The following is a 121,615-nucleotide window of genomic DNA, read 5'->3' as shown; positions in this document are numbered from 1 at the left end:
GCGGAGAGCGATCGAGGAACTCGCCAACCCCAAGTGAGGAGGTTTTGGGACCACAGGGGACCCCTCCCCAGGGATGTCCCCCATGAAGAGAGGGGGAGTCCTGACCCCCCAGGTGTTGTGGGGGGTCTGGGCTGGGGGCGCCGGTTCTCCAGCAGAGCGTGTCGTGCATTAAATTCATCAACCCGTCAATGCTTCCTCCTCCTCCAGCCCTGCCGGTTTCTTTTGGGGGGGTCACGGCAACCCAAGGGCAACGCTTAAAACTCCCCAAATCACCCCAAAACTGCCCCAGGGACATGCACTGAAGCGCCCTGTCTCTGTGACGCCCTCCTATGCCCCCCCTCCTAAAATGATCAGCACTTAATTATCCTTATTTTAATTACTGCAATTAATAAGGGGGCGGGTGTTTAGTGACCCCAAAATCCGGGGGAAGTGGGGGGCTGAGACTCCCCAGCCCTTTGGTGACCCCCGGACCGGGGCGCAGCGGGTTTGGGCGGCGCATCGGGCGCTAACGAAGCCGTAATTAAGCCCGGGGGATTAATTAGGCGCGGCGGGGCAGGTTGGGCAGGGCGGGCATGCCCGGGCCCGGCGCAGGACGGGTGAAGCGGGGTCAGCGCCAGGGAGACACCCCAAAAGTGGGGCAGGAGCTGGGCTGGGCTCCGGGCTGGGCGCTGGGAGCGGGGCTGGGCTGCGGCACCCACGGGAGGCGCTCGGAGGGGCGAGGGGAACCGAGGGGGGCGAGGGGAACCGAGGGGGGCGAGGGGAACCGAGGGGGGCGGCCCTCGGGCCCCCGAGCGCTTGGGTGGTCAGCGGGGCAGCGCCCACGGGGGGCACCCCCAGCCCTGCCCGTCACCCCAAAAGCCGCGCTGGCGCCGTGCCTCAGTTTCCCCATGGCTTCCCCAGCCCCACGGGTTCCTTGTCCGGCCCCGCCCTCGGCACACAGGCGATAAGGGGCTGCGATAAGGAGCCCAAATCCGGGGTGTCCCCCCCGATCCGGCTCCTCCCGGGCGCCGCTGGACTTTGAGCCGGGATCGAGGCCGGCGCCGCGGCTGAGACCGACAAACTCGTGACACCCACAGGCCAAAATGCCCCAACATGGGGTGAAACCCCCCCAAACGGCGGCTTTTGCAGCACGATGTTGGTGCGCCCGCACCTCCCACCCGTCCCTTATTATGGTTTGGGGCAGAAAAAAAATGTGAAAACCCTTTTTCCGGCGTTTTCCTACCCAGTCATTTGCAGGCTCCGGGCAGCCGGCGCGGCCGGGCTTTGGCTTCGGGGGAGCGGCGGGGGATGAAAAGGCCAAATTCCTCCTGGGTTTTGCTGGGGAAAGAGGCCCCGGATGGGAAACACTCCTGGAGCCGTGTGAAACCCCTAAAAATCCCTGATAACGCCCTAAAAACTTTAAACCCCTTAAAAAGCCCTCTTTAACCCATTTTAAACCCCGTTAAAACCCCTAACCCCCCCCACTTCTAAAATCCCCTTAACCCCCCCATAAAAATCCCTAAATAAAAACCCTTAAAAAACATTAAACCCCTCTAAAAAATAACTTAAAACCCCTTTAAAGCCCCTAAACCCCCTTACAGACCCTGATAACTCCTTAAAAAAAACTTACAATGACTGAAAAAAAAAATCTTTAAACCTCCTTAACGCCCCCCCAAAAATCCTTAAAACACCCTAAAACCCCCTTTAAAATCCTCTTATAAACCTTTAAATTCCCTTAAAACTCCTAAAATCCAAGGGAAACCCTCTCTCTTTGCCCCCCAAATTCCCTCAATCTCTGTGAACCAGTGGGAAACACAATATTCTAGAAAACAAAAAAGCACATATTTTTATTCAAAACCCCACGAAAATCCCCATAAATCCCTGAAAAAAAGGGGGAAAAAAGCATACGAGGTTTTTTTTTAAATTTCCCCCTTTTTTTCTTTCCCAAACATGACACGACCTTTAATTCCTCGCAATAAATATACAAAAATAGAATAAATTAGGTTAAAAAATACAAGGCAACACTGGCAGATCAGCGTTAAAAGGGAACAAAACCACCCAAAAACCCGGTGGGAGAGGAATAAATAGGGAGAAAAAAAAAGCAAAAATAAATCAGTTTTGGGACTGAGCCCTTTTTTTCTTGAAATGTGGGGGAAAAATAAGAAGAAAAATCCCTCCCCCAGCTCCAAACGAGCTTGAAATTCCATTTTTTTAGGGGGGAGGGCAGGGGCAGTACCCGTCTCATCCCCAAGCACGGGGACAGTATCAATAATAACACTATTAAAAAAACCCTTAATAATTACAGAAATAATAAATAAACCCCTCGGGGAGGAGGGGGGGTCTTCATGTGGTGTTCTGGGGTGTTTGGGGTCAGCCCGGGGCCCCCCCGGCGCCCGCCTGCTCCTGCAGCCCCAGCAGGCTGTAGGCGATGCGCTTCTGGTGCCCCGGCAGCCGCACCCCGATCCGCTTGATGTCCCTGGGAAAAGGGGAAAGGAAATCAGGACTGGTGGAGCAAAGAGCCTGGAACGGGGCTGGCAGGGGATGGGTCCAGCGACAGCCCCACCCCGGGCTTGGGGGATCTCCAGGAGCAGCGTTCGCGGCGCGTGGATGGGTGGGTGGATGGACATGGCTCATCCCGAGGGAGGGATGGACATGGCTCATCCCGAGGGACAGATGGACAGACATGGCTCATCCCGAGGAAGGGAGGGATGGACATGGCTCATCCTGAGGGAGGGATGGACAGACATGGCTCATCCTGAGGGACAGATGGACAGACATGGCTCATCCTGAGGGAGGGATGGACATGGCTCATCCCGAGGGAGGGATGGACATGGCTCATCCCGAGAGAGGGATGGACAGACAGACATGGTTCATCCCGAGAGAGGGACGGACGGACATGGCTCATCCCGAGGCATGGATGGACAGACATGGCTCATCCCGAGGCATGGATGGACAGACATGGGTCATCCCAAGGGACAGATGGACGGACATGGCTCATCCCGAGGGACAGATGGACGGACATGGCTCATCCCAAGGCATGGATGGACAGACATGGCTCATCCCAAGGGAGGGATGGACATGGCTCATCCTGAGGGACAGATGGACGGACATGGCTCATCCCGAGGGAGGGATGGACGGACATGGCTCATCCTAAGGGACGGATGGACGGACATGGCTCATCCCGAGGGAGGGATGGACATGGCCCATCCCAAGGGACAGATGGACGGACACAGCCCATCCCAAGGGATAGATGGATGGACACAGCCCATCCCAAGGGATAGATGGATGGACACAGCCCATCCCAAGGGACAGATGGACGGACACAGCCCATCCCAAGGGATAGATGGATGGACACAGCCCATCCCAAGGGATAGATGGACGGACACAGCCCATCCCAAGGGACAGATGGACGGACACAGCTCATCCCAAGGGACAGATGGACGGACACAGCTCATCCCAAGGGATAGATGGATGGACACAGCCCATCCCAAGGGATAGATGGATGGACACAGCTCATCCCGGCCTCTCCAGCCAAGGAACATCTAATTTTATCCCATCCCCCGGGCTGCCAAGGCCACGGAAGTGGTTTCTGTTCCCAGCACATCCCTGTCCCACGGGAGCTGGAGGGGGGTGTGGGGACAGCGTGGGGACACATCACAGGGACAGCACGGGAATGGTGTGGGGACAGGACGGGAATATCAAGGGACAGCCCAGGGACAGGACTCACTCGCTGGTCATCTGCAGGACCTTCTCGATGGTGCTGTAGCCCGAGGCCATGAAGGTCTCGGTGTACTGGGGCATCCGGATGGACTCCAGCCACTCCGGGACGGAGCGGAATGGGACGCCCTCGGAGCCGCTGGTGCTGGGCAGGCGGATGGACACCCTGGGGAGGCGGACGGACAAATGATGCAAAACCAGAAAGATGCAAGAAAACGGCGCAGAAACGTGAGATTGGAAAAATGACGTGAAAACAGAAGGGTGTAAAAATGATGCAGAAAGGAAACGATGCAAAAAACGGTGTCCAAATGGAGGGATGTGAAAAAATAATGCAAAAATGGGGAGGTGCAAAAAAAAAGTGAAAATGAGAGGCTGCAAAAAATGATGCAGAAATGAAGCAATGCAAAAAATGGTGCAGGGACGGAAAGGTGCGAAAATGGGGCAGGAATGAAAGGGTGGAATAAAAAGATGTGAAAATGGAAGGATGGAAAAATAACACAGCAAAAAATAACATGAAAATGGAAAGATGAGAAATTCTGCAGAAGTGGAAAGGTGAAAAAAATAATGCAAAAACTGGAAGATTGCAAAAATAGCGCAGAAGTTAAATGATGCAAAAAATGATGTGAAAGTGGAAGGTTAAAAAAATGATGCAGAAATGGAAGGACGCAAAAAATTATGTGAAAAAGGAAGGCTGGAGAAACACAGAAATTGGAAGATGCAAAAAAAGGTGCAGAAAAGAAAGGATAGGAAAATGATGCAGAAATGGGGAGATGCCAAAAAATAAATGCAAAAATGAGATGATGAAATGATGATGCAAAAAGTGAAGTGTGAAAATGGGGAAGTACCAAAAAACGATGCAGGAATGGAGATGCCAAAAGCAACGTGAGAGTGCCGAGATGCAAAACCCAACCCAAACCAGCACCACAAGAGTGCAAAAAATGCAAAGATGAAAACAAAATGATGGAAAGATGGGCAAGGATCAGAGAATCCCAGACTGGCTTGGTGGGAAGGGATTTTAAAGTCCATCCAGTCCCACCCCTGCCATGGGCAGCGACACCTTCCACTGTCCCAGGCTGCTCCAAGCCCTGTCCAGCCTGGCCTTGGACACTTCCAGGGATGGAGCATCCACAGCTTCTCTGGACAACTGCTCCCTTCCCACTTCTTGCCCCCACCCCATCCCGGTGCTCCCTGCACTCACCGGGGGTCGAAATCCGCCAGCGCCTTGAGGGAGTCGGGGGCGCGGATGAGTTTGTCGAGGATGCTGACGATGTCGGCGAATTTGGGGCGCCGGCAGCGCTCCTGCTGCCAGCACTGCATCATCAGCTGGTAGATGGCCGAGGGACAGTCCAGTGGCGCCGGGAGGCGGAAGCCCTCGTTGATGGCCTTCATCACCTACAAGGAGGAGGAGGAGGGTCAGTGATGGTCTCCCAAACAAGCTGTTCATTCACAGAATTCCAGAACCGTTGGGGTTGGAAGGACCTTAAAGCTCTTCTCATTGCAGCCCCTGCCATGGGCAGGGACACCTGCCACTAGACCAGGTTGATCCCAGCCTTGTCCCACCTGCCCTTGAACGTCTCCCAAAAAACTGGTGATGGTGGAGGATGGGCTCTCACCTCGTGGTTGGAGAGCTCCCAGTAGGGCCGCTCGCCGTAGGACATCACCTCCCACATGACGATGCCGTAGCTCCAGACGTCGCTGGCGGAGGTGAACTTGCGGTAGGAGATGGCTTCGGGTGCTGTCCAACGGATCGGGATCTTCCCGCCCTACGGCAACACCGGGCTCAACCCTGCACCCCCACAAGAGCCACCTCCACCATGGCCAACCACCTCGCCTTGTTCAACCACCCCAACATGGCCAACCATGATGGACAATCACCCACCTTGGGCAACCACCCCAGCATGACCAACCACCCCCTCACCTTGGCCAGCCACCTTTCCATGGCCAACCAGCCACCCTTCCATGGCCACCACCCCGCCGCAGTGACACTCACACTGGTGGTGTAGGTGGCTTCGGGGTCATCTTCCAGCACCCTCGAGAGCCCGAAATCGGACACTTTGCACACCAGGTTGCTGTTCACCAGGATGTTCCTGGCGGCCAGGTCCCGATGGACATAATTCATGTTGGCCAAGTACTTCATGCCAGCGGCGATGCCCCTCAACATCCCCACCAGTTGGATGATTCCAAATTCGCCCTCTTTTTCCTGGGAAAAGGAGAGAATCCAGCCTGGAATCCACCTGTTGTCCCACCTCCCGTGGTGGGTGTTGGAGGTTCCACCACCCTGTGGTCGTTGGCACCACATGTCACCTACCCGCAGGAATTTATCCAGCGCCCCATTCTCCATGTACTCCGTGATGATCATGAAGGGCTTGTCTGTACAAAAAAAGACCCCAAAATAGTTTAAAGCCCCCAAAAATATCCCTCCAACACCCCCAAAAAAGTCACCCCCCCTAAAATCTCTGAACCTCCTACAAGCCCTCTCAAAATCCTCAAAACCCCAAGATGCCTGATGCCCCTCAAAAAACCCCAACCACCAAAACCAACCCCAACCCTGTAAAAATAATAAAAAAACTCCAACTACTCCCAAAAGCCCAAACCCTCCCAAATCCCCCCAAAAACCCCAGACCCCCCACTCGCCAAAAGATCACCTCCAATAAACATTCCCAAAATAACAAAAAGCCTCAACCCCCTTACAGACCCCAATAACCCCCAACTGCCAAAGCCCCAAAATAACTCCCCAAACTCCTACAAAAATCCCCTAAGCTCACCCTAAAACCTCCCAAATAAACCTGAATTCCCCCCCAAAAAACCCCCCAACCTCATCCCCCAGAACGACCCAAATTCCCCTTTCCCCCATTGCTCAAAACCCCCTATTCTTATATCGCTTTTTTGGGGGCGTTTTGCTGGGAAATTGATGTGGGATTTTTTGGGGGGAGGACAGGACATAGAGGCCACTCACACTTGGAGACGACGCCCTCGAGGCGGATGATGTTGTGGTGGCAGAACTGTCCCATGATGGTGGCCTCGCTCAGGAAGTCCACGCGCTGCTTCTCCGTGTACCCCACCTTCAACGTCTTGATGGCCACCGGCACCTCCTTCCTGCCGCGCTTCAGGGTGCCCTTGTACACCTCCCCAAATTCACCTGCTCCGAAAAACATGGGGCACCCTTAACCCCCCTGCCCCAGCCCGATTTTGGGGTGTCTCTGGGGGGACAAAGCCACGCACCGGCGCCGATGACCTTCTGGCGGGTGATGAAGGACGGAGGGATCTCAGTGGTGAACTTGAGCATGGCTTGGTTGGGGTCTTCGTACGTGTGGGGGTCAACGTAGGTCTTGAGGGGCTTCAGCTGGTCTGGGGGTGTCAAGGAGGGGGTCAGCACCCCTGTCACCCCCCACCCATCCCCGTTGTCCCCACTGTCCCACGGCTCACCTGACTTGGAGAAGTAGACGTCCTCGGCGGACTGGCGTGGCCGCGACCTCCTCCTCCTGCGGAAAAGCAGCGTTTTGTCCCAAAAGATCATCCCTCACCCATATTTGGTGGTGGGACAATGACATTTTGGTTTTTTGGGGGTTCTCTGGGGGGTTTGTCTCCTTACCGCCGGAGGATGTAGAGGATAGTGGCCAAGAGCAGGACGACAAAGACGACACCGGCGACGCTGCCGGTGATGACGGCGGCCGATGCTGTGGCCTCAGAACCTGCGGGGACCCGGCCGGGTGAGCCCTGCAGCCCCTGGAGCCCCCACCCTGCACTCCCGACACCCCCTGGCCCCTCCTCACCCTCGGGCAGGGTCTCGAACTCGTGCTGGGGGCTGAAGGTCCCCTGGCCGTCGGCGGTGAGAGCCTGGACCCGAACCACGTAGGCAGTGCCTGGGGACAGCTTGGGCAGGGTGACAGAGGTGCCCTCGCAGCGCAGCACCGAGTAGCTGTTCTCATCCACCTGGGGACACGGCAGGGTGACGCTGGGGTGACACGCAGGGAGGGGTGGCACGGGTGGGGCAAAGATGGAGGTGACAGGGATGGGGAGGTGACAGGGATGGGACAGGGATGGGGAGGTGACAGGGATGGGGAGGTGATGGGGATTGGACAGGGATGGGGAGGTGACAGGGATGGGGAGGTGATGTGGATCAGGGCAAGGATGGGGGGTAACACAGATGGAAGGGACAAGGATGAAGGGATGATGTGGATGGTGACATGGATGGAGATTGCATCGACAGAGGTGACACAGCTGAGGGCAAGGATGGAGATGACATGGATGGAGGGGTGGGTTTGGGGGTGTCAGGCTGGGTCACCTTCTTGCTGTAGGTGACCTCGTACTTCCAGACCCGGCTCTGCTGCCGCAGTGGCACCGTCCAGGACAGGACCAGGCTGGTGGCCGTCCGTCCGTCCAGGCTCACCGATGTCACCCGGGGGGGCTCTGCCGTGGGGACACATAGGGACGTCACTGAGGTGTCCCTGGGGGGCCAGGGACATCAGGGGGGTGTCCCCATGGGGGATAGGAACATCACAAAGGTGCTCCCATGGGGGACAGGGACACCAGAGATGTGTCCCCACCACGGAGGGAAGGTGTGGGAGCCGCCAGTGTCCCCTCACCCGTCTGGTTGACGCTGATGGTGGCGCTGGCCACGCTGCGCTGCTGGCTGTAGGGGGACACCCCGTTCCGGGCCTCCACCGTGAAGGTGTAGTTGACGTGCGGCTCCAGGTCGGTGACAGTGACCCCCGTCCCCGTGAGCCCCCAGGGGGGCTGCGAGAACCGGACCCCCCCGTCGCAGGGCCGGCACTCGCCGCTCTCGGGCCAGCACTGCTCGCAGGTGACGCTGTAGGTGACGTCCTCGCGGCCACCGGGGTCAGCGGGGGGGGCCCAGCGCAGCTGCACCGCGGCCCCCAACCCCACGGCCGTGACGGCCTGGGGGGGCGAGGGGGGCCCTGCAGGGGACACAGGGCGGGGTCAGGGGACAGGGCGCTGCCGTGCCTCAGTGTCCCCCATCCGAAGGTGACTTACGGGTGCAGGGGTGCTCCGGGGGGTCTTCGGGGGCCCGGAAAAATCCGTCCTCACACGGGCAGGTGGCGGCGGCGGCTGGGGCGGGCAGGGTGTGGGGGGGACAGGGCTGGCAGTCCCCTGAGGACACTGCAGCCTTGAAGGTGCCAGGGGGACAAGCTGGGGGGGACACACAAAGTGACACCGGTGAGATCCCAAATCCCGCTCCCCATCTGCAGGGTCAGCACCCAGCAGGTGGTGGGGGGGGAACACCCCACAAGCACCCAGGGAGGAGCTTAGGGGGGTTCACCTCATTTTTGGGTCCAACATCTCATTTCTCCAACTTAAATGGGGAATTTTAGGGTATTTAATCTTATTTTGCGGCTTTTACTTTATTGGGACCCTCCCAGCCCACCCTTCACCTGGCTGAGCTCTCCCACACTCACTACACTGGTGATGCTGAAAGATGAGGATCCAGGGCTGGGAATTTTGGAGCCAACACCTCATTGCTCCAAATCAGGAATTTTTAGGGCATTTCACCTCACTTCTGCAGCCGCTGCCCCACCCTCCTTCCACACTCACTGCACTCAAGGCTGAGGATCCCGGACTGGGAATTCTGGGGCCAAACCCCCGTTCCTCTTCCCTCCCACCTCATTCCTCGGCACACACCAAGCTGGCCCATCCTCAGACCCCGCTCAGTTCGCCCCCAATCCACACCTTGGCAGGAGTCTCCCAGGCTCTGGAAGCCGGCCCGGCACAGGCACTCCCCGATGGGCACGAGCCACTCGCCGTCGGCGTTGCAGTGCAGGGCCGGCGCCTGCTCGGCCACCGCCTCGGCCACGCACGAGCCCCGCACCTCGGCCAAGGTCTGCGAGTCCGCCCCGGCCACGGTCTCCGGGAACTGCGCCATTCCCCGGACCACGGCCGGGCACCGCTTGTAGTAGACGCGCACGGAGAGCAGCGCCACGCAGGCACCCAGGTCCTGGAAGGCCAGGTAGAAACCCTTCCTCCGGAGCGGCCCCACCGACCGCACCTCCACGTTGAGCTTCACGTTTCGGGTGGCGAAGTCCTCCTGGACGGTGATCTCGTCCGGAGCGATGGTGTCGATCTTCCTGAACTGCCGCTTCTGGAAGTTGGTGCCGTAATCCACGTCGGACTCGGCATAGTAGAGGTTGAAGGTCTCCTTGCAGGAGCCGCCGCCGGCCGTGGGGAAGCTGTTGCAGTCGCGCACGGTGAACTGCAGCTCGATGAAGATGCGCTGGGCCACGCCGCGGTAGATCCAGTTGGTGCGGAGCCAGTTCTCCTGCTCGCCCTCCAGGACGTTGCACACCGAGTACATGTAGATCAGGGAGTCGTTGAGGACGTTCTGTAGCTGGTCCCACTGTGCCCCGGAGACAGAAACAGGGCTATGGGGGGGAACTGAGGCGCGGCCCCCCCGTCCCCAGGGATGGGCTTGTCCCCATCTCCTTCCCCCTGTCCCCATCCCCACGGAGGTCCCCAGACACATCCCGGAGGTCTCCAACCCCATGGACGTCCCCATGTCCATCCCCATGGGTGTTCCTGGTCCCAACCCAATTCCAGGTGTCCCTGTCCCCATGCCCATGGGATGTTCCTGTGGTGGTCCCTCCCTGCAGATGCTCCTGTCCCCATGAGTGTCCTGTCCCCATTCCCACAGATGCCTCCAGGCCCATCCCCAGGGATGTCTCTATTCCCATGGAGAGGTCCCCATTTGCTGTCCCCATTCCCCACGGAGAGGTCCCCATCCCCATCCTGGTGCTGGCCGCTGGATCCAGGGGTGCTCACCCCTTTTCCGTAGGGATGGGTGAGCCAGCCCAGCTCCCCGTGTGCCTTGGCGAAGTCCAGCAGCACCACTGTGGGAGAGCAGAGAGGAGAGGCACGTCAGGAGATGCCACCAGCACCCACGGACAGCCCCAGGACCTGCAGGTGCCACCAATACACCCCTTCGGCCCGTGGATGTCCACCAGGACCTGTGCGTAAACCCTGGGACCCACAGATGTTTCCAGGACCCGTGAATGTCCCCCAGGACCCACAGACAACCCCAGGATGTGCAAACGCTCCTGGGATCCACAGATGTCTCTGAAATTCATGGATGTCCTGGGCACCCAAAGATATCCCCAGGACCCAGGGATGCCATCAGGACCCACGGATATCCCTGGAACCCACGGATACCAGGAGGTTCCATGGATGTCCTCAAGACCCCCGGATGCCCCTGGCACCCTCAGATCCACCCCATCCCCACAGACATCCCCAAGAGCCACAGACGTCCCCAGGACCTCCAAACATTCCCAGGCCCCACAGATGTCCCTTGGGTCCACGGAACCCCGCATTCCCGGGAGATTCCGCTGGAAGAAGCCCCCCGGGGCCGCCCCCAGAGGCGGGGAAGCCGCGGGGCCCGGCGGGACCTGCCCTGGCACGCCGAGGGCGGTGGCCGGATCCAGCGCCGGGAGAGGAAGAGGAGGAAGAGGAGGCCGGGGAGGGAGTGGGGCCCCCCCGGTGAATCACCCCCCAGGAATGTGCCCGGACGCCCGGGTTCAGCGGCGGGATGGGTCCGGCGGGACGGGGGAATTTCGGGACGGATGGGCCCCCCCGGCTCCCACGGCTGAGCACGGACGGGCTCGTGGCGGGTCCCGAGAGGGTCAAGCCTGGGGGGGACCCCAAAACCTCCCTGGGGGGAACCCCAAAAACTGCCTGGGGGGGGACACGGGTGGCTGCATCGTCCCCCCCGCGCCGTGCCCGGGGTCAGGAAGGATGCCGGGGCGGATATCCCGGTTTTCCTGAGGCTGGAAATCCCCCCCGCGAGCCTCCGGAGAGCGGAAAGCGGCGGGAGCCGGAGCCGGAGCGGGCGGGGGGTTCCCTGCGGGTGCCCCCGGGGGTGGCTCTGGGGACACTCCCGGGGCTAGGGCTGCTCCCGGGACAGCGCCGGGGCCGCGCCCCCGTGCCCGGAGTCACCTGTACCCCCCGCCGCCACCACCACCATCATCAAATTCTCCGTCGCCTTCGTCACCCCGGCCACGGCCGCCACCACTTCCAGAGCCACCACGAATGCGGCCACCAACTCCATCACCGTCCTCCCCGCCACCCCCGCGCTCCGCAGCGGCATCCCCGTCCCATTCCCTGTCCCCTGCCCTGCCCTGCCCCAACCCCATCCCGCCCCAATCCTGTCCCGATCCCAGTCTCGGTCTGAATCCGAATCCCATCCCGTTCCCAAAGTGAGCCCCAATCCGACCCGCTCTGCTCCCATTCCTGTCCCCATTCCAATCCCATCCCCGTCTCCACCTTAATCGGCATCCCAGTCCGAAAATGAATCCCATCCCAACCTCGTCCCCACCTCGTCCCTTCCTCAATCTCACTCTGAATCCCAATCATAATCCCAAAATGGATCCCATTCCAATCCCAATCCCACTCCATTCCCTCCTCTTTAACTCCATTCCCCGCCTCAGCTCACCCCAAATCCCACTGGATCTCGCCCTTGCCAAGCAATGGGAACCAATCCCCCATAAATCCCCAAATCCCACCACTCTCACTTTCCCCCCACGCACTTTCTAAACCCCAAATCCCAATATTCCCTCCTGGGAAGCAGCACTTTGGGAACACACCCCAAATCCCACAACTGCCACGGGGTGACCCCCTCTGCTGTTCCCCCAGCACTTCCAAAATCCTCGTTTTAGGGTTTTTTACCCCATTTTTAGTTTTTAGGGAGAGTTTTCCATCGCAGCCTCCGATTTATTTGCATTTAGGGCTGGATTCTTCCCCCTTACCCTCGAAAAAGGACGGATTAAAGCCGGCAGACAGAATTTAAAGAAATTTAATCTTTAAGAAATTTTAAAAAGTGAATTTCCCCCCCTTTTTTTTGCCCAGCCCTCCCAAACTGAGCCCCAAAATCACTGCGGGAAGGGTTGCGAGGTGGAGGCCGAGACGCTGCTTGTTTTCTCCCAGCAATTTTTTGGGATTTTCCTGACATTGTTTTCCAGCTCTCTGGCCGGATCCTACCCGGCCCTGCACCACCCATGGGAAACGCTGCATTTTAAGGTGATTTTCTCCTTCTTGGGGGTTTATTTTTTAATGCCCCCTACCCTCACTCCTCTGCCAGCATCTTTTGGGGGGGCTCCCGGCAGGATCCGGCGCCGGCGCGTCAGTCGGACACTCGGCATGGGAAAAGTTGTCCCAAACTCTTGGGTTTCCCCTTATTTGAGCGTTTTTCCTCCCCATTTACAATTTTTTTCTCCTCTATTTTAGTTCTCCCCCTATTTTAGCTTCCCCCACCCGTATCTTTAACCCCCCACCACCTTTTAAACTCCCCCCCTCTTACTTTAACTTTCGCCCCTTAATTTAACTTTCCCCCTTTTAATTTAAACTTCTCCACCCTTAATTTCAACTTTCCCCCTAATTTTAACCTTTTCCCCCTCAAAACGCGCTCCGGCACCTGCCGATTCCGCACCGCACCCCAAACCGTGAGGGGGAAGGAGGAACCCCCATCACCCTTTACCCTCTGAGCGCTCCCCAACCCCTCAGCTCGCCCCAAACCACCCGAATTTACCCCAAAACCACCCCACCCTTGGGGGGTGCCCACAATAAAGGAGTTTCGGGGTGTTCCCACCCCCCAAAAAAGAGCGGGGGACTCACCTTCCTCGGCGGCCAGGGGGCTGAGGGCGGTGAGGAGGAGGAGGAGGGTGAGGGCCGGCGGGGTGCCCGCCATGGCGGGGCGGCTTCGGGGGGTCCCGGGCGCGCCCCACGAGCGGCGGCCCCGCGGGGTGTGCGGGGGGTGTGGGGCGCGGGGCCGCGCGCCCGCTCCTGTTCATTCATGCCCCGCTGACGTCACCGGCCACGCCCGCTCTTAAAGGCGCAGGAGCCGCTCCCAGTACGGACCAGTACGGCACTGGGAGGGCGCGCGCCCGAGGGTGGGACGCGGCCGGGTGGAGGAGAGGGGGGGGTGTGGGAGCCCCCCCCCAAAGTGGGGCACGGCCCTGGAGGGGGTTTGGGGGTCCCGCAGCCCCGCGGGGACCCCCTGGGCCCGGCCCCGAAGGGGTGAACGCGCCCCCCCCCCGCCCCCTCCCCTTTCATTCATGAATCGGCGTGGGAAGGGCGGGGGGCAGCAGCCAATGGCTGCAGGGGGCGGGGCCACGCGGTTACTACCGGCCACGCCCCCCGCCCACCAGTCCGATACTGGGGGGTTTTGGGGGGGGACCGGTTTGGGGGGGGCTGCCCGGCCCCCTCGGGCCCCAGCGCCCCAAATCCTCAGCACCATCGTCCTCATGATCCCGCAGCACCCCAAATCCCACAGCACCCCAAATCCCACCACCCCAGCACCCCAAATCCCACAGCACCCCAAATCCCACCATCCCAGCGCCCCAAATCCCACAGCACCCCAAATCCCACAGCACCCCAAATCCCACCACCCCAGCACCCCAAATCCCACAGCAACCCAAATCCCACAGCACCCCAAATCCCACCACCCCAGCACCCCAAATCCCACAGCACCCCAAATCCCACCATCCCAGCGCCCCAAATCCCACAGCAACCCAAATCCCACCATCCCAGCGCCCCAAATCCCACAGCACCCCAAATCCCACCACCCCAGCACCCCAAATCCCGCAGTACCCCAACTGCTGCACCATCCACAGCACCCCAAATCCCGCAGTGCCCTCAATCCCATCACCCACAGCACCCCAAATCCTGCACCATCCGTTGCACCCCAAATCCCATAGTGCCCCAATCCCATGAATTCCAGCACCTCAAATCCCGCAGCAGCCCTGTCCCCATGATCACGCAGCACCCCAAATCCGGCATCTCCCATAGCACCCCCAATCCCACAGCACCCCCAACCTCGGCAGCAACCACAGCACCCCTGTCCCCGTAATCCCTCTGCAGCCAAACCCCCAGGATCCACAACAGGCTCAGCACCCCCATTCCATGATCCCAGTGAACCCCCACTCCCCCAGCATCTGCAGCACCCCAAATCCTGCAGCACCCCCATCCCATCCCCAGGATCCCACTGCACCCCAAATCCCCCAGCACCCCCAAATCTTCGTTACCCCCAGCACCCCAAATCCCCGGCACCCCATTCACCCCCAGTCCCCTCACGCCCCTCAGCACCCCGAATAGGACGACTCAAGCCAGCCGGGGATCTTTTTCATAGAAAAACGCAGATTTTAGCAAAAGAGCACCTTTACCCCTCCCAGCCCCCCAAACCCACCCCAACAGGGGGCTCAGATCGGGGGGTCCCCCTTGTCCCCCGGGGTGATGCCGGCGGTCACTTGGTCGCGCCGCCAGAGCCCCTCGACCAGCGCGTCCAGGACAGGGGCGACCCGGGCCAGCCCCGCCCGGGCCCCGCCGGCCCCCGGGGCTCCCCCCGCCCGCAGCACCCGCAGCCCCCACGTCCCCTCGAAGGCCCTCACGTCCCCCTCCGTCACGGCCGCGTGTGGGGCCAGGTCGAATCTGGGGTGGGGAGGGGACACGGGGTCAAGGGAAACAGCAACACCCTGAAAAATCCCCCAAAAACCACCTAAGATTCAACGGGAGTTGTGAACCCATCGGTGTAATGAGGTGTGAGCGTTCTCTGCCTGCCCAGGGATTGAGGGGTTTGAAATCTGGGGGTGCAAACCTGGTTGTGCGGGGACACGGGGTCAAGGGAGACACCAACACCCCGAAAAATCCCCCCAGAAAGCACCTAAAAAGAAATGGGAATCGTGAATCCATTGGTGTAATGAAGTGTTGCACATTCTCAGCCTGCTCAGATAACAAGCACTGAGAAATCTGGGGGTGCAAAGCTACTTGGGGGTCAAGGGAGACCCAAAAACTCCCCCCCAAACCCCCTGAAAATAAGTGGGAGTTGTGACCCCAAAAAAAACCCCCCAAACCCTCTAAAAAGTCAATGGGAGTTGAGGACCTGTCGATGTAATGAGTGCTGAACATTCTCAGCCGAACGAGGCATTGAGTGGTTTGAAATCTGGGGGTGCAAACCTGCTTGGGGGGTGGGGGGCACAGGGTCAAGGGAGGCACCAACACCCCAAAAAATCTCCTCTAGGGTGACAAAACCCCCTAAAGCAGGAGCTGTGAACCCATCGGTGTAGCGAGTCGTGCACGTTCTCAGCCCGCTGAGATACCAAGTGCTGAGAAATCTGGGGGTGCGAACCCATCTGGGGGGGGGGGGGGAGAGGACACAGGGTCAGGGAACACCTAAAGAAAACCCCCAAAACCCTGACAAAATCATCAGGAGTCGGGGATCCATCGGTGTAACGAAGTGTGCCCGTTCTCAGCCCCTGTGATGCCAAGCGCTGAGAACCCCGGGGGCACAATCCCGCTCCGTGGGGTACCGTGACCCCCCCAGGGAGACACCCCAAAAGGATACTTGGTGCCCACGACCACCCTGACGAGGCCGCGGTCCCCGGGGCCCAGCACGCGGCCCATGAGCGCCGGCAGCTCCTCGAAGGACGCGCGGTCCGTGAAGGAGAACAGGAACAGGGCGGCATCTGCCTCCTCCTTGCAGGCCTGGGGACGGGGACACCCCCTCACCGCGGGGTCCCGGATGTGTCCCCCACCCCAAAACGTGTCCCCCTCTCACGGGCAGCAGATGCTCGAACTTCCTGAGCGCTCCGTCGCCGCAGTCCCAGAGGTGCAGCTGGAACAGGACGGGGCGGCCGCTGGCGCGGGGCTTGGCCGGCCAGAACAGCGTGGTGGCCTCGATCCCTGCGGGGACAGGCGGCACCGTCACCCCCGGGGACCCCGCGTCCCCCCCAGGGGTTACCCAGGGTCTCGGGGTGGGCGAGGGGCGCGGGGATCCCCCCAGGACGTACCCAGGGTCTCGTGGTGGGCAGGGGGCGCGGGGGTCCCCCCCAGCCAGGCCACCAGCGCCGTCTTGCCCACGCCGCTCCGTCCCGCCAGGAAGAGTTTGTAGGTGACCGTGGGCACGGCCAGGGCGGGCGGCAGCGCCGGCCGCTCCAGCAGACCTGGGGAGGGGGCTCAGGGTGACCCTGGGGCGCTGGCAGCCCGTGCTGGGGGGCGCGGGGGGCACTCACCGAACGCTCTCCGCTGGTTCTTGTGGAGGATGGAGTCCAGGTAGGGGCGGCCGGCGGGGGACAGGAGCCAGCCCGGCTCCAGCTCCCGGTCCTGCTCTGCCATGGCCCCCAGACCTGGGGGATGGGAAGAGCCCCCCCTTCCCCCATGGGACCACTGCACCCCGCAGCTGTGGGGTCCCCTTCTGACCCCAGCCCTCCATGGGGTCCCTAAACATCCCCCTGAGGCCCGGCATCCTCCCATGGGGTCCCCAGAACCACCGATGGGGTCCCTGACTGACCCCCTTCCATGGGGTCCGTGCCCTCCCCATGGAGTCCCTGCATCCTCCCATGGGATCCCTGACTCTCCTCTGGGGTCCCAAAGCCCTCTCTGGGGTCCCTGTGTCCCTCTCTGGGGTCCCACCACCCTCCCATGGGTTTCCTGACGCCACCATGGGGGTCTCTGTGCCCCCTGCGACCCCTGCACCCCATCACAAGGTCCCTGACCCCCCCAGTAGGATCCTGCCCCCCACCCCCAGGGCCCCTGCACCCCCTACCCGGTCCCACCACCTTCCCATGGGTCCCCTGCCCCTCTCGGATCCCTGTGCCCCACTTCGGGGTCCCTGACCCCCCTCAGTGTCCCACCGTCCTCACAGGGGGTCCCCGACAGCCCCACACGGAGTCCCTGCACTCCTTCATGGGGTCCCTGACACCTCCACGGGCTCTGTGCCCACCCAGGTGACTCCGTGCCCCCACAACGTTTAAGAGGGGAAGAATTCGGCCCCGTGTCCCCCTCCCCGGACCCCCTGTCCCCCCAAACCCTCCCATGTGTTGTCCCCCACACCGATTTTCCCGCGCGGCCCCTTTAAGACGCGGCCCCGCCGCTCACCTGAGGCCGCTTCCGCCTCGCCGTGACGTCACGAGAAGGGGCGGGGCACCACGGAAGCCACGCCCCCAATAACTGCGCGTGCGCGGATGGCCCCGGGGGCGCGCAGCGCGACCCCGACCCGGCGGGTTTTGGGGGGTCCCGAGCTCCAGCCCCCCCGGCTCCGGGGCCCCCATCCCAAATTACTGGCACTCGAATGGTTTGGGGTCCCTCATCACCAGCACTGGCGGGATGTGAGGTCCACATCTGCCAGTTTTCCCGGGCTTTGGAGCCCTCATCCCTAATTACTGACACTGGGATGCTTTGGGGTCCAGCATCTCCCCCACACTGACAGGACGGGGGGTCGCAATTTCCAGCCCCAGCAGGCTCGAGGGTCCCCATCTCCAACAGGCTGTGGGATCCCCAGTTCCCAGCACTGGCACGATTTGGGGTCCTCATCACCAATTTCCAGCCCCAGCTGGCTTTGGGGTCCCTATCCCCAGTTTTCAGCCCCAAAAGGTTTTGGGGTTTCCAGTTCCCACTGCTGGGAGGCTTTGGCATCCCCAGTTACCATCCCAGTTACCATCTCCAGCAGTCTTTGGGATCCCCGTTCCCAATTTCCATCCCTAACAAGGTTTGGTGTCCACAGTTCCCAGTGCTGACAGGCTTTGGGCTCCCCATCCCTAATTCCCAACCCCGGCAGGACCTGGGCTCCCCATCCCCAGTTCCCAGCCCTGGCAGGCTTTGGGGTTCCAATCCCCAATTTCCATCCCAAAGAGGGTTTGGGATCCCTGAATTCCCAGCTCCAACAGGATTTAGGCTCCTCAGTTTCCAACCCCAACAAGCTTTGGGGTCCCCATCCCCAATTTCTGGCTCCAGGAGGCTTTAGAGTCCCAAATTCCCTGTGTCCCCCTTCCCCCCTCCACGGCTCCAACATCCCCTGGCACAAATATTTCCCTTTTCTTACCCAAAAAGACCCCAAACCCCCCCTTTCACCCCCAAACCTGTGGGAAGCGCAGCAGGAAATTCCCCTCCACGTCATTCCCACCCCGCCCCTCCCCAAAAGCACCAACCATCCGCTTCTTTTCCTTTTTATTTGTTAAACCACTAAAAATTCGTCGGGATGGGGGGGAGGGACCCCCATGAACCCCCCCCAAATGTACACAAGAGTTTAAGTTTCACCGGAATCGCTTCCCACTCCTGCGCTCGGCCCGGGAATGCCGGCGGGGGACACCTGAGTGGCGGGGGGGACACCTCGCTCACAGCACCAGCGGCTCCCGCGGGGTTTGGGGGGCAGGGATCGGAATGTGGGGTGAATCTCTCGTTAACGGCGCACAACATGCGTTTATCGGCCGCTCGCTGGGACCCCGGGAGCGGGGGAGGATGTAAACGTCGGGAGAACACCCCTGGGGGATGCTCCGGAGGGAGAAGGACATCAAGGCGCCATCCATCCCCGGTCTGGACATTTTTTGGGGATGGATGACAAAAAACATGCAAAGGGGACGTGGGAATCGATGCCGAAGCCTCGACCGCCTTCCCCGCGGCCACGCTTGGAGAGGGAATATTCCACAGCTCACTCAAGGTGCTCCTGAGGTTTGGGTTTGGGCTTTTTTGGGGGGAAAAAACTGCGTTTTGCTTTCGCTTAGGACAAATCGAATCGTTTTGGGATGAACGGCAGAGGTGGGATTCGACGAGGGATTTATTTACAGAGGTGGAAACGCCGCGGGTGAAGCAAACCCCTCCCCATCCCCACGCGGCTGGGATGGGATTTAAGGCTCCGACCGGCAAAAAGCTCAGTGGGAATGGAGGACAAAAAAAATTCGGGAAGAAGGGACCACGTCATGGCGCTGCCGGCGTGGGGAGGGTTCCCTGTTTTTAGGGTGCTGGAGGTTGTTGACCAAAACCTGGCAGAATCCGCCCCGTTTTCCCCCCCTTTGGAGGGGACAGGGAAGGAGGGGGGTTGTCCCAGAAGGACGCACAGGTTCAATCCCTTCGGATTTGGATTTAATCTTTGCGGAAGGAGGCACGTGCAAAGATGAGGCGAAGTCACTGCATCGAGGCTGCCCTCAGATTTACCAGTATCCATCCTTTTCCCTGGAAAACCCACCCTGTTCCCAGGCTCCGAGGGGCTGGTTCGGCCTTGAACAGGTTTGGGCCATCGAGTGGAATGAAACCTTTAAGTCTAGAAGGGAATTGGCAGCCAATTCTCTCAGTTTTAGGGGAATAACGGGATTCTCAGGGTACTTTTGCTGGTCAGCTGGGATCGGGGCTGATCCTGAAGCCTGATCCAGCAGGGCAGGGAGAGGAGGGATGCTAACAATCAAGATTTTTGGCATTATGACACAAAAAAAAAGTCCTTTCCTCCTCCTTTTGGTCCTGCCTGGAGGACAGGGACGAGAGCGGCAGGTGAGAGGCAAAATAAAAAGGCATCGTGTTTGTGTCGAGCAAAGGCTGGCAGCGCCGGGAGATTCTCAGTGGGATATTGCTGCTGTTTTCCTGATGGAGTCGAGCATGGAATTAATCAAGCTAACAGCCTCCTGCCTGCTGGAATTTGGGCTATTCCTATAAAACCACTTCTACTCACAACCCATGAGGAGTTTTGGAGAGACCAAGACTTGCAAACGCTTGGGAAATAAACCCACGAGGATCATCCTGGCTGGCAGAATTCCCTGGCCGCTCACCCCAAATCCTCGGGTCCTTCCCCGCCTGTAAACACGACTCGCTCGACTGGGGTCTTACTGGGAACTGTCGGGGCAGCGCTGGAGGGTTTGCTTGGACTTTTATTGGTTTCCTGCTCCCTAATTCACAGTTTGAATGCCTGCGTGTCGGGAAGAGGGCTCGGGAAGGAGGAAGAGCCGCGGGACAGAGGGGACGGGTGGCGGCGGCGGGCGGGGGCCGCATTATCTCTTTGCTCGCACAAAGTACAAGGCATTTGTTTTGGGGTAATATTTGACGTTTTGTTTCTTGTCCATGAGGCCACCGAATATGATCAGCTCCCCTCGGCCTTGCACCACCGTATGTAAACTGGTCTCGGGCGGCCCCACCACGGAGCTGCTGTTGAACACTTTCCACTTGACTCGTCCCTGCTCCTTGGTGTCCTTAATGTCCAGCACGTACATCTGCATGGGCTTGCAGTTCATGCTCTGGTACAGCGGCTTGCCCACGTTCAGCGACTGCGGCGGGTGGTGCCCGAGGCGCCGGGCGATGGGGGGCAGGGAGTGCCCCTCGCCCTGGGCAGCACCCGGCCGTGCCGAGCCCGGCTCGGCGCCCGGGGACCCCGGGGACGATGCCAGGGGAGGGCTCAGCGCGGCCGAGGCCGAGGCGGCCTTGGAGGAGAGGGCTTTGACGGCCTCGAGGCTGCGGCGCAGCGCGCCGGGGGACACGGCCCCGGGCAGGGCGGCGGCGGCGTGGGGCGGGGTGTGGATGCCGTTGGTGTGCTCCGGGGGGTTCCGTGTGCCCGCTGTCCTGCCCTCCGCGCCGTCCAGCTGGCACAGGAGGGACGTGGGCTTCTGCTCCCAGCTCAGCTCGACGGAGGCCAGGCGCAGATCCCTCTGCTCCGGCAGCGAGCCCCGGCGCGGCGCCAGGGCCAGCCCCACCTTGAGGTCGAATCCCTCGGCGGCCGAGGGGGTGCTGGGGGACAGGACCTGCACGGGGCTGTCCAGGGAGGCCCCGCCGGCTGGCGCCGCTCCGGGGGACACGGTGCCGCCGTTGAGCACCGGGGAGCTGTCCCCTCTGGCCGGGGACAGGCTGCCCTCCCGGGAGCCCGACGGCGTCTGCCTGCGGGGCCGCAGGGTGCCCCAGCGGCCGTTGACGCAGGGAGCCTCGTCCGTGTTCCTGACGGGAGACTGGGAGCGGTATTCCCGCGTCTCGGGCACCAGGGCGGGCGGTGTGGCGCTGATGGGAGAGGGGCGCGAGTTCAGGCTGGGGCTCAGCGGGGCTCTCCCGCTGGGAGCTTGGCTGAAGACCACGACGCACTGTCCCACCTGTGGAGAGAGCAGGGAACAGACGCCAGGATGACCCTTTGTGCTGGGGAGAAGCGGCGATGGAGCGTTTTGGGCAGGGAATAAAGAGGGAGGGGTGTCTGTGAGGGAACGGGGACCCCGCGGTGGCCGTACCCTGCACGCGGGATGGCACCACAGCTCCGGGGCTCCGTGGTCCTCGTTCTCCACCTTGAGCGGCTGCCACGTCCAGGGGTTGGCCTGCATGTGCAGCAGCCAGGCGTCTTTGAACAGCTGGGAAGGGAAGGGTGACAGATTCAGGAGTCTGGTCTGGGGTTCAGGAGCCCAGGCTGAGGTTCAGGAGCCCAGTTTGCTGCTGGGCTCATCCCATCAGGGCGATGGTGGGAGCGGTGCTTTGCTGCTGCAGACAGAGGATGCTGAGCCAGGTCAGGAGCTGACGGCCCATGAGTGACCACACCCCACTGTGGCTATGGATAAATCCCTTCGTTTCCATCTGGTGTCCCAGGGCAAAGTCAGGGCTCATCCTGATGAGCCTCAGTGAACCCAGAGAGCTGCTCAGAGAGCGCCTGGGGTGATTTTTATTAATTAAAGCAGCTCCAGCAACAGCTAAACAGCTTCTCTGGGAAACCTACCGGGTGGGCACCCAGATTTGAGGAATAAAATGCCACCAACGTGCAGAGTCCCCCCATCCCAAATCCAGCCCCCAGGTGACAGGGAGATGTCGGTGTCCCTGCTCCCCCAGGGTACTCACTGCATTGGGACCTCCGCAGCCTCCGAGGATTAAAATGGTCTCGTTGTCTATCACGATCTGGAGGGGACAAAGGAGAGTTTCAGCCCGGGAAAGATTTCTGGCCAGGCCTCCAAGGGCAGAGAGGGGCAGGTTCTCAGCTGCACGGGCGCTGCTGGGCTCCGTGTGCCCCGGGACGAGGAGTGGAGCTGGGATGGAGCCGGTTTTGCCGGGCCCGGGGCAGAGCGGGATGCAGGGCTCATCCCACTCCTTGTCCCAAACCAGTTCCTCTCACCGGGGAGAGCAATTGCCCTTCCCAAAGCACCAGGGACCCCACGCCCCTCTGCAGGGAGGGGGGAGGGGGAGGGTTTGTTTGGGAGAGCAGGTGCTGGCAGCAGCGTCTGATCAGTGCTGCTGGTGGGCGAGAGATCCCCGCGGGCTCCTTTCCCAGGGCATGGAAAGGCACGTTCCAGCACGGCCCACCCGAGCCCTGCTGGGTGCCCTGCTGGGACCAGCCACGCTCCGGGAATCACTGACCATCCTCCCAGATGGGGACACCTGCATCAGGCCAAGTGACAGCCACGAGCTCCCTGCCCTGGGCAGGCGCCGCCAGAGCCGTGCGTGGAGTGGGAGCAATCCCGAGTCCCTCGATCCCGGGATTGGGAGAGCGGAGCCATCAGCAGGGCCCGGAGCCAAACCAGGCTGTGCTGCCTCTCCATTGATCTGAGACGCCACGGGGGATGAGTGGGGTAAAACAGCAATTTGTTCATTAGAGCTCTGAGTCACTGGGGAGATAGGGAGTGTGCCCACAGCGAGAGGGAAGAGGGCCCGGCGGGAAGGGCTCCGCAGGTAGCTCGGGAAGGAACCTGTGCAGAGCTGCCTGCAGCTGCAGCGAGGCCGTGCCTGGTTTCTCTCTGGCTGAGCTCACCTGGGACTGGCCCCCACGCGGGTGAGGGCTGGGCCCGGAGATGCTGGGCTTGGACCAAGCCCACTGCTCCAGATCCAGCACCCAGACGTCGTTGCTCCTGCAGGGATGAGACAACACGGGCTGAGGATACAACCAGGGACGTGGAACTCGGGCTCAGGGCTGTTTTATGGCAGAATTGGGATTTTTGCAGGCTGGAACCTTGGGATTTGCTGCGAGAGGCGAAGGGTGTGCTAAGGCAGCGGGCAGACCCCAATATCTTGCAGAAAATTCCTCATGGGTGACCCCAAGACCATCCCAACCCCCTCCTGGCTCACAGGGGCACTTGCCAGACACCCTCACCCCAAACTTACATCTGCCGAGATCCAAGGGAGCCCCCAAAAACGATCATTTTGTCCTCGATGACACAGGAGGAGTGTCCTGCCATGGGAGGGGGGCCGTGGGTGGTCATGATGCAGTTCCACCTGGGAAAAGAGGCAGGAAGACATTCCCCAATGAAGGAAAACACTGGATGAAAGGCCAAACAAAAAACCCCAGTGGCCTGCGAAGTCCTCAAGAACACATCACAGGGGAAAACCACAGGGAAAACCTCCAAATATCCAAATAGCAATGAAACTAATTAGAAATCCCAATGTGCTAAACATTTTTAAGGCATGACCAAGTCCCATGGCCAAGTTGGGAACATCTCCCCTTCCAATTAAGTTTGCCTCGAATTCTTTCCAGGAGGTTTAATTACAGAGTTGTAACGACACTGCCCAGAGTGCACTGGATAATTGATACTTGGGAGGATGAAAAGTCCTCAGTGCAGGAGGAGCCGGAACCTTCTCTTTGATACAGCATTCTCCTTCTCACACACAAGATCAGTGAGAAAGCCAGGTCTAAAATCAGCCAAATGGTGTTTAAAGGGGAAAGGAAAATTCCTGCCAGCTCCGTGGACACTGCTGGATGCTCCAGGCCCGGAGCTGTAAAGGCAGAGGTTGAAATGATGGAGAAATCTGATTTATCACATCTCCCTGAGGGAGCCGAGTTTTGGATCACCACTAAAAACAAGACCTCCAGCACTTCAGGCTTCTCTCAGAAACACCTCAGTGCTCCCAGCCAAAGCGATTAGGCATTTAGAACACCCAGGTTTCCCACCTGGATGGGGATGCTCAGGCAGTCTGGAATATTTAGGTACAAGTCCAGAGCGTTATGGAAGCAACCAGCACCCACGAGGTGCTTGGCAGCACCCTGTCCTCAGCCCTGCTGCGCTTGCGTGCCTTTTTTTGTTTCAGAAAGAGCATTACAGACACACCTGGGAAACCAGGACCACGCACAGCTTCCCAGGCATTCCTCCAGCTGCATTCCAGAGCCATTTTTCCAGGATCAAAGCCTGCTCTTACCAGTTTTTGGAGGGGGAGTAGGTGTGGATCTCATCGAAGAACCTCTCGGGCTGGTGCAGGGGGTAAGGGCTCGGCCGGGTCCACCCCCCAAAAAGCACCAGCAAGTCCTTGTAGACCACCAGAGTGGCCCCAGCCTTGGGAGAGGGGTAGGAACCTGGCAGGGAGGGAGGAAAAGTTAAGAAAACCACGTTTGAACACAGGCCCCCAACTGCGCATCGTCTCTTCCCGAAGTGTCACAACGCGGAGACTCCACCTTTCCAAAAAAAAAATGAAAACAACGGGGAAAAAAAAAAAAGAAAAAAAAATTAGAGCAAAATTCGAGCTGGGAGCCTGGGAAGAAAACTCCTGCCAATTTGTGTCATGGTAATTAGTAGGAGCCTGAAAGCACATCTCAAACACAGCACAACATCTGTCACTCACTGGCAGGAAATTGCCGGTTTTCCAGCGTATCACTCCAAATTACTGCTTCAGCGCCGAATAAAAGCAATAATTACCTCCAAATACCTTGGAACGTCTCTCCCCAAGGAAGGAGGGAGAAGGGAGACAATCCCAAGGCACCCGGAGTGGCTCGTGGAAGATGTATTGGGTGCTCACACTGAACCCCGGGTTTGAGGAGGAAGCCCTGAGCGCTCTGGGTGTGAATGAAGTCATTCCTCGAGTCTGCAGGATGCAGAGCTGCTCTAAAAATCATGGAAAACCTTTTTGTGTGGCTTGTTTGAGCTTCAAAAGGCTCTGCAGGGGCCAGGGGGCTCCTCAGCAGGACCTGCACAAGGACAATGTGACCTCCTGGGCTCGGTGCCATTGGGATTTGCTGTGCTCCGACTATTCTGTGTATCCCAAGGGTTTTCCTGAGCTCACCTCTCAACCTCCTGCTGCTCCTGTGGCCCCTGGACACCACATCCCAGAGCAGCTGTGGCTGCTCCATCCCTGACAGTGTCCAAGGCCAGGCTGGACGGGGCTTGGAGCACCCAGGGATAGTGGGAGGTGTCCCTACCCACGGAAGGAGGTTGGAATGAGATGAGCTTTAAGGTCTTTTAAGATCCTCCCAGCCCAAACCATTCTGGGATTCTGTGATTCCTGTGGAGGATGTCCCTGTCCGTGGAAGGAGGTTGGAATGCGATGAGCTCTAAGGTCCTCCCAGCCCAAACCATTCTGAGATTTTATGGTTCTTAACCAGCTCGGAGCAGGAGCAGCCCCAACGCCAGAAAGCCCTTGGCAGGAGCAACCATCAGAGGATTCGATCCCTGTGAATTTATGCCGGGAAATCGGCCACGATCCACTGCAAAATTCCAATCCCTGCCTGTCCCAGGAGCCAGAGGTGCTGTGTCACCACCCTGCTGATGTGCGAGGTGTTGAGCTGCTTCCCAGGAACAGCTAAAGCCTCTCCAGCCCGGCTGACTCCGAGCATCCTCCTTCCCACAGCGGTCACCAGCGCCCGGCACATTCCTGCACCTCGGCAGTCACTCTTTCCAAACAATCCTGAAATCTCCATCCCAGCCCCACGGCTCCGTGCCCGGCTCTGGGAACGGGGCAGCTCAAGGGCACGGCTCACACGTGCCCACGGCGGCACCGTCACCTCTCCGAAACAGCCGATGCTCCGCGCTGGCCTCTGTCCCCTCCCCTGTCCCAGCAGGACTCGGAGACACATTTTTAGCAGGGAATGACACCCAGAACAGACTATTTTTAAAAGAAACCAGAGCAGCTATTTTCGGACGTTGCAGCTGAGGGAAGCAATTGCATCGCGATGGGCTCCAGGTGCTGGGAGGGAAGAGCCCAGCAAAAAGCAGCCCCTGGCCTGATGCAGAGATGGCCATGGTGTCCCTGAGCCCTTCCCCAGAGACAGAGCGTTCTGCTGCCCTCAGCCACATGGAGGTGAGGGAAAAATGGGAATACAGCTCTGCAGGAAGCACTTAATGCAGGGCCACGTGTGGCCAGAGCTGCACCAAGGTCTCTGTGAGGACGAGATGCCGGCGAGGGTCACATTTGGTTACTCCTTGTTCCTGAATTCCAGTTTTCCTGGCTCATTCCATGTGTGCAATTCATTAACCCACACCAGCAAGTTTCCAGCCTAAATAATTCCCTGGCAGTGCAGAAAGTTTTTCTCCTGAGCCTGGCATCACAACGAAACATTTATACCCGAGCTGGTGAATCCCAGCCGGGTGATCCCGCCAGGGATGCCACAAGGTGCTGGGGTTAAATTGGGCTATTTTTAAACAAAAAGGGGTAGCTAGAGTTGTTCCAGGATGGAAAAACGTTGGCACCTTGCTCAGGAAGGTCTGGGATGGAGCAGTGAGGAAAGGCACCCTCCCACTGCTGTAACCTGAAGGTCAGCCCCGGCCTCAGCCACGGAGACAATTCCCAAGTGAGTCAGAGCCGTGCAAACAGCCCAGGGCAGAGGCCAGCCCCGGTTTTTCAGGAAGCTTTGCCTGTTATTGGACATTGTACGGATGTAAATGAGCCGGGTTTCACTCTGCAGTGCAGGACAACTCTGCATTTTACAAGTCAAAGAAGTGCTGGCCTCTCAAAGCCCCTTCCCGCCGCAAAACTGGGATATCTGTGGATGAGATGCACCACAAGCATCTCCAGGATCTGGTGCTGGAGCAGGAACACGTGGAAATCTGGAGAATTAATGCTGTTTATGCCTAAAGCAGGGGAGAGCTGCTGGGTGCTGCGGTCCTCGGGAAGGGCAGGAACATCCCGAGGGAGCCGCCGGAATGGGGAAGGCACCGGCAGCTTTGTGACTTCAGGACTCAGGCATGCGGAGGAGCCCGGGACAGAGGGACATCAAAGGGATGCGCTGGGGCCCTGCGAGGAGGACCTGCTCAAAGTCCGAGCCCTCTGGAGGATGTGGGAGGTGGGAGCGGCCCTTCAAAGGCTCCCAGGAACACACGGGATCCTCTCCGGGATCGCACATGGGTCGGGCTGAGGAGCCATCAGAACCTCGTTAATTAACTGCACTGGTTCCCACTGGTCCCGGTGGGCACCCGGCTGCGTTTCCGAGCTCCCCGCCCCGCTGACACCACCCAGCCCAACATCCAGGTTATCCTTTCTCAGGGATAAAGGCTCCAGCGGGCCGAGGGTGTAGCACAATTAACTCCTCCTGAGCACAGCAGGCCCCATCCCTGCACAGCTGATGCTGTTCTTTCAGCCGGCATGAGGAGCTGGGCTGAGCTATTTTCTTCCCAGCTGATGGATTTTCCTGGCTTGCAAAGCCGAAAAACCAACCAACCAAAGATCTCCGGCTTCCACGGATGTTTGGAAAAGAGATGCCAGCCTCTGATCGCTCCCGACACGAGCTCTGGGTGCTTTATCTGGGGCGGATCTGCCCTTATAAGCAGTTTTTTTTAAAGCCCAGTTATCCAGCCCTGTAAAGCCACCGGAGCCGCACGCGCGGAGATTAACGGGAACAAAGGAAAAAGCCTGGCTGGAAGGGCATGTGGGACACAGAGTGCCAGACCCGCCTTTTACTCGGGGAGGTGCAGCCCCCAGAGACTCCAAAAAAAAAAGCTGGAGTGGGGAACAGAAATGGTCCCCCTGTGGTTACCAGCCGGGATTGCCCCGTGGAAGGATTGGTTCAGGTCAATGGGGTTTGGGGGAATATTCTGCAGGAGGGGCCAGAGCGGGGCCAAGGGTTGGGACTGACCTGGGGGGAAGGGAAGCAACGGGAAGAGTTGTGTCAAGGGGAAAAATACTGAGGAGTTTTAATTCTGGAGATGGATGAGATGAGAGCTGCGACCACGAGCTGTTTTTGCTGGGTCTGGTGCATTCCTCAGGGAGCCGATGGCCACCATCATGGCCGATCGGATTTCCACGGAACACCCGGATAACCAAGGCCAAGTGTCCAATTTCAAAGCTGAGAAATTAAAGGGAGCTGCTCTAGCACCCCATGGATTTCAAGGTGCGAAGGAATTCAAGCTCCCAGGTTCAAAAGCCACCTGCAATCTGCACTCCAAAGGTACAGGAAACCATCCCTGGGAAGGGCTCGGGGCTGTCCTTTCACAGGAATCCTGGAATGGTGTGGGTTGGAAGGACCATAAAGCTCATCCCATTCCACCCCCTGCCCTGGGCAGGGACACCTTCCACTGTCCCAGGCTGCTCCAAGCCCTGCCCAGCCTGGCCTTGGACAATTCTTTCCAAGGCAGGATGGTGCCTGTTTTGCACGCTGAGTTGTTCCAAATCAGATCCAGCCCTGCCCACCAGGAGTTTTGTGTTTCCATGCTCAGGCAGCAGCAGAGCTGCATCCAGGGGCTGGTTTTTAGTCCAGCTTTTAGTCCGGACCTGGATTTTCAAATCCCAGTTTCCAACCCAGAACCCTCATCCACCCCGGCACCATCATCCACGCCAGTTGAGGGATCCCTGACTACATCCCACCTCACAGAGCTCCATCCCAAACTTGTGTGACAGCGTGAAATCCCCAAATCTTTCCCCTTCAACCGGAAGCAAAACCGCAGAAGGAAAAAAATAACAAATCCCTCTGCTTCCCAGGCCAGCCGGGATTTTTCCACGGCAGTCAGCAGATTCATCCAAATCCCCGCCAGGTTTCCCAAAGGGAAGAGGACAGGCTGCTGAGCAGCAGTCCAGAGGCCGGAGGAGGACGAGCATCCCAGCAATCCCAGCACTAACACTGGGTTTGGGAGATGCCAAAGGAGAACTCCCGTGGGAAGAGCAGACGTCCCCTCGGCCTGCTGCACGCCAAAGTCAAACCCAACACTGAGGACTCTGCTCAGCTGCCTTGGATCCAGCATCTGACGTTCATCTGTTTTTATTCCCAAAACGTCTAAAACAGAGCACTGGGATTACGAACATGTTCTAGATCAGTTCTGACCGGGCCTGCCTAAACCTTAGAGCCTTTCAAAGCCACAGAAGTATCATCTTCCCTTACCAAAACCACAGGCAATTTAGTGTTCCCTTCCAGAAAAACCCCAAATTCCATGCTGGGAAGCAGACAGGAATTCAGCCTCACAGGAGTTTTAAGGAAAAACTGAACAAGATCCGATTTGTCTCCTCTGCAGGCACAAATAACCTCTCGGGAGGGCGGGGGGGGGAATATCCCGAGTTTATTTTGGGGGGCACGTCAGCAACCCCCCGACAGTGACACGCAGACAGAATTCCCACCGCGCTCCCAGTGTGGGATTTCCACCCTGCAGTGACTGGGGACTGTGGTACAAGCCCGGTCAAACCCCGGTGTGGAAGCGAAGCTTTGGTTTCTCGCAATCTCTGGGCGGTGGAGCAGAACCCCGGGGAGGCTCAGTCACCTCTGTGCTTTTGCAAGGTCCCCGTGGGTATTTTTTTAACCCCGGCGTTTCTGAAGCGCTGCCGCTCCGATAAAGCCGTGGAAAAGGAGAGGCAGTGCCCTCTGAACCCTGCGCAACTGGATTTACTGAGTCACTCTGTGCTAATGCCTGGCAAAAATGTCCTTATGCAGCAATTGAGCAAACAGTCCCGAGATAACCGCGCCAGAACGCTCCGGGCTCGGCCTCTTATCTGCCAACAGCCGCGAACGGGGATCGCCGTGATTCCCGCCGCAATTCCCGCACCTCCACGCTGCAGGAGAGGCTTTATTGGGATACACCCTGTGCCCTCCTCCCCGGCAGCATCGCCCCGAGGTGCCGGGTGCTCCGCGGGGTGAGGTCACGCTTCGCAATCATCCTTTGGGAAAGGCGGATTTGGCCCTGCACCGAGGTGCTGCTCTTGCACAAGCCTCCGTTCCCTCTCTCCGTGGGCGGAATCCCAATGATCCACCTCTCCCTGCTTCCATGCTCGTGTTTCTATTCCCCCTGCAGTGACACTGCCCCACAGACTTCTCCAAATCACACTCCTCCACAGACACCTCCCCAAATCAGCCCCGGCGCAATTAAAGAGCTCAGCGCTCCCAGATAAAGGGATGAGCAGCTCCTGCCGCTTGTCTTCCCTCCAGGAGGTGAGGGAAGGGATGGGAATTGCTGGATCGGGCTCCCCAGCGCCCTGAGGAGCGGGTAATTGCAGGGCAGGGATGAGGCCGGTGTGGGATAGCGGGGATGCGTCCCAGCCCTGCTGAGCTCCGCACTTTTCGCTCCCGGATCGTTTCCCGCAGCGCGAGGGAGGCGGCGGCGGCCGCCCCGACGTCGGAGAATCCCAAAATGAGTGGTGTTCCAGGAAATGGCTGCTGTGTAATTCGGTGAGGTTACAGCTACCACGGGGCTCCAAACCTCAACTATCCTCTAAAGAGCACCCTGCGGGCACAGCCAGAGAATCCCAGAATGGTTTGGGATGGAAGGGACCTGAAAGCTCATCCCATTCCACCCCCTGCCATGGCAGGGACACCTTCCACTGTCCCAGGTTGCTCCAAGCCCTGTCCAGCCTGGCCTTGGACACTTCCAGGGATGGGGAATCCACAACAACTCCTGGATGCAGTCAGAGGGAGGAAGTGCAAAAAGCCTGGGAAGAGCCAGGGCTTCGCTCCTCCCAATGTTTGCTGCAAGGACAGCAGTTATTTACTGAAACCCCAGCACCTTCCTGCTGAAATTCCCAGCGCAGGGAGGGATATTCAGTCCAGCTCTTCGCACTCCCCTCCCTCACTGTCTCCCCCTTTATTCCCATTTTCAATCCATCGGTTCCTGAACTTCGCTCCCTCCTCGCCAGGGAAGCACTTTTCTCCCTCATTCCAGTAATTCCAGCCCTGAACGCCAAACTCACTGAATATTTCATGTTCAGGAATCCAAAACCACCTTTGGAGTGCAGACAAGCATGAGCCAGTGCTCTGTCATTCCGCGTGCCTGCCCCGTTCTGCGAGAGCTTTGCAGCAGATGCTTGGGGAAAAGATTAAAATCGGGCTATGGAGCACCAGGATTTGGAGAGGCTTGGAAGGCACATTGTGCTCGGTATGGATTACACTGCCCAGGGAATGCTGCCTGCTCAATCCCGAGTATTACACACGCAATCCTGCTGGATTGAGTCCTCAAGGCAAAGGCTGGGCTGTCTTGGAAGGAGCTCTTGCCGATAGATGTCAGCACAGCCTGCCCGAAACTCCCAGCAGGATCTTTCCGAAGGAAAAGCAGGACTCGTCCTTTCCTTCCCAGCTGACAGTGTAGCCAAGGGATAGCGGGGTTTTATCCCACAGACCCCACAATGGACAGGGAGGTACCTGCCCAGGAGGGAGGGTGCTGTCAGAGACCCAGGAAAATGGAATAATTGGATATGAAACGATCTGGGAGTTTGTGTCCAGGGAAACCATCACCCCTGGGTGCCTCCCACGCCTCGGGACAACGGCACTGGCCCCGGGAAGGAGGGATCAGCTCCCTCTGGGGTGCAACGCATTCATGAGATGTGAGACACCACCAGTGTCAACAACCCTGTGTGTGGCTCCGGGGTTTTGAGCCTTTTCCTGAAAAGGAAATAAATTGGACATGCTTTGTCTGAGCCACAGTTTGCAAATTCCTCGGCTCCAACCAAACTCGGATGAGCGAGAAATTAAACTGTCTGCAGTGCTGGGAAATCAAATGTCAGGAAAAAGGGGAAAAAAATCCTGACAGAAAAAAAACCCCCTCTTGGAAAATGCAGCCTAACTTCTGCCTGGGTTAAAGGGATGACAGAGCTCCACTCTGGGATCATTGAAATGCAAATTGTTCTCCAAGGTGGAGGCGGGAGTACCAGGTACTACTACTACTACTACTACTACTACTACTGGTACCTGCTGGTACTACTAGGAGGGATTTCCATTCAACCCTGGAAGTTTCCAAGGCTAGGTTGGACAGGGCTTGGAGCAACCTGGGATAGTGGAAGGTGTCCCTGCCCGTAGAAGAAGGCGAGTCCCCAAGCCTGTACTGAGGGAAGAGGGAAGCCAGATCACCACTGAAACGCCCACTTCCCTTCGAGCCGCTCTTCTCCCAGCCTCCTCAGCTTTTCCCTCTTTACTCCCTTCCCACATGGCTCCTACCACATCTCGAGGCAGGACAGGAGGGCACCCGAAGGGTCAGGGATCATTGCCCGGGGGAGTGTCACAGCCGGCCGGCCGCTGCCTCCCTGCCCTGCTGACTGAGGCACCTGAGCCCCCGCTCCGAGGAGCCCCTTTCCCACCGCAGGGAAGGTTCTTCCCCCACGTTTTGCCCATGGGTAAAAATTCACTGAACTTCCAAGTCCTGCAGGGAGCAGGGAATAGGAGAGGGGAAGTGCTTTGGCCTGCTGGGGTAAAACCCCTTTGCCAGCCTGAGCCAGCCCCAGGTCCTGGGCACATTCCCACCTCCCTGGGCGGGTAATCCATGGCTTCTCCAAAGCCACTCCTGGCTGCCTCCGGCACCGCATTCCTGGGAGGCAGCGCACCCCGAGGACCAGGCACACCTTACTCTACTTGCTGAACTGACTCTGCCCCCCACCCTCCAGCTCCAGTGGAAAGAAGTGACTCCGTGACTTTGTGACCTTGTTGGATATCAGGAGCCCCTGGAAAAGCTGTGGGAACACAGCACTGATAAGGATAAGCTGCTGCCAGCTGGAGGGAGGGGCAGGATGCAGCCAGGTAGGGTCAGGGGGAGGGAAGAATGTGGGAAGCGAGGTCACTTCAGCTGTGGGATTCAGGAATGGGAGGCACAGGAACGTTTTTCCCCAGCAGTGGCCATCCACACCCGTTTCCCACCCCACTGACCAGTCCATGTGTCGGGAGTAAAGCCCTTCACCCCACCAGGCTCTCCAGGCAGGTGCCTTTATTTGCAGGGAGCAGATTCCCAGGCAGGAAGTGTCCAGGAGCCACATAGACCCCCGGGAAGAAGAGAGGGATCTTTTGGCTTTTGCTGCCTGGTTCAGTGAAGGCACTCGTGGGATAAATCCCTGCACCCGGCAGATCCGCTCAGTTTGCACCTGGTTTTTGTGCCTGTGTGTCCCTGCACTGATCCGTGCCTGCAGGGTGGCCATCCATGGAATGTGCTTTGGATCCAGACAACAAAAAGCTTCCCGAGGTTCAACACGGCCAGAAAGGCCACGAGCTGCTGGAGGAGGACAGAGCCTGGCAAATCCAAGGGAGGGGAGGTGTGTGCTGTAAACCTAAACCCATGGATTAATCTCCTGGAGACCATCAGTGCCTTCCCAACCAGGCGGCAGCTGACGCAAAAAAAGAAAAATTAAAAAAAGCTTTCACTCGATTTGGGTTGATTTTTCATCTCTTGCCCTTGAGATATTTCCTACTGAACACCACAAGTTCCATTAGAGACGTCTGCAAAACCACCCAGGCAAAGCGAGGAACAAATGAGCGCCGGGGCTGCCTCACTCAGATGGATCCAGGGGCTGGGAACCGCCCTGCTCCCACCTCGGAGCTGCCAATCCACCCTCTGCAAGGGCAGCAATGAAGTCCAAACTCTGTATCCAGGGATATTGCTGGAGGGTTTGTCTGTCAAAGGCTTGGCAGGAGTGGTCACTCACCTCCTCGTAAAGCTGGGAGCCCAAAATGGAGGAATCAATAAATTTATCAAAAATCAATATACTGATACTGGAGAAAGCAATTCCAAGCAACCTGTGCTGGGACAGCCTCCGTCCCAGAGGGTGGCATGGGACAAAGCCCAGAAAGTCCTTGTTCCAGAAGGGCAGAAATGAGGGGCGGGTAAGGAAGAAATGAGGGGTGTGATAAGGAGGAAACGGGGTGTGTGATAAGAAAGAAATCAGGTGCAGGATAAGGAAGCTCCAGGCAGGGGACTCACAGGATCAAAGCTGAGCTTCCAACGGGGTCAAGTCACTCCGAGCTGGAGGACGCAAAGAGCCTTTGGATGGTGGAGGGAAAGCCACGGATTATTTGAGGGTGAAGTGGAATGTTTCAGCTCTGCAGAGGCAGGAACAGGCCCTGCTGCTACCAAACTCAAAGAGCAATGAGGAAAAAACCACCCAGATTAGGAACAGAGCTGGAAAAAGCCTTCCCCTCTTCCAGGCTCACCGCTCACAGCACGAGGGATTTCCATCTATCCCATTAACCTGCTCCACTTTGGAGGCTCAGGCACTCAGTCATAATTAGAGATGTTCTTCCGTGCCAGGAATCAGCTTTTGGCTCCTCTGGGTTCCCGGGAGGCCAACAGCAACCACACAGCCTCAGTGGGCTCAAGGTGATCCCAAGTTTTTAATAAACTGAGGTTTGCTTTCAATCAGGGGGCCGTCGGCGAGGCCAGAGGCACAGGGGGACACCAAGGGAATTCTGCAGCCAGAATTTTGGTCAGGTCAGGATTTTGGGGCATTTTAATGCCCAAAGCAAGGCTGTGCCCAGGATCCCTGTGAGGGAAGTGACTGCAAGGGGAACAGAGCTGCAGTTTGGGGTCAGGGCAGAGCGTCTCAGTGACTGCTCTTCAGGAAAAAGAATCCCAGAATCCCCGAGGCTGGAAAAGCCCTCCCAGACCATCGAGTGCACCCTGTGCCCGATGCCCACCTTGTCCCCAGCCCAGAGCACTGAGTGCCACGTCCAGGCCTTCCTTGGACATCTCCAGGGATGGGCACTCCAGACCTCCCTGGGCAGCCCCTTCCACGAGGAAATTCCTCCTGGCCTCCACCCTGAGCCTCCCCTGGCCCAGCCTGAGGCCATTCCCTCTCCTCCTGTCCCTGTTCCCTGGGAGCAGAGCCCGACCCCCCCGGCTGCCCCCTCCTGTCAGGGACTTGTGCAGAGCCACAACGTCCCCCCTGAGCCTCCTTTGCTCCAGCCTGAGCCCCTTTCCCAGCTCCCTCAGCTGCTCCTGGGGTTCCAGCCCCTTCCCAGCTCCGTTCCCTGCCCTGGACTCGCTCCAGCCGCTCCAGGGCCCTCCTGAGTTGAGGGTCCCAGGACTGGACAGAGCTGATGCAAAACACAACCATGAACTGAACGAGGTGCACAATCCTCAGTCACAGAGGGTTTAAAGCCACACATGAGGAGCTTCCCACTATTCCCACACCTCTGTTTACTCCTCGGATTCCCACCGAGCCCTTGCACAGCCCTGCTCCTGTCCCAGTGGGATTCGCTCCCTGAGTGCTGGTGCTGCTCTGTGGCTGTGGAGGGCTGGATCCTGTGGGGTCCTGTGGGATCCAGCACTATTTCCCCTCCTTGGGAAGCCCACTCAGTCCTTCCCTGTGTCTCCTTCAGCTCCACAGAGATCCCAGCCAAGGAATTCACTCCAGAGCGGGAGCAGCACTGTGAAACTCCACGGACTGTTTGGAGAATTGTTTTGAAAACTCGCCACTCTTTTCTAGAAGGGGCAGATGAAAACAAGGCTGAGCTTTTTAGCTCGGGGCAAGGTTTTTGCACAGCTCTGTCAAGGCCAAACCTCTCTGCTCCACGAGCGACGGGGCGGTTTCTCCACCAGCACCACATCTGACACCAGGAGTCTCTCCCGAGCCTCTCCTGCCTCCTTCGGGCTGTTGCTTTTGTTGACACAACACCATCAAAGGCACCTTCCCCTCAGCTCCCGAAGGGAAACCTGATCCTGCAACTGCGGCAGCGCCCACTCACAGCAGCAGGGGGCTGGGGAGGAGCTGAGCCAAGAGGAGCACTGGCAGAGGGGTTTCAGTGCGCCGGGCTGAGGCCACCCAGGAGGTTCAGGTACAAACCTCGGGCGGGAGGGCTCTGCTCATGCCCAGGCGGGGGCAGGAGGGAGGAACAGCCACGTCCCGACACCGTGGGGACAGAGAGGAGCAAAGCATCACACCAAGGAGTTTTGCCTCCGAGCCTGATCCCGAAATCCTGAGGAAGATGAGAAGCTTTCCCATCTCCCCAGCGTGACTGCAGGGAGAGAAGGCCCGGAGAGAAGCCCTGGGGAGGTGTCCCTGCCGGGGGAAGGGTGGCCCCGGGCAGCAGCACCAGGAGCCTCCTCCCAGCAGCAGGAAAAGCGGAGCCCCGAGGCTCCTGAACTCCTCCGAGATCAGAGAGGGATATCCCGGCCTGGCAGTGGGAAACACACCGGGACACGGGAGGGATGGGGCTCCTTCCAGCCTCCTGCCTGGCCAGGCAGCTGCAGGGCAGCAAAGGGGGGGATGACAACACAGACACAAGAGGAGGATGTGCAGATCCTGCAGGACTTCAGCAGGAATTCCTCTCCCTGGTCTTTCCAGCACCACTCCCGACTTCATAAGCACAACAGGCTCAGTTTAAAAGGGAAAAGCTGTTCAGCTCTGTGCCATGAGCCCCTGGGAGAGCAAAGCTCCTGGCCTTTTGTCTCTCTAATTCAAAAAGGCATTTCCTGGTGTGGTTCTGGCTGAGAGAGGCCGGGTGCAGGACTCTGAGGAACTGGAACCAACAAATCCAGGCAGGGACAGAGCCTGCAGAGAGAAGAGCCTGAAAGGGCCCGGGCAGGACAGCCGGACACTGCCTGGGGACGGACACGCTGCCGGCTCTGCCTGGGGATGATCCCTGCAGGGAGACACGGACAGGAGGCTCTGACGGTGCAACGGGGCCTGGGGCTTCTCCCAGAGCCCTCCAGCAGCTTCCCGTGCACCGGGATGGATGGGATCTCACCAGGAGTGTTTCACAGACTGCACGGACACAGGACAAACCTTCCCTGCCAGCAGGGCAGCGGATCTGGGGAGGAATCCCGGCTCAGCCGAGTCCAGGCATCAGCAAAGGCCTCACCACAAACCCGTGCAGCTCCCACTGCACCGAGTCATGGAATCATGGAATGGTTTGAGATGGAAGGGACCTTAAAGCCCATCCAGTGCCACCCCTGCCATCGGCAGGGACACCTTCCACTGTCCCAGGCTGCTCCAAGCCCCATCCAGCCTGGCCTGGGACACTTCCAACCTGTGCCAGGGGCCTCCCCCCCTCACAGGGAACAATTCCTTCCCAAAATCCCATCTGACCCTGCCCTCTGGCATTCCAGGCCCTTGTCCAAAGTCCATCTCCAGCATTCTTGGAGCCTCTCCAGGTACTGAAAGTCCTGGGACTCTCTGTTTCCAATGGGATTTGGTTTCTTTCCTGGCTGTTCAGCCCATTTTTGGGGAGCACCAGGGACTATCACCACTGAAACCAGCGTGCTCCAGCTGGACTCACAGCAGTGAGTGGGGCCTCACCCTGGCCTCCAGCTGGATAAACAGATTCCAGCATGAACCAGCCCCAGTCCTCCACACCGGGGTCCCCTGTGCAGAGATGGGCTCAAATTCCAGCAGCTGCCCAGGTTAACTGAGCAACTGAGGGCGAGGAAAGCACCCACCTTGCAGGGACCACCTCCCCTGGGACAGCACCGCAGCGTCCCACGCATGGCGCTGGAAATTATCCCGCTCCTGCTCCAGCAGGTCCTGAGTGGGAGTGGAAGGAGTGGGAGCAGCTCCACAATGGCCAGGAGAGCTCGAGGGAGAGGAGCTGGGAGGCACCTTCCTAAACCAGAGATCCTGCTGCCTGCCACCCTCCTGTCCAGAGCTGCAAACCCCACCAAAAGCTCTCCACGAGAGCCGCGCACCAACTCTCTCGTGCTGCTCCAGCCTCATCAGTCACACGTCAAAGCCATTGTTTCAGATCTAAGCAAAAAAATACTTTGAGACCTCAAAAATTAGGGTTTTTTGAAGTAATTATCTCCCTCCTCCGTCTCTGAGACGAAAGAAACCCAGGCCAATTATTTCTTTGAAGGCTAAATATTTACTCCCAGGTGAAGCAGCTTGGGCTGGAGGGGAATTATCCAGCTCTGATGTCATCTCATGCCCAGGAGCCAGAAAACCCGGATGAAAACAGGCAGGAACAAACAACAACAACAACAACAGGGTGTTTTCTCCTGGAAAAACCTCTCAGAAAGGGATGAAGTTGTGTCCAGAACACTGTGCTCCCATTCCCTGCTCCTTAGAGAAGATGCTTAACGAGGGCACACGTGGAGTGTGAGGGAACCTCTCCGAGCAAGACCCGGCCTTGGGAAAGAGCCAGGGTCTTATTCCAGAGCTCTGGAGTCTGTGGGGTAGGTGTGGGAACTCCTCCACAGCAATTAGCCTGCCCTCACAACGACTGGCAATCAATCAATGTCAACTCTTCGGTTTTTTTTTTAAAAAACACCCTCCTGCCTTATTTACATCCCAGGATTTCAAAGCTCTCTGCTTTTGTCCCCTCCAGCCACTCTTCTTTCCTGGTGCCAACCCTCTGGTTCAGGGCACCCAAAGGAAAAGCAGGAGCTGTGTCGGATCCCACCGCGGGGTGACTCATCCCTTCGGAAAACCAGGAACAAGAGCGCTCCCCATTCCCTGCCTCCAGTTTCAGTTGCGATCCCATCTCGCTCATGACAGCATGCAGGAATATCTCCTCGGGGGATCTTCCCGTGGGACCTCACCCCGACACGCATTCCCACAGGACTCGTTCTTCGGGAGCGCTGGGTGTCAGCGGGGCAGCGGGAGCCCCGGCGCCGCAGCAGGGCCGGCTCCGAGTCGTGCCCCGCATTCAGCGCGGCGGAAGAGCTCCCTGGGCTGCAGGAATCGCCGGCCTGGGGCGGAGCAGAGGTCTGCAGAGCCCAGTATCCTGTTTATGCTGCTCCTCTCCAGCCCCCAGCACAGGGAGAGCGCTCGGGCAGGGAAGGAGGGACGGCAGGAGCCGGTTTGGAAGGGTGGGGTTCGCCTTCCCCCGGTTAAATCCCCAACGCCTGAATTCCCCCTGCGGGAATCCCTCAGGGAAAGCAGAACACAGGGAAGTGTGGATGGATAGCCAAGCACCAAGTGAGGTGTCAGAAACATCTGGATTTTGGAGGACTTCAAGTGCGAGACAAGAGACTACTTTAAACAATGTCTGAGCAGTCCACGATACTTGGAGCACACGACAGGGAATTCTGTGCCCAACAAGGAATGCTGAGCTCCTTTTCTCCTCCCTCCTTCTGCCAAAACAGCTGCTTTAACACAGATTTCCCCCCCCCGCCCCAAGAGCTTCCCCCAATTCTTCTGCTTTCCTCAAAGTTATTTTAGTGGAATTCAGAAATTAAAAGGAAAAACTCAAACTGTCATGGGTGACATTTCCAGCACAAAAACCACTGTGGGAAATAATTCGTGGTGTTTTCCTGCCCGGCTGAGGGTGCCTGGACAGCAGGAACGAACCTGCTTTCCCACGCTCTCCCACCTGCACGGGCTTGTCTGCTCCACTCCCCAAAATACCTGGAGTGGGAGCCACTGGAATGAGCACAGAAAATCTCAGCTTTGGGACAATGACTCTCACCACGGAATCACAGAATGGGACCTTAAACACCGCCCAGTGTCACCCCTGCCATGGGCAGGGACACCTTCCACTGTCCCAGGGTGCTCCAACCCAGCCTTGGGCACTGTCAGGGATCCAGGGGCAGCCCCAGCTGCTCTGGGCACCCTGTGCCAGGGCCTCCCCACCCTCACAGGGAACAATTCCTTCCCAATATCCCATCCAGCCCTGCCCTCTGGCACTGGGAAGCCATTCCCTGTGCCCTGTCCTTCCATGCCTTGTCCCCAGTCCCTCTGCAGCTCTCCTGGAGCCCCTTTAGGCCCTGCAAGGGGCTCTGAGCTCTCCCTGGAGCTTCTCCTCTCCAGGCTGAACAATCATCACATCTTTCTCAGCCTTCCTGGGACTGAACAATCCCAACTCTCTCAGCCTTCTCCAGGCTGAAAAATCCCGATTTTCACCGCCTTATCAACGCAGGCTCTGGTGGCCGCAGGGAAGTGTCCCTCACCCTGCCTGGCAGGAACCAGCAGGGAGCAGCTGCTCCTGAGAAAACCCACCCAAGGTGGTGCTGAGGACACAGAGACTGCCACAAAGCAGCCACACAACCCGACACAACCCGAACCCCGGTGGGATAACGCTCAAACACAGCTGGGCACACCGAATGGAGGCAGGCAGCCGTGGGCACGAGCCACGAGGGGTGGGGGCAGCTGCCAGGGCTCACCTGAGGCCAGGGGCCGGATCCACTCCTTGCTGTTGAGGTCCAGTCTCCAGAGGTCATTGAAGGCGGCGTTGCAGCTGCTCTGGGTGCAGCCCCCGAACACGTACATGGACTGGTTGGCGTCGTAGTAGCACGCACCTGGAACAGCAACACAGCTCTGTCACTGCTCTGCTTTGGGGGGACACAGCTCTGTCACTGGCCTGAGCCTCGGGGGACACAGCTCTGTCACTGCTCTGCTTTGGGGGGACACAGCTCTGTCACTGCCCTGTGCTTTGGGGGACACAGCTCTGTCACTGCTCTGCTTTGGGGGACACAGCTCTGTCACTGCTCTGCTTTGGGGGACACAGCTCTGTCACTGGCCTGAGCCTCGGGGGACACAGCTCTGACACTGCCCTGTGCCTCAGGGGGACACAGCTCTGTCACTGCCCTGTGCTTTGGGGGACACAGCTCTGTCACTGCTCTGCTTTGGGGGGACACAGCTCTGTCACTGCTCTGCTTTGGGGGACACAGCTCTGTCACTGGCCTGTGCTTTGGGGGGACACAGCTCTGTCACTGCTCTGCTTTGGGGGGACACAGCTCTGACACTGCCCTGTGCTTTGGGGGGACACAGCTCTGTCACTGCCCTGTGCCTCAGGGGGACACACCAAGATCAAGCCCTTTCCTCCCTGGAAAAAAGCAGCCAGGCTGCTCCAGCTCCCTGGAACCACAGGGTATCCCTGAGCAGGGTGAAGCTCCAGCAAGAACCTTCCCAAGAGGATTATCCCCTCAAGCAGAGCTGCTCCTCAAAGGGCAGAGAAAACTGCCTTACAAGGCTGTAATTAATTAGCTTAGCTGTGATTAAGGCGCTCAGCCCGCTGACCTTCCCTGAGCTGGCTCACGCAGCTCACAGACCCTGCTCTGTGCACCCAGGGCTGGGGGTTCGTTCTCTTTTCAGGATTTCACCCCATCTCACCTTAAAAAGCCCCACTAAAACCCAGGATCTCCCATGAGCATTCCCTCTGCTCCCTGTGGGAAAGGATCAGGCAGCAGGATGGGGAACAGGGAGGGAACACCACGTTTGACAACCCCTCAAAGATACCCAGGGAAATCAAGAGCTTTTGGCCCCAAAACAAGTTCTGCAGCAACAGAAAATCCATGGAAGTGTCTGCAGCATCCAGGTACCTCTGACAAGAAGGAACTTCAAGATAAGCTCATCTTATCTGCCTTGGAGGATGGGCAGAATTCTGGGTTTCCTGTAAAATTCCACGTGGAATAATCCCACAGCAAAATCATTGAAACTGTGCTTTCCTGCTTCTTTTTAGAGTCATTTTAAGCTGCTGAAGATAAGGAAGGCAGAGCAGCTTGAGGGGGGGAAAAAATATAGGGAAAAAGAGGAAAAAGAAAGCCCAATGAAAGCTGGAGTTTATTCCAGGCTGTAGGAATTTCACAGTGGGGTTGTCGGGGCTGTTCTGTGCTGGACTTTGATGATCCTTGTGGATCCAGCTCAGGATATTCTGTGATTCCATGGTATATTTATATATAGTTTATACCAGGCGTGGAGTAAATCAGGGGGAAATTGTGCACATCCCTGATGGGTTTAGGGATTTTTTGTGTGGAAAACACTGAATGGATTTAGTTGAGGTTTTTTTATGTCCCAGCAAAATTCAGTGACCCCCAGAGTTTCAGTACTGCAGAAGTGGCTTATCTTTGGAAATGACTCAGTAATTCTGATGTCTGAAGACACTGATGCTCCAAGAGAGCAGAGGCAGCTGGCTCTCACCACATTCCTGACTCCCCCCATCCTGAGTAAGGAATCACCAGGGATTTTCACCTGAAGCAGCTGATAACCAAAGCAAAGGTGACTGGGAAGGGAAAACCGAATGGAGAGCACGTTCCCTTCAGCACAATCAAAGGACATTGACTTCTGAAACCTGGAGAACATGAGATAAATTAACCCATCCAAGTTCAAGGGTTGTTCACTGGGGAGACGGGAAGGAGCCAGCTGGGCTGTAAATCCCATCCCCACAGGGGCCTTGGGTTGGAGGGTGACAGCCCTCGGTGCTGGCATTCCCAGCAGGAGCTGCCAAGCTGCACCTTGAGCTGCTGGCACCGCTTGCCGGGGTGGGGCTGGGATTTGGAGGGATCCCTTGGGATGGTGGCGCTGGGGAGGAGGGGCTGGAGATGGAAACACGGCCAGCCCTGCACTCCCCCAGGGAAACATCCCTCAGGAACGGGCTGGGCTGCAAGGGACCTCAGTGCCCATCTGGAAGCACAGGCAAGGACACCTTCCGCTGTCCCAGGCTGCTCCAACCCAGCCTTGGGCACTTCCAGGGATCCAGGGGCAGCCCCGGCTGCTCTGGGCACCCTGTGCCAGGGCCTCCCCACCCTCACAGGGAACAATTCCTTCCCAGTATCCCATCCAGCCCTGCCCTCTGGCAGTGGGAAGCCATTCCCTGTGTCCTGTCCCTCCATGCCTTGTCCCCAGTCCCTCTCCAGCTCTCCTGGAGCCCCTTTAGGCCCTGCAAGGGGCTCTGAGCTCTCCCTGGAGCTTCCCCTCTCCAGGTGAGCAGCCCCAGCTCTCCCACCTCCCTCTATATCCATCTACACCTCTATCTCTTTATTCCCTAAAATGCCATTGTCCTGCTCCTTGCAGTGCAGGGCCTGGCTGCAGCCAAAATCTTGGGGATATTGGGCAAGGCTGGGTGCTGGGAGGAGCTGCAGCTCTGCTCCAGGAGCAGCCCATCCTGTAAAACAAACATTCCAGCCTTCACCGCTCCCTGCCTTTGTCAAACCCGAAGATCACTGTCATTACTCATCCTGGTGGTGCCACCAACCCCGGGCTCCGTGGAAACAAAAACAATAAATTCAGTGCTTAAAATTAGTCACTCCTCCAGCAAAGGATCAATATCCCTGGCACAAAGGTCGGCATTCCTTTGCTGCCTTTCCGTTTCTGCATTCCTGAGCCTCCTGACATCGTTTTCCACTGCGGGCAGTGATTTCACCCCGTGAGTCATCGCCCTGCTATGACCCCGCAGGTTCATGCATAGAACTCGGTGACTCCTGCAAACATCACCCAAAAAGCCCCAGATACGGAGGATTTCTGCCCCGGAACACCCAGCATTATGGATATTTCATGCCCTGCAGTTCTGCAGCTTCAGTCAAACCCTCTGGAAAAGCGATGGCTCATCCGCAGCTCGTTCTGAGCTGTGTGATCCCTCCCCACGGCGGCACCCTCCATTCATTATTCCTCATCCAGCACTTTTCCCATTCCTCCCTTCAGGACTCAGAGCAGACAGGTTGACCTCCAACTGCTTAAAATTCCCCCCTCCTTGTCCGTTTGTGCTCCCTGTGAGCACTTCTGGGATAGTTCTGACAATTCTTGGAAGAGAGAGCGAGCCCCAGACAGAGCTCTGATGGTGGCAGTGACTCGTGCCTGGGCAGTGACGTCTTCCCACAAAAACTGGCAAATCACTCATCTCAAAAAAGGGCTCTGTGAGTCCTCCCTGCATCCCTCCCCACACCTCCTGTTTCCTCCACCTCAGCTCACCGTCATCCCTTGGGATTTTAGGTGACAGTTCAGAGGTTTCAGTTTGAATTTCTGGAACTGATGATTCGCAGCTTCGCTTTAACGCTGGAATCTCGCCCGCAGGCACGGAACGCTGCTGCAGGGAAAGCAGAGGCTGCAGATCCGGGCAGCTGCTCACAAACCAATCCGTTTAAATCAGCAAACAAGTTAATCCAGATTAGCTTTGTGCCCACAAAGTGCATTAATAATGCTGCCGTGGCCACCGGGGCCGGGCAGAGCCGGGGCACTGTCACCGAGCGAGGCTAACACGGATTACACGCTCCGAGGGCAGTGGATTTAGGGAGACAACTCATTCTGGAGCCAGGAAGCCCCTAGCAGGCAGCAGGATAAAGGAAAGAGCACACAGTGCTCTTTGGGGCAACTCTGAGCCTTTTCCAGGGAATTTCTAGCTGGCCTGAGTGCTCAGCACTTGCAAAAATGCAGCTAAAATTGAGGGGAAATGCATGCAAATGCCAAGTCGTTCATAAGCACTTCCCTAACGCGGCTGCTGAAAATGAGCTGTGAGCTGTGGTGCCTTTTCATCCTTCAGGAAGATGAGGATATCTCAGAAGAGCACGGTGACTTCACCAGAGCTCCCTGCAGCGTCTCCCGGACTTGTCTTGGCAGGAGGCAGCGCAGCGGCTGCCTCATAAATTATTACTTGGGAAGATGAAAATGTAATGCCTGCTGCTCTTGGAACGGAAGGGCTTGCACCGTGTTTATTTTGCCTTAGAAAAATGCAATTTGCTCCCTGGAAGAGCTGTCTCCCAGAGGGCTCAGACCCCGCGCTGGAGCCACAGGATGGAATTTTTGTCGTGTTTTTTTTGGCGGGGCTGGGGCAGCTCAATGTTACTCCACAGCAAAGAGCAGGGTTTATTTCAGTATCTTTCCCTCAAAGGCACTTTTTTTTCTTTTCCCTTTCTGTTCTCTTCCGGAATCTTGGAAGGAGGGGAAAATTCACCCAAACACTGAGTGGTGCTGTTGACTGAATCACTCCCATCAGCAAATCCACCTGCAGCTCTGCTTGGTTTTGAACCCAGCAGGCTAGAACGGCCCCAATTTTCCTCACAGATGTAGAGGACATGCACAAGCAGCTGGTGCACATCCTGAGTGCTGCACTTCCCAGAACTCACTGGCTTTGATGGGAATGACTCCAGTCCAGTGGCTGAGGGAGGGACACAAAGCTCAGGCCTGGGTCCTGGGGGCAGCTTTGGGTCCCTCAGGACAAGACAGACCCTGAGGGGCTGGAGCGAGTCCAGGGCAGGGAACAGAGCTGGGAAGGGGCTGGAGCCCCAGGAGAGGCTGAGGGAGCTGGGAAAGGGGCTCAGGCTGGAGCAAAGGAAGCTCAGGCGGGACCTTGTGGCTCTGCACAAGCCCCTGACAGGAGGGGGCAGCCGGGGGGGTCGGGCTCTGCTCCCAGGGAACAGGGACAGGAGGAGAGGGAACGGCCTCAGGCTGGGCCAGGAGAGGTTTAGATTGGATACTGGGAAAAATTCGTCATGGAAAGGGTGGTCAGGCACCGGCACAGACTGCCCAGGGCAGTGCTGGAGCCATCGTCCCTGGAAGTGTCCCATGGCATGTGGATGTGGCACTTGGGGACACATTTAGGGTTGACTCCATGATCTAGGAGAGTTTTCCATCCTTAGTTCCAAGAAGGGGAGCTGCAGAAAGACCCCTGCACAGCCAGGAAGCCCCAATCCCACCCCACTTCCACTCCACCAGCATTTCCTAGGATCAACGAGCCCACCAGGACCAGCAGCTCCCAAATCCCTGCTCTTGTGCCAAGTGCTGGCAGAGCCGTGGGATGAACACCGGCGGCGACGGGCGCGTGGGGCACTGCCAGACCCCGAGGGAGGCAGCTCCCACCAGCATTCCCAGAGGATACTCACTGTGGGAGAAGCGCTGGGTGATGGGGGTGCCGGGGTAGGGGTAAGTGCGGCTCTCCCACTGGATGTTCCCTTCCTGCACTGCCTTGATGAAGCCGTGGTAGCACTGATGGGCCACACCTGGGGAGAGAACAAGGCCGTCAGCGAAACTGGAACAGCCGGAGCAGCAGACTGTGCCCGCACGGCGACAGCGGCTCCACGGAACCCGCGTCTGCGGGTGAACACGCTGGGAATTCGGGCATCAAAGAGAGCACAGACGAGGGAACTCTGCAGATGTGGAGAGGAGCAACGAGCACTGGCCCGGGTCACGCCGTCCCCGGCAGCTCCGGCTCGGGAAGCTGAGCCTTTGGGAAAGGAAGGAAGCACTGGGATGCTTTGGAGAGCTGGTGTTCAGCTCTCTGTGCTGCACCACAGCCCCTGCTCCCCTCACCACACCCCGAGGAGCAGCATCCCTTCCCTCAAGGGACCTCAGAGGACAAAAAACGCACAATAATCAATTTTTAAGAGTGTGGATGCAGCTACTGCCCAGGGACCTGAAGAAAGTAGGAGAGGAGATATCAGTGATAAAAATCAGCAGGGATCCTCCAAGGCTGCCACTAATTCTGTGTGAGGATGCTGGGAGGGGCCAGAGGCTGCTGCCTGAGGAGACAGAAGGGTTTGGAGAAGGCTTTTGGCAGCAGCAGCAGCTCAGCAGACACTTGGTGGCACCTGCACTGAGGATGCCACAACCTGCCAAGAGTTCTTCCCCAAGCCCTGTGCCAGGAACACCCTCAGCAAGAAATCCCATTCCAGGATACAAAGCAGGAAGGGGTTTTTTTAATAAAAAAATAAAGCCTGGGGTCCTCAAGGAGCTGATGCCTGAGAGTCACACGGGAAACGGAACGCGAGCTCCAGGCCTGCACAGCAGATGTATCCTGGCAAACAGGAAAAATTAACCAGGAGAACACAAATCAATTGTTTACCTCGAGTGACCTCGCTGGGCACAGCTCACACGTGGTGCTTACAGACCCTTTTTTGGCTGGAATTGCCCCAGAAGGGCCCAGCTGCCCAGCACCACTTGCCCCCTGAGAGGTGACACAGCCCAAGGCCACGCTGTGCCTCGGGCTGCTCATCCCTGCACTCCAGGGGTGTTTCCCACATCCCTCTGGGCTGAATCCCAGGTGTTTGTCCATTCCAGCTGCATCCCTTGCAGGCCACTCCAGGAAACAGCCAAGCAGCCACTCCGGGGCTGCAGCACTCGGAAAAGGCCTTTCCCCAGGGCTGTGGGCAGCTGCTGCCCCAAAATTATGCACAGAAAGTGTCATTTTGGGCCATGCTCCCTGCTGGGTAGCTGTGTTTCTTTAACCTCCTGCTCACCTCTGGGCCAAGTGGGAAATCAGCCTGGAATCTGAGCAATGCTTTCAGGTGAGGAGAAGTCCATAAATGAGCCATCACCCCACAAACAGCCAAGGGCATTCCAGAAGGAACACATTCCCCTCGTGCAGCAACGTGTCCCATTTCCTAGGATCTAACTGTGCTCTCCTCTGGAACGCCTCGTTTTTTAAATGAAGCTCGTGATTAAAGCGTGCACCCAACAGAACTGTACCAGAAACCACCCCGTGTATTAAAATAAAATGAAGCAGAAGGCTCTGCTCGTATCCTTGTCCAAATTCTCCCTCCTTATTTGCTGTGTCATACTTCTCCAGCACGAAAATACCCCCACGAGGCTCTGGAGTGAATGCTGTGTGGAGGCAAAGGGAGGATCCGTGTCTCAGGGCTACTCTTTCAGGAAGCTGGAATATGCACATCTCTACTCATGCAGATTTTATATTCCACTCATCTCCAGCAGAGCCCTAAGAACCAGAGCTGGGGCTGTTTCCAGCTTTGGGAATGTTAATTACTGAGCAAGACGCAAACGAAGCACAATTAAAGCCACATTAGCCATGGGACACTGGCAGGGGCTCCGGGGAGGAAGCTGTGATCCAAGTGCAGCACTGGGAGCATCCAGACGCAGCAAAGGAACTGCTCTGTCCTGGGTCTCGGGCTGTGCTTCAGTTTGGGCTGGAAGGGACCTCAAAGCTCATCCAGCTCCAAACCCCTGCCGTGGGTGGAACCTTCCACTATCCCAGGTCACTCTGAGCCACGTCCAGCCTGACCAAGGACAGGCCAGGGAGGGGAATCCACAGCCTCCCTGGGTTTTCCACCCCGAGAGAGGCTGAGGGGTTCAATTCTGCACCGCTACAGCCCCACCTTGAGCAAAGCCAGTGACCCCAGGGATGTCTCTGGGACTTCACACAAGTCAGATTTCATCTGAGGGGAAAACAAGAGGCAAAGGTAAAAGAGAGCTGGGCTCCAGATCCCTGTTCCCACAGTAAAAGAAAGGCACTGCCAGCACTGTACCTTTGATCAGTCGATACCACTGTTTGCAGACGAGGGCGGCGGTTTTGTGCTCCTGGTAGGGAGAGAGGAAGGACAGGATATATTCCAAAACCTCTTCTGGGAGCTCCAGCATCGATCTGTTGTGCCTGGGCTCCTCTGGCTCCAGCTTGGCGTGGGGCTCGTCCTCCTGCTCCATCGTCCCTTCCAGCACAGCGTCCTCTGGATCCACGGCCATGAACCCATCATCGTCACTGTCCGAGGAGCTGGCCATGGCATTCCACGTCACCGCTGGGAAAAGGGACAACGGGCAGGTCACAGAGAGAATCAGGAGCACCAGAAGCACACTGAGAGGTGTGTGCCACACCAGAGGGCTCTGGCACAGCCAACACCGAGCGGAGGACGTGGGGTCTGCAGCTTTGCAGCAGCTGAGGGAGGTTTAGGAACGGCGTTTTCGCAGGTCACTCCATCTCTCCCCACCCTGCTGCTGCCTCCAGTCGGAAGCAGAGAGCCAAAGCAAAGCCCTGGAGCTGCTGCTCCCTCGCTGGGCATGAGGAGACATCGCCCTGCCCTGCACCGTGGGGCCCAGATGGGATGGGAAAAGGGATCCCTGTGGAATCCTACCCAGGCTGAGACAGGAGCACAGCGACATTCACAGTTCCTCCACCCCTGTGGGACCTGTTCTGCCAGCAAGGCTGTTTTACCCCAAACAACTCCCTGTGGGGGAAAAATTCCCTGCCTCTTGCCACCCCCCTTCTCCTTTCATTTGTGAAATACCTGCACACAGCCCTGGCTGGCAGAAGGTGAGGAGAGCCAGTCCCTGGGGATTTACTGCTGATGGAAGGCTGGGATATCAGAGGTTGTATCTCCAGCTATTCCCAACATCTCAGTGTAAGGCGACGCCTCGATGAATCGTGAAATAAATCCACCTTAACGAGGGGCTGTGTCCAATTTGGGCAGCTGGCACCCTGTGAGGTTAAATCCAGGCCTGTTGCTGCAGGACAAATCCCTGGACTCTATTTCCTGGGAAGCAGCCAGCCTGTCTTGAGGAGAGCAGCAACAGTTTCCCCTTCCAAGGTGGCTGAGCAAACACCAAGGGAGGCAACTGCTCCCTCAGTGCTCCTGGATCAACAGCCCAAACCACAGGAACAGGCCCTGAGGATGACACGGGGCTTTCTTTTCCCTTTTATCCTTTCCTAGCATGAGGAAAGGACCCAAACCAGGGCGAGCTCCCAGCCCTTGCATCACTCAGCATGAGCTTCTCCCAGGTCCCCGAGGCAGAGGCTGCCCAGCCATCCCCTGGTCCTGAACTGACCAGGATTACTGGATGCAGATTCACACAGTCCAGTAGGATAAATCCAACCTGGAGCAAGCTCAGAAGCTCAGGAAGCAAACCAGCTCCTCGAGAGGGAAGACAAGACACAGCTTTTCCCCAGTATCCTCCAATATAAGAATATTATTATTTTTTTCCAAACCCTTACTATCCCAGAAAATCCAGCTGGAATGAATTTAAGTTACTGATGTCACAGTTTAACGTGGGTTACTCAGCAGGATTAAAATCCTGATCTAGAAATACCCTGATACAGAAATATCCTGATACAGAAATATCCTGATAAACAAACCCTGTTAAACCACATCAACATGGGTCATCGACCTGATTGATAAACATGGTTTATCAGGAATAACCTGAGCTGTTGCTACAAACGCAGAGTTTTCCCATCCCAGCAGAGCCGTGGGAATAGCAGGCGGTGGAGACAAGGAGCGGAAAAGCTTTCCATGGCAACCAGTTCAGGGCCAGGAAAATGACAGGCGGCAGCATCAGTCCCCACTTCTGTCACGTTCCCTGAGGAAGCAGTTGGGAATATCCACGGGGCTGTCAATCTTTGGGAGGAAGCACGGCGGAACTCGGCGCAGAGCTCGCATCCCAGCAGATGCTCCGCACGTTTCCCGTGTCAGAAGTCCCTGCTGGAGTCGGTGTTGTGACAGGGGAGGCTGGAGCCCAAGCGCTGTGACACAGGCGCTGCTGCCGCTGCCGGGAACCCGCCTGACGCAGCAGAAAAGGCACGGGGACTGAGGAATGGAAAACGGGGCGGGAAAGTGGAATTGTGAAAAAAAAAATGAAAGAATGGAGGGCTGCGCCTTTCCCAAGCAAAGGCATCCATGGCTGGGAAGTGCCTGTCCTGGATTCCGTCCTGAGCCAGCGCTGCCAGTGCTCCAGCCTCAGACGGGGCTGTGCTGCAGCCTTGGGATGCTTGGAGGGTCTGTCCCTCCCTCACGGCCCGGGAACACGGAGCAGCTCCCCAGGAGCTGTTTCACACCCCAAAACATGCCAGAATCCCGAGCAGGAGGGCTTTGCCTCCGGCCCGGGGACAGTGGGACCCTGCGGATGGCGATGCCAGGGCTGGCGGGTTGTCAGGACCACGTGTGATCCCAGCAGCTTTTATTTGTCCTTTGTCCTTTAAATAATGTCCAAATCCTGCTGGAGGGAGTCATGGGAAGTGCGGGAATGCACACTCACTATAAAGAGGGGTTTTCCAGCTCGTAAATCTCTATTTGGATCCTCTGGAGTGGGCTCGGGAATAACCCCACACAGCAGGCTGATCCCAGGCACAGAACCACAAAAATCATCTCTAAGGCCGGTTTTAAAACAGCAGGAGGAGCCCCAGACAGCAGATCTGAGGATGGAGAAGCTCCTCTGAGTTTTGTCTGCCCTTCCCAAGCCACTTGATACAAATATTCCAAAGCATCTCCTTTGCTAAATCCTTGTTTCCTAAACGTTTGAGCATAAGGAATAACCATCCTCGGAGTTTTCACACCCATGCCGTGTTCTTTTTCGGAAGGAAAGCAAGACCAGCAATAAACTCAGCTCCCAAAAGGCTGTCAAAATAACCCTCCAAGCCTGACCTGCCACGGATGTGGATTTTGTTTGCAATGATGGGCAGGGAATAACCACCCCTGGATTGCAAAGCAAAGCGCTGACCTAAAACCCTGCTGCAACACAGAAAAGTGAAAAAGAACCTGGGCAGCTGGCAAGAACGAGCTAAAGCATCCCAGCCGCTCCTGTTGCCAGCTATTCAGCAGAACCTGGGAGAAAATCCCACACCTGGGGTTTTACTGGTTATTCCAAGAGCAGAACCAAGCATTCCTGCATTTTCTGGGGATGCAAGAGGTGCTTTCTGCCTCATTCTGGCTCTCCAGGTGCTCCCTGCTTGCACCATGCTAGGCTCCACTTCGTACCTGAGCTAAAATGAATCTCTGAGCACTCAAAAAGCTGCAACAAAGAGATTTAAGCAGTTGTGTCTCATCCCAAAGTAGCTGCAGTCCAGTTAACTCCGGGATTGGCTCGATCCCTGTAAATACCAACACAGTCCCCCAAACACTCCCTTATATTCTGCACCCCAGAGCCCTCCTGATCCCAGAGAAATGCCTCTATATTCCAGCACTAGGAAGGTTTTGGGGCGTTCAGGAATCAGCCCGGAGCTGGAGCAAGGAGGAATTGCAGCTGCTTCCAACAACCCGAAAGGAAACGCGGGAAGGGCGCTGGGAGCGGAGCTCTGCCGGCGCCGATGGAATTTGCCTGCCCTTTCCTAAAAGCTGCATCTCTGCCAGCTGGCAAAACATTTCATAATCCTTTTCCTCCTTTCAGAGCACTTCAATTTTCCCTCTCTCCCCTCCTGAAATTAGTTAAGAACCTGCTATTTATTCCTAAAGTAATTATCTGGAACAAACAGCTGAGGAATACAAAATGCAGGCAAAAATAACCCCACCGGGTTAGAGCACTGCTCAAAACCTGCTCCTGCAAATTTTTTCCCCTCTTGATCCAAGGAGGTTTTCCTACCTGCAGGCACCTCTCCCCGTCCCATGGACCCCAAATCCCAGGCGTGGGTGGCACTGGTGGTTCCCATCTTGGGCTGCCTCCTCTTCTCCACAACTTCCAGCTGCTTTAAGAAGCACTTGAACCCGCAGGGTTTTTGACCTGCCTTTTTTCTGCCCCTCTTTTACGGATTTTAAGGGAAAAAAGCCTCCAGGGCAAAGCTGTTGAATGGCAATGAGAGGCTGAGCCGCGCTCCTGAGTCAGAGCCCTTCACACACGGGGAATGCTCATCCTCACAGGCCACGAGAAGTGGAGGAGCTGCGCTGTTCCCACGGGGAACAAAACATTCCAGGTGTGTGAAAGGACCCAACCCTGGCTGGCCGAGGGCTTGGGCTGAAGGAGAGAGGCATTTAATTGCGCTTGGCAATCAGGAGCTCTGGTGGTAATTTAGGGGTGGAAGGCAGTGACTGTCTCCAACCTGCTTCAGACTCTTCCCCATACTCTGGAATCGCCTCTTCCGCGTGCCAGCGGCTCCAGGAGGGCACCTGGGGAGACACTCACACTTCTGGCTGATTCCCTTCCCCAGTTCAAACAAAAATCCTCTTCCATCAGACAGAAACGGTTCCTTTTTCCTTGAAAAAAGTTCTATCTGTGTAAGAAGGATTCTTTATACATTTTTCAGTATTTCAGCGCTTGTCTCCCCAGCTGTGCCATCAAGGACTTCACCTGCGGCTTTCCCTGCTCCCAGTTTGGCCCTAAAAGAAGCCCTGAGGCCTTTTCTGGGGTGAAAAGAGGAAAATCCAGCACTGTTTCTGAGGAGAAGCACACTATTTCATAAAAGCAGCTGCACAGGGAGGAGAGGTCCGTAGGGATAAACACCATTAAATAAAACCATGTTCCCGGTCCTCCCAAACCTGCAGCAGCTGGAGCTGATCCTTTTGGAAATCAACTGCCGGGCAAGCTCAACGATGGGGAAAAAAAAGCAGATTTTAGTCAAAAAGAAGAAAAGAAAGCCTTTGGGAAGCTGTGGGATGAGCAGTATCCTGTCTGTGCTGAGCGAGACCTCGGGAATACCAGCACCATGGATGCTCCTTATCCCTGCAAAACAGGCAATTCCAAAAGTTCTTCGAAGATCAGCTTTCCCACCTTTTTTTTCCAACAGGAATTTGTTTTTCCTTCATACAAGTCACCCAGGAAAAGAAAGGATTCCTAAATTCTATCCGCAAGGTTGAAAATCCCAAAATTCCTCTGTCAGCACAAGCTCCCTGTGCTGGTTTTGCCTGCTAGAACAGAGGGTTTAGGGACTTTGGGAAAAAAGTCCAAATTACATCATTTTTACTGCTGCCCATTGTCCTGGAACAGCATCACTGCAGCTGAACTTTGGTTGGTATTTCTGCAATAAAAAGGTGTAAAGATCCCAGGAATTCTTCCCAGCCCAGTGATGTGCTGACCCTCCACTATTCCAGATTCCTGCTTGTTTTTTTCCACGCTTTCAGCTAAAAAACGAGCAGCAATGTAACATTACAGAGCAGGATGTACTGCACAAACAGCACAGCAACCTACCAATAAATCCTGCTGAATCTGTTTGCCCGCAAAATGAGTGCACTGAAAACCAGAATGAAAGTGTAGGGGTTTATTCTGGATTTATTCTTGGAATACAGATCAGGGAGCTGGTGTTTGAGGGAGTTTTTGGTGTGGGGTTCAAAGGAAAAGGGGAGGCAGCAGAGTTTAATGACACCACACTTGAGGTGTATGTAGGGAAACCACTATTATTATTATTATTATTATTATTATTCCTCAGAAATGGCTCCAAAGCTTAATAAAATATTAATAAATATGCAGGGAATTTATAATGGGACCATGAGGAAAACACTTCAGCTGACCCAAAATCCAGCCCAGTTTTGCTCACATGGAAAACCAGTCTGAAAACACAATTCCTGTGAGTTCTGTATTTCCCTTCCCACACCAAAAAAGACAATCCTTAAATATCCCTGTGGAATGCCATGAAAAAAGCCCAAATCTCCACCATCCACCAACCCCTCCACTTGTTACTGATGTGTTTGGGATTTGGAGAATTCCCAGGTTTTTAGACAATATTGTTATCCCCAAAACACCTTAACTTGTTTCAAACCTGCCAAAACCTGGCCTGCCAAGCCCTGGCAGCACAAGAGGAGCTGCTCGGGTGCAATACTCGGCTGCTCCCTCTTCCCTTGCTCCTGAAATCCCCTAAATTTTGTAGGAAATGAGGAGGATTTCGGGCTCACATGCTCCCTCTGCCGGCTCCCGCCAAGCCCTTAATTCCAATTATCCTCACCTCAACTTCTCCCAGCAAACAAATCCTGTTCCATTTGCAAACTGAACTCCTTGTGAGCCCCAAAACTTGGAGTAATGCCTCATCAAGCAAATAAAAGGCACTGAGGCTGGAAAACGGAGGTTTTTCCAAGGAAAAGGGCAGCTGCTCCTCCCAGTGTAACATCCGCTGTGGGAGGATGAACTTTACGGGATAAAAACATCCGATGGGATTTATCCAAACCTGCTCAGGATGACTTCCTGGCAAGAAATCCTGAGCAAACACACACCGGGAGTGTGGGAATTCCTGTCACCTCTCCCTTCATTAGGAGAGCACAGGAGCTCCCGGACAAGCTCTTGGAAAGCTGTGGATGATTCTCTGGAGGACAGCCCGTGAGAATGTCACAGCATTCCCCGAGTTCTACAGACACCCGAAACCTCCCAAAGTCACCCAAATTGGTTCATCTGCACAAACGAAGGGAATTTATGACGGAACCGCGAGGAAAACATGGCCGCTGACCTAAAATCCAGCCCACTTCTGCTCATGTGAGACATCAGCCTGAAGACACAGCTGCTGTAGCTTCTGGATTTCCATTTCCATCCAGCCCAATGCCCACATCCACGTTCCAACTGCCCGGGCGGAATAATTAAATGAGAAACGTGGACGTATCTTAGGAAGGGGCTTGCTAATGAAACATCCCAACATCCTGAACGACTTCGTTCCCCATTTTCTGACGGGCTGCATTAGGCACCCGCCCGTGGGATTACTGGGCCACAATCTGCTCTGTGCACAGCAGAACCGAGGGGTGCCGAGGGCGTCTCCCAGCACAGCTCCCCGCGAGGCGCTGGCCCCGGCGGAAGCCGCGGTGCCCACGTGTCCCGCGAGCAGCGCCACAGGAAAGGCGAGTGCCGGAGCTTCCTTGGCCAGGAGAGCCCTGGATCACATCCACCCCTGCAGCTCCTCCAGCCCAACAGGCAGCTGGGCCAGCAGGAAAATGGCATTTCCTACCCCTGCACCGCTCGGGATGGGAGGGTCAGACCTCTTCCTCCTCTGTCTCCAGGATTTTGAGCTCTCTTGCCTTTGCTGAGGACACTCCCAGCCCGTCTCCATGGAGCTTGGAATGATTTGAGTTGTGAGGGACCTTAAAGCTCATCTTGTTCCACGGGCAGGGACACCTTCCACTATCCCAGGTGGCTCCAAGCCCCGTCCAACCTGGCCTTGGACACTGCCAGGGATGGGGCAGCCACAGCTGCTCTGGACAACCCTCACAGGGAAGGATTTCTTCCCAAAATCCCATCTGAACCTACTGGATCCCAGAGCAGGATCTTTGAGACCTTGCTGCTCCTGCTGAACCAGGCAGGGAGGGGCAGCAGGATCAGGAATCAGTGAGAGGGAAAGCAAACGGTGTAAGCCTTGTTTCCAAAAATCCATCGAGGGACGGACACACAACTCCCTTCAGAAACCACCAGCACTTCCAGAGGCTGGGAACAACCATCATTCACACCCTCACTGCAGCACTGTCCACGTAAACCAGGCAATCTCTGGTGGGACAACCAGGCAAGATTCTGGTGTCCAACACTGCTGCAAAATTCAGGTTTAAAGTCTCGCTGTGGGAATGAAGGATGGGGTTTCAGGAAAATGAAGTCAAGCACAGCCAGGTCAAGGTCAGGGTTTTCCTGCTGTGGGTGCTCACCCTCCAAACTCTGGTTCTCCATCACAACGTGGTCTTTGGCAGCACTCACACATCCATCACAGAATCATGGAATTGGAGGGGCTGGAAAAACCCAACACAATCATCAAGTGCATCGTTCCCCCAGCACTGCCATGCCCCCACTCACCCACGTCTCCAAGTGCCACATCCACTTGTTTTTGGAACACTTTGCAGGGCGGTGACTCCAGCACTGCCCTGGGCAGCCTGTGCCCGTGCCTGAGTGCCCTTTCCTCATCAAGGACCACACAGAATCCCCGAGGCTGGAAAAGCCCTCCCAGACCATCGAGTGCACCCTGTGCCCGATGCCCACCTTGTCCCCAGCCCAGAGCACTGAGTGCCACGTCCAGGCCTTCCTTGGACACCTCCAGGGATGGGCACTCCAGACCTCCCTGGGCAGCCCCTTCCATGAGGAAATTCCTCCTGGCCTCCACCCTGAGCGTCCCCTGGCCCAGCCTGAGGCCGTTCCCTCTCCTCCTGTCCCTGTTCCCTGGGAGCAGAGCCCGACCACCCCGGCTGCCCCCTCCTGTCAGGGACTTGTGCAGAGCCACAAGGTCCCCCTGAGCCTCCTTTGCTCCAGCCTGAGCCCCTTTCCCAGCTCCCTCAGCCGCTCCTGGGGTTCCAGCCCCTTCCCAGCTCCGTTCCCTGCCCTGGACATGCTCCAGCCCCTCCATGTCCTTCTTGTCCTGAGGGTCCCAGCACTGCCCCAGGACCGGAGGTGCCCCAGCAGGGCCAGCACAGGGGACGGGCAGCGCCCTGGGCCTGTGCCCACACTGGGCTGGGACCGCCCAGGGGCCGTCAGCCTCTTGCCCACCTGAGCACTCCTGGCTCATGTCCAGCCGCTGGCACTGGCAGAGGAGGAGTTGGGGGAGTAACAATTTTATTTTTGCCACAAACAAAGTTATTCTTCAGCCCAGCTTCACCAACCATGACCTTCCTCTCTCCATTAAAACACACAAGTCACGAACAGCCTCCAGCCCTTTCACCTGAAGCAAAGATGAGCTCAAGGCTATTGACTTTCAAGCCATAAAAAGAGAAGGATATACTGGAAAAAACCCCGTTTTATTGCAGCCTGGGTGGCCAAGGTTTGATTTGAATCGATACCCAGAGCTTTCAGACGCACTGCTGACTTGGCAGCAGCGCTGATGCAATGTTTTTGTTAGCAAGCAGGACACCAGGATATCCAATACCATCTCCACACGGCCATCATCAGGGATGAGCACCACAAACTGATCTCAGCTCCTGGGCTGTGACAGAGGAGCGTGTCAGACACACCCAAACAGTGCTTTTGTGATGCCCACTGGCTGTGTCTCTCATCAAATCCATCTGGGTGCCACCTTCACACCCATCCCTGCCATTCCCGAGGTGGAGCCTTTGATGGAAGCTCCCGGCCAGGATTAACCACCCCAAGCAGTGCCCAGGAGCCGGGCTGGATCACACGGAGGGAGTTTAAAGGCAGATCTGTTTGCTAAACACACTCCAACCGTATGGAAGGTATTTTCCCTCTCTCAGGTGGAACAAAAGGAGCTTCCATCACAGACAGACACCTGGTCTGGCCACAGAGACACAACCTGAAACACATTCCAGACTTCCACATTCCAGCAGCTAACCCCATTGTGCAGGTAAAGGAACAAAAGCCACGAGGAGCTGGGGTCAAGCAAACCCTGACCAGCACTGGCATTCCGAGAGCAGAGGTTTCCAGTTCCCTGAGCTGTGCTGCTGCTCCTCCAGAGTTCAGATGGATGTGCAGACAGCTGGAAACAGAACCTGAAGGGAGCTGACAAGAAACACTTTTTACCAAAGCCTGGAGTGCCAGGCCAAGGGGGAACAGCTTCCCACAGAGAGGAGGTTTAGATGGGATATTGGGAAGGAATTGTTCCCTGGGAGGGGCCTGGCACAGGGTGCCCAGAGCAGCTGTGGCTGCCCCTGGATTCCTGGCAGTGCCCAAGGCCTGGGGCTTGGAGCAGCCTGGGACAGTGGAAGGTGTCCCTGCCCATGGCAGGGGTGGCACTGGATGGGCTTTAAGGTCCCTCCAACCCAAACCATTCCACGATTCTTTGATGCCCTAATCAAAACCTAAAAAGGTGATGGGAAGGGTGGTATTCCTGAAAAGCAAACACAGTGTTCAGCGCTTCCATGACCCCCATGGAGGTGCTGGAGTGCAAACTCCAAACGAGCTGGAATTCATGGCTGGGCTTTTTTAGCAGAAAACATGAATTAGGGAGGGCAGATGCCCGCCAGCCTCTGTAGATTTCAGGCTGTGGAGGCCTCGCTGTGCTGTGCAATGGGGATGGAGAGAAGAACCTACGAGCCCAAAGGTCCATGGCCGAGATGTTGGTGTGGGCAAAGGGCAGTGCCAGAGTTTGGGAAAGAGGGAAATACTGGCTTCAAGATGGGACTGACTTTGAGGCATCACAGTTCCTTGCTCAGAATCCCAGGGGGGTGATGTGAGCTCCGTGACTTGCAGCCAGACAGCATCCCTTTGATTCCCTGTCAGTGGGGCTGGGAGCTGTTCTCCCTGAGCTCCAGCTCCTGCTGAACACATTGCACGGAGCCACGGAACAGCCTCAGCTGGGAGGGACCCACAAGGATCATCCAGTCCAGCCTCCAGCCCTGCCCAGACACCCCCAACAACCCCACCCTGGGCACCCCTGGCAGCCTCGGGGCCGTGCCCATTCCCTGGGGAGCCTGGGCAGTGCCCAGCACCCTCTGGGGGAAGAACCTTTCCTGATATCCAACCTAAACCCGCCTGGCACAGCTCCAGCTGCTCCCTCAGTCCTGTCCTGGTCACAGAGCAGGGATTGCAGCTGCCCCTGCCCACTTCTCCCACAAACCAGCATCTTGGCGGGAGGAAATCCCAATGAGTTCCCAGCAAACAGCAGGAAGTGAGCAACAGAGGACTGCTTGGAATCTTTGAGGGGGTAAAGCAGATGGGAAGGGATGGCTACGAGGTGCAGAACAGCCCCGGGGTGGCGGCAGTGCAACCCTGTTATTACAGAACTGGAAGGACTGCTCTGCAAGCCCTCTGAGCCCAGGCTTGGAAGGAGGGAGAAACTGGGACTAAATCCCCAGGGAATCTCGGCACAGAGAGGTGTGAGGGGATGGGAACAGCACCCACAAAACACCAGCAAACCCCAAACACAACTGAGCCAGGACAGAAAAATACAACCCAGGGATTCCATTTGAAACAGATTTCATGAGTTTGACCCACCCAGTGGGCTGGAGGAGGATTTGCTGCAGTTTCCACTCATTTGAGCGGAATAAATAAGAGCATTTGCTCTTATTTTGTACAGGATTTTCTTATTCCTCAGCTAATGGGAAAGACTATGCATGGAGAAGCAGAAGCACAGGATGAGGAAAGCAGGAGCTATCCTTCCATCCTTTTGTGCCATGCCTCGAGCCTGGTTTGGGGAGGCTTAAATATTAAATACTAAGAAAGAGACAAAAAAAAAAAAAAAAAAAAAGGCAGTAAATCCTTATTATGTTAATTAGCAAATAAAAATTCAGGGAAATCGTGCTAATTTCAAATTCATCTCTACCATTTAATGACAAAATGAGCTCCCCAAGAAGTCCCTTTGTTACCATCCTGTCACCCCAATAATCACCTTTAACCGGCTCCGTTCCGAGCAGGAGAACCGGGCAAATCCTGGATCATCCCATCTTATGGAACCCTGGGATCTCAAAGCATCCAGGAATCCTGTTCAGAGCAGGCTAGAGCATCCCCTGTACCCCTCCCAAGCCACAACGAGTCAGCATCCACAGAAACCTGAAGGTCTGGGAGGTTTCAGGAATTCCCAGCAGCTGTTGGGACTGGGAAAGAAAACACCCGGCCCAAAACCAGCTCTGGGAAGAGCAGGACGGATCAAAGGCGGCTGCTTGGAGGAACTGAACTCAATAATTCCAGAATGGACGCAGTGATGCTGCTCCAGAGGGAGCTGCACTTGGTTCTCTCCTCTCTCCAGGTGCTCTGGGCAGGTGGCAAAAGGCTCCGACGTGCACCCAGCACCGGACACAAGAAAAACCAGCGACTCCCAGGGCCAGCCCCTTCCCTGGAAGCTCAGCATGGGGTTAACGGCACCCAAAGGGTTCATGAGTCTCTTTTAGCACAAAGAAATCTCTTGGATCACTGCAGGTTCTCCAGAGTGACAAAAACCCAGCTGGAATGATTAATCCGTGTCCCAGATTCCCTGATGTGAGAAGTTTGGGGATGGACAGTTCTTCCCACACTGCACTGAGAGATTCTGACATTTCTGAGCTGCTTTTTACCCAGAAAACCCCGAATCATTCCTCAGACCAGAGATGATCTTCTGCCCACTGCAACCTAATGAGAGTCAAAATTATGGAATGGTTTGGGTTGGAAAGGACCTCAAAGCTCATCCTGTTCCCTGCCACGGACAGGGACATATCCAGGTTGCTCCAAGCCTCATCCAACCTGGCCTGAACGAGAAGCTCCACATCAATAAAAGCAGCTCTTCCAACTTACCTTAAGCCTCCAAAACCCCAGATTATGACAAAACTTGCACAAGCACAAGACAAAATGAGCCAGGGAAGTGCTTCCAAAGGAGTCTGGAACCCGGAGAGAGATGCAGTGTGCTGGAATTGCCAATTGCTGGTGCCTGAACTGCATCCATGGGGGGAAAACGAGGATTCTCAGTCACAGATGTTGCAGTGGGAGTTCAGCAAGCAAAGATAAATATTTAAAGATTGCCATAGAAATGGGGGAGAGAACACAGTCCAGAGCAGCTCCTGAAACAGCAAATTCCTGAAGGGAAGAGCCCTGATTCCTGCAGGTTGCTCGACACGAGCCACGATTTTCACGTGGACGTGTCACCCCCGCTCTGCTTTGATCCGGCGACGCGAGCGAGTTCAAAAGGAATTCTGACCTGGATTTCCCAACTCCATCACCAGCTGCGCTGGCTGCTCCGGGCAGCACAGCCCTGATGCTGCTGGAGACAGCCCGGAGAGACGCCGGCAGCGCCACTCAGGGCGGAGAGCGCGCTCTGGAAGGAGCCCCGACGTGGAGAAGCCCCCCTGGAGCACACCAGCGCTTCCCTGAGTCCTCCTTCCAGCTTTTATCAGGATTTGGGCCAAACCTGAGCCTGGCTCTGGCTCCAACACCTTTCCTAAGCCCTCACAGCCATCTCCAGGTGATGCTGCCTTTCCAAAGTCAAAGCCCGAAGCTTACCCACCTCCAGCCTTAGGAGAATCCATCAGGGTAAAGCCTGAATGGATGTTTTCCAACAAAGCCTGCCCTGACGGAATACACAGGGAAAAATCACTTCCCTCGGAGGCGCAGCTCTGTTTACACAGAGAGTGGGAAGCCTCTTCCAGCAGCCCTCGCTCACATCCTGTGGAAGTGGCTGGGATGGAAGCGGGCTGTGCCCAAACCCAACGCCTCTTGGAAGCCCTGGAAACAGAACTTCACAGAGCAGCCGAGTGCTGGGAATGCACAACCAGACCGTCCCCGTCCTCCCACTCCAAACCTGCCGCTGCTGTCGCTCCTGGCAAACGTGAAGATTGCTGTACACATTAAATTCCCTGGGATTAAGGACGGGATAAGGAGCACATCCCGGCTCTCCTTGGGAGCAAACACCTCTCCAGAAGGTGCCCGATGCAGTGGCTGAAATCCCCAAATCACAGGTCACACACGTTCAGCAGTGGGAATAAACCAACCCCACCTTCATTCCAAGCCCAGGCAGGGCAGGAACACGTGTCCTGCAGGTGAGATTCCTTCAGGGGCTCAAACACAGGGAAAACCGGAGTCCAGGGGAATAAAGGCTGAAGTAAACTCAAATTAAAATTGAAAATCGCACATGCTGCCTGTGAAAATCCACGAGAGAAAATTATAAAACCGTCCAAAGCCTTTCCGAATCCAAGAGCTTCACCTGCCACCCCGGAAAAGAAACGCTGCCTGGGTGGAGTCACCTGTCAGGGAAAACTCCAGGGAACACAGCAGGAAAAACACGCACAAACATCCCTGCTATGCCAAAACAACCGCGGGATGTGGCTCTGCCGCCGCCTGAGCACGGAGACACAGCAGCCCTGGAGAACAGGATTGAATCCAACACGATGGAACAACACCGTGGGCAAGGCTGGCACCATCCTGCCTTGGAAGGAAGTGTCCAGGTTGGATGGGGCTTGGAGAGACCTGGACTAGTGGAAGGGATGGTCTGTAAAGCCCCTTTCCAACCCAAACCCTCCTGGATTCCATGAAATAGCTGCAGTTCTGCTCTCTTCTCTCCCAGCTGTGACACCAAGGAAAGACCAAGCCCAGGGGGACACAACCCAAGGGAACAATCCCTGTTTTCAGCCTTCCTCTGGCATCAGCATAAGGAAGAGGAAGGAGGGATGGTGGTGGGAACACACAGGGCTGTGGGAATGGGGAAACCTCCCACTCTGGCACTTGATCTCCAGAAGGGCCAAGCCCCGGCTGTGGTCCCTGTGTCGCGATATAAAGCACTTTGTCAGGACACGGCAGCCCTCGAGCCGGGGCCTCCCGAGCCCGCCCGGGAGGCTCCGCTCCCGAAGGACAAGGTGGGAAACGGCCCCTTCCCAGCCAGGGCGCGGATCGGGGTCAGCAGCACCTCCACGGGAGCTCGCTGTAATTCCCGTCCCTTTTAGCCAAGGGGAAGCGCTCCAGCTGCTGACCCGAGCCGGCTCCCAGGGATGACTAAAGCCACTCGAACACAAACGGCATTCCCGGCGGTGCCGGGGTTATCTCCCTTCCCCGTTCCGCAGACAAGCATCCCGGCTCCCCTTTTGTTCCCGCTCCGAGCATTCCTCAGAGTTCGGGTCATTAACAGCGAGACACCCCAGCTCTGCTCCCGCTCCTCCTGAGAAATGCCCTGCCCCACGGGAAAACCCGACTGGAAAACGCGGCTGGAAAAGCCAAGACGTTTGGGCAGATGAGATAATGCTCCTGCCGAGCCCCTGCAGCGGCTGCTCAGCCCAGCCCTGCCGCGACAAGAACGCGAGCCCAAATAAAGCCATTCCCAAAGCTCCGAGCGGAGATCGGCAGCGGAGACAATGGGGAGCAACACCCCAAAGCCCCGGGCACCGAGCCGGGCACCGAGCCGGGCACCGAGCCGGGCACCTCGGCTGCTCCAACACCGCAATTCCAGGACCGAAATCAATGGATGGACACACACCCGGCAGGCGGATCGAGGGGAGATGCGGATTCACACGGAGTTACGTGGAGAACAAGCGGAGACTGAGCCTCACCTTTGTTTTCACACGTACCCAGTGCGAGCTGAGGTTTTGGGGACACCCCCAGCGCCCCCCAGCCATGTCTCCCTCCCCCCAAAACCCCGTATTTTCCCCCCAAAAGGCCATGTGTGCACCCCTCCAAAGCTGTTTCCTCCCAAAAAAGCCATGTTCTCCCCCTAAAAGCCGCATTTCCCCCCCAAAAAAGCTGTTTCCCCCCACCGGCGGCACTGCCAGCCTGTGCCATGGCACTGCCCGACGCCAGCACTGAATTTTGGGGAAACGGGGCTTTTAGGGGGGAAATGGGGCTTTTTTGGGGGGGGTGAGGGAGGGGATATATGTCTTTTTGGGGGGAAGGATGGAGTTTGAGGGGAAAACACGGCTTTTAGAGGGGAAACATGGCTATTTTGGGGAAAACATGGCTTTTAGGGGGGAAAACAGAGATCTTAGGAAAAAAATGTGGCTTTCGGGGGGAAACACGAGGTTTGTTGGGGAAACATGGCTTTTAAGGGCAACGTATGGTTTTTTTGGGGAAACACGAGGTTTTTGGAGAAATGCCTTTTTTGGGGGGGAAACATGGATTTTAGGGGAGAAAACATGGCATTTTGGGAAAGAAACACTGGTTTCAGGAGGGGGAGCTCGGCTTTTTGGGAAGGAAACAAGGCTTTCAGAGGGAAAACACGGCTTTCGGGGGGGCAGGCTTTGCTTTCTCCCAGCCCTGAGGGAGCCCCCGGGGCCGCCTTCCCCTCGCACCCCGGAGCTGGGAAGGGGCTTCCCCCCTCCGAGAAGGGGCTACATCCCCCGTGGGCTCTGCCCTCTGCAGCGACCCCCCCAAAACGCTGTGAGGGGCTGGGACAGGGGCTCCCCCCACCCTCCACCCTCAAATGTGGCCCCCTCCACACCAGGCCTGTCCCGCCCCGAGGGGCCCGTCCCGCCGACCCGCTCCCCGGGGAAGGGCCCCACCCAGGGAAGCCGCACCGCAGGGCCGCTCTCACCTGCCGCCGGGCCGGGCCGGGCCGGGCCGAGCCGGGCCGGGCCCTCAGGGCTGCGGGCGGCGGGGCCGCCGCGTCGCCCCGGTGACGGCTCCGACCGGCGCCGCCATCTTCCCTCCCCGCCCTCCCGCCGCCGCCCCGACCGCGCCGGCCGCGCACTGCGCAGGCGCGGGCCCGCCCCCCGGCGTCACGTGACGATGGGGCGGGAATGCGGGGGTGACGTGATGGTGGAGCCATGATGGGAAGGTCAAGACTCCGCTGCGGGGCGCAGCGCGGGGCCCGCCATGTTTGGATGGTCCCGCCGCCATGTTGAGACGGTGCTGCCGCCATGTTGGGAGAGGCGGGCGGGCGAAGCCGCCATGTTGGGGAGGTCGGCGCTGAGGCGGAGGTGCCAAGGCGGATCCCGTTCCCGGTCCCGCTCCCTTCCCGCACCGTCCCGGTTTCCCATCCTCATCCACAGCCCCGGGAGTCGCATCTGGGGCACGGTGACCCTCCCTGCCCGCAGGGGTGCCCCTCAGCGCCTGCTGCAGCCCCGCCATGTCCCTGCGTATCCCTCACAGACCTGGAGCCTCTGCGGGCTCGGCAGGCAGGCGGGATGTGACCTGTCCGTGGAGGACTGGGGTGCCCCTCTTTCCATGGAGGTGAGGAAAGGAGAGAGCGGAGCCCATTCCATGGGGGAACATCCCTGTGGGAGGCTGTGCTTTGTCACCAGGTCCCGCTGGGTAGTTCTCTGGGGACATTATTCTCCAGGGAAAAGGGAATCACTGCCACGCTCTCTGTCTCCCACAGACCCGCATCCCACATGGAGGAGCCCGCACGGCATCCCGGGCACACACCGTGCCCGAGGGGATGCTCCAGGAGCCTCGCGGAGAGCTGGGATCGCCGGGGAGGAGCCATGGGATGTGTCCCAGATGCCTTGTGGAGGGCTGGGATAACGTGGGGGGAGCCGTGGAGTTTGTCCTCCACCAGGTGAGTACCCAGCCAGCCGTCAGTGCCACATTCCCAAAGGATCCCAAAGGTTTTGTGGGATGCGCTGCGTCAAACAGGGATGGGAAGGGGATTTTTTTTACAGCAGGGAAACGTCCAAGGGAACGCCGCTGTGTGGGATCGAGCCAAGCATGCCAGGCACTGGCTGCCGGAAAACTCGGTTCCTGCTGCCCTCTGGAAAATCCTGGAGGATGGGTAGGAGCAGCCCCGGGCTGCTGCAACTTTTCCTCCGGGGCCAGCATTCCCAAGGAGAGGAAACGCCGCATCCCACCCCTCTGAGCTGCCAGAAGAGTTGAAATCCAAGGATTTAACGCCCCCAAACCCCCTCCAACAGTTCCACCTTGGATAAACAGCCCCCCAAAATCCACCTGTGGGGGTGTTCGGAGGTTCTCTGCCCGAATGTTGGGCTTGGCCGAGGAGAGGGAGGCACAGGGTGGGTGCTCAGGGCAAACCACAGGGATCAGGATTTATTGTAACTGGAGGTTTATTGTGACATTTTTAGGAATCCAGTCGCCATCTGCCGGCAAACTCTGGCTGTTGGGTGGGAATTTGGGGGGAAATTTAAGATGTAAGGGGGACTTTCTGCGACTCCCTGTGCGAAAACTGGGGGGTTTTTAGGGTGCTGAACGGGCAGTTAATTTTGGAGTGAGGAAAAGGAAATGCAAATCCCACCCCAAAAGACTTCGTGTGGCTCGGAGCGCAAAGGAAAACGTTTGTGTAGTGAGTATCTCAGGTATAAATAAGAGAAGTTTAAGAAATTACGGGGTTTTGGGGATTTTTTTTCTGTTTTAAAAGCTGGAGCTGATCCTCGTGCTCCAAAAGAGCAGCTTTGGACTTAAATGAAGAGGCACAAATTGGAGGATGGAAGGACACACAAACACCTGGATGCCTGCAGAAGGGACAAGAGGTTGGATTGGTGGCTGAAATGGCCTAAATTTGGGGGCTGATTTGTCCAATAACCCAAAATTAAGGGAAAACATCTCAAACTTAAAGGAAAATGCCTCAAAATTAAGAGAAAACACCCTAAAACTAAGAGAAAACACCCAAAAATTAAGGGGAAACAAAACTGTTGAAAAACAGACACAAAAAAGGACCCCAAATTCAAGGGAAAAACACCCCAAAATCGAGAAAAAACATCCCAAAATTAAGGGAAAAAAACACCCAAAATTAAGGGAAAACTCCTCAAAATTCTTGTAAAACATACCAAAATTAAGGGACAATACCTCAAAGGGGAAAAAACGCCCAAACTAAGGGAAAACACCTCAACATTTAAGGAAAACACAAAAATTACGGGAAAACGCCTCAGCATTCCAACGCCTGCCCTGAGCCCGGTCCTCCGGGCCGCCAGGGGGCGCTGTGGCGCAGCGCTCCCGCCGCGGCTTCCCGCCCTTTCCGCGCGGTGCGCGTGCGTTGCCGGGCGCGGGCCGGCGGGCGGCGCGCGCATGCGCGGGACGCGGGCCCGGCGGCGGACGGGAATTAAAATGGAAGATGAGGAGGTCGCGGAGAGCTGGGAGGAGGCGGCCGACAGCGGGGTGAGGCCGGCGGCGCGGGGCGGCGCGGCGGGCCCGGGACGGCGGGGGGATGCGGGCGGGCGGCGCGGCAGTGCCTGAGGAGGCGGCGGGGCGCGTCCGGCAGCGCGGCGGCTCCGCGGCGCTGCTAGGCCTCTTAAAGGGACCGCGGCCCCGCTCGGCGAGGGGGGGCTGCGGACCGCCCCCAGCCCCGCTCCTCGCCGGTTCTTCAGTCCTCTTTCAGGTCCCTCCTTGGAGAAGCTCCCTGCCCGTCCTCCTTCTCCCCGTGTTCTCCTCGGTGTCCTCACCCCCCATCGGCCCGGCGGGGGCTGGGGCGGCAGCTCGGTGGGGTCGCAGCTCAGCCCCGCACAAAGCTCCGGCGCCGGGGAGGATGAGGGGGGAGGGCGGCGAGCAGAGCCAAAATGTGCGTGCCCAGCATGGCAGTGACCCTGGCAGGGCTCTGGGGACAGCGCGGGGGCTGCGGGTGCGCACCCAAAGGCCTTTTTCCCCCTTGATCACAACGTGCTCCTTCACTCGGGCAGAACGGGGGGAGTCCCAGCGTGGCCCGGTGGGGGTGAAGTTCCCCCCCGCTTTGAGAGCGGCTCAGGAGCTGGAGTTGGCATCGTGTCTGTCACGCTGAGAGACCCCGAGGATTTGTGTGTGCTGTGCTTGCAAATAAAGCGACTGTTTTAGCAGGAGCGTGGGCGGGTGCTCTGCGGGGTGTTCACAGGGAGAGGAAACTCCACCAGGCAAACTCTGCTTTTAATGAGTTCCTCGGGGTCGTTGAGGATCGGAGGGCAGAAGGGCCTCGGTGAGGAGCCTGAACAGGGCTGTGGGCAGGGGATTGGGTTACACCTGGCCAGAGCCAGGGGAGCAAAATAGAGCCTGTAACTCAACGCCCGAGAGGGGCCAGTGCCAGGCTGGCAGCGGAGCCGCTCGCCCGCCCCTCCTGCCAAAGCCGGGGGGCTGTGCCCAGCGGGAGCCTCGTGCCCGGCGTCGGAGTTCATTCCAGCGCTCCGAAACCGCTCCATGAAGGGACACGGCTGGAGTTGTGGGAGCCGATGACTGTGGCCTTGAGTAATGGTTTAAAATGGTCCAGCTGCTCCAGTCCTGCCATGGAGCGTCTTCCCAGTTTGTCCTTCCTGCTGGTACCTCACAGGTGTTTTTCCTTAGAAGGAAAAATCCCCGTCGCTTGTCCTTTCTCAAACTCTTTTCCAGTCCAGGCTGCTGGGAATTCATGCTCATAACCTCAATGGTGCTTGTGCTGCTGAGCAGGGACATTCCCCGGGGAATCACACAATCCTTAAGGTGGGAAAAGCCCTTCAAGACCATCGAGTGCACCCTGTGCCCGATCCCCACCTTGTCACCACCCCAGGACACTCAGTGCCACGTCCAGGCCTTCCTCGGACACCTCCGGAGATGGGCACTCCAGACCTCCCTGGGCAGCCCCTGCCAAGGCCTGATCACCCTTTCCATGACAAAGTTCCTCCTGATGTCCAACCCTGGCCCAGCCTGAGGCCGTTCCCTCTCCTCCTGTCCCTGTTCCCTGGCAGCAGAGCCCGACCCCCCGGCTGCCCCCTCCTGTCAGGGACTTGTGCAGAGCCACAAGGTCCCCCCTGAGCCTCCTTTGCTCCAGGCTGAGCCCCTTTCCCAGCTCCCTCAGCCGTTCCCTGTGGGCCTTGCAGGAGGAGCAGCTGCTGTGGCAGTTGTTGGGGCTCTGGATGCCTGTGGAAGCAGCTGGAGGGACATGGGAAGGGAGCTGCCTGTTCAGGGTGGGAGAGGGGGCAGGAGCTGCCCTCTGGCATCCCCGGGGGTCAGGAAGGGGATTTGACTCCGTGCATGGCAGGAAGGAGCCCTTGAGCTGCTGGTGGTGCCCGTGGGAAGTGGAAAGCTGAGCAGGATGGAGCAGAGGAGAGCCCAGCCTCCTCTTGTCCCGTGGTTCCTGTGGTCCTGCCGGATGCTGGTGCAGCTGGGGATGTTCAGGTGTCCCTGCTGCTGCAGAGGTCACAGCTACAGCAGGCAGCAGGTGGGGACAGAGGAATGAGGGCCAGAATAGGCTCTGCTGTAGCACCAGCAGCGACTGCAGAGCCTCCCGAGGGGCAGCTCTCAGCTCTGCTCTCTGTGACCAGGACAGGACCCAGGGAACGGCTGGAGCTGTGCCAGGGGAGTTTAGGTTGGATATCAGGAAAGGCTCTTCCCCCAGAGGGTGCTGGGCACTGCCCAGGCTCCCCAGGGAATGGGCACGGCCCCGAGGCTGCCAGGGGTGCCCAGGGTGGGGTTGTTGGGGGGGTCTGTGAAGAGCCAGGGGCTGGACTCTGATCCTTGTGGGTCCTTTCCAGCTGAGGACACTCCATGATTCTGTGATTTTCTTCCATCCAAGGCAGCACAAGATGGATCCCAACATAAAGGCACAAGGCTTGGCAGTCGTGGTTGGTGCTCAGGAGGAGGCTGCAACAAAGCAGAGACATCAAGGAGCAGCTTCAAACACATCCTGTTCTGACAGTGCCAGGACAAGGGAGAATGGCTCCCACTGCCAGAGGGCAGGGATGGATGGGATATTGGGAAGAAATTCCTCCCTGTGAGGGTGGGGAGGCCCTGGCACAGGGTGCCCAGAGCAGCTGTGGCTGCCCCTGGATCTCTGGCAGTGCCCAAGGCCTGGATGGGCTTTAAGGTCCCTTCCAGCCCAAACCATTCTGTGATTCTGATATTGCACACAGCTGAGAACCTGAGTTATTTAATTTTTTAGACCCTTCAGCACATGAAGGAACAGTAGAGATCCATGGTGGGTTTTTGGGATATGTTACCTGTGTCCCAGCATGTAATCTTTTAACATTCCATCCACAGGGGGTTCCTTGTAATCAGATTTTGAGTGCTGGGTTTTTTTTGTTTCTAGTTTTTGGTGAGGCTGAGAATTCTGCTTGAGGCCTTAAAAGAAAGGGGTTGTCAGCAAGAGGCAGCTCTGGGCTGAGCAGAGATCCTGTGGCCTCCTAATTAAAATTCACTTCATTTCTGTATTGCAGCTCTCCCAAACCAGGCAGCAGGAAAATCTCATTAGGTTGAAGAAAACCCCCAAAAACCTGACACAGCCCTTCTGCTTTGGTTTGGTCACTCAAGGAGCTGTAAAACAAATCCTCAAGCGGTTGTTTAGGTTTTTAATATGGCTTCTGTTTGTCTTTTGGTCTTGTGCCATCAGAATTGCCCCAAAAACGGAGCAGCTCCTTGGGAATGTGCCACCCTTGAGTGACTGTGCCAGGCAGGTGCCCTCTGCTGCGGCAGTGTCACCTGTCCCAGGAATCCTGGGGGCACAGGGTGCAGCAGGAATCCGTGGGGCCTCTGGGTCCCTGTCACCTCCCTGGTGTCTAATTAGAGCCCTGAAATGTCCATGAAATTGGGAGGTTTTGCTTGTCTGGGAGTTACAGGTAGAAAACCAGGGCGTGAGTAACGAGTGAGTTGTCCAAGTTAGGAGTAAGGATGGAAAGGGCTTCAAAGGCCAGTCGGGGTCAGAAAACACTAATGGGGCTTAATTCCTGGTTTGTTTTTCTGTTGTGTTGTGTGGCCTGGCTGGAAAACACAAATGAGAGGTCAGTTGGTGACACTCAGGCCTGTTTACCTGAGTGAACCGATAATTAAATGTTAGGTGGGAAGCTGGGCTCCCAAACTGGAGTGTATCCATGGTCATGGGTGATCCTCAGCCTGGAGCTGGTGCTTTACAGATGGATTCACTGGTTATTCCTTTGCCAGCTACAGTTTGAGTGTATCAGAGTCTTAATAATTGATTTCAGGTCAATCTCCTTCTGCTTCATCCCAAGGGGTTGGACAGCTCTGATCCCTGCTCTGTATGCCCAGGGACAGGACCCAGGGAACGGCTGGAGCTGTGTCAGGGGAGGGTTTAGGTTGGATATCAGGAAAGGTTCTTCCCCCAGAGGGTGCTGGGCACTGCCCAGGCTCCCCAGGGAATGGGCACGGCCCCGAGGCTGCCAGGGGTGCCCAGGGTGGGGTTGTTGGGGTGTCTGTGCAGGGCCAGGGGCTGGACTGGATGATCCTTGTGTTCCAGCTCAGGATATTCTGTGGTTCTCTGCAGGTCAAACATTACTCTGGCAATCCAAAACAGGTTAAAAAAATCATGGAATTGATCTCTTTGTTTGTCTTTTTCCCCCTGGAGTTTGCAGATTGAGCTCCCAGCTGCTGCTTCCTGCCTCCCCAGTGGCACCCACCGATGCCAGCCGTGCCTCGCCAGTCCCCCCAGGAAGGGAAAACCTGCCCCATTTCCCAGCTGTCCAGGAGGATGGGAGCAGCCAAAGGCCTGGGAATGAACTTTGCCCCGGCCTAGGGGCCGGGGATTGTCCCCTGCTTGTGTCGCAGCGCTGGGGGAGGACAGGTCACCTGAGGTGGCAGAAAGCCTCCTGTCTGTCACCTGAATGAGTCTGTGAGGGTGGGGTGGGTGTCACCTGCCAGCAAAGGCTCCAGGTCACTGGATCTGAAGGTTTCAGCTCCTGTCACTTGGAGCTGCTGAGTGGGATTGAAGTCCAGCAGAGTCAGAAGGGAAATGTTTTGGGCACTGTGACCTCCCTCTGCTCATGACTGCTGTGGTCAGAGGCCACAGTAACGAGGTTTGGGTGTGCAGGAGCTGTAGCCATGAGGAAAACTGGGTTTTGGTGTCAGGGCTGTGAGGGTCGTGGAATCCCAGGATGGTTTGGGTTGGAGGGACCTTAAAGCCCATCCAGTGCCACCCTCTGCCATGGGCAGGGACACCTCCCACTGTCCCAGGTTGCTCCAAGCCCCAATGTCCAGCCTGGCCTTGGGCACTGCCAGGGATCCAGGGGCAGCCACAGCTGCTCTGGGCACCCTGTGCCAGGGCCTGCCCACCCTCCCAGGGAACAATTCCTTCCCAGTATCCCACCTAACCCTGCCCTCTGGCAGTGGGAGCCATTCCCCCTTGTCCTGGCACTGTCAGACCCTTGTCCAAAGTCCCTCTCCAGCTCTCCTGGAGCCCCTTTAGACCCTGCAAGGGGCTCTGAGGTCTCCCTGGAGCCTTCTCCTCTCCTGGCTGAACACCCCCAGCTCTCCCAGCCTTTCCTCCCAGCAGAGCTGCTCCATCCCTCTGCTCATCCTGGAGCCTCCTCTGGACTCTCTCCAGCAGCTCCAGGCCCTTCCTGTGCTGGGACAGGGCTGGGGCAGCTCTGCAGGTGGGGTCCCACCTGAGCAGGGCAGAGGGGCAGAATCCCCCCTCTCCTGCTGCCATTGTGCTGGGATGAGCCCAGGATGGGTTTAGATTTCCCACACCAAAAAGATTTTGGGCAAGCTTTCACCGAGTGTTTGCTTTAGGTGCTGTCCAAAAAAATCTTGAAACTGGGAAATGTGAGTTTCTGTTTCTGCTGCTCGGTGTTGCTTGGGCAGAGGGAGGTTTCTTGGTAAGAAATGGGAAGTTTGGAGGTTGGGAATGAACAGTGGGAAGTGAGGGTTGGTTTGGGATATTGCAGCAAGGGAGAAGGAGCTGCTGCCCTCCCAAGTGCTTCCCCCTCCCATAACATGTCCATGCTGGCAATACCGTGTGGCACTGCCAGGCTTGTTCCCAAAAATACCCCCGTGTCCTGGTTCTCAGTCTCCTGGTGCCGGGGAGCAGGATCTACCCACAGAGACCTAAACAGCTGGGGCTTTCTGGGGCAAGCCACTGCCAGGCCTGAGCGTGGCAGAGTGACTGGGAGAGCTATTTAATGGAGCAGGCTGATTCCCAGTAGCCTCAGGAACTGGAATGTCGCAGTAATTAATTGATTAATTTTTCTTTGGAGGAGGGAAATAGGTGGATGATGAGGAGATCAGGGACTGTCCACGTCTGCTCTTTCCTGATGATGTTTTGGGGAAGCAGTTCCAGCTTCAGGTCCCCATCAACAGCTCTGGTGACCTCAGATCTTAAAACTTGTTTTTATTTCCTAAAGAAAAGAACATGAACCAGGCTTTGGAGTTTGTCTTCTGGAATTGCCAGAGTATCCAGTGGTGCTTTAATGAGCAGACAAGGCCGTGGTTTTGGGAGGGTCCAGCTCCAGCCTAAATTCCCTTGTTCTGGGGTTTGACATTCCATATTATTGGAGTGAGAAGGGGTAGAAGGTTGTGCTGGGAGTAAATACAGCAGAGAACCTGGTTAATGGTTTTCCAGAGCTTTGGAATGTTACCAGGGATCCAGGAGAGCACCGGGACCGCCCTGTGCTCCAGTAGGGATCTCCCCTGGATTTCTGCAGAGGAATTTTGGAGGAAGAGGGGGAAATACCCACCCAGTGTAAGTGATTTATACAAAGTCTCTGCCTTCCTCACACCTTCAGTCAAGGTCACTCACTAAACTTGGGATAAACACCAGCCAGGGGTTATCTTGTTATTCCTTCCCTGGATCAGCCGAGCTCGGAGCTGCCGGTATTTGTTGTGTTTGGAGAGTCCTTGCTGGCAGGGATGGGGGGGATAATGCTTTGTTTGTGTCCAGTGCACTGCAGTTATTCCCAAAAGGTTCTTTGGACAGCGGCATGGGCTGACTCGGGCTCCCCTGTGCTTTGCAATATTCTGGAGAGCTGGTTTTGCTTGGGAATGTGCCTCCATCCCATGGGAAACCATGATCCATAGGAATCATGGAGCTGACCTCCACAGGGCCGTCCCTTCCTGAAGGACACATTCGATCTCCAGCTCACCAGGAACATCACCAAGGTATCAGCTTTATGGCTGGGGTGGCTCTTTAGGATGCCAGGCCATGGGAATGTGGGATCTGAGCGGCAGCTTCGTGTCCTGGGGTCTGTGTCTGCATTCCAAGGGGGGTTGTGGATCCTCTGCTGTTCTCCTCAGGGGTGGGGTAGGAAGGATGGCTGTGATGGGGCAGGAGCTCAGTTTCCATGACGTCCTTGTCCACAAATGCAGCCTAAATGTCAGAGAACAGAGTCTCCTTCAGGGTGTTTGTTTGGGTCCTGTTTGGCATCCACAAATAATAGCCCTAAAAATAGGTGGGTGAGATTCCTTACTAATCTGTGGGGGAGGGGGTTTTGCACAGGGGTGTGAACCAGGCTTGGTTTTTGGCTAAGTTTGTCGGGGAAGTGGGGGCTTGGGAGGGCCCCTCAGGTGATGGAGACCCAGGGTTTGTCCAGAGTGACCTGTCCAGGTCCTCAGATGCCAAATCCAGCTGCCTCTCCAGACAGCTCATGCCTTTGGTGCTTGTAGTGCCTTTGGAACTCGCCCTCCGAGTCAGCTCCTAATTTTATCTCGTTACCCACACGGTGACAACGTGACACAGCAGTGCAGCGGGAATGACATCAGCAGACGGATGGATCCGTGCGGAGCAGCAGCAGGGATTTGATTTTAATTAAAAGTGAGCAGTGCCAAGGTGATTCTGCTTTTAAATTGGTGCAGTGATCCCGGTCACGAGCTGCGAGGCTTCTCACAGCTGGGGCTGTCTCTGCACGTGGTGTTCAAGTGCTCCATTCCTACAATTCCAAACATCCTAGTAATGAATGCTGAGCTTCCTGGAAAATGTGGAGTCAGTTCCTGTGTTTAAAAGAAAACACAATTTCTGTCACACCAAGAGGTGTGTGAGGTTGGGGAGCTGCTTTTGACTGTATTTAAACATGAAGGGAGATTTTTTTCCTACCCAAAAGTTCAGTGGATATCTGGAGGCAGCTGGAATCCCTTCAGCAGCACCACGAATTCCATGGATTCTGCAGGACTACCAGTTGTTTGGCTGGGGTGGGAGGGATCTGCCTGTGTTTGGTGTGAATGGCTGGTTTATGTTATTCTGCCAAGATCTCTAGGTGTGGAGGAAGCCTCGTGTTCTGGAGAGAACCCCGTGGATCCATCAGCTGCTGGGGCTGGAACTTGGGGAATATTTTAGCTGCTCTTTGCTGTGCTCCTTGTGCCAGCCTGGTGTGGGCACAGGCCAGGGCAGTGCCTGTCCTCTGGGCTGGGGCACCTCCAGTCCTGGGACCCTCGTGGCAAGAGGGGACATGGAGGGGCTGGAGCATGTCCAGGGCAGGGAATGGAGCTGGGAAGGGGCTGGAGCAGCAGGAGCGGCTGAGGGAGCTGGGAAAGGGGCTGAGCCTGGAGCAAAGGAGGCTCAGGGGGACCTTGTGGCTCTGCACAAGTCCCTGACAGGAGGGGGCAGCCGGGGGGGTCGGGCTCTGCTCGCAGGGAACAGGGAACAGGAGGAGAGGGAACGGCCTCAGGCTGGGCCAGGGGAGGGGCAGGATGGACATCAGCAGGAATTTCTGCATGGAAAGGGTGCTCAGGCCTTGGCAGGGGCTGCCCAGGGAGGTTTGGAGTGCCCATCTCCGGAGGTGTCCGAGGAAGGGCTGGACGTGGCACTCAGGGCTCTGGGCTGGGAACAAGGTGGGCATCGGGCACAGGGTGGACTCTGTGATCCAAGGCCTTTTCCCACCTAAATGATCCTGTGTGATCCTTGGTGAGGAGCTCCCCAAGCACAGAGCAGCTGCTGAGTGTGTTGGCAGTGGTTTATGATCCAGGACCGTGCACTTTCTCTGTGACCACTGGCAGCTCTGGGGGATTGGAGACAAAAACACCAAGACTTTTGCCGGAAGTGACCTGCTCAGAGTGGGAAAGAGTGAAACAGACTGTGAAGGAGTCACGGTGGCTTTGAAGGGTTCCTTGGAATAAGTTTTTGTATTGAGCAGAGTAAAGTTTCATTTTTGCTCTGGTAGAGGAGGCTGCAGGTTGTGGTTGGAGTGTCCGGCGTGTGCGGGGCTGTCCAGCAGCGCTCAGGCCGCTGACATGAGTCACCTGTGCTCAGGTGGGGGTGACGCTCTGCAATTGCAGCATCTCGCAGCCCCGCGTTCGGAGCGTGGCTTCAGCCCCGGGCTCGCCTCCAGAGGCACCAGCAGTGTAGGAACATGACTTTGCCAAAGCCACCTCTCCTCTGCCGGGAAGGAGGGAGCAGAACGGAGCCTTCCTCGGGGCTGCCATGTGGCTTGTGGCACTGCCATGCCCATGGTCCCACCTGAGGGCCCAGCACCCGTGTTCAGCTCTGGAGTCGCTGCTTGGACTGAAATGAGTTGAGAAGCTCCTGAGTGCGTTTCCCCCCCTTCCACCCCGTTTTCCTGTTGTTTCTCTCCCCCATGCACTGAAATATTTAATAAGGGATATTCCAGGAGGCCCTGGGAGCCGTGGTGAACTCTTGGAAGCTGAAAATGTGGTTTCAGGACCACGATGTCACCTCGGCTGGCTCAGTGAGGAGCCAACCGCTTCCCCTCAGTTCGACTTCCACTGCTTGCCACCAGCTGCTCCACAGCATCTCCATCCTCACCAGGATATCCGCTTCCCTGCTGCCTGTTTCCTTTTCCTCCCTCCTGAGCAGCAGTGGGATGGGATTTTCTTCCCTCCCAGTCCTCTTGAAGAGGAAGGAAACTGCAGGTGTTTGTCCTCCACAGGAGGCTCTGTCTGAGAGCTGCCTTGTGAAGCTCTGCCTGGTTTTGTTACCTCCCAGGACAGAGTTGGGTAGGAAACTCAACTTCCCACCCGCCTTTTATCTTCCTGAAATGATTTATTCCTTTCTAGGTGGAGGCTGCCATGGCCTGTATGACCAACTGCAAACACTGGTTTGGCATCTTGTAGTGACTTGCGCTCCTTCCCAGCTCTCTGGGGCAGCAGGGAATCTCTGTCCAAACCCGTTCCTTTCCCGAGCTGTGCCTGCTGCAGTTCCTGCTGGCAGCGTGGGGAAGCAACCAGGCCTCAAAGCAGAGCAGTTGCCTCCTGCCAGAAGTCTGGAATTTCCTTCAGTAGTGCCAGTTATCAGCTGGCTAAACTAGGACACTCTCAGGTAGTGTTTTCCCCCCTTCCTTGATGATTAAATCAAACATAAAAAGCTGCTTTGGAGCCTCTTTTAACAGAGCTCTTGTGAGGATCTAAAAATACCGGCGGGGTTGGGGCAGGTCACCTGCAGCAGGGTTGAAACTTCGTTGTTGGCTTCGTTTTCCTCCTTAGCCGAGTTTCTCTGCGTAATTGCTGCGGTTGCAACACCTGGCCACCTTCGCCGAGGTGGATGCCAGCCTCGGGCAGAGGCTGACACGCTCAAATCCCGGCTCTGCCAGGGTGATTAAGGCGTCTTCCCGCCGATGGGTGACTCGGCAGCGTGTGGAAAGGCAAGGAGCAGCACAGGGAGGCTCCCGCGTGCGTGTGGGGCAGGGCAGGGACTTCTCCTGACAGGAATGTGGCCCTGCCGGCCAGGGCCAGCCCTTCCCACGGCCGTGGGCTCGGGGCTCAGCTCCCCCTGGAACCACGCCTGCGAATCGCCCCGGCCGGCGGCGGCTGCTGCTGCTGCTCTGCCCCCGGCAGGTTTGGCGCCGGTTCCCGCTGGCATCTGGGAATACCTTGCTGTGGAATCCTGTGGTTTTTTTACCTTCCTAGGGGTTTCTTTGCCAGCTGAAGTGGCTAAAATGAGCGATGAGTGCGCCGCGCCGCGCCACGCCGGATCCACGGCCTGCTGTGGGTGTACTCCTGCTTACAGCACCATACTCGTGGTGCCTTTGCTTTTCTTGTGGATTATCCGTGGTGGCTTTGCTTTTCTTCTTGATTCCCAAGTAATCCTCAGTTTGTGAGGAATCACACACTCCCTACCCCCTTTACAGATCAGCATTCGCAAGAGTGAAATCAAATGTGTGCCCGGACAGGCTCAAACTCTGACCTCCAAGCTGAGATTTGTGTTCATTTTATTAAAAACTTCATGTTTTTACTTTTCCCTCCTTTTCTAGGAAATAGACAGACGGTTGGAAAAGAAGCTGAAGATCACACAGAAGGAAAGGTAAAATCCTGATTTTCCTGAGGCGCTGTTGGACAACTGGAGGCCTGGGGAGTGTGGGAACAGTGGGGAAATAGCTTCAAACTGAGCAGGGAGCGCTGGGTTGGAGCTGGGAATTAGGGAATCCCTGTCTCCGTGCCACTAGGTGGCCCTTCGGAGCCGCGGCAGGGCAGCAGAAAGCTGCTCCAGAGTGATTTGATTTCAGAGCCGGCTCCTCCAGACTGGCTGTAGCTCCAGCTGGGGGGAAGCCATGTAAGAAAAAGGCACTCGGGGAAAGAAATGGGTGAGTCAGGTAATCCCAGCTCGATTGACTTGCTGTGTCTTGCACCAGGGAGAGTTTCTTTTCCTGCTTCCTTTGGGTCGGGGCAGGGGTGTGTTATTGCCTCCTACCAGAATGTTTCTAATCACTGCTGACAAATCCTTTGTTGTTGGGGGTTTTTCCCCTTTGATTAGTAGAGAGTCATGGGATTGATTCTCTGGGCAGAAAAGGGACTATAAAGCATTCAGATGGTGAGATGGGGCCGAGGCTGGCTCTGAGGAGTGAAGCAGCAGGGTTGGAGTGAAAGGCTGGGTATCCTGGTGAGAGGAGCCCTAAAAATCCTTGCAGTGGATGAAATCAAGGTGCTTATATCAATATCTTTGACTAGAAATGCTAAAACTTTACCCAGTGTCTGTTCCCTTTCCTTCAGTGGAGTCCAGTGGTGTCAAACATAGCAGGGACTGATTTTCCATCCCTTTCCGAGCTAATCTGCTGCTCTCGTTTAGAGTTACAACTATAACAAGGTCTTTAATTATTCCAGGCTGCTCTTAATCACAGGGAGTGACATCTGAGCACGAGGAATTCACACGCCGGGCGGAAAACCCCCGTGGAAAACAAGCACCAACCCAATGCTTTTCTTTCCAACAGCAGAAAGTCCAAATCTCCTCCCAAAGTGCCGATTGTGATCCAGGACGACAGCCTTCCCGCAGGGCCTCCCCCCCAGATCCGCATCCTCAAGAGGCCGACGAGCAACGGCGTCCTCAGCAACCCCAACTCCGCCAGCCGCCCGGCCTTCCCCGTGAAATCCCTGGCGCAGCGCGAGGCCGAGTACGCCGAGGCCAGGAAACGGATCCTGGGCAGCGCCAGTCCCGAGGAGGAGCAGGAGAAGCCCATCCTGGATAGGTGAGAGCAGCCCCTAGGGAATTCCTGCCTGGCACGAGTGGGGGTGAGCTCCTCCGGGAGTACAGCCAGGCCAGCAAGGAGAGAGGAGGGCTCTGTTAGCAGAGCCTCAGCTGCGTGGGAGTGAGGGGAAGTGCCTGAGAAGGCCGTAACTCATGGAATCGTTAAGGTTGGAAAAGCCCTCCAAGATCACAGAGTGCAGCCATTAACTGGCACCGCCGTGTTCCCCACTAAACGTGTCTCCAGGTGCCGCCTCCCTGTGCCTTTGGAACACTTCCAGGGATCCAGGGGCAGCCACAGCTGCTCTGGGCACCCTGTGCCAGGGCCTGCCCACCCTCCCAGGGAACAATTCCTTCCCAGTATCCCACCTAACCCTGCCCTCTGGCAGTGGGAAGCCATTCCCTGTGTCCTGTCTCTCCAGGCTCTTGTCCAAAGTCCCTCCGTCTTTCCTGCTGGCCCCTTCAGATACTTCAGGAAGGCCACAGTTTGGTCACCCCAGAGGTTGTCTTCTCCAGGCTGAACAATCCCAATTCCCTCAGCCTTTCCTCCCTGCAGAGCTGTTCCATCCTTCTGATCCCCTTGGTGGGCTCCTTTGGACTTGTTCCATGTCCTTGTGCTGGGGATCCCAGAGCATGTGACAACATCCCTGTGGTGCAGGGGTTTCCCAAAGGCACTCGGAATTCCACACTGCATTGCCTCCACTCCTGCTCCCAGTGTCCCTGCAGGCCCCACCCCTGCTCCCAGTGTCCCCACCCCTGCTCCGAGTGTCCCTGCAGGCCCCAGCCCTGTTCCCAGTGTCCCCAGCCCTGTTCCCAGTGTCCCCAGCCCTGCTCCTCTGTCCCTGCTCCCAGTGTCCCCAGCTCTGCTCTCAGTGTCCCTGCAGGCCCCAGCTCTGCTCCCAGTGTCCCCAGCTCTGCTCTCAGTGTCCCTGCAGGCCCCAGCTCTGCTCCCAGTGTCCCCAGCTCTGCTCCTCTGTCCCTGCAGGCCCCACCCCTGCTCCCAGTGTCCCCAGCTCTGCTCCTCTGTCCCTGCAGGCCCCAGCCCTGCTCCCAGTGTCCCCAGCTCTGCTCCTCTGTCCCTGCAGGCCGCCGCGGATCTCGCAGCCCGAGGACACCAGGCAGCCCAACAATGTGATCCGGCAGCCGCTGGGCCCCGATGGCTCCCAGGGCTTCAAGCAGCGCAGATAGAGGCGGATGCGCCGTTCCGCCGGCACGGACACACGGACCTGGGCGAGGGGACCTCCCGGGGTGATTTGCACTGTGACCCTTTTGCTCTGCCCACTGTGACCTTCAGCCCCACGCACTGTGACCTCCCCTCTGCACCCACTGTGACCGGCGATCCCAGCAGGGCTGTCCCCGCAGCCAGGGGGACGAGAGGGGGCCGTGCCGGACTCGGCCGGGCGCAGGGCGGTGTGCGTGTCCCGCTCGGGTGGGAGCGAGCGCCAGCAATAACGCTTGTTGTACTCGAAACCTGGCATTTAAGGGAAAGAAAAAAAAAAAAAAAAAAAGGTGGGAAGCCTCCCCAGCCACGCATGTTGTCCTCATCACTTCCAGAACGAGTTCTGTTTCCAAGGATTTTAGGTTCTTTTATTTGGTTTTCTGTTTGCTTTCTGTATCTCGGATCGGCGGAGGTCGTGGGAAGGGTTTGAGCTGTTTGTTTGAATCCAGAGAGGTAGCTGAGCGTTCCGCAGGGAATTCCATTGGATTTCCGTGAATTTGACGGCTCGGGGATGACGAGCTCATGCTTCTCCATTTCCACTGCCATGGAAGTGAGCTCCTGGATATCCCCGGGTACCTCGGGGTTGGACCCAGTTTACGTCTTGCTCCTGTTAAAGCTTGGCTCCGATTCCCTGCTGGCTTTGAGGAAAAGCTTGAAATACATCCTTTTTGGGTTCTTTTGTATTTGGGGAGAAGGGAATGCAGAGTGACCCCGTGAAAATGCCTGCTGTCCAGCCACGGAGGGCCGGGCAGTGAAGAATTAGGGAGATGTGGCGAGGAGGAGAGTATCCGGCACCGCTCCGGCCGTGACATCGGGCAGTGGGATATCCCGAGGGTCCGGCCTCGGGCAGCGCAGGGACGGTACGAGCTCTCCCGGAATGGCAGAACCGGGAACCAGACCAGCCTTGGAGAAAGCCTGGATGATCCCTCCGTCTCCCTGGAGGCAGCAAGGCTTCAGGGAAGGGATCGTTCTCCTCCGGCTCCCGGGAAGAGGACGGGGAGGCTGCTGCTCCCCAGGAACGGAGATGTTCCCCCCTGGATGAAGCTGAGTCTCACTTGGTATCAAGGGATTGGATGAACACTAAATGCTCTTCTTGGAGGGGACGGCACCTGGAAAGCCGGGTGGTTCCCGACGGATTCCTGCATCCGGCTGCTGCCTTCAGTAGGCTCGAGGGGGATCGAGCCAATCTTGACATGCACGAGAAGCCCTGGGTGGAAATAAGGCTTCAATCCACCGAAACGGGAAAATAAAAACTACCTGTGTATCCAAGCGATCCGCTGGAACGTTAATGAGCTCCTCGCAGCTGGTTCCAGGCGGGGCGGGATTCCCCCGGGATTCCCCCGGGATTCCCCGGGATCCCCAGCCCCCGGTGACTTTTGGGGGATCTCACTCATCCCCCCCGGGCTGGGGGCCGGGATGAGCTCCGGGAGGGAGAAGGACGTCAGCAATAACCGTAGTCACCGCGCCTTTCCTTAATTACTCCTAAAAATAGCGTCAAATAGCCAAAAAACTCCCGAACCCACCGGATTTCTGGTGCGCGTGGTCAGTGTCACAGCGCTGCCTCCTCCGTGTCCGGCACCGGAATTCCACCACCGGCACTGAGACCTCCGGCACCAAAATCCCCTTTTCCAGCACTGAACTCTCCTTCTCCGACACGGAAATCTCCCGGCTGCTCCTGCTGCGTCCCGGTGCCCAGGATACGTCCCGCCCGCGGGCAGGGCTCGGCGGCGTTCCTGTGGGAAGCGCCTTCATCCCGAGGAGGGGAGGAGGAACACGGTACCGCGTGTTTTCGCCCCAAAAAACGTGCGCCGGAAAGAAAACGTTTTATAAATTGTATTTTAAATAAATGTCTTTAAACTTTTCACGGCTTGATGGCTCCCTCCTTTATCCCCGTGGCTCCCATGGGTGGCTTTTTGGTGACAGGGGCATGAAAGTCCACCAGGAAAGTAAAATCTGGGAGCGTTCGGCCGTAATTGTGCCGGTTTTATCCAAAACCAGGGAATTTTGCCCCATTTTTAGGGTGGTTGGGAGGAGTGGTTCGAGGAGGGTGGGAAGGACAGTGCTCCAAGAGAAGATGTGGATCCCAAACGTGGTTGTGAGCACTGCCTCTCCATGGAGGAGAAGGAAGCAAATTAGTTAATTTAATTAATTAATGAATTGAATTGAATTGAACTGAATTATTTTGTTGCTCCGTGCTGGCTCCCCCCTGGATGTTGTGCTCCATAATGTCCGGAGACGGTGCTGGAGGCTCTTGGGGTGAGGAGGAGTCCGGCAGTTCCCGCAGCCCCCGGCTCCCTTGGAATTCTGGTGATTTTTAACAATTTATTTATAATAGCAACCATGTAAATATAGAACATTAGTATAGAATGTAGAAATATTCGCAAATATATACATATATTGAATGGAAAACAAATATAGTGTATAGAATATGATACGATTGAATACCTAATACATATTTTATACATCATACCTATATCTTACAGAACATACACTACTATAATATAAATAAATAGCAGTAGTAGAATAAATTATCTGATTTATAAAATTATCTGATCTATAACATCAGTGAAACCTGTGAGTTTCGTGGCTCGGAGCCCAGAGCCGGTTCCAGTTCCAGCGGCGCACTGGGACCAGTTACCGCAGCTCCCTGCTCGGGGTCCTCCCGTCCGCCAGGGGGCGCCGAGGGCGCGGAAGCGCCTCTTTCCGCCGGGCTCCGCCCACGCCGCGGCGGCCGCGCAGGCAGCAGCGAGGTACCATCGAGGCGTCGGGACAGAGCGGCGGCGGGGCCGCGATGGCGGCGGAGCCGGAGGAGGAGTACGAGTCCGTGCTGTGCGTGAAGCCGGCGGTGCTCGTGTACCGGGTACCGCCGCGGGCCTCCAACCGCGGCTACAGGTGGGGCCCGCGCCCGCCCGCGGGGTGTCAGCGCCTGCTGGCGTGGGGGGTCCCTTCCCTGTGGGGTTTGGGGGGGTCCCCTCCTCATAGGGTGTGTGGGGTGTGTGGTTCCCGGGAGGTGTTTGGGGTCTCTCTCTCTCCCCGTGGGGCAGCAAGAACTGCCCCTCACGGGGTATCTCAGGCCCCCTGAGACATCTCAGCGCCTTGCGGGCTCTCCGAGCCCCCCATGGGGTATCTCTGCCCCCCATCCCAGCCCCACTGGGCTGTCTCCGTCCCCCGTGCGTTTGGGGCTCCCGTCCCCTCAATCCCCAGCCGCAGCCTGTCCTGGCACAGCCGGGCTGTCCCTAACGCAGCTCTGGGGCTGGAAACTCCGCGCAAAGGGAACCGAAACCTCCCGCCTGCTCCCCCCGCCAACCCAGCAGCTGTTTTGGGGTGAAACGAGACATCTTGTGACAAATCCCCCCTCCCGCTCTCCCCACCCTGACCCTCGTTACCAGCTCCGGGGCAGCACAGGCGGCTCAGGCTCCGCTTCCTGTTTTTTCCAGAGCCGCGGAGTGGCAGCTGGACCAGCCGGCCTGGAGCGGGCGCCTGCGGATCACGGCCAAGGGCAGCACGGCCTTCATCAAGCTGGAGGACAAGACCTCGGGTGAGGAGGGAATTCCAGGGCTCCGCGGGGAGCAGGGGCGCGGGGCCGTACCCCGGCCTTACCCCGCTCCCGTTCCTGTTTTCCAGGAGAGCTGTTTGCCCAGGCTCCTGTGGAGCAGTTCCCTGGCATCGCTGTGGAGAGCGTGACAGACTCCAGCAGATACTTTGTCATCCGGATTGAAGATGGGAATGGTGCGTCCCACACAGCCGGGGACTCCTCGGAGCCCCCACTGCTCTTGTTTGGGAAGGATTCCCGCTTTCCATGGCGGAACATTCCCTGCACAGCGTGGCAGAGGGGGGAATTGCCTCCCTCCCACACGCCAGCCATGCTCTGAGCTTCACCAGGAACAAAACCACTTGGATTTGGCTGCTCAGCAGTGGCAGGAGGATGCAGGATCATCCCCCTGCTGCCGGTTAATTAAAAAGCTGTTTTCACTGAAGCTCTAGGTGCAGCCCACGAGGTGAAACACCTGGAGATGCCTTTGGAGAAGGGAAGGCTCTGGGGTGACCAAATTGTGGCCTTCTAAAGGGGCTCCAGGAGAGCTGGAGAGGGACCTGGGACAAGGGTCTGGAGTGCCAGGACAAGGGGGAATGGCTCCCAGTGCCAGAGGGCAGGGATGGATGGGGTATTGGGAAGGAATTGTGGGCAGGCCCTGGCACAGAGTGCCCAGAGCAGCTGGGGCTGCCCCTGGATCCCTGGCAGTGTCCCAGGCCAGGCTGGATGGGGCTTGGAGCAGCCTGAGACAGTGGGAGGTGTCCCTGCCCATGGCAGGGGTGGCACTGGATGGGCTTTGAGGTCCCTCCAACCCAAACCATTCTGGGATTCTGGGACCCCCGGTCCCATGGCTCAGTCTCCAGAGTCCCAGCTCCCTCTGGAGGCAGCGCCACGCACGGGGATGTGCAGGATGGAGCATCCCATCCCTCTTCCTGTGCCGCTGAGCATCCCAGCCCTGACTCCTCCTCCCTGCCCAGGCCGCCGGGCGTTCATCGGAGTCGGCTTTGTGGACCGAGGGGACGCCTTTGACTTCAATGTGGCTCTCCAGGACCACTTCAAGTGAGTTTTGCCTCTCCCTGTGTCCTCTCAGCTCCGTTTTTGGCAGGTCTCCTCCAGGAATGGGGGAGAAGTGGGAGCTGGGATGGGCAGGTGTGGTGGGAAGAGGTGGAAACTCCCCTTCCTCTCTCCCGTATTTCCCAGTCTGGATTAGCAGCGTCCCAAACTGGGCTTCCCAAATCCCACAGTGGGCATCCAAATTCCCAGTCCAGATTCCCTAAATCACTTCCTCTACTTCATGTATCAGCTGTAAGGAGCTGGCCCCAGGGGCTGCTCGGGCTGCTGGGCGTGGGGGCTTTGGGGAGGGATGGGCGCGGTGCCGGCCGGTGGATCCGTGCGGCTGCCAGGAATCATCCCCTGGGCGCTCCCCCCGAGAGTCTGGGATCACACCCACGGCCTTTGCAGAGCTGCTGCCGGGCACAGGGGATGATCCTGAGCAGGATTTGTCCCGGGGAGCCTGGGCCGGGTGCTGACGTCTCCTTTCCGTGGGTTTAACTCCTGCAGGTGGGTGAGGCAGCAGAGCGAGCTGGCCCGGCAGGCCCAGGACCTGGAGCAGGGCCCCAAGCTGGATCTGGGCTTCAAGGAGGGACAAACCATCAAACTCAACATCGCTGTGAGGGGCTTTTCCAGCTGATCCCAGCTTTTCCTTTGGGTGGCACGAGGAAGCAGCAGCTTCTCCCCAGAATCCCCGGGTGTGGGCTCAGGGCAGAGCCTGTCGGGATAACACTGCCTGCAGGGATTTGCAGGGGCTTGTGGTGCAATTCCTGCTTCCAAAACCAGGCCTGTGGGATTTGGGGGTAAGAAACACCCTCGGTGGGACCCCTTTGGATGCACCAGCAGTGGGATGTCGCAGCACTGCAGGATTTTATTCCCAAAATAAAACCATCTGGCTTCCAGGGTTCATGCTCCAGCTCTGGATTTAAAATGTGATCCCACCCAAACTTCCCGCTCTCCTTTCAGAACATGAAGAAAAAAGAAGGAGCCCCAGGGAGCACCAGGCCACGTCCTGCAGGGCCTGGGGGCCTGAGCTTGCTCCCACCACCCCCTGGAGGAAAATCCGGCTCCGGAGAGCGCCCAGCCTCGCTCCCCACGCCCGCCCGGCTCCCGGGAACCCCCATCACAGGTTCGAGGTCACACAGAGCTCCTGAGGGGCTGCTGTATCCATCAGGAAACGGGGGGGGGAATCTGGGAGTGAGAAATAACTCCTGGTGTTTTGTTTTCTCTCTTCCCGACTTTCTGACAGATTCCCTGTTGTCCTGGCCTCAGCCCACTGCTGCTCCGGCTGCTGATGTCTGGGGAGACTTTGCCAAGGCTTCGGGGTGAGCAGCAGAGGCATTTGGGAGGGATGTGGATGCCCCAAAACCTGCTGGTTTTGCTGGAAAACCCCGCTGGGGTGGGGGCACTGCTCCAGCCGGTCCCAGCTGTGGGATTCAGGATCTGTGCTGCCAGTTCCCTCAGTTCAGGTCCGTGGGCACTTCTTGCTCCGCTGCTCCAGGAGAGTTTTGGGGTGGTCCTGGATGGCCCATTTGCGGCCCAGTTTCCTCCCTGGATGCCTTTTCCATTTCTAAACACCCTTTTTTCCTGTTTTTCCCTCTCGCCAGGTCGGCTTCTAACCAGACTCAGGGGAACACTGGCTGGGTTCAGTTCTGATCCCGGCCTTGACCTGCTTTTCCCCTCGTGGGGGCTGGGATCCTCAGGATTCCTTTGGGACCAAAGAAGCAGCTTCAGGACACCTCACTCCTGCCCTTAAATCCCGCCCAGCATCAAAATGCTGGGGTAAGTGCTGGAAAGAAACAACCACGTGCCTTAAAACACTCCACAGCCTGTGCCTGCCACACCCAGGGCTTGTTCCTGGATCATGGGAGACCTCGGAGGCTTCTCCTTCGGGAAAAACCATCAGGTCCATCCCTCTCCTTGATCAGGAGAGGGAGAGCAAGAGCTTGGAGCCTCCTCAGAGATTCCCCTGCCTTCTCCTTGTGCTTCTGAGCCGGATAAATTCTTCCCTCGGCGAGGAGCATCCTCCTGGAGGCATCCCACCTCCCAAATCCAGACAGACCGTTCCCTGCCACGATGCCAAGCATCGCCTGGATTTTTTCCTGAGCACTTAACCGGGATGTGCGGAGCCTGATCCCAGCGTTTCCATGCTGAAATTCCTCATTTCTTACTCTGGGAAGTTTGTTTTACTCTTCCTCTATTTTGAAGACACGATTTTTTACTGCTTTCCGTGGACATTTTATTAAGGACAGAATGGAGTTGGGCTCTTGGACAGAGCCGGGGTTGAGATTCCTGTTGAAACAAATAAGTATTTTCTTACCTATTTATGTTAAGGCTTTTCCGAGTACGAAATCCCGCTTCTTTTTATCCAACCCTTTGGATTTTCCTTTCCATTTCCAACCGGATGACGGGCATTTTGCTTTCAGAGCTTTCCCCTGGGCCTGGCAGCTGACCCAGGTGAGAATGTAATGCTTCCGAGTGAGCAATAAAAAGGTTTTGATGCCAGGTTGGATATTTGTTCCCCCCCCGGGTGGGCTCGGAGCGGCCAGGATGAGCTTTTGTGATTCCTGTTCCTTGCCGGTGCCGAGGGAATGGGATTGGACACGGAGCACAACAGAACCTGTTGCTTAGCAGTGGTTTCTATTGGGAAGGACACCGGGAGGGGAAGGTAAGAGAAGAAATGAGGGGAAAAGAGGGGTTTTCGGGACACAAACGCTCGGGGGTGGAACTGGAGGCAGCTCCCGCCTGGCTGGAGGCGTCCAGGACGCCGTAAATCCTCAATCCCATCTGCCTGCTCCCTGTTCCGGGTAATCTCCGGCTCTCCGGGGCAGAAAGGACACTTTCCCTGCCGGGGGGGTGCGAGGGGAGAGCGGCCGGGAGAGCCCCTCCTTCCCGGAGCGTAGCTTGGGGCCAGATCCATCCCGTGTTCCCGGAGCGGGGATGCCTCCAGCCCCCGCGGTGGGGGATTCTGAGCCGGCCTTGGGGATTTATCCCCACTTTTCCCTACCGGGCTGGCGGCAGCAAGTCTTTAATTACCCGGGGGATAATTAAAGCTCCGGCGGGGGCGGTGATCCGGGGTCCCCCCGCATCCCGGGGGGTGTTGAAGCCGCTTCACCCCTCGGCAACCCCGGCTCGCTCCACCCCGGAGCTTTTCCTGCCGGAGCGAACTCCGGGCGGTAATGAGCTTACGGAACGAACGCGGGGCTTAGGGAAGGGCCTGTCCGGGAGCCCCGCTGCCCCTGGCGAGCGGCTCCATCCCGCCGCGGGTAAGGACCTCCCCCCGCTCTGGGCTCGGGAAGCGCCGGCGGCTGGGGTTTGTTTCTGTTTTCCTTCCTTTCCTCCTCCTCCTCCTCTCCCCGGAGCCTCGCGGGGAGGTTTGTTTGCCAAGCCCGGGAATGCCGAGGGATTTCTGGGGGGAGGATGGGGCAGTGCCGGTGTCGGAGGCGTCGGGACCTCCAGGAAGAGGAGGGTCCCCGCTCCCGCCGTCACGCGGGGAGGGGACGAGGATTTCGGGCTAATCCCGACCCCGCATCCGCTTCCCGCTGGCGGGCACCGAGCCCGAACCGCCCCGAATCCCAGGAAAAGGGGCTTGGGGACAAGGAGGCCGCGGCGAGGGGGTGCCCGGAGCTCGGGGGATGCTCCGGGAGCGACGCGGAGCCCTCGGCTGAGGTGGGGTCCCCGTGTCCCCCCCGGCGGGGGGAGCGGGGGATGGGAACGGGATCGGGAATGGGATCGGGAACGGGATCGGGAATGGCACTTGGGCAGCGGGTTTGGGAGGGCACAGGGGGGGTTGTGGTGGAAAAATCGCGGATCGGGGGCGGCTCCGAGAAGTGGGGGCGGTTTGTGGCCGCGAATGGAAAAGTGCGGCGGTCTGGGGATGGCAAATGCGAATTTACAGCGATTTGGGGATCGCAAATGTGAATTTACAGCGGTTTTGAAATCGCAAATGCGAATTTACAGCGGTTTTGAGATGACAAATGCGAATTTACAGCGGTTTGGGGATCTCAGCTGTGAATCTGCAGCAGGGTTTGGGATTGTAACTAAATCTGCAGCATGGTTTGGGACCACAAGCACAAAGTTTTAGTGATTTTGTGGTTGCAACTGTGGATCTGCAGCAGTTTTGTTGTTGTGACTGGAAACCTGCAGCAGTTTTGGGATCACAAATAGGAATTTGCAGCAGTTTTGGGATCACAAATGCAAGTTTGTGCCGGCTTTATGATTGCAGCGATAAATCTGCAGTGCTTTTGGGATCACAAACATGAATTTGCAGAGGTTTTGGGATCACAAATGCAAATTTGTGGCAGTTTTGTGACTGTGGCTATAAATCTGCAGGGCTTTTGTGACAACCAACATGAATTTGCAGCAGTTTGGGGATCACAGCTACAAACCTGCAGCAGTTTTGCTGTTGCAGCTATGAATCTGTGATGATTTTATGATCCCAAACACACATTTACAGAGGTTTTACGTTGCAGCTGCAAAATAAAGTGGGTTTGGATCACAGCTGTAAATCTGCAGCACTTTTGTGATCCTGAACACCAAATTTTGGCCATTTTGTGGTCGCAGCTGCAGATCCCCGGCAGTTTTGTGACGGCAAACACGGATCTGAACGTCCTCGCAGTCGCAACTGCAAACTCCCAGCGGGTTTTTGCCCACAACTGTGCATTCCCAGCAGCTCTTCCATCACAAACGGCATTCCTTGGAATGCCCGAGCTGTGGGAGGTGGCATTTCCAGCCGGGGCAGGGGTCAGAATGCTCCTCGTGGGCTGGAGGAGACTCACATTGAGGGGCTGGTGGGATTTTGGTGGAAATCCCTCTGTTCGTGCCTGGTTATTAAAATCAAAGCAAACATCAGGGAAAGCTCCCAAGGTGGGTTGTGGTTCCTGAGGATTCCCGAGGTTCCTATCCCTGAGGATTTTTTATCCACCTGCTGTGTGCTGGGAGGGCTCAGCCCCTTCCTGAGGGGAGCAGAGCAGCTCGTGGTGGCAAAGGGCTGCATCCCGGGCTGGATCCCATCCCGGATCCCATCCCGGATCCCATCCTGGATCCCATCCCGGATCCCATCCTGCCTCTCTCCATCCCATCCCGCAGGGGCCATGGCCTCGCTGCTGTCCCTGCAGGAGGAGAACCGGATCCTGCAGCAGGAGCTGTCCCGCGTCGAGGACCTGCTGGCGCAGAGCCGGGCCGAGCGCGATGAGCTGGCCATCAAATACAACGCCCTCAGCGAGCGCGTGAGTCCTCCCAAATCCGCCTTTTTAGCCCCAAAATCGGGGCAGTGCCAGCTCCAGCCTCGGCGTTCCCTGCGTGGGGCGGGAGAGCCGCGGTGTCCCCGCGGTGGGAATTGTCCGGGCCCGTCCCGGCGTGCCGGGGCTTGTCCCACGGGATGCACAGAGCGTCGCCGTCCATCCCTGCTTTATTTGTCCCGCTGCTTTTCGGGAAGGAGCCCCCCCTCCTCGTGGGAATCCTTCGGTTTTGCAGCGCTTTGTCCTGGCAACCAGGAATTCAAAGGGGCTTGGGCCCTTCCAGTGCTGAGTGTGGCTCCTGGGGAGACCCAAAGTGAGGGGCCGGTGGGAATCTTGGAGTATTCTGGAGGGAATCCCTCGGTTTGTGCCTCGTTATTTAAAACAAAGGAAAGCAAATATCAGGAAAATATCCCCAGGCAAGTTTTCAGTGCTGTACCCAGGGAAGGGGCTTTGCTGAACCCACAGACCGGAAGTTGAGTTATCCCTAAAAGCACCCCCGAAACTTCCCATTCATCCCCTCCCTGTGCGTGGGGAGACGGGGGGAAATGTGGGGATCGGGGATCTTGCCTTTGGCTGGCTGGGATTTGCCGTGGAACCGCCCGGAAGCCACGGCTTTGCCGGGATGCCGCGAGTGACGCCGGGGGATGCTCAGGGGTGCCAGCCTGGGTTCCCTGCTGACCCCAGCTGGAGCAGACCCTGCGGCTGGAGCCGGAGGAGCGGGAGGCGGCGGAGAGCCGGAGCCTGGCCCAGCACAACATCGAGCTGCGGAGGCTGCTGGAGGAGGAGCAGGCTGCCTACAAGCGCAAGCTCCAGGCCTACCAGGAGGGCCAGCAGCGCCAGGCCCAGCTGGTGCAGAAGCTGCAAGCCAAGGTAAATCCTTCCCAGGGGGGCACCGGGATAATTTGGGGAGCCCTCCCATTGGTGTCAGCGCCCTGTCCCTCCTCCAGGTGTTGCAGTACAAGAAGAAATGTGGGGAAGTGGAGCAGCAGCTGCTGGAGAAGGCGACGGAGCTGGAGCAGGAGAGGCTGACGGTGAGGGAGGCTTTGGGGATCCCCTGGCCCAAACCCCCCAAATCGGGGTGATGGCCAGCGGGGGGGATATTCCCACAGATCCAGCTGGATGCCAGCAGCTCCCAGCCCGAGGAGGAGAGCAGCAACGAGCTGGAGAACGCCCTGATCCGGCTGGAAGAGGAGCAGCAGAGGTGGGAGGGATCCCGGGGGGGACGTGAGGATTCCCGGGGGAATGTGAGGATTCCCAGAGGGATTCTGACCACGGTCAGCCCCGATCCCAGGAGCAGCAGCCTGGTGCAGGTGAACTCGATGCTGCGGGAGCAGCTGGAACAGGCCAACGTGGCCAATGCGGCGCTGAGTGAGGACATCCGGAAGCTCACGGCCGACTGGGCACGGGCCCGGGATGAGCTGGAGCAGCGGGAGGCGGAGTGGAGGCGCGAGGAGGAGGTTTGGGGACACCCGGGCAGGGACAGGGATCCAACAGGGAGCAGCAGCGGGGAGAGGATGTGAGGCAGGGGGTGTGGGGAGGGATGTGGGGCCATGGAGGGGGATGTGGGACCATGGAGAGGGATGTGGGGCCGTGGAGGGGGATGTGGGGCCGTGGAGGGGGATGTGGGGCCGTGGAAGGGGATGTGGGGCCGTGGAGGGGGATGTGGGGCCGTGGAGAGGGATGTGGGGCCATGGAGAGGGATGTGGGGTCACTGAGGAGGGATGTGGGGCCATGGAGAGGGATGTGGGGTCACTGAGGAGGGATGTGGGGCCATGGAGGGGGATGTGGGGCCATGGAGGGGGATGTGGGGCCATGGAGGGGGATGTGGGGTCACTGAGGAGGGATGTGGGGCCGTGGAGGGGGATGTGGGGCCGTGGAGGGGGATGTGGGGCCGTGGAGGGGGATGTGGGGCCGTGGAGGGGGATGTGGGGTCACTGAGGAGGGAGGCAGAGCCCTGGGGGATGTTCCATGAGGAATGATTTGGGATAGGAAAGGGATATGAGGCAGGTGGATGCAGGGATGTGTCAGGGACATGGGAGGGATGTGGGGCCACGGGGAATGTCGCACGGAGAAGGATTTGGGGGTGCGGGGGATGTGATGGGAGGGGGATGCGAGGCAGGGACGTGTCCCTCACCCCTCTCCGTGCCCACAGGAATTGGGGTGGGGCTGTGGCGCACTGTAGGGATGACGGGTGTGGTCAGGAGGGATATTTGGGAATTTGGGGACCGTGGTGGATCCCTGATCCCGCTCCATCCCACCCCAGTCCTTCAACACCTACTTCAGCAACGAGCACAGCCGGCTCCTGACCCTCTGGCGGCAGCTGGTGGCCTTCAGGCGCCACTTCGGGGAGATGAAGGCCAGCACCGAGAGGTCAGCGGGGGCCCGGGGAGGGGGATCTCCCTCTGGGGATCCCCGAGCATCCATCCTGCACCTCCGCCCGCGGCAGGGACCTGTCGGAGCTGGGGCACGAGGTGTCCCGGACGGGCCGCGCCGCCCACGCCGCCTGCCTGCACCTGGCCGCCAACCTGCGGCTGGCCGAGAGCCAGGCGGGAGCGGCGCGGGAGCGGCAGGAGCTGCGCCTGGAGCAGCTGGAGGAGCAGCTGGCGGCGCGGGCACGGGATGCGGAGCTGGAGAAAGTCACCCTGACAGCGAGGTACGGGCGGCTGGGGGGCACCGGCATGGGCGAGGGGAGAGGGGAGAGGAATGGAGGTGCGGGGGGTGCGGCGCGGGATGGGATGCAGGAGTACCGGGAGGGGTGCAGGAGCACCGGGAAGGACGCAGGAGCACCGGGAGGGGATGCAGGAGCAGCGAGAGGGATGCAGGAGCAGCGAGAGGGATGCAGGAGCACCGGGAGGAGTGCAGGAGCAGCGAGAGGGATGCAGGAGCACCGGGAGGGGTGCAGGAGCAGCGAGAGGGATGCAGGAGCACCGGGAAGGACGCAGGAGCACCGGGAGGGGTGCAGGAGCACCGGGAGGGATGCAGGAGCACCGGGAGGGGATGCAGGAGCACCGGGAAGGGTGCAGGAGCACCGGGAAGGACGCAGGAGCACCGGGAGGAGTGCAGGAGCACCGGGAAGGGTGCAGGAGCACCGGGAAGGGTGCAGGAGCACCGGAAGGGGATGCAGGAGCACCGGGAAGGGTGCAGGAGCACCGGGAGGAGTGCAGGAGCAGCGAGAGGGATGCAGGAGCACCGGGAAGGGTGCAGTAGCCCCGGGAGGGGTGCAGGAGCACCGGGAGGGGTGCAGGAGCACCGGGAAGGGTGCAGGAGCACCGGGAAGGACGCAGGAGCACCGGGAGGAGTGCAGGAGCACCGGAAGGGGATGCAGGAGCACCGGGAAGGGTGCAGGAGCACCGGGAGGAGTGCAGGAGCAGCGAGAGGGATGCAGGAGCACCGGGAAGGGTGCAGTAGCCCCGGGAAGGGTGCAGGAGCACCGGGAGGGGTGCAGGAGCACCGGGAAGGACGCAGGAGCACCGGGAAGGACGCAGGAGCAGCGGGAGGGGTGCAGGGCCGCGGGGGATGTTCCACGGGGAAGATTTTGGGGTGTGAGCCGGGTGGGAAGGGGGCGCGCGGCAGGCGGAGGCAGGGATGTGCGGCGGACCGGTGCTGGCCGTGTCCCGGCGCAGGCTGGAGGAGCTGACGGCGGCCCTGGAGCGGCGCCGGAGCGAGGACGAGGAGAAGGAGCGGGCGGTGGAGGCGCTGACCCTGCAGCTGCGGGAGCTGGTGGGTGCGGGGTCTGGGGGGCTCTGGGGGAGGCGCATCCGTCATTCCCGGCCTGATCCCGTCCCGGGGTTCGCAGGAGGCCGCGCGCGCCCGGGAGCCGACGCCGGAGCAGGTGGAGGCTCTGCGCTCCGAGCTGGAGCTGCTCCGCCGGACGCTGCACGAGGTCACCCAGGTGCTGGGACACCCCGGGCCCACCCACAGCCAGGAGGGGCCTCTCCTGCCTCAGTGTCCCCTTCCCTGCCTCAGTTTCCCCCTTACCTGACTCGATTTCCCCTTCCCTGCCTCAGTTTCCCCCTTACCTGACTCGATTTCCCCTTCCCTGCCTCAGTTTCCCCCTTACCTGACTCGATTTCCCCTTCCCTGCCTCAGTTTCCCCTTCCCTCGAGTCCATTTCCCCTTTCTCACCTTGGTTCCCCCTTTCACTGACTCAGTTCTCTTCCCTGCCTCACTTTCCCCTGGGTTTTCCCGGGAACAGGCGGTGCTGGCGGATGACCCCGAGCCCCCCGCGCCCTCCGTGTCCCCTCCGTGTCCCGCCGTGTCCCCTCTCCGCAGCCTCTCTGCCAGCGCCGCCGCCGCCGCCGTTCACGCGGCCCTGAGCCAGCGCCGGCTGCAGCTGGAGGTGAGGCCGGGAGGAGGAGGAGGAGGATGGGGGTGAGGAGGATGGGGGTGAGGAGGATGGGGATGAGGAGGATGGGGATGAGGAGGATGGGGATGAGGAGGATGGGGATGAGGAGGATGGGGATGAGGAGGATGGGGGTGAGGAGGATGGGGATGAGGAGGATGGGGGTGAGGAGGATGGGGATGGGGATGAGGAGGATGGGGGTGAGGAGGATGGGAGTGAGGAGGATGGGGATGAGGAGGATGAGGGTGAGGAGGATGGGGATGAGGAGGATGGGAGTGAGGAGGATGGGAGTGAGGAGGATGGGGGTGAGGAGGATGAGGGTGAGGAGGATGGGGATGAGGAGGATGGGGATGAGGAGGATGAGGGTGAGGAGGATGGGGGTGAGGAGGATGGGAGTGAGGAGGATGGGGATGGGAGTGAGGAGGATGGGGATGGGAGTGAGGAGGATGGGGATGGGGGTGAGGAGGATGGGGATGGGGACGAGGATCTGATGAAGGCTGACCCCCAGGAGGCCCGGAGCCAGGCGGAGGCGGGCCGGGAGGCGGCCGGGAGCCTGCGGCGGGAGCTGGGAATGCTGGAGCAGCGGCTGGAGCAGCTGGGAGCCGAGGCCGGGAGCTGCCGGCGGGCGCAGGAGGAGGCGCAGCGGGAGGGGCTCCGGCTGCGCGCCCAGGCCGAGGGGCTGCGCAGGTACCGCCGGGCGGGGCCGGCCGGCGTCCGTCTGTCTGTCCCCGTGTGTCCGTGCGTCTGTCCCTGTGTGTCCGTGCGTCTGTCCCTGTGTGTCCGTCTGTCCCTGTGCATCCTTGTGGCCCTGTCTGTCCTGGTGTCTGTCTGTCCCAGTGTGTCCCTGTGCTCCTTGTGTCCGTCTGTCCCTGTGAATCCTTGTGTCCCCCTCTGTCCCTCTGTATCCTGTGTGTCCATCTGTCCCTGTGCTGTCTGTCCCTGTCCATCCGTCCATCTGTCCATCCGTCCATCCATCCACGAGCATCACCCCATCCCTGCACCTATCCATGTCCATCTGTCCATTCCCCCCAGCCATGTCCGTCTGCCCGTCCATCCACCCCTCCGTGTCCATATGTCCATCCACCCACCCACGTCCATCTGTCCACCTTCCCATGTGTGTCCATCTGCCTGCCCACCCACCCGTGTCCATGTGTTGATGTCCCCATGCCATGGTACCCATGTGTCCGTGTGTCCACGTGTCCGTGTGTCCTTGTGTTCAGGTGTCCACACGTCCATATGTCCCTGTGTCTGTGTGTCCATGTTTGTGTGTCCATATGTCCATGTGTCCATGTCTGTGTGTCCATATGTCCCTGTGCCCATGTCCGTGTGTCCCTGTGCCCGTGTCCATGTGTCCATGTGTCCGTGTGTCTGTGTCCATGCGTCCATGTGTCCCTGTGCCCGTGTCAGTGTCTGTGTGTCTGTCTGTGTGTCCCCATGCCCCTGTGCTCCTGTGCCCCTGTCCCTGTGCCTGTGTCCGTGCCTGTGTGTCCGTGTGTCCCTGTGCCCCCGTCTGTGTGTCCGTGTCTGTGTGTCCGTGTGTCCATGTGTCCCTGTCTGTGTGTCCGTGCCTGTGTGTCCGTGTGTCCCTGTGCCCCCGTCTGTGTGTCCGTGTCTGTGTGTCCGTGTGTCCATGTGTCCCTGTCTGTGTGTCCGTGCCTGTGTGTCCGTGTGTCCCTGTGCCCCCGTCTGTGTGTCCGTGTGCCCATGTCCCCATGCCCGTGTCTCTGTGTCCGTGTGTCCATGTGTCCATGTGTCCCTGTGCCCCTGTCCCTGTGCCCCCGTCTGTGTGTCCGTGTGCCCATGTCCCCGTGTCCGTGTGTCCGTCAGGGACCTGGAGCGCGCGGAGGCGGCGCTGGCGGAGGAGCAGCAGCGCGCGGGGGCCCTGCAGCAGGAGCGGGAGCAGCTCCGGCGCCGCGGCGAGGGGCTGCAGGACGCCCGCGATGAGGCCGCCCGCGACGCCCAGGCTGCCCGGGAGCAGCTGGAGCACAGGTGGGCACAGGAGGGTGCAGGAGGGGCTGCTGGGGGCACGGGTGGGCACAGATGGCTGTGCTGGGGGGTACAGGTGGGTTCAGGTGGGCACAGGTGGGTGCACAGGGGACACAGGTGGGTGCACAGGGGACACAGGTGGGTGCTGGGGGACACAGGGGACACAGGTGGGTGCACAGGTGACACAGGTGGGTGCTGGGGGACACAGGGGACACAGGTGGGTGCACAGGTGACACAGGTGGGTGCTGGGGGACACAGGTGGGTGCTGGGGGACACAGGTTGGCGCTGTCCCCGCACAGCCGGCAGCAGGCGCTGGAGCTGGAGGCGCAGCGGGCGTGGGCACAGCGGGAGCTGCTGGAGGCGCGGGAGGAGCTGAGCCGGGCGCTGCTGGAGGCAGAGCTGGCCCGGGGCGAGCAGGAGGCGCTGGCAGAGGCCCTGGGCAAGGTGGGCACCCGGACCTGCCCCACAGCGGGGCTGGGCATGGATACAGGTGCATCCCGTGGGTACAGGTGCATCCCATGGGTACAGGTGCATCCCAGGGGTACAGGTGCATCCCGTGGGTACAGGTGCATCCCGTGGGTACAGGTGCATCCCATGGATACAGGTGGATCCCATGGATACAGGTGGATCCCATGGGTACAGGTGCATCCCATGGGTACATCCCATGAGTGCCAGCCCTGCAGTGGGTGCAGCCCCGTGCCCCAGCTGTCTCCATGTCCTGGTTCCACAGGTGTCCCCATGCCCCAGGTGCCCCCAAGCCCCAGGTGACCCCCAGGTGCCCCTGCCCCAGTTGGCCCGTGCCAGCCGGTGCCCCCAAGCCCCAGGTGACCCCCAGGTGCCCCTGCCCCAGTTGCCCCGTGCCAGCCGGTGCCCGGTGCTGCAGGCGCAGGGCAGCTGCGGGGAGCTGGCGGAGGCCCGGCGGGCGGCGGAGGCCGAGGAGTCGCGGCTGCGGGACGCGCTGGCCAAGACCAGCGAGCTGGCGGCCGGGCTGGCCCGGGACAAGGCGGAGCTGAGCCGGCGGCTGGAGCGGCTGGAGCAGGAGCGGGAGCGGGGCCGGCTGCGCACCCGGGAGCTGTGCCGGGAGCTGGCGCTGCTGCGGGAGCGGCTGGAGCGCGGCCCCCGCCCCGGGAACGAGCGGCGGGGCCCGGAGCGGGCGCGGAGGGACCCCCGGGAGGACGGGCGGGGGCTGCGGGAGGAGCTGCGGGAGCTGCGCGGGCTCCACGAGCGGCTGCGCCACAGCCTCGGCCAGGTGGGCACCGCGGGGGCGACTGGGAGGGTGCTGGGGTAACTGGGAGGGATGGGGAGGGCGCCAGGGACGGGTGAGGAGGGGACATGGAGTAACTGGGAGGGTACCAGGGATAACTGGGAGGGTGCCAGGGTAACCGGGAGGAATGGGGAGGGCTCCAGGCATGGGTGGAGAGGGGGCGTGGAGTGACTGGGAGGGTACCAGGGGTGACTGGGAGGAGTGGGGAGGGTGCCGGGGTAACTGGGAAGGGTGGGGAGGGGGCGCGGAGTGACTGGGAGAGTACCAGGGGTAAATGGGACAGTGCCAGGGACAACTGGGAGAGGTGGGGTGGGTGTCTGGAGTAACTGGGAGGGGACATGGAGTAACTGGCTGTCCGTGAGTGGTAACTGGTGGTCCCTGGGGTGTGCCCGGTGGTCCCTGAGCTGTCACTGGTGTCACTGGTGTGCCCGCAGGCGGTGCAGGAGCAGAGCGCGGCGGGCGAGGCGCTGGCGCGGGCGCGGGCGGAGCAGGAGCGGCTCCGGGCGGAGCAGGAGCGGCTGGGCCGGACTCAGGCGGCGCTGGCCCAGGACGGGGCCGGCCTGGCCGTGCAGCTCGCGGCTGCCCAGCGCCAGGAGCGGCACCGCGACCGCGAGGCCGCCGGGCTCAGGTGCGAGCTGCGCCGGGGGGTGCCGGGCTCTGGTGGGTGCCAGGGCGGCTCCGGCGCCGTGCCCAGCCCCGCGCCCCGCGCTCCGGCAGGTCGGAGAAGGAGGGGCTGGAGAGCAGCGTGTTCCAGCTGCAGCAGGAGCTGGCCCAGCTCCAGGCCCGCAACCAGCAGCTGGAGGCCCAGGGCCGGACACTGGCGCAGGCCAAGGAGGCGCTGGAGGGTGAGGGGTCCCGGCCACTCGTGTGTCCCATCGGGCCGGCCGTGCCCAGCTCCAGCCCAGCCGTCCCCATCTTCATCCTCATCCCCGTCATCCTCATCCTCAGCTCCATCCACCTGTCCCCACTGACAGGGGGTGTCCCCATGACCGAGGGGTGTCCCCATGACCGAGGGGTGTCCCCGCTGATCTGGGGGTGTCCCCGCTGATGGGGGGGGGTGTCCCCATGACCGAGGGGTGTCCCCGCTAATCTGGGGGGTGTCCCCATGACCGAGGGGTGTTCTCATGACCAAGGGGTGTCCCATGGCAGGGTGTCCCCATGACCAGGGGGTGTCCCCGCTGATCTGGGGGTGTCCCCATTGACTGAGGGGTGTCCCATGGCGGGGTTTCCCCATGACCGAGGGGTGTCCCCGCTGATCTGGGGGGTGTCCCCATGACCGAGGGGTGTCCCATGGCGGGGTGCCCCCATGACCGAGGGGTGTCCCCATGGTGTCCCTCAGCGGAGCTGGGCGCGGCGCGGCGGGAGCGGGCGCAGGAGCTGCGGGAGCGGCGCCAGGCGGTGGCGGTGGCCGAGGCGGCCGCGGTGACAGCGGCCCTGCAGAGCGCCCGCGACGCCCACCGGGAGCAGCTCGAGCACCTCCAGCGAGAGAAGGTGCGCACGGGGCGGGGGGGGCACGAGGGTTTGGGGCTGCGGGAGTGATTTTGGGGGCTGTGGTGGTGATTTTGGGACTTTGGGGTGCTGTGGTGGGGTTTTTTAGGGCGTGATGGTGAATTTTTGGGTGTGATGGTGATTTTGGGGCGTTTTAAGGATGATTGTAGGGGCACGATGTTGGTTATTGGGGAATAATGTTGGGTTTTGGGGCGAAGTGTTGGGTTTTGGGGTAAATTTTTGGGTGTTGTGGCTCAGTGGCGATTTTTGGGGTGAAATATAGATTTCTGGGGTGCAGAGCTGCTTTTTGATGCACACGCTGATTGTTGAGGGCACAGTGGTGATTTTTGGGGTGCAGCCTTGATTCCTGACATTCCCGCTGATTTTTGGCGCACGATGCTCGGGGTGCAGTGCTGGTCGTTTGGGTTCACTGATGACATTTTTGGGGTTCACTGATGATTTTTGGGGTTCCTCGATGATCTGTGGGGTTGGCAGGAGGAGCTGGAGGCCGAGCGGGGCCGGCTGGTGCAGGAGCACGAGGAGCTGGTGGCCGAGCTGGCGGCAGCGCGGCAGCAGCGCCAGAGCGAGAAGCAGCAGGTGGGTGACCCCGGTGCCCCCCCGGCCCTGTGCCAGCCCCGTGTCCCCCAGCCCTGGGCCAGCCCTGCTGTCCCCCCAGGCGCTGGCGCTGCAGGAGGAGGAGCGGGTGGCCCTGGCGGGGACACTGGCGGGGCTCCAGCGGAGCCTGGACGAGGCCACGGCCGAGCTGGAGCAGCAGCGGCGAGAGGCCACGAGCCACCAGGAGAAGGAGCAGGTGGGTTTGGGGGGCTCCCAGGACCCCCGCCTCCCCCCCCAGGGTGGCACAGAGCCCCACAGAGCCCCCACTTCAAGCCCCCGTGCCCAGGTGTCCCCCCCTCATTGCGACCCCCATTGCCAAAGTGTCCCCTCCTGCTGTGGCCACCATGCCTGGGGGTCCCCCATGTCACCCCCCAGTTCCTGGGTGTCCCCCACGGCAGCCCCTCCTGTCTGAACATCTCCTGTGGCCCCCCCATGCCTGGGGATCCCCCATGCCACCCCCCATTGCATCTCCCCATTCATGGCCCCCCCTTTCTGGGTATCCCCCCCAGTGCAGCCCCCCATGCCCCAAATGCACCCCCCTGCCTGAGCCTCACCCCCACCACTGCACGACCCCCGCAGTGACCCCTTTCTCGCAGCCCCCCAACTTCACCCCGCATGTCCCCGAGCAGTGGGGCTCAGCTGTGGTGCCTGAGCCCCCTCACCCCATCCCTGTACCACCCCCATTGCCCCCCTGCCTCCGGGACCCTACCCCCGTCGTGCCGCCCCCCGGGAGCCCCCAAAGGAGGGCGGAGGGGGGTCTCAGGGTGCCGTGCCCCGCTCAGGGCTTGGCCGCGGAGCTGCGCTCGCTGCGGGCGCGGGCGGAGGAGGCGGCGCTGAGCCACGAGCGGGAGGCGAGGACGCTCCGGGACGAAGCGGCAGCGGCGGCCAAGCAGCGGGACAGCGCCCTGCGGGAGGCGAGTTCCCCCCCCCGAACCCCTTCCCGCCCCTCTAAGTCCCCGAACCCCCCTAAATTCCGCCTCCGGGCAGGCGGAGGAGGCGCGGGCGCAGCTGCGGGCGGTGGCGGAGGCGCGGGCGGCGGCGCGGCGGGAGCTGCAGGAGGCGCAGCGCGAGGCCCGGGACAGCCGCGAGGGCCGGGACGCGGAGCGGCGGCGGGCGCAGGAGGCGCGGCGGGCCCTGGGCGACGCGGGCCGCGAGAAGGAAGCGCTGCAGCGCTCCAACGAGGAGCTGCGGGCGGCCCTGCGGCGCGCCGAGGGAGAGCGCATCAGGTCGGGAGGGAGGGATGCGCCGGGACACGGGATGCCCGAGCTGGGAGGTGCAGGGGGAGGGTGCGGCGCCTTGGAGGGGATGCTCAGGGCTGGGGGGATGCTCAGGATAAGGGAACGTCCAGGCTGGGAGATACAGGAGTCGGAGTGATGGCTGGGAGAAGAGGCTGCCCAAGCTGGGAGATGCAGGAGTTGGGAGACGCTCGGGATGAGGGAAGCAGAAGTTTGGAGATGCAGGAGTTGGGAGACGCTCAGGATGAGGGAAGCAGAAGTTTGGAGATGCAGGAGTTGGGAGACGCTCGGGATGAGGGAAGCAGAAGTTTGGAGATGCAGGAGTTGGGAGACGCTCAGGATGAGGGAAGCAGAAGCTGGGAATTACGAGGGTGATCCCCACCCTGGAGGGCGATGCCTGGGCTGGGGGTGATGCTCGGGACGCAGGGACGCTCAGGTTGGGATGCTCCGGTCGGGATGGGGCGATGCTCCAGGTCAGGGGGGCACTCAGGACGAGGTGATGGAAATTTGGGGATGGGGACGGGCACAGCTGGGGCAGTGCTGGGGGTGCTGCCAGCCCCTGCTCCGCGCTGCCGCAGCCTGAAGCGCTCCGGGGAGGACAAGGAGCAGCGGCTGGCGCTGCTGGAGGCGGCGCGGGCGGCGGCCGAGCGGGAGGTGTCGGAGCTGCGGGCGGCGCTGCGGGGGCTGGAGCGCGCCCGCCTCGAGAGCCGCCGGGAGCTGCAGGAGCTGCGCCGCCAGGTCAGGGACAGCGGGGACGGCGGGGGTGGCACGGCCCCTCCCCAGCCTTCGGGGGCGTCCCCGAACCGCTGCCGTGGCCCCGTGGGCAGGTGAAGGAGCTGGACAGCGAGAACAGCCGGCGGGGCCGAGAGCTGGGGGAGCTGCAGGCGCGGGTGGCCCTGGAGGAGCAGCGGGAGCAGCGGAGCCGCCGCGAAGCCTCCGGCCTCCGGCAGAAGGTGGCGGAGAGCGAGGCCGGCACCGAGGCCGCCAGGAAGGAGGTGAGGGCACCCTTCGTGGGTGTCCCATGTCCCGAAGTGTCCCTGTCCCGCCATAGCTGGCTATCCTGTGTGTCTAGAGGTGTCCCTGCCCCCGAACCCCATAGCTTGGTGCTTTTTGTCCCCAGTCATCCCCGTCACTGTGGTATCCTGTGTCCCTGGGTGTTCCCATCACCCCACTGCCCCATCCCCCGCATCCCTGCAGTTCCCTCTTACCCCACTGCCCCATCCCCTGCATCCCTGGAGTTCCCATCACCCCACTGCCCCATCCCCTGCATCTCTGGAGTTCCCTCTTACCCCACTGCCCCATCCCCTGCATCTCTGGAGTTCCCTCTTACCCCACTGCCCCATCCCCTGCATCTCTGGAGTTCCCTCTTACCCCACTGCCCCATCCCCTGCATCCCTGGAGTTCCCTCTTACCCCACTGCCCCATCCCCTGCATCCCTGGAGCTCCCATCACCCCACTGCCCCATCCCCTGCATCCCTGGAGCTCCCATCACCCCACTGCTCCATCCCCTGCATCCCTGGAGCTCCCATCACCCCACTGCTCCATCCCCTGTGTCCTTACGGGTCCTCCATCCCCCATTGCTCCCTCCCTGCCATCCCCGTCCCTCCATGCCTCCCACCCCCCCGTTCCCCTCTCTCCTCACCCCTTCCCTCGCGGCTCCCGCAGCTGCAGCAGCTCCAGCAGCGCCTGGCGGAGGCGGAGCAGGAGTTCCGGCAGCGGGAGCAGGAGCTGTCCCGCAGCCTGGAGGAGGCGCGGGGCAACGAGAAGAAGCTGCTGGCGGACGCCCGGAACCTGCAGCTGAAGGTGGAGGCGGCGCGGGCCGAGGTGGCCGAGCTGGGGCTGCGGCTGAGCGCGGCGCAGGGCCGGGCCCAGGGGCTGGAGGCGGAGCTGGCCCGGGGCGAGGAGCAGCGCAGGGCCACCGAGTCCCGCCTGGGCGGCCTCCAGGCCACCCTGCGCCGTACCGTGGCCGTCGCCAGGGCCAAGGGTGAGCGGCCCCGCGTGGGGCTGAGGGGAAGGGACGTGTCCCTCTGCGGGACCCCGTGTCACCGCACGGACCCAGCCCTGGGGGCCTCCAACACACCAGTGCTGCGGCCCCTGCATCCCCGGGCTCTCCAAACCCCCCAAATTCCATCTCCTGCATCCCCGGGCTCTCCCAACCCCCAAATTCCATCCCCTGCATCCCCGGGCTCTCCCAACCCCCAAATTCCATCCCCTGCATCCCCGGGGTCTCCCAACCCCCCAAATTCCATCCCCTGCATCCTCGGGGTCTCAACCCCCCAAATTCCATCCCCTGCATCCCTTGGGTCTCCCAAACCCCCAAATTCCATCCCCTGCATCCCTTGGGTCTCCCAACCCCCCAAATTCCATCCCCTGCATCCCTTGGGTCTCCACACCCCCAAATTCCATCCCCTGCATCCCCGGGGTCTCCCAAACCCCCAAATTCCACCCCCTGCATCCCCGGGGTCTCCACACCCCCAAATTCCATCCCCTGCATCCCTGGGCTCTCCCAAACCCCCCAAATTCCATCCCCTGCATCCTCGGGGTCTCAACCCCCCAAATTCCATCCCCTGCATCCCTTGGGTCTCCCAACCCCCCAAATTCCATCCCCTGCATCCTCGGGGTCTCAACCCCCCAAATTCCATCCCCTGCATCCCCGGGGTCTCCCAAACCCCCAAATTCCATCCCCTGCATCCCCGGGGTCTCCCAAACCCCCCAAATTCCATCCCCTGCATCCCCGGGGTCTCCACACCCCCAAATCCCATCCCCTGCATCCCTTGGGTCTCAAACCCCAAATTCCATCCCCTGCATCCCCGAGGTCTCCCAAACCCCCCAAATTCCATCCCCTGCATCCCCGGGGTCTCCACACCCCCAAATCCCACCCCCTGCCCCCCTTTGCTCCCCCACTGCTCCATCTCCCCAGCCCAGCCCGGTGTCCCCCCGCCACCCCGCTCGTCCCCCCACAGGCGGGGGCCCGGAGGGGCCGGGAAGCCCCGGCTCGTTCCCGGATCCCGACGCCGATCCCGAGGCGCTGCGGGCGGCGCTGCGGGAATTCCTGCGGGAGCTGCAGGACGCGCAGCGGGAGCGGGTGCGTCCCCCTGTGCCTCCCGTCCCCGCTGTCCCAAAAAGGCCCTTCGGCAGCCCCTTGCCAGCCCCTTGCCAGCCCCTTGCCAGCCCCTTGCCGTGTTCCCGGCGCAGGAGGAGCTCCGGGGGCAGCTGGGCAGCCTGGGCCGGCGCCTGGCGGAGGCGGAGGCGGAGCGGGACAGCGCCGGCGCCCGCGCACAGCAGCTCCAGAAACTGCTGGAGGAGAGCGAGCAAGGTGATGGGGGTTTTTTGGGAGTTGGGGGATTCGGGGTGGTTTGGAGCCTCCACATCGAGTGGGAGCTTGGAGGGAAGCTGAGGCACCGGGAGGGGAGGGTGCTCCCCGGGATTTCCTCCAAAATCCTGGTGGAAAACGTCGTAAATCCCAGTAAACCCCAGTAAAACTCTTCTGCATCGCCTTTAAACCCCAGTGCAAGTGGTAAAAACTTCCGTGTATCTCTCTAAACGCAATAAAACCCCTCTGCGTGCCCCGTAAATCCCAGTAAGACGGGTAAAACCCTCGTGGATGCCCATAAATCTCACTAAAACTGGTAAACTCCCCTATGGATCCCATGTAAATACCAGTTAAACTGGTAGACTCCACAAAACCCAGTAAAATCCCCCGTGCAAACTCCATAAATCCCAATAAAGTGGGCAGAACCTGCCTGCATCCCACGTAAATCCCAGTAAAACCAGTAAATTCCCTGTGTATTTCCTGCAAACCCCAATAAAACGGCTGAAAAAACCCTGAGCAAACTCCATAAATCCCAATAAAATTAAATTTAAAAAGCCAAAACATTAAATAATAATAATTTTAAACCCCAACCCATTTAAAAAATCCCCATAAACTGCAGTGAAACTGCTGAACTCCCCTGCAGATCCCACGTAAATCCCAGTAAAACCGGTAAACTCCCTGTGCAGTCTCCATAAATCCCAATAAAGTGGGTAAAAGCCCTGTGCATCCCTCTTAAACCCCGGTAAACCCAGGAATCCCTCCCAGTTTATGCCCCATAAACTCCAAATAAATTGGGAAAACCTCCCTGCACCCCACAGGCACCCCAGGAAAACTGGGAAATGCCCTGAGCAAACGCCATAAATCCCAATAGAGTGGATGAAACGCCCCCTGAATGTCCCATAAATCCCGGTAAAACTGGTAACCTCCAGCGGATCCCCTGTAACTCCCAGTAAAACTGGGAACCCCCCCGTGCAAACTCCGTAAATCCCAGTAAAATGGGTAAAACCCCTGGGCACCCCCATAAACCCCAGCAGAACTGGGAACTCCCCAGTGGGTCCTCTGTAAACCCAGGAAAACTGGGCAAACCCCTGTGCATCCCCCCTAAATCCCAGTAACCCCCCTGCCTCCCCAGTAAACCCCAGGCAACTCCTGCTGAATCCCTTTAAACCCCAGTCAACCCCCCTAAGCCCCAGTAAATCCCCATAAATCCCAGTAACCCCCCTAAAACCCCAGTAAACCCCCCTAAAACCCCAGTAAACCCCATAAAACTCCAGTAAACCCCGCTAAACCCCCCTAAAACCCCCGTAAACCCCCTAAAACCCCAGTAAACCCCCATAAATCCCAGTAACCCCCCTAAAACCCCAGTAAACCCCCCTAAAACCCCAGTAAACCCCATAAAACTCCAGTAAACCCCGCTAAACCCCCGTAAACCCCCTAAAACCCCAGTAAACCCCCATAAATCCCAGTAACCCCCCTAAAACCCCAGTAAACCCCCCTAAAACCCCAGTAAAGCCTGCTAAACCCCAGTAACCCCCATAAAACCCCAGTAACCCCCCAACATCCCCTGTAAACCTCTCTGTAATGCCCATAAACCCCAATAAACCCCAGCTGCATCCCCCAGAAACCCCAGTAAACCCCAGTAACCCCCTCTGCACCCCCACAAACCCCAGTAACCCCCCTCTTTCCCCCAAATCCCCGGTGTCCCCTCTTTCCCCAAATCCCCGGTGCCCCCTCTTTACCCCAAATCCCCGGTGTCCCCTCTTTCCCCCAAATCCCCGGTGTCCCCTCTTTCCCCCAAATCCCCGGTGTCCCCTCTTCACCCCAAATCCCCGGTGTCCCCTCTTTACCCCCAAATCCCCGGTGTCCCCTCTTTCCCCCCCAAATCCCCGGTGTCCCCTCTTTACCCCCAAATCCCCGGTGTCCCCTCTTTCCCCCCCAAATCCCCGGTGTCCCCTCTTTCCCCAAATCCCCGGTGTCCCCTCTTTCCCCAAATCCCCGGTGTCCCCTCTTTACCCCAAATCCCCGGTGCCCCCTCTTTCCCCCAAAGCCCCGGTGCCCCCTCTTTACCCCCCAAATCCCCGGTGTCCCCTCTTTACCCCAAATCCCCGGTGCCCCCTCTTTCCCCCAAAGCCCCGGTGTCCCCTCTTTACCCCAAATCCCCGGTGTCCCCTCTTTACCCCCAAATCCCCGGTGTCCCCTCTTTTCCCCAAATCCCCGGTGTCCCCTCTTTACCCCCAAAGCCCCGGTGTCCCCTCTTTCCCCAAATCCCCGGTGTCCCCTCTTTCCCCCCAAATCCCCGGTGTCCCCTCTTTTCCCCGGTGTCCCGGTAACGCGGGCAGGGCCCGGTCCCCGCCGCGCTGACCGCGGGCCCCGCTGTGGCCGCGCAGGCCGCCGAGAGCTGAGCGGCTCCCGGGCCGCGCTGCTGCTGCGGGAGGAGACCCTGCGCCATTCCCAGCGGGAATGCCGCGAGCTGCGGGACAGGCTGGCGGGCCTGGAGCGGAGCCTGCGCTCTGCCGAGCGGGAGCGCCGCGCGGCGCAGGTGGGAATGTGCGGAGTCCAGGTGGGAATGCGGGACAGGCCGGGCGGGAAGGATGGATATCCCGGGTGGGAAGGATGGGTATCCCGGGCGGGAACGACGGGCAGTTCAGGTGGGAATGCTGGGGAGTCCAGGTGGGAACACGAGGCAGTCCAGGTGGGGGGGATGATGGGTGTTCCAAGCGGGAATGTTGGGCAGTCCAGGCGGGAATAATGGGTATCCCAGGTAGGAACGCCGGGCAGCACAGGCAGGAATGTGGGACAGTCCAGGTGGGAACGCTGGGTGTCCCAAGTGGGAATGCTGGACAACCCATTTGGGAATGCTGGGTAGTCATGGTGGGAGTGATGGGTACCCCAGGTGGGAATGTGGGGCAGCCCGGGTGGGAATGTGGGGCAGCCCGGGTGGGAATGCCGGGCAGTCCCTGCGGGCACGGCTGCGCGCCCGGCACATCCCGGCTCCAATGCCGCGTCGCGGCGGCTCCAGGAGAAGCTGGGCGAGCTGGAGGAGGCCCGGCAGAGGCTGGAGCTGTGCGAGAGCCGGAGCTCCCGGCTGGAGCTGCAGCGGCGGGCGCTGGAGGGGGAGCTGGGCCGCGCCCGGCGCGCTCTGGCGGAGCGGGACGCGGAGGCGCGGGAGCGAGCGGAGCTGCTGCGGACACAGGTACGGCACCGATCCCGGCACGTTCTGGGAAATCCCGTCCCACAGTTCCCCCTCCGCCCAATCCCAGTGCCTCCTGAAACACTTCCCAGTCCCACAGGTCCCCCTCAGCCCCCTCCCAGTTCCCACTGAACCCACTCCCAGCTCCCAAAGTCTCCACAGTTCCTCCGAACCCACTCCCAGTTCTCCCTGAATCCCCTCCCAGTTCTCCCTGAATCACCTCATGGTTCCCACAGTTCCTCCCAAACGCCTTCCCAGTTTGCCCTAAACCCACTCCCAGTCCCCCCAGTTCCCCCTGGACCCCATTCCAGTTCCCCCAAAACCCCTCTCAGTCGCCCAGTTCTCCTTGAATCCCCTCCCAGTTCCCCTTTAACCCTCTCTCAGCTCCCCCAGTTCCCCCAAACCCCTTCCAAGTCCCCCAGTCCCCCCTGAATCCCCTCCCAGTTCCTCTGTTTTCCCCTGCACCTCCTCCCGTTCCCCCTGAGCCCTTTCCCAGCCCCACAGTTCCCCCCGAACCCCTCCTCAGTTCCCCCTAAACCCCCTCCCACTTGCCCCAGTTCCCCTGAACCCCTTCCCAGACCCCCCATTTCCCCCCGAGCCCCCTCCCAGTCCCCCCAGTCCCCCCAGTTCCCCCACTCTCCGCCTCCGTTCCCGGGCGCAGCTTGCTCAGGCCGAGTCCGGCTCCGGGCCGCTCCCGGGGCTGCCGGACAGCGGCTCCCGGGGGGACGCTGCGGCCGTGCCCGAGGGCTCCCGGCTCCACGAGCGGCTCCTGCAGCTCCAGAACGCCCTGGCCGCCGGCGAGACGGACCGGAGGCTGCTCCAGGTGCGATCGGAGCCCCCTCCCGGTGCCCCCAGTTCCTCCCGAACCCCCTCCCCGTTCCCCTGAACCCCTTCCCGGTCCCCTCATTCTCCCTGAACCCCTTTCCCAGTCCCCCCAGTTCCCCCCAAACCTCCTCCCACTTCCCCCCTGGAACCTTTTCCCACTTCCCCCAGTTCCCTCTGAACCCCTCCCAGTGCCCCCACTCATCCTGAACCAATCCCAGTCCCCCCCAGTTCCCACTGAAACCCGTCCCACTTCCCCCTGGACCCTTTCCCAGCTCCCCCAGTCCCTCTTAACCCCCTCCCAGTTTTTCCTGAGCCCATTCCCAGTCCCTCTGAGCCCCCTGCCAGTCCCGAGGGTGTCCCAGGGTGTCCCGGGGCTGTCCCGAGGGTGTCCCGAGGGTGTCCCAGGGTGTCCCGAGGGTGTCCCGAGGGTGTCCCAGGGTGTCCCGAGGGTGTCCCGGGGCTGTCCCGAGGGTGTCCCGAGGGTGTCCCGGGGGTGTTCCGGGGTGTCCCGAGGGTGTCCCGGGGGTGTTCCGGGGTGTCCCGAGGGTGTCCCGAGGGTGTCCCGGGGCTGTCCCGAGGGTGTCCCGAGGGTGTCCCAGGGTGTTCCAGGGTGTCCCGAGGGTGTCCCGAGGGTGTCCCGAGGGTGTCCCGGGGGTGTCCCGGGGCTGTCCCGAGGGTGTCCCGAGGGTGTCCCGAGGGTGTCCCGGGGTGTCCCCCCGGTGTCCCAGGGCTGTCCCGGGGTGTCCCGAGGGTGTCCCAGGGTGTCCCGAGGGTGTCCCGAGGGTGTCCCGGGGGTGTCCCGGGGCTGTCCCGAGGGTGTCCCGAGGGTGTCCCGGGGTGTCCCCCCGGTGTCCCAGGGTGTCCCGGGGTGTCCCGAGGGTGTCCCGGGGTGTTCCGGGGTGTCCCGAGGGTGTCCCGAGGGTGTCCCGGGGTGTCCCAGGGTGTCCCGAGGGTGTCCCGGGGGTGTCCCGGGGGTGTCCCGGGGTGTCCCGAGGGTGTCCCGAGGGTGTCCCGGGGGTGTTCCGGGGTGTCCCGAGGGTGTCCCGAGGGTGTCCCGAGGGTGTCCCGGGGCTGTCCCGAGGGTGTCCCGGGGGTGTTCCGGGGTGTCCCCCCGGTGTCCCAGGGTGTCCCGAGGGTGTCCCGAGGGTGTCCCGGGGGTGTCCCGGGGGTGTCCCGGGGGTGTTCCGGGGTGTCCCAGGGTGTCCCGGGGTGTCCCAGGGTGTCCCAGGGTGTCCCGGGGTGTCCCGGTGTCCCCCCGGTGTCGCAGGAGGGGCTGGAGGAGGCGCGGCGGGCGCTGGCGGAGGCGCGGCGGGAGAAGGGAATGCTGCGGGAGCAGCTGCGGGAGCAGCTGCGGGAGCAGCGGGAGCTGGGAATGCTGCGGGAGCTGGGAATGCTGCGGGAGCCGGGAATGCTGCGGGAATCGGGAATGCTGCGGGAGCCGGGAATGCTCCGGGAATCGGGAATGCCGCAGGAGCAGGGAATGCCGCCCAACAGGGAACCCCAGGACCGGCAGCAGGAGGTGAGCGGGGGGGGGTGCACCCCAAATTCCCTGACCTTTGACCCCAGACAGGACCCTGTGGATCCCCCATAAATAATTATCTAATGATTATCTAATGTCTGTATTATCATATCTAATTATCTGGTACTGCATTAGATAACAGATCTATTATCTGGTGTAGGTATTTTAAAATACACCTTTTTTACTCTGGTATATTTGGGGCTTTATCTGTATTTTTATCTATTATACAGAATAATTTCTGCATTTACGTATCTACTTCCCATTTTATACATATTTACAAATTATTTCTGTATTATGTATTTTCGGATTTTATGTATTATATCTTTTATATATTATGCATACTTAATATATTTTTTATCTCTTATGTGTATACTTCTGGCTTCACATATTTTTATCTCTATTATACATACTTTAATATATATTTATATATTCCATGTTTTTATATCTGCTACACATACTTTAATACCTATTTTTAAAAATACACACGTAAATATTTATTTTGCCTGTATCTACACATAAAAATATCTAAAATATACTTTTATATATTCAATATCTTTATTTATTTTTATTTTAAATAGCCTAATTTATATTAAGTATATTTATATATTTATAGCATATTAAGTACTATTTATAATAAGTATATACAAGATCTATAACATGTTATAGATAATTAGCATATGTTTATAATAAAATGTATCTATATTAATATTAAATATAGAAATATTTAAAATAAAAATGCATATATATTTATAGAATACATACAGTATGCATTTATACAGCACAGAAATGTTATATGTAACATGATATTTATAAAATATCATAAAATAATTATGCGTAATTATTATATATAAAATATAATAGAATATATACAATAGAATGTGTATAATGCAATATAATATAATACAATATATATTCTATTAATATAAAACATATAAGTATTTTACATAATTATATATAAAATATAATTATATTAAATACAATTATATATATATATCATATCAATATTACACATCAAATAATAGATTATTGTTATGAATTATAGAAATATAAATATTATATAGATACAATTTTGTATAATTTTTAATGGTTTAACTATATAATATAGATCTATTTTATTACGAACATATATTAAATATGCAGATATTTGACACATTCTGGATATTGTATATATTTATTATACACATAGGCTAAAATAATATTATTATTTATATTTATAATTATATAATAATATTATATAATAATAATTATTATTATTAAAATTAATATATTGAATCTATTAAAATGTATTTTAGCTATTTTTATGTGTATATATGAGCAAAATCGATGTGTGTGTATACGTATTTTCAGAATAGGTATTGGAATAGGTGTAATGGATGTAAAAACTCCCGTAACGAACAAATACATGAATATTTCTGTATTTATACCTGCATCTCTCTGTACGAACCCCCCCCGTCTCTCTCAGTGCCCGCAGCAGCAGCAGCAGCAGGAATCTCCCGGCCGGGCCGGGCTCCCGCAGCTCCCGGCGGGCTCGGCCGAGCAGCAGCTGGAGGAGGCTCGGAAGCGAATCCAGGTGCTGCGGGTGGGTGCCTGCGCCGGGAGCTGATCCCGATCCATGGGCTGGGAGCTGATCCCGATCCATGGGATGGGAGCTGATCCCGATCCATGGGCTGGGAGCTGATCCCGATCCATGGGATGGGAGCTGATCCCGATCCATGGGCTGGGAGCTGATCCCGATCCCTGGGATGGGAGCTGATCCCGATCCATGGGCTGGGAGCTGATCCCGATCCCTGGGATGGGAGCTGATCCCGATCCATGGGCTGGGAGCTGATCCCGATCCATGGGATGGGAGCTGATCCCGATCCCTGCGCCGGGAGCTGATCCCGATCCATGGGCTGGGAGCTGATCCCGATCCATGGGATGGGAGCTGATCCCGATCCCTGGGCTGGGAGCTGCTCCTTTGGGACCTGATCGTGATCCCTGGGCCTGGGCTGCTCCTTCGGGGGCTCATTCCCATGGGAACGAGCCGGTGCTGCTGCTGGGATGGGGCCGGGCTCGTTCCCATGGGAATGATCCCAGTGCTGGTACTGGGATGGGGCCGGGCTCGTTCCCATGGGAACGATCCCGGTGCTGGTACTGGGATGGGGCCGGGCTCGTTCCCATGGGAATGATCCCGGTGCTGGTACTGGGATGGGGCCGGGCTCGTTCCCATGGGAATGATCCCGGTGCTGGTACTGGGATGGGGCCGGGCTCGTTCCCATGGGAACGATCCCAGTGCTGGTACTGGGATGGGGCCGGGCTCGTTCCCATGGGAATGATCCCAGTGCTGGTACTGGGATGGGGCCGGGCTCGTTCCCATGGGAACGATCCCGGTGCTGGTACTGGGATGGGGCCGGGCTCGTTCCAGCTGGGAAGGGGTTGTTGGTGCTGGGATGGGGCCAGGCTCATTCCAACGGGAATGATCCCAGTGCTGGTACTGGGATGGGCCGGGCTCGTTCCCATGGGAACGATCCCGGTGCTGGTACTGGGATGGGGCCGGGCTCGTTCCCATGGGAACGATCCCGGTGCTGGTACTGGGATGGGGCCGGGCTCGTTCCCATGGGAACGATCCCGGTGCTGGTACTGGGATGGGGCCGGGCTCGTTCCCATGGGAATGATCCCAGTGCTGGTACTGGGATGGGCCGGGCTCTTTCCAGCTGGGAAGGGGTTGTTGGTGCTGGGATGGGGCCGTTTCGGGGTGCCCGCCGCAGGCAGTGCCCACTTTGGGGTGCCGGGCACCCCTCCCCGCCAGGCGCAGGTGTCGGCGCTGGAGCTCCGGGCCCGGCCGCTCCCCGAGGCGCCTCCGGAGCTGCAGCGGGAGCTGGAGCGGCTCCGGCTCGGCCGCGGGGACCTGGAGGAGCAGGTGAGGGGGCACGGCCAGGGGGACACGGGGGCACGGCCAGGGGGGCACGGCCAGGGGGACACGGGGACACGGCCAGGGGGGCACGGCCAGGGGGACACGGGGGCATGGCCAGGGGGTACGGCCAGGGGGACACGGGGGCATGGCCAGGGGGACACGGGGACACAGCCGGGGGGACACGGGGGCATGGCCAGGGGGGCACGGCCAGGGGGACACGGGGGCATGGCCAGGGGGACACGGCCAGGGGGACACGGGGGCATGGCCAGGGGGACACGGGGGCACGGCCAGGGGGACACGGGGGCATGGCCAGGGGGACACGGGGGCACGGCCAGGGGGACGCGGGGACACGGCCGGGGGGACACGGGGACACGGCCAGGGGGACGCGGGGACACGGCCAGGGGGACGCGGTGCCTTCCCCGGCCCCACAACCTCCCGTCCCTCCCTCCGTCCGTCCCCCAGATCGCGCTGCTCAAGGAGCAGGAGCTGCAGCGGCATCCCCCCGGAACGTAGGGAATTCCGGGAATTCCGGGAATTCCGGGCCGTCCGCAGAGCTCGCGCAGCTCCGCTCAGGAGTGAGGGGATCCAACCCCATCCCAAAATCCAGAGCAGAGCCCGGCACGGCTCAGCCCAGGGAGGAGGGGGATTCATCCCTCTCCCTGTGCTCCAAACCCACAGCGATTTTTGCCTCCTCATTCCCATTTCTCCAGGAAAAAGCTGCACTTTTCCCACCTGACGACAAAATTTGTCTATTTTTGATACAATTTGGGACCCTGTGGAGGGTTTTCCCATTGTCCTGATGTAGTTTTTAATGGAATAGGGAAATATTCCCTTTTTTAGCCCCAGAAGACCCAACCGATCCCTTCCCCTCCCGCCTTCCCCTCACCACATCCTCATTTCCCCCCTTTTTCTAACAGAAAACTCCCTGGATTTGTGGTTTTGGAGGGTTTTTTTAGGAACTAGCGGGATTTTTATACGGACTCTTTGGGAATCGGGGTTTTCACTGGTGCTCCGAAGTTGGGAAAACCACGGGAAGGGAGGGGGTGGCTCCGGCCCCGTCAGTCCCGGCGGGAATAAACGTGGATAAATCCAGGCTGGAAGTTCGGAGGGATTTTTTTTTGGGGGGTTGGCAAAAATTTTGGGAATGCCCAGATTGGGGCTGGGTTGAATTAGGTCCCTAAATAATAATGAAAAATAAGAATCACTAATAAGAAATAGACAATAATTAATAACCAATAATAATCATCATTAATTACGAAGGGCGAAGGATAAGAAATCAGAACAAATAGCAAATAATGATGATCATAAAGCTGCACCCTATAGATGAGAGAGGAGCTTCAGGGGGAAATGCACCCTATAGAGGGGAAATTCATCCTATAGAGGGGAAATGCATCCTATAGAGGGGAAATTCACCTTATAGAGGGGAAATACATCCTATAGAGGGGAAATTCACCTTATAGAGGGGAAATACATCCTATATAGGGGGGGAATTCACCCTATAGAGGGGAAATTCACCCTATAGAGGGGAAAATCACCTTGTAGAGGGGAAATTCACCCTATATAGGAGGGAAATACACCCTATAGAGGGGAAATTCACCTTATAGAGGGGAAAATCCCCCTATAGAGGGGAAATTCACCCTATAGAGGGGAAAATCACCCTATATAGGAGGGAAATTCACTCTATAGAGGGGAAGACATCCTATATAGGGGAGAAATTCACCCTATAGAGGGGAAATTCACCCTATAGAGGGGAAATACATCCAATATAGGAGAGAAATGCATCCTATAGAGGGGAAATTCACCCTATAGAGGGGAAATACGCCCTATAGATGGGAAATTCACCTTATAGATGAGAAATTCACCCTATAGAGGGGAAATACACCCTATAGATGGGAAATTCACCTTGTAGATGAGAAATTCACCCTATAGGTGAGAGATACACCCTATAGGTGAGAGGTACACCCTATAGGTGAGAGATACACCCTATATAGGAGAGATACACCCTATAGGTGAGAGATACACCCTATAGGTGAGAGATACACCCTATATAGGAGAGATACACCCTATATAGGAGAGATACACCCTATAGGTGAGAGATACACCCTATATAGGAGAAATACACCCTATAGGTGAGAGGTACACCCTATAGGGGAGAGATACACCCTATATAGGAGAGATACACCCTATAGGTGAGAGGTACACCCTATAGGTGAGAGGTACACCCTATATAGGAGAGATACACCCTATAGGTGAGAGATACACCCTATATAGGAGAGGTACACCCTATATAGGAGAGGTACACCCTATAGGTGAGAGGCACACCCTATAGGTGAGAGGTACACCCTATATAGGAGAGATACACCCTATAGGAGAGAGATACACCCTATAGGTGAGAGGCACACCCTATAGGTGAGAGGTGCACCCTATAGGTGAGAGATACACCCTATAGGTGAGAGATACACCCTATATAGGAGAGGTACACCCTATATAGGAGAGGCACACCCTATAGGGGAGAGATACACCCTATAGGTGAGAGGTACACCCTATAGGGGAGAGATACACCCTATATAGGAGAGATACACCCTATAGGTGAGAGGTACACCCTATAGGTGAGAGATACACCCTATAGGTGAGAGGCACACCCTATAGGTGAGAGGTACACCCTATATAGGAGAGATACACCCTATAGGTGAGAGGTACACCCTATAGGTGAGAGGCACACCCTATAGGTGAGAGGTACACCCTATATACAAGAGATACACCCTATAGGTGAGAGATACACCCTATAGGTGAGAGGCACACCCTATAGGTGAGAGGTACACCCTATAGGTGAGAGATACACCCTATATAGGAGAGATACACCCTATAGGTGAGAGGTACACCCTATATAGGAGAGGTACACCCTATATAGGAGAGGCACACCCTATAGGGGAGAGATACACCCTATAGGTGAGAGATACACCCTATAGGTGAGAGGCACACCCTATAGGTGAGAGATACACCCTATATACAAGAGATACACCCTATAGGTGAGAGATACACCCTATATACAAGAGATACACCCTATAGGTGAGAGATACACCCTATAGGTGAGAGGCACACCCTATAGGTGAGAGGTACACCCTATAGGTGAGAGATACACCCTATAGGTGAGAGATACACCCTATAGGTGAGAGGTACACCCTATAGGTGAGAGATACACCCTATATAGGAGAGATACACCCTATAGGTGAGAGGTACACCCTATATAGGAGAGGTACACCCTATATAGGAGAGGCACACCCTATAGGGGAGAGATACACCCTATAGGTGAGAGGTACACCCTATATAGGAGAGATACACCCTATAGGTGAGAGATACACCCTATATAGGAGAGATACACCCTATATAGGAGAGGTACACCCTATATAGGAGAGGCACACCCTATAGGGGAGAGATACACCCTATAGGTGAGAGATACACCCTATAGGTGAGAGGCACACCCTATAGGTGAGAGGCACACCCTATATAGGAGAGATACACCCTATAGGTGAGAGATACACCCTATAGGTGAGAGATACACCCTATATAGGAGAGGTACACCCTATATAGGAGAGGCACACCCTATAGGGGAGAGATACACCCTATAGGTGAGAGATACACCCTATAGGTGAGAGGCACACCCTATAGGTGAGAGGCACACCCTATATAGGAGAGATACACCCTATAGGTGAGAGATACACCCTATAGGTGAGAGATACACCCTATATAGGAGAGATACACCCTATATAGGAGAGGTACACCCTATATAGGAGAGGCACACCCTATAGGTGAGAGGTACACCCTATAGGTGAGAGATACACCCTATAGGTGAGAGGCACACCCTATATAGGAGAGATACACCCTATATAGGAGAAATACACCCTATAGGTGAGAGGCACACCCTATAGGTGAGAGGTACACCCTATATAGGAGAGATACACCCTATAGGTGAGAGGTACACCCTATAGGTGAGAGGCACACCCTATAGGTGAGAGGTACACCCTATATTGGAGAGATACACCCTATAGGTGAGAGATACACCCTATAGGTGAGAGATACACCCTATAGGTGAGAGGTACACCCTATATAGGAGAGGTGCACCCTATAGGTGAGAGGTGCACCCTATAGGTGAGAGATACACCCTATAGGTGAGAGGTACACCCTATATAGGAGAGATACACCCTATAGGTGAGAGGTACACCCCATAGGTGAGAGGTACACCCTATATAGGAGAGATACACCCTATAGGTGAGAGATACACCCTATATAGGAGAGGTACACCCTATAGGTGAGAGGCACACCCTATAGGTGAGAGGTGCACCCTATATACAGGAGATACAGGGTGTATACCCCTATACACGTGGGCTGCACCCTATACGTGAGGAGCACACGCTGCGTACAAGTGACGGGCTTTATATGTGGGATACACCCTATAGGCAAGGGCTGCACCCTATAGACGAGAGCTGCACCCTATAGACGAGAGCTGCACCCTATGGATGAGAGCTGCACACCGTGTACAAGAGATGCACCCTACAGATGAGAGATGCACCCTATACACAAGAGATGCCCCCTGCAGGCCAGCGCTGCACCCTATATGGAAACGCTGCACCCCATACATGAAAACTAAATCCCATATACAAGACATACACCCTATAGAAGAGCTCCACAGCACACACAAGAGCTCTATGCTACATCTGAGAGCTGCCCCTATATCCGAGACCTGCCCCTATACCTGAGACCTGCCCCTATATCCGAGACCTGCCCCTATATCCGAGACCTGCCCCTATATCTGAGACCTGCCCCTATACCCGAGAGCTGCCCCTATATCCGAGACCTGCCCCTATATCCGAGACCTGCCCCTATATCCGAGACCTGCCCCTATACCTGAGACCTGCCCCTATATCCGAGAGCTGCCCCTATATCCGAGACCTGCCCCTATATCTGAGACCTGCCCCTATATCTGAGACCTGCCCCTATACCCGAGAGCTGCCCCTATATCCGAGACCTGCCCCTATATCCGAGACCTGCCCCTATACCTGAGACCTGCCCCTATATCCGAGAGCTGCCCCTATATCCGAGTGCTGCCCCTATATCCGAGAGCTGCCCCTATATCCCAGACCTGCCCCTATATCCCAGACCTGCCCCTATATCCCAGACCTGCCCTACAGAATTTCCCATAGAGACCTGCAGAAAACCCCCAAACCCCGACACCGCACCCTGTTTCTTCCACATGGAGCACGCCCCAACCCCTCCCCTTTCTATAGGGGACCCTAAACACTGCGAGACCCCACTCACAACACTTTCTATAGGGGACCTGAGCCCTAAACACTGAGACCCCAGCAGAGACCCGCTGGCCACCCTTCTATAGGGGAAGTGTTTAACACCCCAAAGCCGGCCCCAAAGCCCCCCCAAACCCCGTCATTGTCTATGAGTGACTCAGACCTTACCCCAAACATTTCCATACCGCGCTTCTTTCTATGGGACCCGCCCCACGCTGAGCCCCCGCATCCCCCACAACCGCCCCAAAATCGGCCATTTTACACCCCAAACCCCCCCCAAAGCATCGCAACCCCCGTGCGCAGGGCTGGGAATTGTTCAAATCACCAGGAACCCCCCCAAAAAGTGGGAATAACCCCAAAGAAAGGAGCCGGGAGCCGCAGGGCCCCTCCCGCTGTCCGCGGGACCCTCGGCGCAGGAACCGGGGCCCGCCGCGGGACAAAGGGATTCACAGAAATAATAAACCCCCCCTGTTTTAATTATTATGTGCACAAAACCCAGAAATTCTGGGATTTCGGGAAGCTGCTCGTTCATGCACGGGATCTCCAGCGGCGCGGGGGCGGGTCCGGAGCGGGAGAAGGGGCCGGGAAGGGGCCGGGAAGGGGCCGGGATCCCGGGATCGCCGGCGGGGGCTCAGCAGCCGCCGCAGCTGCGGGCGCAGGACGCGCCCACGGTCTGGCACAGGCCGCTCGTGGCCATCACGCCGCACTTGGAGAACTTGTCCCGGCACAGGTCGGCTGCGGGAAGCGAGGAATTCTATCCCGGGATGCCGGGAAAAGCCCGGGGGAGCAGCGGGGGAACCCCCGCCCCACTGCGGCTCCCCCATCGCGGGTGGGTTCCCCCACTGTGGTTCCCCCCAGCCCCGCCCCAAAAGGCGATCCCGCTTTGCTCGGTTCGGCCCGGCGGGATTTCCGCCCCCCAAAACCCTGGGGATGGGGAGGGCCCCGGGGTCTCGGGGTGCCCCCGCTCACCTCGCAGCAGCTCTTCGTGGGCGCACACGGTGCGGACGCAGATCTCCTTGTTGATGACGTAAACCCGGCGGAGGCTGGGATTTTTTTGGGGATAGAAAGGACGGGGATGTAAAGCAGAGGGGTTCCCGGAGTGCCGGGGGGATCAGGGACAGGGGGATGTTCCCCGCTCCTCACGCACCTGTAGAAGCAGATCTCGTTCAGGCACTGCTTGCAGGGCTTGTGCACGGAGTAGAGCCGGGTGCAGGGGTACTGCTCCTCCCGGCAGTCTGCGGGAAGAACGGCAACGGGGAATTCCCGGGAATTCCGGGCGCCCCGGGGTTCCCCCGGCCCGATTGTCCCGGCTCCAGAGGGGGGACGGAGCCAACCACGGGGATATGGAATGGGATCAGCACTCACCGAGCGGCCCCGGCTCCGTGGGCTCCGTCTCGGGAACCGCAGCTGAGGGGGGACAGGGGAGGGAATTTCGGGATGGGGCAGAAGGATCTGCCTGCCCTTTCCCTGGATTTTAGGCCTGGAGCTTCCTTGGCACCCAGGAACTGCTCCGGGGGGAGCACAGCGGGGCTGGGGAGGGATGGAGACGCCCCAGCCCGGGGACTGGGGGTCTGGGGGGGCTGTCACCCACCTGGGGGCTGTCACCCACCTGGGGTCGGGGCCGGCACGGTTTCCTGCTGGGATTGCTGCTGGGATTGGTACCGGAACTGCTCCTCCGGGGCTCGGGGGGTGACATCTGCAAGGACACACCCAGTGCAGGGACACCCCAAAATCCCGATCCCCCCCCCCCCAGCATCCCCCAGGGAAACACTCACCGTGGTAGTCGTAGTAATCCTGAATTTCTGGGGGATAAAACAGAGCAGGCTGAGGATGGGTCTAGGGAGGAAACTCATCCCCGGGGTGCGGGAAATGAGATCCCTGGAATTTTGTGGTGGTGGGAGCAATGGGAAAACTGCCTCCAGCCATTCCAGGGATGAGCCTGGGCCACTTCGCACCAGGTGGGGTTTTGAGATGAACGAAGGTTTAATAAGGAATCGGGTAAAGGTTTCATAAAGAATTGGCAGTGAGAGGAGAGAGAGGAGATGGGAAGTCTGGGAATTCCAGGGGCGGGAGGAAAAGGACGGAGCAAAGAGGACTGGAGCAAAAAGAGGGATCAGAGCGACGGGTGTTCGGCCAGGGAAAGCAAAACCTGAGGGAAGGAAGGCGGGGAGAGAAGGGGGCGACGAGTTCCCCAGTTCAGGGCTCTCACCTGCCTGCTGGTCGTACTGGGAATACTGGACCGGCTCGGGATAGGTGATGCCCTCGAAGCGGCTGTACTGTCCCTGCGCCAGGAGCACTGCGGGGCACGGGGAGGGGCGTCAGCAGCGGGGCCCCGACACCCCCGGCCCGGGATCCGGGGTTCCCTGTCCATCATTCCCCAATCCCATCCCACCGACACCCCCGGCCCGGGATCCGGGGTTCCCATCATTCCCCAATCCCATCCCACCGACACCCCCGGCCCGGGATCCGGGGTTCCCTGTCCATCATTCCCCAATCCCATCCCACCGACACCCCCGGCCCGGGATCCGGGGTTCCCATCATTCCCCAATCCCATCCCACCGACACCCCCGGCCCGGGATCCGGGGTTCCCATCATTCCCCAATCCCATCCCACCGACACCCCCGGCCCGGGATCCGGGGTTCCCATCATTCCCCAATCCCATCCCACCGACACCCCCGGCCCGGGATCCGGGGTTCCCATCATTCCCCAATCCCATCCCACCGACACCCCCGGCCCGGGATCCGGGGTTCCCTGTCCATCATCCCCCAATTCCACCCATACCCCCAGCCCGGGATTTTGGATTCCCGGCTCCCATCATCCCCCAATCCCATCCCTCTCGGGGCCACGCTGCCCCAGGAGAGTGGGAATTGGGATGCTCTGGGATGGAGGATCAGCCCCAGCCCGGGGTCCTGCAGCATCCAGGTGCCGCTGGAGGTGATTCCAGAGGATCCCGGACGCCACGACCCCGCTGGCCCCCGGGATGCTCCAGCCCCCTGTATCCCCTTGGAGCTCATCCGGAGGAAAATGGGATCCAGGGGGGAAATGGGATCCAGGGGGGAAACGGGATCCAGGGGGGAAATGGGATCCAGGGGGAAATGGGATCCGGGGGGAAACGGGATCCAGGGGAAACGGGATCCAGGGGGAAATGGGATCTAGGGGGGAAATGGGATCCAGGGGGAAACGGGATCCAGGGGAAACGGGATCCAGGGGGGAAACGGGCTTCAAATCCAGCGTGGAGGAGTGAAGGGATCCAAATTCTTGGGAAGGGGGGAGCAGATCAGCCCCATCCCCGGGATGCGGCTCCATCCTCTGTATCCCGGAGACAGGAGCATCCCTGGGCCGGGAATGCTGCCGGGATTGGGATTTGGGCCTCCGGCCCCCTCTCCCTCGGCCTCGCCTCCGTAATGTTTTCCACGTGTCCTCCAGCCTTTGTGTGGAGCCGGTTTCACCCGAGCTTTTCCTGGCTCCGGCTCCGTCCCCTCCCTCCTCGTTTCCATCCCGCCCTTGCCAACCCCCGGGGGGTTATAAATATCATTTTCCTGGATTTTGTCCCAGTTTTGGGCCACCTCCGTGTCCCCACAGCGGGAGGGATTCGCTTGGTGCCTCGTGTCCCCCCCGGCGCAGAGCCACTCCCAGCCTGAGGCGGGATTTTGGGTGGATTTTGGGGAAAAACAGGCAATGAGGGTTGGTGCAGCCGCCCAAAAATCCCTGGGAGTTGCGGCCACCTCCTGCTCATCCCTCAAACGATGCTTTGGGACCAAAAATCAACACTTTGCGCCCTAAAAATGGATTTTTGGAGGCTTTGGTCCCCCAAGTGAGACTCTGGAAGGTAAAAATGAGGCTTTGGGCCAAAAAATCGGTGTTTGGGTCCATAGACAAAACTTTGGCCTCTAAATCCGAGGCTTTGGACCTTCTAAACCAAACTCTGGGCCTTAAAAATGAGGCTCTGGGCACTTAAGAGGAGGCTTTAGACCTCAAAAGGGTGTTTGGGACTTAGAGATGAGGATTTGTACCGTAAAAATGAGGTTTTCAACCACACAATCAAAGCTTTGGGCTCAAAAAATGAAGA

The 121,615-nt window shown here is 58.4% G+C and overlaps 8 protein-coding genes across 9 annotated transcripts in view; 4 read left to right on the top strand and 4 right to left on the bottom strand.

Annotated features, from left to right (window-relative positions):
- CLCNKA (chloride voltage-gated channel Ka) overlaps positions 1 to 258 on the top strand; it is a gene marked incomplete at both ends in the record, with an annotated part of 4,978 nt that extends 4,720 nt beyond the window's left edge. The window contains one exon of the mRNA XM_082295593.1: positions 208 to 258. Coding sequence (XP_082151719.1) covers positions 208 to 258 — 51 coding nt within the window. The remainder of the gene's footprint in view (positions 1 to 207) is intronic.
- Positions 259 to 1,957: 1,699 nt separating this feature from the next.
- Positions 1,958 to 13,491, bottom strand: EPHA2 (EPH receptor A2; the record flags this gene model as incomplete). The annotated part of the gene is given in 18 exon segments (XM_082295638.1): positions 1,958 to 2,455; positions 3,707 to 3,862; positions 4,895 to 5,088; positions 5,310 to 5,459; positions 5,687 to 5,896; positions 6,005 to 6,066; positions 6,653 to 6,835; positions 6,919 to 7,044; positions 7,123 to 7,178; positions 7,289 to 7,388; positions 7,470 to 7,629; positions 7,982 to 8,106; positions 8,283 to 8,615; positions 8,692 to 8,847; positions 9,385 to 10,048; positions 10,471 to 10,538; positions 13,312 to 13,447; positions 13,450 to 13,491. Coding segments are annotated over 18 exon segments (3,027 nt in total). The 3' UTR covers positions 1,958 to 2,349.
- A 1,403-nt stretch (positions 13,492 to 14,894) lies between these two features.
- Positions 14,895 to 16,850, bottom strand: CPLANE2 (ciliogenesis and planar polarity effector complex subunit 2; the record flags this gene model as incomplete). Its single annotated transcript, XM_082295592.1, is given in 6 exon segments — positions 14,895 to 15,123; positions 16,037 to 16,176; positions 16,250 to 16,374; positions 16,482 to 16,634; positions 16,704 to 16,805; positions 16,808 to 16,850. Coding segments are annotated over 6 exon segments (792 nt in total).
- A 1,808-nt stretch (positions 16,851 to 18,658) lies between these two features.
- FBXO42 (F-box protein 42) lies at positions 18,659 to 64,231 on the bottom strand. The gene is made up of 10 exons (XM_082295656.1): positions 64,109 to 64,231; positions 48,123 to 48,389; positions 45,747 to 45,863; positions 40,317 to 40,451; positions 24,538 to 24,691; positions 23,509 to 23,619; positions 23,159 to 23,255; positions 22,255 to 22,311; positions 21,660 to 21,776; positions 18,659 to 21,527 (listed from the first exon to the last, which is right to left on the bottom strand). Exons 2-10 carry the CDS (start codon positions 48,370 to 48,372, stop codon positions 20,445 to 20,447), a joined length of 2,121 nt encoding a protein of 706 aa, XP_082151782.1. The 5' UTR covers positions 48,373 to 48,389; positions 64,109 to 64,231; the 3' UTR covers positions 18,659 to 20,444.
- Positions 64,232 to 66,505: 2,274 nt separating this feature from the next.
- Positions 66,506 to 81,615, top strand: SZRD1 (SUZ RNA binding domain containing 1). 2 transcript variants are annotated; one of them, XM_082295511.1, is made up of 4 exons: positions 66,506 to 66,624; positions 77,331 to 77,380; positions 78,288 to 78,539; positions 79,621 to 81,615. In XM_082295511.1, the coding sequence occupies exons 1-4, from the start codon at positions 66,535 to 66,537 to the stop codon at positions 79,721 to 79,723; spliced, it is 495 nt and encodes a 164-aa protein (XP_082151637.1). In that variant the 5' UTR covers positions 66,506 to 66,534; the 3' UTR covers positions 79,724 to 81,615. The 2 variants fall into 2 exon arrangements, with proteins under 2 accessions (XP_082151637.1, XP_082151638.1); XM_082295512.1 differs by having other exon boundaries at positions 66,537 to 66,624; positions 78,285 to 78,539.
- An 895-nt stretch (positions 81,616 to 82,510) lies between these two features.
- Positions 82,511 to 86,925, top strand: NECAP2 (NECAP endocytosis associated 2). The gene is made up of 8 exons (XM_082295910.1): positions 82,511 to 82,646; positions 83,192 to 83,292; positions 83,379 to 83,483; positions 84,264 to 84,345; positions 84,847 to 84,955; positions 85,303 to 85,465; positions 85,586 to 85,661; positions 85,944 to 86,925. The coding sequence occupies exons 1-8, from the start codon at positions 82,546 to 82,548 to the stop codon at positions 85,990 to 85,992; spliced, it is 786 nt and encodes a 261-aa protein (XP_082152036.1). The 5' UTR covers positions 82,511 to 82,545; the 3' UTR covers positions 85,993 to 86,925.
- Positions 86,926 to 87,977: 1,052 nt separating this feature from the next.
- CROCC (ciliary rootlet coiled-coil, rootletin) lies at positions 87,978 to 113,206 on the top strand. The gene is made up of 34 exons (XM_082295922.1): positions 87,978 to 88,005; positions 89,425 to 89,564; positions 90,261 to 90,446; positions 90,524 to 90,607; positions 90,686 to 90,777; positions 90,868 to 91,033; positions 91,840 to 91,946; positions 92,023 to 92,229; positions 93,200 to 93,296; positions 93,373 to 93,468; positions 93,772 to 93,915; positions 94,427 to 94,605; positions 95,746 to 95,907; positions 96,204 to 96,348; positions 96,788 to 97,153; positions 97,603 to 97,796; positions 97,886 to 98,013; positions 98,508 to 98,659; positions 99,152 to 99,253; positions 99,333 to 99,467; positions 100,054 to 100,185; positions 100,259 to 100,497; positions 101,085 to 101,244; positions 101,334 to 101,501; positions 102,172 to 102,490; positions 103,470 to 103,591; positions 103,702 to 103,822; positions 106,207 to 106,358; positions 106,839 to 107,012; positions 107,671 to 107,832; positions 109,102 to 109,353; positions 110,816 to 110,932; positions 112,142 to 112,252; positions 112,709 to 113,206. The coding sequence occupies exons 2-34, from the start codon at positions 89,430 to 89,432 to the stop codon at positions 112,757 to 112,759; spliced, it is 5,157 nt and encodes a 1,718-aa protein (XP_082152048.1). The 5' UTR covers positions 87,978 to 88,005; positions 89,425 to 89,429; the 3' UTR covers positions 112,760 to 113,206.
- Positions 113,207 to 118,177: 4,971 nt separating this feature from the next.
- Positions 118,178 to 121,615, bottom strand: part of MFAP2 (microfibril associated protein 2) — a gene marked incomplete at its 3' end in the record, with an annotated part of 3,802 nt that continues 364 nt past the window's right edge. The window contains exons 2-8 of the mRNA XM_082295662.1: positions 119,756 to 119,842; positions 119,322 to 119,348; positions 119,156 to 119,242; positions 118,912 to 118,953; positions 118,694 to 118,781; positions 118,516 to 118,589; positions 118,178 to 118,281 (exon numbers count right to left, since the gene is read on the bottom strand). Of these exons, the coding sequence (XP_082151788.1) occupies positions 118,178 to 118,281; positions 118,516 to 118,589; positions 118,694 to 118,781; positions 118,912 to 118,953; positions 119,156 to 119,242; positions 119,322 to 119,348; positions 119,756 to 119,842 (509 nt within the window). The remainder of the gene's footprint in view (positions 118,282 to 118,515; positions 118,590 to 118,693; positions 118,782 to 118,911; positions 118,954 to 119,155; positions 119,243 to 119,321; positions 119,349 to 119,755; positions 119,843 to 121,615) is intronic.

The sequence above is a fragment of the Coloeus monedula genome (assembly GCF_965178545.1).
Source record: "Coloeus monedula genome assembly, chromosome: 22".
Lineage (NCBI taxonomy): Eukaryota > Metazoa > Chordata > Aves > Passeriformes > Corvidae > Coloeus > Coloeus monedula.
This window is presented reverse-complemented; position numbering and strand designations above follow the sequence as displayed.

What these genes read in the sequence shown, in the direction of transcription:
- SZRD1 (XM_082295511.1), top strand. Translation starts at nt 66,535, where the DNA reads ATGCGCGGGACGCGGGCCCGGCGGCGGACGGGAATTAAAATGGAAGAT. An exon ending in AAGATCACACAGAAGGAAAG is followed by an intron (nt 77,381 to 78,287) that starts GTAAAATCCTGA and finishes TTCCAACAGCAG; the next exon opens with AAAGTCCAAATCTCCTCCCA. An exon ending in GAGAAGCCCATCCTGGATAG is followed by an intron (nt 78,540 to 79,620) that starts GTGAGAGCAGCC and finishes CTGTCCCTGCAG; the next exon opens with GCCGCCGCGGATCTCGCAGC.
- NECAP2 (XM_082295910.1), top strand. Translation starts at nt 82,546, where the DNA reads ATGGCGGCGGAGCCGGAGGAGGAGTACGAGTCCGTGCTGTGCGTGAAG. An exon ending in CCGGATTGAAGATGGGAATG is followed by an intron (nt 83,484 to 84,263) that starts GTGCGTCCCACA and finishes CTCCCTGCCCAG; the next exon opens with GCCGCCGGGCGTTCATCGGA. An exon ending in GCTCTCCAGGACCACTTCAA is followed by an intron (nt 84,346 to 84,846) that starts GTGAGTTTTGCC and finishes TAACTCCTGCAG; the next exon opens with GTGGGTGAGGCAGCAGAGCG.
- FBXO42 (XM_082295656.1), bottom strand. Translation starts at nt 48,372, where the DNA reads ATGGCCAGCTCCTCGGACAGTGACGATGATGGGTTCATGGCCGTGGAT. An exon ending in CACCCAGCGCTTCTCCCACA is followed by an intron (nt 40,452 to 45,746) that starts GTGAGTATCCTC and finishes TTGCTGTTCCAG; the next exon opens with GTGCGTGCTACTACGACGCC. An exon ending in GATCCGGCCCCTGGCCTCAG is followed by an intron (nt 24,692 to 40,316) that starts GTGAGCCCTGGC and finishes CCTCCCTGCCAG; the next exon opens with GTTCCTACCCCTCTCCCAAG.
- CROCC (XM_082295922.1), top strand. Translation starts at nt 89,430, where the DNA reads ATGGCCTCGCTGCTGTCCCTGCAGGAGGAGAACCGGATCCTGCAGCAG. An exon ending in ATGAAGGCCAGCACCGAGAG is followed by an intron (nt 91,947 to 92,022) that starts GTCAGCGGGGGC and finishes CGCCCGCGGCAG; the next exon opens with GGACCTGTCGGAGCTGGGGC. An exon ending in GCCAGAGCGAGAAGCAGCAG is followed by an intron (nt 99,254 to 99,332) that starts GTGGGTGACCCC and finishes CTGTCCCCCCAG; the next exon opens with GCGCTGGCGCTGCAGGAGGA.